Source organism: Aulonocara stuartgranti (genome assembly GCF_965226115.1).
Source record: "Aulonocara stuartgranti genome assembly, chromosome: 23".
Lineage (NCBI taxonomy): Eukaryota > Metazoa > Chordata > Actinopteri > Cichliformes > Cichlidae > Aulonocara > Aulonocara stuartgranti.
Window position 1 is genome coordinate 25785470 of NC_138958.1, and position 142976 is coordinate 25928445.

The window sequence follows — 142976 nt, forward strand, 5'->3', positions numbered from 1 at the left end:
ATAAACCAACATGATAAATATTATCTATTTTTTAATCAGTCTTACACCATTAAAGTGATTCTAAAACAATACTACTTGAAAACTCATGATGTGCAGTGTGTCCTTAATTGGAAGAAACAAATCCAAACACACTGCCAAAGCAATAAAATCATACCTGGATAGAAAAAAACACAGTGGAGCACTATCAGTCATGGATTGGCCTCCCAACAGCCTGGACCTCAACATTATTGAAGCAGTGTGGGATCATGTTGACAAAGAACAGAACAAAAGGCAGAAACATCCAAAGAAGAGCTTTGAATGTCCTTCAAGAAGCCTGGAGAACTATTCCTGAAGACGACTTGAAGAAATGACAAGAAAGCTGCCTATGAGAGTTCAGACTTGCTGAAGAATAAAAGCGGTCACACCAAATGTTGACTTTCAAGCTCGCTAGAATTGTACTTTCGATGCTGTATTTACATGTATTTTGCCACATTTCAGTAAGTAACTTTTCCTATTTTACGTTTTCCTAACATATAAAGGAATTAAGGATGACTCGAGAGTTTTGCGCAGTGCCAGCTAACAAAAAACTCCAGCAAAGCCCCGATGTGAAATAAATATCTTTTATTGGTGTCATCGTCATAATTGTTGTAATTATGAACACCGAGCTGTTGCAATACTCCAGAAATTTTGCCAAAAAACAGCAACCATTCAACGGCACCGCTGCGTCTCTCAGGACCCAACTATGCATACAATCTCCCATTTAGAAGAAAAAAAAAGGAAAAATAAAAAATATATTAAAAAATTATGCGTACCACTGATATACAGATCTGATACAAACAGGCATATTGGTCACAAACCAATTAGAATTATAAACATGGCTTCTTTTACAATACACAGACCAAACATGTGGGATACAAGTTTCTTTTAAAAAAAAAAGAACCAAAAAAAAAAAAAGTAGTACAATTTCATTTTTATACATTTGTACATGATTTTCTTTTTTTCCTTTTTTCTTTTTTTAACGCTCTCACCCCCTACAGTCAGAATGCTCAAGGCATTTCAGGTGCAGTGTCCAATGAGCAACATCTGCAGTAAATGCACATTAACACACACACTCACACGTTTATTCATTCACTCATTCATTCAGGAGTGGCAGCAGTGGCTTTAAACGAGAACTACAGGTGTATCTTGGCGCTCCACAGGTGACAAATACTGGTACCGAAGAGTTAATCCACTGTGGTGAACGAGGCCAAGAATGAGACGTTACATTCATGTCAAGGTTAACTGAACCACCATCATAAATCTCTCGCACTCATACACAAAGTGATTTAAAAAAAATGAAAAGAAAGAAAAACAGTCTTTAAAAATGTGCAAAGAAAAAGTCGCTGAGCCGAGCTGCACGAGCGCAAGGAACCGTTAAGGGGGAGTGGGAGGGCATCAGTGAAGAACCAATAGTGCATAATGGTAGTGCGTATCTATGACGACCAGTGTTGGCGATCTCCATCAGTACCAGACGGCTTGCCGTGAGCCACCTGAAGAGTCAAAGGAACGTACCACTGAGAAGATGCATAATGTGAGTGTAAAACTGAGTTTCCACAGAGCAAGAAAGGCGTAAAAGTGTCTTCAGAGGAAGTCGGGGCAACAGAGGTCAAAGAAACTGTTCCCTGTCTTTTTTTACAAAGGTGCAGTCAGAAAAATCAGACTCTGTAGTAATACCTAAACGAGACATTAGAAGTGCATAATTATTTGTATTTTTTTTTTTTTTTTTTAAACTACTCTGATAAAAATCAATCTTCTGCAGGGGTTCAGGGTCGGGCCTAAGAAGCTGATCTGAGTCTTTGAAGCTTCAGCAAGAATTATTTGTAATTATTTAGAGCTTTTCTTTAGCTACGGTGTTTAAAAGAGCCATCATACTGCATAAATGAGAAGGCCAAGTAAACAATGTGATATTAGTTAACTTCACCAATCAGATTTAAAGAAATGCGAGTGGCCACACACAGGCAGCTGTAAGCTAAACATCTCAACTGCTGTTTGTGCTGTTGGAGCATTTTTAATGTGGTTATTTAATAAATAAAACAATCTGAGCTACAGCTCGTCTGAGAAGTTTACAGTTCATTCTAATTAGCATTCTGCAACAACAAGTCACGAACGCAGCTTGCTAACATGTTGCCACCCGTAATCGTGCTACACGATACCACGTCACAGAGACTATTTAACGTCCCAATTTATGAACAGCTATTAATATTGGGTGTAATCAAAACAAGTGGAAAACCATTTAACAGTTTTTGGATTTGCATATATAACAGAAAATATGAACTTCACAATCAAATATTTGGACAACGAAGCTTCAAAGGCCTCCAAGTGCTACAAACAATGTTTGGATCATTTAATTCATTAACAAGTGCCAGAAACACACAAGTGTGACTCTCTAAGCTAAAATCTAAGTTTATTTACCATCACAGACCCAATAATCTATCCACCACAAAAAGCTTGTCCTGGTAATGGCTCATTCAGCAGCAAAGACGATGAGGAGAGGTGCTGTAGATGTGTGTAGGAGAGCCAAAGGTGGGGATCTGAGCAGGAGTTTAATTTTAGAGAGTCACCATTACTTTCCTCTGCTGGTCAAATGTTGCTGATTGCACCAGAAACACTTCCTCCCTTGCTCTGCAGAAACCGGCTCTGATGATAATATAAGTTTTGCATATCGTCTCTTTGAACCTAGAAACATTTCAATCTTAGCAGCACAACAGTAACTCCCACCAGGACTCTGATTCACGTTATTGTTTAAACATTTAGAAGCTTTCTACATGGGCTGTTTGATAATCCACCTGCTGCAAACAGCCAAAATTTAAGGCATAATTTGAGCCCTAAATAACCATTTGATTGGCTGCTGGCAGAGCTGCTCAGAAACCTCACCATTACTAACCAAAAAGTGAATTAGAAGAAGAAGAAGAAGAAGAAGAAGAAGAAGAAGAAGAAGAAGAAGAAGTGATCAGCACAAGCTGAGGTGTCACCTGCTATCTGGCGTGTGCATAGTAAATGCTTCCAAATCAGATGAGCGTTTGTGTATAAAGTGACGAGTCCGCTTTGATGCATTTGATTCGGTGGTGACAGTGACTGCAGTACCAAGCAATAAACACGAGAATGAAGCTCTGCGAGTCTGTCTGAAAACGGTGATGAACGTACCAACTCCAGCAGCGGAGCTCCAGGAGAGGCTGCGTGTACCCTTCAGTTAAATGATGAGCAGCTAAAAACGTTTAGTTTGAAATGAAACGGACAACAGAGCAAGATCTTCAAGTTTCCCCCCACTGCTTCTCCGATCTGATGGCAGAGACTCACTGTGAACACATGAAAGCACCAAATTAGCAGCTTCTGTCTCATCCAAATACTCAGGCTGGCTTCATCTGAACATTTAAAAGGTGCAAATTTAGATGTTAGATGAGAGTTAAACTGCTCTCCATGGAAGTTCATGCTGAGGAAGAAGAGACCAGAAATGTAAAAACTTCTACGATCCATCCACAACACGAGGTTAGTCCTGAATATACTGCACGGTTTGAAACCCTTGCCATGAGATAGTTGGAAGCTTAAAACAAGCTGGAAAAGCCAGCTGCATTTTTGGGGGGCTTTAAGACAAAGCACTGCAGCACAGCACAAACATGGTTGAGTCATCATTAAACTAGTTCTTTCCCTCTCTCTGACACGGACGTGTTAACCAGAAAAGATGAACTGCTGGTGAAGCTACACGACCGCGGCTCCCTGCGAGGACCTGACCTGTCCATGGGATGGTGTAAGCTCTGTCAGCAAAACAAACCCTGTCCGGCCACCTTTCGCTTACCAACAGCTTCAGTTTCATTTATCGACTTGCTCTCCTTAAACTAGACATCCAAATCACCTTCCAGAATTAGCTATGGTGGTCTGAAGAGGATACGAGTGTGTTTTAGTTGACTTTTTAAATGTTTTAAATCAACAATTCTGCACGCTGCACCTTTCAAGTCTGGTCATGAGAGTGCTCCCTATTGCTTTCTGTGGCTGAACAGACCGAGTTTCTAAAAGCCAATGTTTACCAGCAGTAAATTCATGAATCTGCCATGCTAAGAGACATCCAATCAGATCAGAGAATCAGAGGAGGAAAGAGAGCACAGGTACCGATGTGGCGCTTCACTTCTACACCAGCATGACGACTTTTCTAAACAGAGGGTATTTGGTTTCCAGCCGGCGGTGCTGGTACAGCAGGCGAACGAACAAACCGAAATGATCAGCACAGCGAGTCCCCGTCGCAGAAAGGCAGAAACGGCTGAACTGGGATCAGCTGGTGTGAAGGCAGTTTATCCAGGAGGCAAAAATCAAAAAAAAAAAAAAAAAAAAAAAAAAAAAAAAAACTGAGAACAAAAAGCTGAGACTCATTCTCAAACATAAAAAGGCACAGAGACGGGGACGACGAATCAGAACGTTTCATCTGCACTTTGTTCAGAAAACGGAGCGGACTTCGGCGAGGGATGAGGGCAGGTGGGTGGAAAATTCTCGGGGGAGTGTTCTCTGGATCTGGGATTCAGGTTTGTCTATAGCAGCGCGCCCGTCACTCTGGGTTTTGGCAGGAGACTACATTCTGGGGTCGGGTCAGCGAGACATTGGAGGAGGATGAGAAGGAGGCAGGGCGGGGTTTACTCCAGAGTCAGGCATCAGCTCCTGTTAGGGCAACAACACCGACGCCATCCCGCTTCAAAACGCTCAGAGCGAGAAACCGTACAAACATTTAAAAAAAACAAAACAGTTTTTTAGAGAGGAGGAAGTGCTCAACCTCCTCCGCGTTGGAGACGTTAAGGTGCAACTTGCGGAGAAAAATAAAATAAGAATTTGTGTCCTTTATGGCAGTCTCATACAAACAGAGACAGGAGGAGCGCCCCCACCTTCTCCCAGCCAGTCTTTACTGGTCCAACGTGGTCTCAGCGTAAAGGTGGAGGGGGCGGGATCAGATAAGGCCGTATTTGGCAGTTCGGCAGGCAGGCAGGGGTTCAAGATTCGAGGAGGGGGCGGGAGGGGTTAATGTACAAAGATGTGCCTGAGCAGCTCTTCTGCAGACGGCCGCTGCTTGGTCTCCACGAAGATCCGTTTGAGGAACTCCCGGCAGTGGTCCGACACGTGGGCGGGCAGGACGGGGTTAGTGGGCTGCGTGGCGATCTTAAAGATGGCCGCCATGGCCTCGAACTCTGCCCACGGAGGTCGCTGAGTCAGCATCTCCACAACGGTGCAGCCGACACTCCTGAAGACGACAAAACAAACATTAAGCCCATAAAAGAAAGGAAGGTCAATTTATTAGCTTTATTTGGTTTTCACTAGATCCAACATGGCCTCACAGCACAGGAAATGCTCTCAGCTACAGCTTCCACCTTTCTGTGGCACAATAACATCAAAAGGCAACCCAGTCTTTACTTTCCTACCCGTTTCATTCGACAGTTAAAGTCATGATTTTATAAAAAGCCATCCAACAACATCGTCTTTAATCTTTGAAGCCACGTGTGGCCAAAGCTTCCTGTTAGTGGCTACAACGAAGCGTCTTCAGAGGTTTGCGCTGGTTACATACGTGACCAACATGGTCTTGTTTGCAGATTCTCTAACAAACAGAACATTTCACACAGAATAGAAGGAGCTCTAGATAACCAACACTGAACTCCCTAAATTATTAAATCGTATTAAGAGGGGTAAGCATGTGTGAACTTCATCCTACTCCTTTAGGAGCATCTAAACTAATGGTATAGAGAGATATTCGTGACAACTTTTTCTCTTCACAATGCGTTCTGTTATTTTATTTAAATTTACCCATTGGACTGATTGATGGTTGATTTCAGTCTTAAAAAACAAAATAAAAGACACCACCATTGTTCATGTTTTATCATTTAAACTCAATGGAAAGACCCACTTCAGACTCATTGTGTGTTACCACCATAAAAACTACCAAAAGACCCTCAATGTCTTTTCTTTTTTGCCAGTCATATCTGTTAGACCTGTGGATGTTCAGTGTTATTTTGTAACATGAAGAAAAAAAAAAAAAACTGAGGTGATTTGTTGAGGACATCCCCAACTTTTCTGTTAGGAAGTGCTGCTATTTTTGACAGTGTTAGCTACTATTAGCCTCTGTTAGCTGGTGTTAGTGATACTTTCAGGTCATACTTGAAGTGCATCTAACATTGCTGGACTGAGTCTTTAGCAAACAAACTCTTGTACAAAGTGAGCATGTAATCAGAATGTTTGAGTCCAGCATTACTCAGCATAACTAACAGCTGTTGCTGTTTAGCTGGCTTGTGGCCAGTTATCCCGAGATGGGAGGGTCACATGTCTAATCTGCTGACAATATTAAAGTGTCTCCTGATCTGAGCCCCGACTGCAGATCAGGAGATGAGGCTTAAGATGAAGCGGAGGACATTTTATTAAGATGTCATCTCTCATTATCCCTTTCCTTCACATTTTCCTTTCTTTGGTGACGGCGACCAACGAGTTCTCTTCTCCTCCACCTTTGGTGCACGGTGCATGTGGCCGGTCTCACAAACCAGTATCATTCCCATGAACTTTTAAAGGTTTATTTTTAAGTTCATGAAAACCTTTTAATTTCTCTGAAGACGTAATTAAACACTGATGTACATATATGAGCAGAATATTCCTTTATATTAAATAACCTCACAAGGTTACATTTTTACAACCTTGGGTGTCCACATTGCCCGCCCAACCGGCCGCCCACGTACTTGGCGGGTAACGACAATACCTCAATCAAGAATGCATACCAGAAGCAACTCAATAGAAAGAAGAAGAAGAAAAAAATAAAAAATAAAAATCACAGATTTTCCTTAGTTAAATGAGGCTTTTGAGGTTAAATGCACACATAAGCAGGATTGGTCTAAAGACTTAAAGGAAAAGAGTTAGTGTTACCTGACTTTTCCTGATATTTCTGACCCTTTAACCCTCTGGAGTCCAGGGTATAATTGGCCGTTTTTGACTACTTTTGATTTTACCTCTATATTTCACCTTTTTAAAAAAAAACTGTTTATCTTGCCTTGTTTGGTATCATTATTTTCAGCACAACCTCAAATATCTGAAATTTGAGTTATTTTTTCATTTTGGTATACTATATTAGCACAGTTGATCTAAATCCAGACCAAAAAAAAAAAAAATTCAAAATCCAAGTAGAAAAACGTTCCATTTTTTACTGTAAAACCCACAAACAATGAAATGCAAATAGAAATTGTACATTTCTAAAAATTATGCACAAGTTTTGCAAACAACAAAGTTATATGGTACTGTTTACCTAAAAATGCAGCCAAGGCCTCAGGCATTTTTTATATAACCATTTAAATCTATTTACAGAACAATCAGGTGTGCTGCATCAAATAAGAAGGTACACAAATTATTTGTGCCAGTCCAAAAAAACATAGTTTGTGTCCAGTATAAGACAGAGGAGAACACCACAGGCCTAAACCCTGCAGGTCTGACAGCAGGAGGTGCATCAGTCCTGTTTTCCATGTGGGAACAGCGTTTACACTGGAATCTGAATTTGGTGGCTTTTTTGGAGCAACTGTGAAATTCAGCAGTATAACTGACACACAAAACAAAACAATGACTACAGTACACACTAACTACAGCCTCCAAACACGCTAAACGTCTCTAATGTCTCACATATGAAAACTCGCTCTCTCTTTCTTTCGCTTACCTGCTTTCTCTCGCCAGTGTTGCTCCTAAAACGTCCCCCTCTCCCTAAACAACCAAGTGCCACATCATTTTTTGATTGGCTGACATGGTAAACTTTAACACCAATAGGAAAGGGGTGTTTTTCTTTTTTCTTTTTTCACTCGCAAGCGGAGAGTGTTTGCTAGCGCTGTCCATAGAAAGCGCCGTTTTTACCGTTCTTCCCGCTCTAGACACCGCGGTTTTAGTCAGAAAAATACATCGCGTGTATTTTCTAATCATAACTCTGGTTTTACGTGGCCCATCGACACAATTCAAAAACTGGTATGTAGTTTGAAGTCCTCACTTTCGACCCAAGTTGAAACTGAGACTCTGAGTCGCTGCATCTTGTAGCTGCGTCCGACGACCCCAGAGGGTTAATAAATAAAAGTGCGTTTTATATTTGGCCAAAACATCTTTGGTTGGTGTCCTGGTTTTTGGGACTAAAACCCCTAAACTGGAAGCAACACTAATGGATGTTTGTGTTGATGAAGGAAGCTGTTGGGATGTGGAAGTTCACTGCTGCATCACTTTCTAAAGTCAGTTTGTAAAAATTCATCTACATTGGTACCACTTAAATTACTTTTTACATCACTTTCATGCTGCATCCTCTGAATAATGTAGTAAAGACTTTTGAGGTTGGTCTTACCAGATGTCTGCCTTCCTGCCGTAACCCTCTCCGCTGATCACCTCTGGGCTCATCCAGTACGGGGTACCGGTCACCGACTTCATGCCTGTTCCTGACAGACAGATGGTCTGCAGCCGCCTGCTGGCCCCGAAGTCTCCCAGCTTCACGTTACCCACCGAGTCTCTGAGGATGTTTGCACCTGAAAGACGATTGCACAGTTTCATGCTCTACTTTTCAAAGACGACGTTTGGTCCCAAGTATTTCCCCAGCAGGAGCGAAAACATCAGCTCACCTTTGATGTCCCTGTGGACGATCATGTTGCTATGCAGATAAGAAACCCCCTCCAGGATCTGCCTGGTGTAGCGGCGCGTCACATTTTCCGTGAGCGCCCCGTACGACTTCAGCTGATCTTTAATGGATCCCTGAGGGTCACCAGAAAGGAAGGAATCATCAGAAATATCCCTGCTGTTCCTCACATTAAAATTTAGCGTCTCTTAAGAGAAACAGCTGTCATTTCCACTCGAACAAAAGGAACTTTGTTTGCAAGTGTTGATGGATTTCCACTCGAATAGAGCATGAGATTTTTAGCTTCACACACACATAACTGGAAACAGTGAACAGTTTGTGTGCACTCACTCCAGGCATGTACTCCATAAAGATGGAGAGCGTTCGCTCCATCGTGTCTCGCAGACAGCCATAATATTGGACGATCCGCTCATGGCACAAGTTCTTCAGGAGCTGGATTTCACATTCCAGTGCGCTCACCTCCTGCAGCAGAAACAGAAGGGCACATATTCAAGCAGAACATATTTAAACCGATTTCACCTCTACATACAACAAATTAGAGGCTCTAACAGCAGATACACGAGAGGTCTGGAAAGATCTTTCTCAAGTGGGAGCGAAGTGTCTCTAGTTTGAATTTACTGAGTTGTATCCTTATTTACAGCCCTGTTTTTCAAATTAACATTGTATGATTTTCCTTTTTTTCTCCTCCCTGGCTTTTTTATAAATCAACAAGGCATTTTAAAAATAAAACTAGAAAAATTTGCATTTCCTGCGAAAATGCTGTGTGGATGCCTTAACGCTGAAGATGTATGCTGAAAAAAGCTGAAAAAGGTGAGAGAGAAAAAAACAAAAACAAAAAAACATTGCCCTGAGCAGGATCGAACCTGGCCCTTCTGGTCTCAAGGCAGCTACTCATCTCACTGCGCCAAAGTAATTCTCACAAAATAAAAGAGGTGGAGAGACGGACAATTTTGCTGAAATGAGCAGAAACAGCTGAGAATTGTGCTGATAAGAGGTGAAAAGGCTGAAAACTTTGCAGAAAAGAGGTGAATCAGCAGAATTTCTGCAGAAAAGAGATGAATCAGCAGAATTTCTGCTGAAAAGAGATGAATCAGCAGAATTTCTGCAGAAAAGAGTTCAATCAGCAGAATTTCTGCTGAAAAGAGTTTTTTCTGAAAAAGCTGGTATTTGTGCTGAAAAGGGGTGAAAAAGCTTAAATTTGTGTTGAAAAGAGTTAAAAAAGTTTAACTGTTGACTGAAAGAAATGTTGCCATAAGCGGGATTTGAACCCGGGCCTCCCAGTCCGGCACAAAAGTTAGGCGCACTCAAATTTTTCAACCACAGCACTTTCTTCTTCTTTTTTTCGGGGGGGGGGGGGGGGGGGGGGTAAGTCCATACAGACAATATTCATTTCTAAATTATTAACTAACAAACTTGTGCTTAAAGTGCTTTGTCAATATTGTAGAAAATGTTAAACTTAATCATCATCTCGGCCTCCTCGGACGACCTGTTTGCTGCTGAAAGGCAGCGGGGAGAGGGGTCACTTGGGCAGTGCATTTATTGCAGCATATAATGTGTTTCCTGGATACACTGTGCTTTTTCAGCATTCAAAGATTGATGGCACCATGTCAGAGCACTGGCTATGGATTTCAGACTGATCAGGCCTTAACTTTTCATCTTTTCTTATTACCCACAGCTACATCCACTTCTCACAGGCCTAGGCTGCTCACTAGGGCTGGGTATCATCACTGATTTCCATAATCCATTCGATTCTCAAAGTCCTGATTCGATTCAATTTAGCCTCAGACAGTCAGAAATATTATAATTCTAATCATTTATCAGTACTGATACACATGAGACTTCATCAGAATTGTGAACATCACAGCAGATGCCTTTGTGTGAAAGTAACTGAGAATAAAACACAGAAAAACATGAAGGAGATTTTCCTGGTCTGGCTTTTTATAGCAGATAACCTTAAAAATATTCTACAATGTTCTGCATATAAAGTTTAAATTTCTTCAGTATTGAACAGAAAAAAATAGGCTTTCTTGTCCGAGGTCATTTAAGTGAAAAAAGAAAAAGACAGCGCTGTAAACAACAGTAGACTGGTGGGTAATAAGCGAATGAATAATGCAGAAAACAGAGAACACAGAGCGGACCCGATGCATCAGAATCGCTAAGCTCCGACAAGCGTGTCCGTGTTCGGGCCGTCGGGTGAGAAAGCCGAGAAAGAAGGCTGATTCTGATGCGTCGGGTCCGCTCTGTGTTTACGTCTTTGTGTGGAATCAGTTAATGAATTGATATCGCTTTATTCAAGCTACTCTTTTTTTTTTTTGTTACCCGAACAGTTGGTCGCACCTGTGCGACCAAATTTTTTTTTTTTTTTTTTTTTTTTTAAAGTCGCACCACTGACAAATTTGGTCGCATTTGCGACCAAATTGGTCGCACTCTAGAGCCCTGATAAGCTTCATAAAACAATGACATAGCATCTAGATCTACACTTCCACCCAAAGCAATGATTCAGGGAATTATTTAAGGTCTTTTTTTTTTTCCTTTTTGCCTTGTCTTTCCATTTTCCTACCACTATATTTAATATATTCTATGCTGCTGTGTACGTACCTTGCTCGTCTCGGGACTCTCTGGATCAAACTGAACTTGTTTAACTGCCAGTTCCCGTCCAGTATCGGCATCATAACACAGGAAGACCCGCCCGAAAGCTCCCTGACCTAGAAGCTTCCCCAGCCGCCAGTTGGTTGGCGCTCGCGGGGCTGTGCACAAAGACACATCAGGTTTGCTAAAAACGCAGAAAAACAAACATCTGGAGGACGTGTCGTGTTGCTAGGACTCACAGCGGCTGGGTGGACTGACGTCCATGACGGAGAGCGTCGGAGCCACGGCTGGATTGGGGTTTGGCTCGATGTCACTCCCCCTCCGCGGCCTCCTGGCGGGGCCGGGGACCTCCTCCAGGTCAGGCGTGAAGACGCTGCTGCCACTGCTGGTGCTGGGCGACTGCTCGGTTGAGCTGAAGCTGATTGGAGAGCGGAAACCGTGAACTTGCGTCCGCCGAGCCCGAGGGAAAGTCTTCCTCCCTGTTCAGAGGATGAAGGAGAGCGATCATTTTTAAATCCCTGTTTAAAGTCAATTTGCTTTCAGCATCAGTAGGAATAAATAAATGAATTACCCACCATCACTGTAATCCTGAAGGCCAAAAGGAATGCCGTACCGGCGAGGATACGTCCCTCCTTTCCCTGACTTCTCAAACACCGGAATATCGTACTCTGCAGAGGAAGGAGGATACAAAAGATGAAATTTACAGGCCATGGCCTCAAAACAGCTTTCAAAGATGGCAACCTCGACATGAGAATGTTTTGGGCCTTTTAACTGTAATCTGTAAATCGTGAGTGCTCGCTTTCCTTGAAAAATCCCATTTTTACCATTTCTTCCTGCCCTCAACGTGACAAGCAAAGCATGGTGTAGGTTAGTGATCATAAGTCTAGTTCTACTTGGTCCAGCAATACGATTTAATACCTGATATATAGTTTAAAGTCTTAACTTTCAACACAAGTAGAAACAGAGATTCAGCAAGGCTGCGTCTTGCAGTTACATCATCTTAAAATCAGTCGTGTGATTTGGACATGCTAGTACATCAACTATAGAGGGTTAAAGGTTTGGCTCTTAGTCTGGTTTAAGTTTTAGCCTGTTAAACTCTTCACTGCCTGGTAGATCAGATTGTTGTTGTTTTTATTTTTTAAACCCTTAAACAGTCTAACACCCGTGAACTAGGGCTGGGCTATATCATACCGTTCACGGTAATACCGGTGTAATTTTGGGCAACGATAGGAAAATGAAATATCGTGATAGAATATGGGTAAAACGCACATGCGCAGTGCCTTTGTTTACATACGCACATGGCGGCGACGCAGAATGAGAAGTGCGAAAGTGGATCGTTAAATGAAACTGATGAACCAGAATTGGTTTGTAAAAATGCTGCAACTTCAGTGGTGTGGAACTGGTTTAGCTTTCGTCCGTCAGATACACAACAAAGCACTATTTTAGGTAGCGCATGCTAGCGGGCCATCGTTATTACCGTGTTGATTGGAAAATACGGCACACTTAAAATCAATCCTTTGATTTTTCTGAAAATCGACAGTGCCCCTTATAATCCCGTGTGCCTTATATATATGAACTCTGGTTGTGTTTACTGACCTCGAAACGATTTTATGGCGTACACGGCGCTCGAAAATCTGTCAAATGTTTCAGTACAACTTTGCTAAGCTACAAAACCGCACGATGGATTGTCGGAGCATTACGGTTATCGTAGGCAGGCGCCTCACGGAGTGATACCTACTGTGCTTCAACATAATATTACCGCGTTGTGTGTGTATAAGCTCTTTTTAAGTTTTGTGGATATTATACATGGTTATGCTGAAGATATGTCGGCCAATTTCCACTGGAAATGCCTTTTGGTTAAACTGTCAGCAAGGAATTTGCATTTGTACTGTTACATTTGTTATATAACTTTAATGCACATAAAAAACAGCTGCTTGTTTAAGTGAAAATACATTGATGGGGTTTTATAAAGTTGTGGAGTTGTAAAGTATTTTGTCTAGTGTCAATTATATCGTCAGTTATATCGTTATCGCAAATTTTCAAATGTATATCGTGATAAATATTTTTGGTCATATTGCCCTGCTCTACCGTGAACTAAGATCTGCTCTCACCTGGAAAGTCCTGGTGGTTGTCTGGGTAGCTCTGAGCCCTGGGCATCCTGGACTTTGGGTAATCACTGCACAACACAAAGACAACAGCAACAAATCAGAGGGATTTCTTCCACGGCAGTTTTTTGTGGTTTCCTGTTTTATTCTGTGACGCACACCTGTCCAGTGGGCTGTCTAGGGAGGGACAACTTCCAGAAGCCGAGTTCTCCGGACTGCTCATGGACAATGGATCCAACATCTGAAGTAAAACAAGAGAAATGAGAGAGAGACAAACTCACATCCTCTCAAAACCAATCAAATTGTATCTCATTAGCCAACAGGTGAATTTAATTTGACATAAAATGATGCTAAGAGCAACTTCAGAAAACTCAATAATAAATACATTACATTTAAGCTTTTTACAACCTCCAAAACAGAAAAATAAATCCTTCCCTCATCTCTCCAGACCTGCAGTAGTCACAAGTTATGCCACTTACACTGAATCACGTGACACTTTAACGAAGGCTGTTTGTGACGTAACACAAACTGCCCATGCCTGCGAAGGAGCCTGCTGACCTCCACTATTCACGTCTGTACGACCTCACCTACAAGTGTGCAAAACACGTCTATGTACCCAGACACTCAATGTGCTATGAAAAGAACCCAGATACGCATCCACCATCTTCCCTGCTGTGTGCGCCCAGGTCCGTTTGGGAGTATATCAGGGACTTAACCCGTCCTCCACAGTGGCAGGTACACCACAGAACTCAGTAGTCACAGCAGGGAGAAGAGGAAGAAAAGATCAACTTTAATAAAATACTAAAAGGCCAGAAGGTTTTGCTTTAATGGCTACTGTAAAGTCCAGCATGGCAACTTTAAAAAGAACTCTTTAAATATCGGCTTTATGATAAAGAAGCTGGTGAAAATTAATTTTACATTTAAAATGTCCTAGAGTTTACACTTAAATACTAGATTTGCGCTCCGCTTTGTTACATCAGAGCAGCTCCTTTTCAAGTAGCAAACACTAAAGTGGACTCTCCTGAGCATCAGCACCTGGTCCATGCTCTCAGGGATGAACTCCCCCTCGCTGTTGATGCTGGTGAAGGAGCCGTTCCTCGCCACCTGCTGCAGAGCGTCGGGAATGTATCCTGGAGGAGGAGAGCTGCGGTCCGTTGAGTGGGAACCTGACAGGACGGCGGTTATAGAGAGTGAGAAAATTGTCCTGTGTGCGCCACAGTCACAGCTAAACCATGTGATGCTTATTTTCGCACAAAAGAGTCCGAGTTTCATGCATTCATGTATTTTTCTTAACACTGGAACCACTGAGACAGTCAATTTAAAATTTACACACACACACACACACACACACACACACACACACACACACACACACACACACACACACACACTCCTGACCCTTACCCACTACCAGGCTGTGGTGGGCACTAGTGCCCGTCCCTGCAAGCTTTGAGTCTGCATCACTGTTTAGCAAACATTTACCTATCAACGCCAGCATGCTCTTCTTGTCTGTGACCCGGAACCCCGTGTTGTCCAGTTCCTCGTGGGACGGCAGAAGGTCCATGTTGGATGACGAGTTCTGCAGACACAAAACAAACTAAACATTAAAAAGAAACTCTGGACAAGTTTAACATCTCCTTTGTTTTCCAGCTAGCCCTTCTATGTTAACACTGCTATAACATAAAGATTGCACATGTCTCACTCTGTATATTTTATTTTATATATTTTATTTATTGTTTACTCTATTTAATTTGTAAAATATGTGTACACACACACACACACACACACACACACACACACACACACACACACACAAATATTTAGTATACACATCCAGAAATGCATATACTATTATATATTGTACATATATTTATTAGTTTCAGATGTAGCCATTCTTGTATTTTGCTTGTTTACATTATTGTATTTTGTACAACTCTGTTGCTTGTGAAGCTCGCACACAAGAATTTCACTCACATGTGCTGTACCAATGTACCTGCACATGTGATGTGACAATAAAAGTGATTTGATTTGAAGATTAAAAATACCAACGCTGGTATAAAAAACACCCCAATCAGCCTTTTACAGCTGAGAGGTAAAAACTGTCGAGGGGTTACAGCACAGAAAAAGCAGCAGGTGTGTCGGCCGCCACACAACGTACATACTGTGCACAAGTATCAGAAACTACCATTAAAGTCATTGCAGTATGGCCCACCTCAGAGGAGACCTGCAGCACAAGGAGAATCTTCAGACTCTTCATGTGAACACTGCGATCCAGCAGCTCTACAGCTTTGTCCAGGTCGTCCTGAGTGGTCAATGGAATCACCAACTGCAAGGGGGGGGGGGAAGAAAAAAAAAAGAAGAGAAAAAAATTTGAAATACAGTGACTTGAATAACCTTTTAAAAATTGGGTGATTCTTTTTGATCATTTGTGGAAGTGCACACAACAACAAAAACATAATCCACACACAGGTGCTTCATTGATCCAATCAGCTGTTCACAGCACTTCCTACACTCCAGTGTCTGTCATGCTGTACATTCACGGGGTTTCATGGATTCCACTAGATGCAACAGGAAGTGACATCATTTTCTCAGGAACACAGCTCCACTGGTGATGTTTCACTTTGTGCCTTTCTGTATAAGTTCCTGAGACACGTAAAACTGTGACTGCACCATTTCAAACACTTCATGATTTTCAATTCAATTGTGGTTCATCATTTATCTATTATGTATAGGAAGAAAAAGCTAAAGCATGCAAACCTGTAGAGCTAAGCCCTGGTGGGCCTGTTCTACGGTAGATAAAACAGAGTTACAGGTTGCTGTCATGCACAGCTCTGCAGCTAACACTGCGTACACAGTGTCATGTTAGTTTGCAGAGTGTGTCCAACCTTGTGGAGCAGCTGCAGCAGGTTAACATCCACACGCCTGTGCAGGATGTGGTCACACGCTCACACCTTCACTCCGTTACTTCTGGGTTTTTTTTTCCTAATGCAGCTTTCGTACAATCGTTCATTTTCTACATCAAAGGCTGGCAGGATGGCACTGGTAGCACAACTGTGGTCTGCTTTCTTGAAACAGGCCGCAGACCACGATCCCACTCGCCCCTGCCAACAGTCATCTTAGAGCCAACAGGTAGCTGGTGGTGTACATTACTAAAATATTCATTTAACCTACTAGTACTTCTGTTGCAGACTAGCGAGGCAGCAACTAAACATCTAGCTGATGAATCACAATGATGCAGATCCACCACCAGACCCAGAGGTGGATTTTTGCGTCAAAATGTCCAAAGAAAACAGCAGAAAAAAGTTGTGTCAGTCTGCAAAGAGTGAGACACACTGCCGCTGAAACACACTGGGTGTTCTTAAAAACTGCACAGAGGGAAGAACAACATCAGAGGGGCACCGAGGGCAGTTGAAAGGACAGGTTTAGGATGACAGGAGGGGGATCATAGCACAGCTAGATTCTCCACATGAAAGGGATCTAGTCTGTGTGGTTTGTGAAACTGACCGAATCTGATGTGACGTGCTTTACATCGAAACAGGAGACGCTGCAGAGATTTTGTCTCTTGGCTCAGAACACCTCAGCCCCCCCACCCATGCATCCATGACTGTGTGTGAATGTTAGATAGGAAGCACTTCAGCATAGGGCTGCTCAATTAATCGAATTTTAATCACGATTACGATCTGGGCTTTCAGCGATCATTAAAAATGACTGAGCCCATTATTAGCCCCTCCCTCGTGCTTTACTCTCGCGCTGCTCCGTGTGGCAAATCGAGCGCACCTCGCTGCATTTCGAACGCATGTCACAACAATTGAGAGCAGCGGTCTCCAACCTTTTTTGCGCCACGGACCGGTTTATGCCCGACAATATCTTCAACTCTTGCGGCCCGGTACCAAACGACTCACGGACCGGTACCGGTCCGAGGCCTGGGGGTTGGGGACCGTTGATTAAGAGGACCCGAGGGAAGCTCGGAAAGCTAAGCAGAAGTTATTTGGAGAGGAGAGTGACTGCCGTTGGTTGAAAAGAGAGGTAAAAAAAACTTCAGTGGTGTGGAAACATTATGGGTTCGCGGAGTCAGACGTGGATCAAGTAGACATAGTGCGTAAACTTTGCTACAGTGTCGTAGCTGCACCACAGAGCAACACTGCAACGTTCACTAAACATAGATGTTTACATTTTTCATTTATTTTTTATATTGCAAACATTTGCACTGTTATCAGTATTTGCACACTATTTTATATTATTTTTTGACAATTTTTAAAGTCATTATTCAATACATTGTTATTGTTAAATAAATATCGTCAAATAATCAAGATCTCAATTTCAGTGAAAATAATCGTGATTAGCATTTTTGCCATAATCGAGCAGCCCTACTTCAGCATAGAAAAAAGTCCCTGTATGACTGTGTGTGAATGGATGACTGAGGCATGTTGTAAAGTGCTTTCTACTCAGGTAGAGTAGAAAGGTGCTATATAAGAACCAGTCCATTTACTACAGGAAGCAGAGGAAAATTACATTTCAAGTTTCGTACCTCGTTGTTTGTGTAGTGGAGGCCCATCGTCTGACCAAAAGCCACTTTAGCTTTGGACCTCAGATCCTCCAGCTTGATAGGTCGAGGGAACTGCAGAATCCTGCAAAGAAGAAGACAGGTGAGAGGTCAGAGACGGGCACTGCTGCTGGTCTGCACTGACAGCACCGGAGGGAGAAACACAGCAGTGGAAACCTCACCTCTTCTCCCCTTTGAACTCAAACTTCACTCTCACATCGTTCTGTTGGAGACAGAGCACAGAGTTAAAGACAGCCAGAGCAAAGATGAGCCAGACTGAGCCTTCGTGCTTTCACTTGGGTTACCTGGTTCTTGGGCGACGAGGCTTTGGGTTTGCACAGGTCTGACAGGAACGCGGCAGGACGGCTGGAGCGGTGCAGTTCGGCCAAGTCCTGCATGATGGAGTTCAGCGCCTCCTGCTCATCTGTGAGACAGCATGACTTCTGCTTATTCAACAGGTTTTATCATTGAAAAACTCAACTTGCTAAAGACTCCTCTAACAACCTGTCTTGCGGTATGAACATATGAACACAAAAAATGAAGTTGCCTTGCTGCATTTATCTCTTCAGATAAGCCGCTTCCACTTAGCCGCACAACACAAGGGACTTATTGTCAGGCAAAGATGTCAAAGAGCCATTGTTCGGGGAGGAAAAAAAATTCCTCAAATTATAGGTCTGTCAAAAGATGAAGCTGACTCGCTGCCAAGCAGTAACACCATCTCACAGCATGTACGTACCCATCTTAATGGCACGGCGATTGACCCAGGAGGCCAGGAAAGAGGATTCTCCCATCAAAGGGATTCCTTTCTCCTGAAACACAAAAACATCATCATAAATCCTTACATGCAATTAAAAGGGATCATTAAACATAATGTGCGAATAAAAACAATCTGTTAAACTGAAATTGTCTCATATATACACATTTACATTTAATTTGTGATGTATACTGTACATTTTTCTTCTATTGTTTTTGTGCAGTATTATTGTTATAACATTGTGCTGCATCTATTCATTTTTGTTCTGGCCATTCTGCTGTTGTAATAATGCAAATTTGTAGTAACTCGTCTTTATTTATTTTTTTATGTCAAAACGAGCATCTGGAGGCTTTATACATATTTTAAGAGTGTTATGTCTACATGATAGTTCTATTGTTGTATTTCCCGAAGCACCAATCCAGCATTTGGATCAGATATAAGTCATCTATGCTGTTCTATGTCTACTATGTTACGTATTAGCAGCAGTTGCTCCAACATAGCCTGGAGGACACCAGCAGCAATGAGGGTCAGGGGTTTGGGCCTGAGCACTGCTACACCAGCAGCTTTTCTCTGTACGTTTGCAGACATTTTTGACTTAACTGTAAGCTTCCCCGTCAGCTTCTCACTCTCGGTATGTGTAAGGTGTAAAACTTGTTAGGAAGCATTTATTGCATTTTTATGGTAACATAATGTGGCGTCATCAATATTTCTTCACTTCACACCCCACACGACGTGCATGTGTGAGTCAGGAGCACTCACAGAGAGCTGAAAGGAGAATAGTGCCAATAAACTAGGTGAGGAATTCAGACACATTAGATTCATTTTACTTGTGCTGGACAATAAGTTTATATTCTTGGATGTATTCATCACGTTTCTTAAAATAAGTAAAATAATGTTTGAGTCAAGCATGATGTTTTGATCATCATCCAAAAAAAAAAAAAAAAAAAAAAAAAAAAAAGAAGATTCACAGTATCTTCCTTCCAGTGAGGAGCACATACGATTAAATTAACACTGAAACCCAAACCCGGTACTTGGTATCAATATACAGTGCTGTGCAAAAGTCTTGAGTCACCCCTTGTTTCTTTACATTTTGCTTCCAAGAAGCCACACTGTCATTTTTAAAAGTGGCCTTGAGTAAAGAACCGATTTGTTAATAGGAGCCTGTCACAAATCATTTGTTTTTGTATTTCAGCCGGTGGTGTCGGAGATTAAAATCAATGAATAATGAACTCAGAAAAGTACCATGTAATCCACCATGCAATACCATCTGGAAGACATCTAATTACCAACGCCTTATTTTTTTCAGCATGACAATAATCCCAAACACACTGCCAATGCAATTAAAAACAATTATTCTTTTTGTGCTGATTACTCTGCACACTACAGACTTAAACCATAAGAATATCGAGCTCAACTGTGAGGTTGCTGAAGTAAAACTCCCACAAGTATTCTGAATATCAGCCATAATGTAAACACCTTAAGCAGGCTTACTAAATACTATTTACATATAACCCTGGTTTAACAAAAACCCGTTTTACTTATGACACTGCTTACAAGAACTACTCTACCCACAATCCTGAACCGAAACAGCAATGCCTCCAATCGGTGGAGGTCGCTGTTACTGTTGAAATTGTGTAAATGTAGGAAGGAACATCAGCACAAAACAAGAGAGCAATGATTGCAGCGAGGCAACACTACAACAATGCAAAGGATTACATTGAAGGAGGCTGGAAGTCATTCACTGTGAAATCTAGGATTTGCAGTGCATTATGGGGATGAGCAGTTCCTGTACACAGCCTCGTACCTTTGCCGCCTTCTTCTTTTTTTTTTTTATCCAAATCAAATCTTTTTAATAGCCATGATTCACCTCGTAGCTGGTTGGTTTGGTCTGAGGATTAAAACTCTTTATATAAGGATTTTTTGAAACATCAATGGAGAGAATGAACAAGGAACTCACTTCTGGAATGGGAGCCCTTAAATTGCTGCGTTCCCTAGCAAAGATAAATAGTATATTTGTGATTTGATAACATAAAAAACAGAAAACAGCTGCAACAAAATCTTTAATACAAGTGTAGTGGAGTAAATGCTGACCCTACTTTAAGAGCCCTTTTCTTCACATTTAAACTACCCACACTGATGGATATTTTATTGCCATTTTAATGTGACAATGTTTGTTAATGTGGGTCTATTCAGATGAGTCAGTTTCCAGACCATACCTTTCTACTGATCACTGATTATGTTTAACTGGGCTCCGGATGCCCACACTATAGGAGGTCAAGCATTCAGCTTTTTAATTTGTCACTAAGCTGTATATTATACTATTGCATTGTCATGTATAGTGAAATATGCAATGACTGTAGCTATGAGTGTCCAATAAAGGGGCTTTAAAGGTTGCAGCACAAGCTTTTGTGTGGAATCAAAGTAGTTTATTGCTCAGCTATCAATTAATACTATTGAACATAACCTCCAGAATGTAATCTGTACAAACATAATTAGCCTTCATGTTATTGTTGTTGCAAAAGAGTGGAAATTTAAGTCAAGATGGCCTCTGCTGACGAGGAGTTGATTGGAAATTGTTGATGATAGTCTGTGATCATCACTGATTGATGAGAGAGCTGCAGCATTGGTGCTAGCCTTAGCTTAGCGTTTATTCTTCTCTCTTTTATCCTTACATACATCATCCTCCTCATGAACATCATCTTCTGTACCGACTCTTGCTCAGTGCTCACAACAAAGTTGATATCAACAGCAAAATTATGGCCTCCTTTGGTAGATAATTAGCTCGCTTTAGATTCTCCTGCTAGCGTTAGCCGAGTAGCAACATAGCAACTGTTGCTAGCACATTTTTAGCAATTACAGCCGTTTTTATGAATAATTATAAGACACTATTGACACTTACGCCCAAAATACTATTTGTTATCTAAACAGAGAGCCGATATGTGAAGCTAAGCTAGACGTGTGCAACTAGCTGTCAGGCCAGGGAAGTTGTCAAGCTGAGCTAATGCTAACAGCCAGCCGCACAGCTAAACAGCGTTCACCTGCGCTGCATGACTATAAGAAAAACAAACAGCCCTTAAAGGAATAAATAAACCCTTCAAATGGATCAAATACTTCTTTAGTACCGTACCTGGGCGCTAATTAGATGTGTAGTCACTTCCTCATCCACAGGGCCGGTGACAGGAGCCCCGGGCCCCGCGGAGAGCCGCTGGAGGAAGCAGAAGTTTGGCAGTCCGCTCCCAACTTCACTCGAGTGCTGCCGGACCACGACGACGACGAGGCCTGACGGCTGTCAAAGGGACCAGCTGAAGCTTTTCGACCACAAGACGACAAAACGGCGGCTCATCCAACTAAGTAGCTCCTTGTCTGTGCAGTGGTTAAAAGGCTAACTTCATCAGAGGCGCTCTTTTAGCTGTACTTTACACCCTGGTTAACGGTAGCTCCGCTCGCTGCTGACCCCACGACGCCATCAAGCTATCACGTATTAAAAATAATTTAACCGGAAGTAGACACAGAAAATAAAAGAAGATACATTCAAGTAACTATTATGTGTTTTATTTTGATAACCAGTGCCAGGATATTATATTTCATTTACGGAAACTTGAAAGGTGTTGACCCCAACCTTGTCGGAAGAGTCCAATAAAAACACGACCTGTCACATCAGAGAAACTTATGAGTTTCCTGTCAAAGAACAAATACATTTGATTGGTGTTTAATCACTTTATTGTAGTTTTTTTAATAGTTTTATAGATTTTTATTATAATTTAATATAATTGTTCTACATATTTAGAGATTTAAGAGTGTCTTTTGATTAAATTAATTATTATTAATTATGCAAGCACAAAATTATAGCTACACTCTCTCAGGGGGTGCATAAAATTAAAATATGCATATATGTGTATATACATACACACAGTCATGCCTACAAATGCATAAAAAATATATCAACATATGTAGTTTTGAGGGAAGTAAATAATGAGACTCGACATAAAAATTTTGCACATTAGAATTGAACTTGAATGAATTGAGTTATTTACAGCTGATATATATCTATATACACTTTGTAAGGTAATGGTGGTATTTACTGCTATTATTACAATTAACACCTGAGGCTGACGTGTTGATGAAACTGGACTAAACTGAAAAAGAGTCAATTTAAAGTGATTTCCTTAATATTTTAATTCTGTTTAAGTTAGTTTTGCAAATGCATAATATGATTTGTATTATTTTTTGTTTCTTTCCTATATAGCCCCATGTTGTTTAATTTTTTGAAATACAATTTAACAAAATGTTTAATGTATTATAAAAGTATTTTGTTATATATCCACATCACCAGCATTTAAAAGGCCAATAACTTGATGTCACTATTGGACTGATCAATATGTATTATATTGATCTGTATTTTTAATTAAAAATGTGTATTTTTAATTTTAATTAAAGGCCAAACTCTTTAATCAACTTGTCTGGGCGCTTAAAAATAATGTGACATATATGGGGACAGTTTAGACCAAGCACAAATGGAAATTCTGATATCACTCAGGTGAGACAAAACTGATTTTAAAAACTCAAGCTCCAAATAAGCCAATGTTTATCTAGTTTATATTCTTATTAGCCAGACAAAATTAATTTGTTAATTTAAAAATAAAGTCACTATGTCACAATTTAGAATGAAATGAATCAGTGGTTACTGTTGGGTCGACATTATTATATATTTAACAGCTTTAAAATGATCCTGAAATAACACACAGCGAGTCATTGTGTGTGTGTGTGTGTGTGTGTGTGTGTGTGTGTGTGTGTGTGTGTGTGTGTGTGTGTGTGTGTGTGTGTCACATCCTGACATTACCAAAATGTAAAAAACAAAAACAGCCCTATGTTTTCTGCAATGTGCCTACAACTAGTATGATATGGAAAAGACCCTTTACAATACATTTCTCCATCTAACAGTTTCTAAATTATATTTTAGTGTCAGTTTTGTTCATGTTGTCTAAGTTTATTATTGCATTTAGACCCAGTGTTATCTAGATTGTGGTTTATGGTTTTGGTCTTTGGATTGTTACACCCAAAGTCAAATACAGAGACTGCAAGCATTCATTCAATAAAAATATAAACATTGTTCTTTAAAAAACATAAAACATCTGTACGCTGTGCTGCGTATTCACCATGTTATTAGCCAGTTTAAAAAAAAAAAGGTTTTCTGTGCTATAACAGTACACTGGAAAGGGGTCCATAAAATACACTACCAATAAAGGAATGTTCCATTTAAATGTTTTATAAATATTTTTCCATACTTTTTAAATAAATATTGGGTTTAATTGTTTACTGTGCCCATAAACTTGCATTTACTATCCAGCAAAGATTTATATCACACCCTAATGGTCAAACATTAGATTATGCATATATTATATCGTAAAATGGTCTGCCTTGGTGACCAGTCGGGGCAGATGGCCGACCCTCCCTCATTCTGCGTGTGTTGGAAGTTCATTTCCTATTAAAAGGGAGTTCTTCTTCCTCACTGTCACCGAGTGCTTGCTCATAGGGGGCTGTCTGATATTGGGGGTTTCACTCAGTGTTGTAACAATTTGTAGATTTAGAATAATCAAAAGATTTTTGAAACAACACTTTTGGCTGTGCCCAAGCGTGTGCCACAGCCGATAGATGTGCAAAAGTTGTTGCCATGGCACAGAGTTCACACCAGATGTCTTTACTGACACAACCCTCCCATTTTTCCAGGCTTGGGACCAGCACATATCCTGAGTACACTGACTGGAGACTGAGTTTGTGTTTCCACCCTCTCAAATTTTTTAACCACTACACCACGGAGCCACTTGTTGTAAAAATAACCTGTTATGGGGAAATTCACATTTATGAAGTTACATACATTTATATAGTTCTTCGTGTGATATGTTATAATACAGCTGTCCAATATGTGGACCTTTGCTGTTTTTATCTTGGTCAGCCTTCTTGGACAGACAAACCGTAGCCTGGCCTCATAACAACAGGCCACAGTTTCAGGGTCACAAATCTGCGCTACATGTGGCTTTTTTTTTTTTTTTTACCCATCTCCAATGGCTTCCTCTTCCTTTAAAAACACTATATAAATGTGATCAGTGGATATTTATTTTTGGAACTTTATTCAGCACTAGTGTAAGGAACCCTTCATATTTTATGACTGTAAAAATGTGCAGCCTGTTTGCTGAATTCTCAAGCCTTGGGTCTTCTCAGCTAACAATTCTAACTAAGTATGTGGACAAATTTGGTTTCTTTCACTTCCAACAAGGTTAATCTACATCTGTACTTTAGTCAAAATTACATCAAAACTGGTAATTAAAAAAAAAAAAAAATTCTGTTGTAAAAGTAGCTTATGTCAAAAATTTCTGTATTTGTAAAATCACAAGTAGGGCTCAAAGCGGTCGGCAGAGCATATTACTGGTTATTTTGTACCAAAATTATTCAGTTTATTTGGTAATAAAGAAGATAGGAATACATTTTAATCATTTACACCTATTAGTAACATGGATACAGGGTAATTTATATGTAATAGGCTTTATTATAGGGCTCAAGTGTGTTTTTGTTGTTGTTTTGTTTTTGGGTTTGTTTGTTTTTTACAAACAAAATAGGGTAAAATTTGCTCTTTTGAGAGTAAAGCTTATCGACCCCAACTATATTTTTCAAAATTAAACGATCATGTCTGTGCTTCACTTTGGAGAGACTCTTATTTTTGAAAGAAGCAACCCCATGCGTCAATTCCGGCTGTCGAATAACATCAACCAGGAGCTGCGCCTGTGAGCTAACGCTTCATCTATTGTCAGTGTATTTTCCTGGGCACACACAGAGAAAAAGCATGTCAGATACGGTAAGAAATGCGCTCCGAAGGCTCTGTGTTGTTTTGTCACCAGCAGAAAACGGGGAAAGGCTGCTTGGTCTTTATTTATGCCCGCTGGCTCGTATCGACTTATCTAATATGCTAGCTCTTAGCTCGTGTAGCTTCGGGCCTGAATTCACAGCTTTTTTAGCAGCTAGCAGCTAGCGGCTAGCTCTGGTTTCTTATTTAAAGTTCTGCTGTGGAGCAACGGTTGTTGGCAGTAATACGAAACAGAAACTGTTACAAAACAGAGTGACATGGTTTTCCAAAGCAGTGACACTCGGGTGTCGAGTCGCGCTGGAATTAAATAAATATTTATATATATGAGTGTGTGTGTGTCGTGCTTGGAGGTGTTTTGTTTATTTACGGTTTGTTTGTTTATTTTTAGGAGACAAAACCATCCAGCCAAGACGGAGGGGATAAAAAAGACGGAGAGTACATCAAATTAAAAGTGATTGGTCAGGTGTGTATATGTTAGATGATATTAATGATGCTTTCTTACATATTTTTAGCGTTATTTTGTTACATTTTCTTTTTGTACCAGTGTCATTGTAGAGTTAGCTCCAGGGAAGAGTTAGAGACTGTTAGAGTAAAGGCTGTCACTTTACACTGTCTTATCAGACATAACCAGTTTGTTTTGTTATGAAAAACATTGACCAAACATTTGCATATTTGCATTTGTAGGATTCTTGGGGTGTATATTTATACTTTAATAGTAAATAAAGTGTACATAAACTGAAACTACAGATCCACAACCATAAATCTACTCAGTGGCTCTTTTAACAAAAATATAATATTTGGCTTTATCTTGATTGATGCTGCAATATCTCAAAGGTGGTGGTCCTTTAAGTTGGTTCCTTTACTACGAAGCAAGTTTGACACGCATGACTTTCTGTTTTATTCACTTACACTTAGAGCCTGACTGATTTATCAGCAAATTGAGGTTATCGGCTATTATTGGCTATTTATTATCTTTTGGCATTGGCGTGTTTAACGAGTGACTCACATTAATATTAGTGTTTATTCTGAATAGTAAACCGCTTCCACCTAACGTTAGGTAGTTAATCTGTGGTTTTGACCATATCAGTAATTAATTATGTATATAGTCAAACAGTTTAACATTGAGCACGTATAGAAGAGCTTTTTTATATGAACTAGGGCTGCCACGATTAGTCGACTATCAAAATCGTTGACGACTAATTTAATAGTCGACGCGTCGTTTGAAGCTTTGTAAGATCCCGAAAGACACAAGAATAAGTAGTAGAATTTAAAAGTGTAATAAGGGACTGAAACAGAAGATGACAGCACAGCATGTACAAGGATGCCAGCTGCCGTTAAACCCCGAAGAAGAAGAAGCAGTGTCCGGTATCGTAGCTGTGTCCAAATTCAGGAACCGCATCCTCCTGAGGCTGCATTTGTAGGCCGATTACGTTACAGCGACACAAATTCGAAGACTCCGACATATGCGGCCGATAAATGCGCCCTGCTTTTCCTCAGATTTGAAGGATGGGTCGCTTCGTGGCCCAGCCTATCCCAGAATTCATAGCGCGGCCCTGCTCAGTTTCCAAAAATGGCGGCAGCTAGTTAGTTTTAATCTTACTCTTATTATTCTTTCTGGGTCACAAAATAAACGTTTAACATATTTTCAGGCGAGAATGTAGCTGTGTAAACCTCAAATATCTGCTCAGTTTATCAAGACACCACATATTTTTAAAAGCACTCCAACGTTTTCGGAGATGTCTGTTACCCACTAGCTCGATAGCTAGCCGGGGTTCAAGGCTCACTAGAGCCGTGAGAACACCGGACTCTCGGCAAATCGTTTTCAAACCCACCGCTGTCTTTCGCTACTCGGGTTAAACATATATAAGTGACTTAGATAACTTAAAAATGTTATTGTTTGGCTTTTTTAGTATTTTATTTGTTCCTGAGTGAATCGGTTTGGCTCAGATTAAAGTTATTGTTTTCACACAGCTGAATAAGCGTCAAGCAGAAAACTGATTATCGGAAGTGTGAGATGCTCGAGAATTTACTCCGGTGTCCTGTTATATTTTAGATAGCAAGGAGCAGACGGCTGAGTTTATTAAACTTCACCTAAACAATCTGCAAATTTCATTAAAATGTAATAAACTATCATCTTGTCTTTATTTTTAGTTAGCACAGACCTTAAACACTTAAAGCTGTAAGCTAATGATAGTTATATAAGAGCAGATGCTGCTGGTGCAATAAGCTGTATGTTTTACGTCCAGTGGATGCAGAATCTGAGTAGTTGACTAATCGCAAAAATAATCGGTGACTAGTCAACTATCAAAATAATCTTTTGTGGCAGTCCTAATATGAACAAATATTTCCTGGGTCATTATTTTAATTTGCTGTGGGACAAGACAGCAGGGTGATATTCACAGGTGGGCAGGCTTGAGCAGGTGAAGTACTGGAGCCTAGAACAGGAGGTTTGCCCAAGTTATTAAAATAGCCGTTGACCAACTGACTAATCAAATAAAAATTTGTAGATTAGTCATCTACCAAAATAGTCCTTTAGTTGCAGCCCTACGATATACAATTGTATGTCACAAACGTCAGGGAAATCTGTTTATGTGTTGTGTTTCTGAAGGGGAAAACAGACTTTGAGTTGATAAAACCAGAGCTGTGATAAATAATTGAAGCTATGCTTTTTCTTAGATAGTCAGCGCTTGCACACAGAAAGTGCTTGAGATGAGAACAAAACAAAACGTGACTTTCCTGAAAAAGTTATATGGTAACACATGGCATTTGGTTGCTGAGGAAGTTGTGGGAGTGATGGTGCTGAAAAAGAAAACGGCAAGTTGAGAGATTTGAGACATTTAGCGTGTGTGTAGTGAACCGTTAGTGTGTAGTGTCGTCGTTTTTGTTTGTTTTGCTTTGTGTGGCATTAACAAAACAAAAAAGACCACTGAATGTCACAGATGCTGGCCACAAAGCCACCAAAGATGGTCTGCCATGCACCTTCAGATATGACCCCTCACAGTAACCCCTCCCCTGCTCCATATATGCATGAGGCAAACTTCTGAAATTGACCATATATGTAGGACAGTCCAGTATGTCTGGAATGGTGAGTGTGCGCTGCTTTGTTTGGCTGCTGTATTGCTGTGCAGTATATTTTTAAGATCCTATTCAGTTTGGGTTTTTTTTTTACTGTGAATGTTTATATAGACAGATTTTTCCTCTATTCTTACATGTAAATATCCTTCTTTTTTAAATGCTTTATACCTTACAGTCTCATGGTGAGTAAATGCCCCTAAATTTCATTCTGATGTGTGCAAACTGGTCTATGTTCTGAATGACAAGAAAGTAGCTATTCTGTTCTGTGAAGCCTTCATAAAAGGTTACAGCCGTGCAAACTGTGCGTCGCTTTAATTCTGAAATTTAAAGGAATTCAGTCGGAGACGCAGAGAATCTGTAGATGTCTTTGTTAGGTCGTAATGCTGCTAAATCTGCTCTACACTGGTGGATTTGCAGTTAATGGCATGGATTAGAAAACTGAGCGGTTATATTGGGAGGTTGCTGCTCACCAAGTTCTGTTCAATCAGTACAGATAATTTAACTTTGGCCTGGCAACAAAGCAGAGATTTCCTCCTTTATTATGTTACTGGAGACAGTCAGATGTGAACATACTCAGTAGTCTTGAGTATCAGAGCTCTAATGTGTAGCTAATAAGCTGACTTAAAGCACACTGGGTGGGAAAATGGATATATTTATTCATAAAGTAACTCATGAACTCAGTAATTAAAGAAAAGATCTCAGTGATAAAGTCTCTGATTGGAGTGGACGGTGCTCAGTTGATCCATTTTGTGAGGAGGAAGCGTGAAATGACACAATGAACAGTCCCTTTCATGTTAACATGCGAGGAGGGTGAAGCAGAAAGCCTGAGTTAATGGAGAAAGATGATAAGTGCCTTGACACCCATTATCTCTGGAAGAGCTTTTAGGCTTTGTCAAGCCGGCTAACACAAAGAAAGCTTGGATATGTATCCTCGTAATTTCACTTCATTGGATTCGCATCTCTGCTGTCAACCGTGATGTTTTCTGGGTGGAAAGAGCCGCACGTATAGGTGCGTTTAACTCACCCTGAGGAAGGTCATCCTCTTCTCTTTCACAGTGGATTTTAATAACCACACAGTTTCCTACAGCAGCTAATCATCTGTTTGTTTTAGCTCAGATTTTTTCCAGGCTTGATAAATCCCATGAATCCTCCTCACAAAAATGTTTAGCCACTCAGTGAGCACATCATTTTCCACATTTGTATTTTTTGCTTTGAAATTAGTTTCAATTGGTTTCCATAGTGTGTTTTATTTTTTGCTGCTTAGTTTTGTCTGACAATGTTCAGTTATTTTAGGATTTTTTTAAGTTTCACTACTAGCTCTAACAACTATAAAGTAGGAATGATTGGCACTTAATGGATTACAACATAAACAACCACAGTGAGTCATCTTTCCTTCTCAGTCCTTTGACCCTAATGGCTAAAGACATTTCCTCTATATTTTTACACTCTGTCTCTGTTTGTAAAAGTGTGTTTTTTTTTTAGCTTTCAGCATATTGAAAACTTTGTGTTCAGGCTGCTGAGATCTGATCAGTCTATTTAAGGGCTAGGCTTGATGCTGTACACCATAATGACAGTAACTGTGAAATCGAACATCTTAAATAATGATGGAATTATTCTTTTTCTATAGTTTTAAACTTCCTCCACCTTGCCTTTAATGTATTATGAGTATAATGTATTTGCCAAAATGAGACAAAATGCACAATAAGACAAAGTGGGGTTTTTTTCCCAACAGTGTCTTTATTTATTTTCGAACATAACACCTATACACAACCACTAAAACATAACAAAACAAGTAGCTAAACCAGGGCTCGCAAAATCGCTAGCCCGACGTCCCGGGGCTAGCGATTTTTCCAGTCGGGCTACCAAAATCGAACTCAGCCCTGCTCGTCGGGCTATCATAGGAAGGAAAATAAATGTCTATGCTTTTGCATTCTTTCGCCAATGTAGCTGAGTAATTATGTCATTGGCATCGATGAGCCACTGTCAATATGTGACATATTGAAATTGCGTCTGAATTTGCGCTTGTTTTTTGCTTTCAATTTCATTTTGCAATCGCGCGAACGGTGTGTAGAGAGCAGCAGCACTGATTGGTGAGTGGCGATTAATTGTGCACCAATTCCTCTGACATCGTCTTATCACTCATTAGCTTACTATTCAAACATGACAAGTGAAATCTCCCGCAGCAAGCTTAAACATGTGAGAGGTTGAGTGCGCAAAGAATCGCTGATCGTTATGTAAGTACGTGTGTAAAAGCAGCAGGATTTACGCTTTTATTTTAGTTCTGCTCAGCCAAATAAGACAGGTCAGGGTGAAGAAGGGGCAGCCAAAGAAAAGCCTACCGCAAAATGGAAAAGTTATGACAAATCAGACTGAGGCAAAAAGAAAGCGCAGCTTTTTTGGTTTCATGGACAAAAGAATTTCTGTGGCTGGAATATGACAAGCTAAATAACATGATGTTCTGCCAGGTGTGTTGTGAGTTTCATTTGATTTCTGAGTCGACAAGCGCCTTTGTTACTGGGACCAGTAATTTTAAGAAAGACCTCATCAGAACCCATGAGACATGCAAGAAATGCATTATTTCCCAGTCTGCAGTATCTTTCCCAGAACAAACAGCAATTGTAATAAACATACTAAAAATAAACCAAGCACAACAAGAACTCCTGAAAAAGCTGTTTAGAACAGCGTGCTATGTTGCAAAGAGTGAACTACCACTGGCAAAATTTAGCAGTCTTTGCAAACTTCAAAAAGCAAATGGCCTAGATCTTGGTTCCACTTGTCTCTTACCCGTGACTTCAGTGGAAATTTCAAATTCAGGATCTGACACAGACTGATTCATGTTCTACACAGTTCTTACAAGTTCATAGAAATTTCTGTTCAATTTGAACCAAGTATTTGAGTTGATGGTTGTAATTTTTATACAGTTGTTGTGATTTGTATTTTAACAATTTTTTTGATTAATTTTTGTTTCCGTTTCAATATTATACATTAAAGTATAATATTGTAACGGAAACAAAAACATAAAAAAATTGCTGTCTTTTTTTTTCGAGCTACTTAAATTTATTTTGGGCTACCAAAAACTGAAGAATACCTGCCCGAAGGGCTACCAGAGATTTTGAAATTTTGCGAGCCTTGTAAACTTACATACACAACTTACATATACTGCAATGGTACATATAACACCATGAAAGGGAAAAAAAAGGTGGGGGGGATAACTGTATGGGACTCCCACCATACATTACTCACACTCGCAGGTATACGTTACACGTAAATTACAAAGTAGTCGTTCAATGCCAAGCAGTAAACATAATCCCAAATGGACTGCAGAGGGCCACTTATGAGTCATCCCCAAAGGCTCCCACCAAACGGGAAAGTCTTTATTTGCAAGAAAGTTTTTTTTGAAGATGCTGTCAAAGCTTCGTTGTTTACCCCTGATTGCGTAGGTGATCTTTTCTAAGGGCAGAGTTGATGTTAATTCTGAAATCCATTTACCCATCCTTGGTCTATCCACCTCTTTCCAAGCAATTGCAGGCATTCTCTTGGCCGTCAGCAGCCTTATGTCTAAAAATAGCTGATGCTTCCTTGTTATGTTACAATTAGCTGGGTAAATACCCAGCAGAAAAAGTTTTGGTTCTAAATGTATTTTTATTTCTAATATTTCTTCAGTGCATTGTTTTACTTCTTCACAGAATTTTTCAAATTTCAGGACACTGCCACAAACATGGGAAAATCGTTCACTTTTCCTTGTCACATTTTATGCAAACATCTGGGATGGTACTGTAGAAAGCGTAAAGTATGCTTTAACCAGTTGTACTGCAAGAAATTTAAATGAGTGTTCACTGTTTGTGATTGTGCCTTGGCACAAGTCCTCTCACACTCTTCAATAGAGATGTTCTCCTGTAGGTCCTCTCTCCAGGACTCAAGCTTCTTTACTGACGTTTCTGGCGAGTTCATTATACACTTTAGAAGTCAAGCCCCTTCACCATCATTTCTTCGAGTGTTGATACGCCTGGAATGGACAAGGACTGGTTTGCTGTGTTCTAATAAAATCAGTTGTGAATATCTAAAGAACTGGCTGTGGGCTAAGTCATGCTCGGCAACAATTTCATCAAAGGACACAATAGACAAAGTTAAAGATAAATATTACTGTCACTGTCATGACCCAGGTCCTACGCCATACCAAAAACGGAAAGGACAATAGCGGGTGATTAATATGCGTGTTTAATTAAACCAGTTTCCAGACAAACGAATACAAGCTGATGCTTGTAAGAATAGTATGACTGCAAGGGGCTTAGAAGCTAGAAGCTAACTACACGAGTGGTTCAGGGAAACTCGGATAGTTTTTATTCCTATCTCTCCACAGACTCTGTTTGGCAGCGTTGGCACATCACCTTTCAAGTGAGCGAGTGCTGTACATTTCTATGTGATGTTGTGATATTTTTAGTCATAAAAATGTTTCCTGCCACGAATAGTTCAAATATGCCTCCCCTACTGCTGCCCAATGGATGGAAAAATGTATGTAAGTCTGTGTTTTTAAACTTTGACTTGAGGCGTTGACTTGTGATTTCTGATGTTTCAGTATTCTAAATAGGTTGGGTGTCTTTGCACAAAATTAAAATAAGTCAAATATGTTACGAACCAGATTTTTCTTCAGATTGAATTTGTTCCTTCCTGTTAAAAGGGAGTTTTTCCTTCCCACTGTCGCCAAGTGCTTGTTGATTGTTGAGGTTTTTCTCTGTATTATTGTAGGGTGTTTACCTTACAATATAAAATGCCTTGAGACGACTGTTGTTGTGATTTGGTGCTACATAAATATGAATTGTAACAGAAACATCTGCTTTTAGGATTATTTGGGTAATTTTGGAATATCTGTCTTAGATAAAAGACACGACATCTTTCCAAACTGTTGCAACGTGACTCTCTGAGCTTCTGTACTGATATAATGAGGTTATCAGTGGTAAAAACTAACACGACTGCACAATTGTGGCTTCAACCCGGCTGTGGTGGAAACAGCACAACATCAAGAGGTGTGTGCCTGGCCCAAAGGAGCCCGGGGAGATGTTCCAGTCATGTCCTACCAGGAGGAGGCCCAAACCCAGGAGTCGCTGAAACGATTCTATCTCTCGACTGACCTGGTAACACCTCGGTGTTCCCTCTGATAAACTGGAGAAGGTGGCTGGGGAGAGGGACGGCTGTGGAATATTTTAAACTGTTTCAGACTCTCAAAACATTTTGATTTCTGAAATAACTGAAAAAAGAGATGAAAAATTTAACCCCGTATTAATTAGAAGTGGGAAATATTAATAAAGTCTCTTATCTTTGACACACCAGTGAACCAAGTCCTCTAAAACCTTTGAGACATTGTAGCAGAATTCATGCTAGGAAACGCTTTTACAATGAACAACACAAAGAAGTGTATGACACGGAGTCAAGTTATTAAGTGTTACAGTCCGCCTGCGCTGTGGAATCTGACTTGACACAATATAAAGTGAAGGTTATTGTCAGGCAAGCGGCGGTTCATAAACACAATAAAGTTCCTGGGATTGTGTTTCTTATCACTGCCTTGCTTGCCTCCACAGGACAGCAGTGAAATCCACTTTAAGGTGAAAATGACAACACATCTAAAGAAGCTGAAGGAGTCATACAGCCAGAGACAGGTAAATCAGTCACTCCCAGTTACTCAGTGACACAAGTTTGACTGCAGGCCACACACAGAGAGGGCTGAGAGCTCAGGAGTAAGTCACTTTAAAAAGAGAAACAAACATAAAAACCAACCTCTGTATGTTTGTGTTTTCCCTCCAGGGCGTCCCAGCGAGCACGCTAAGGTTTCTGTTTGAAGGACAGAGAATCGCAGACAACCAGACTCCCAAAGAGGTAACCTTTCATCTTCAGGCTTTACTGTCCTCTTAAGCTCTTCCCCACATTTATCCAGAGTCCCTCCTTTCTTTTTCTTTCTTTCTTTTTTTTACTAGTCAGTCTTGAGTGGCCATAAGAGAAACTGCAGTTTTTATCAATATGTGTTGCACTGATTATCTCGTCCTTATTTCCTTTTTGTTATTTCGTGCTTTTGTTTTGTATTGGGTCAAGAAGGGCATCCAACATAACGTTCTGCCAAATCAAACAAGCGGGGGTACCCAGTGTGATGACACCTTCTGGAAAGGGAGTAGTAACTATTTATAAAGTGCTGTTAATCTCAAACGACCAAGATATTTCAGCAAATAAAATTCAGTTTGTCGCTGTGAGTGCATGGCCCTCATATCATCCTCATGAAGTCTGTTTCTGATTGTTGGTCAGAAACAAGGCTGGACTGGGTCAAAAAATCGGCCCGGGCATTTTGACTAGAGACCGGCCCACCAGGATAAAGATTGAAAATGTGACGTCATTCAGGGGTAAAACCGCAAAGGATTCTGGGAACTTGTGGCAAGAGGTACTAGCGCACGCAGGCTTTCAATTGAACTCAGTTACACAGCGATAAAAAGAAACACAAAAAATGGCAAGAAGCTGTTGTATTATTAACTGCAATAGCCGGTCGCATGACAGCCACGGGAAGCCGACGGGTAAAGAGATCGTTTTTTTTTGTTTTGTTTTTTTTGTTTGTTTTTTTATCGGATTACGTCGTTGAAGAGAAATTTTTTTTTTTAAGCCATGTTTCCGAAGTAAGAGCCGACGGATGGTCTGGATATACCAAATATAACGTCTCAGAACACTCCAGCTCACATGTTAGTCTGCTCCAAGCATTTCCACAAAGGTCAGAGTTTTGTAGTAGTTAATACGTCATTTTTCTTAACATAATTGGTGATATAGGTTACAAGCAAGTCTGGCGCTGAACAGAAATTGTCGCTCCTTTATTTATTGTGCATAAATAGTGAATTGTCCTGACACAATATTGTGTTTCGCTTCTGTTATTATGGTACATTGACAAAAACATATACTTTTATTCACAGGATAAAACAGGTTTTTTGTATCACTAATTGTCCAGTACGATTACAGCATACAGTATTATTGTCACTGCTACATTTCTGTGATGCTACCAGAAATTATTTCCACTAATTAATTACCGTTGAGCTCAAAGGTCCTATTAATAAACGGTTTGCGATTGTGTATTTATGAAGACGATTTGTGAGACTGGTAAACTTACCTTTGTTCGTACGATGGTCTTTCGTTCTACACGGTGCGTTTCAAGGTCCTGTACCCATCCGTCGGTAAACTGTACCTGGGCTTGTTGCAGTGACCTGAAGTTACTAAACTTCATGAGTGTGTGCACTCACTCCAAGAACCGTATGATTATAAATCTGAGCGTGGTGAAAGTTGGGCAGCACGCTAACGTCTTTTGTCCACTCTGTGTGCTCGTAAGGGTCTGACCCTTTCACTCCTTTGATTTTTTCCTCGTATCTTTTCTTTGTCTTTCTTAGTCGAGTCTGTCTTTGTCCTTGTTCTCCTTTTCTTTTGTACATTCCTTTTTTGTGCGGCAAAGAAAAAACAAGAAGGTATTGGAACCGGAGAATGAACGTTTTGCGTTGCTGCAAATGCTTGCATTTGATGCGGTACTTGGATTGTTTTGCCACGAGTTCCCGGCATGCAATGCGCAAAAATCACGTGATTGCTAAACAAGGGGGAGGCCCGATGGCCAGTCCAGCTATGGTCAGAAACATGCTCACTAACAGCTCGCTGGAGGTTGTCTTGCTGCTGGACCTTTGCTTGTGTGACAGCCCATCCCCTGATTATCTCCTCCACTCTTGAAAATGTGCTGTAAGGCATAACAAGCTGTTTTGTCTTGTCCTGGAAGAGCTGGATTACCTGATCATTCTGAATGGTCTGCAGGGCTCCAGCACTGCAGCAGTGACAAGGACACTAACACAAAGCTAAACTAGAGAGAAATCAGTCTGCTAAACAGTTCAATTAAATTAAAGCGGCTGAAATGGATTCTGGGTGGTTTCTGCTTCCTAACTGGACACACTGATATCCCTGAAGTTTAACTGACTTTGTGTTACACTGTGGAAAGTGTTTAAATTTGCAACCCTGTGAACGCTCCAGTTTTTTCCAGGTTCCTCTCATATCTTAAATCCATCTCATTATTTCCTATTTTTGTTTTTATTTGTTTTTTCCCTTGGAAACTTGTATAAAACTTGTTTGCATGGCCCTTAAACTTTATTATGAATACTTTAAGCACCTGTATGAATGATTTTTTTTTTTTATGTTAGTCAAACATTCTGATGTATTAATGCAGCTATGCATTTATCCACTGCACTAACAGATTACATCAAGTAGAATAACATCAGGCATTAGCTCTGATAACCATGTTTGTAGGGTTGATGGACGTGTTGACAGATGAGGTCAGTTTGTTTGCAAATGACACTGTGACCTGTAGTGAGAGTAGGGAGCAGGTGGAAGAGAGCCCAGACAGGTGGAGGTGTGCTCTGGAAAGATGAGGGATTAAAATCAGTACAAGCAAGATAGAATATGTGTGTGTGAATTAGAGAAAGGGCCAAGTGGAAAAGTGAAGGTAGATGAGTTTAAATACCTGGGGTCTATCATCTAAATCAAAGGAGTGGGTGGGGCGAGTCTCAGGGAGAGGGTTCATGGACGTAGTGACGAAGGGGTTGGGGTTGGATGTGAGGCAGGATTTGGTGAGCTGCAAATAACAGGAAGTGAATTACTGTTGTACTAAAACGTGTCTCTGTGCTGTGTGTTAATGCCAGCTGGGAATGGAGGACGAGGACGTCATCGAGGTGTATCAAGAACAGACTGGCGGACTTTGGAACAATTAAACCTCCCACATTTCTAAAGCCTTTTATTTCTTCCTCCTCTTTTACTTATTTTGTATTTTATTTTGTATGTATGTACGTATTTTTGTTCAGTTTCAAACCATCTGGATCAAAACGGACTCAATTAGGGCTTCCATGTGTGTGTGGGCAGGCAGGCGAACAGGCCGAGGACATGGACCACCGGTTCTCTGAAGTGCAGGGATGAATTCAGCCCACATTTACCAAGAAAAACGTTCTTTTTCCTGCCTGTTTTTAATCATCCATGTAGTTATTTCAGAAGAAATAAATGATCCTATAATAAGCAGCTGCAGTAAAAGGATTAGTTCACCCAGAATAAAAAGGTTTGCTCTGTTTCAGTTCAACCCTCGAGTTTCAGGTTTCCTTGTTAATCTCTATTTTCAGTACCCGCTGTTTTTTGTTCTGGGCCGATGACTGTATGGGATTTGATAGTTTGAAAGTTTGAGTTGATCTTCTTCTTTTGAATGTGCCCCACCTCTTTACCAAGATAGATTAAATATAACTCCTCCTGACAATAAAAGGTTGGAGCAAGCTGTCAAGTTTAGCAGGTCGGTTTGTTTCTGATCGTGCTAAAAATGCCCAATTTGAGGTCTTCTGCTATTTGCCTTCTATAACCCTGTAAACATGGATCTTTGGAGTAAAAAATTTGCCTATATCCTTTATATTTGTACACTACACAGTACATACACAAGCAGTTTATTTGGGTTATATTGGAAAGGAAACTAAATATTAGGGTTGTAGCCACCATGGGATCACCTGTTTTTTGGAGTTTCAACATTTCATCTGCTGTTATGTTTTTCTTTTTGGCCGTATTTGGTCGATGGGGTGGAGTACCATATCCTCAGTTTGGTTAGGAAGCTGAAACAGATATGCTGTATTAACACCTGGCATTAACATGCGACCCACATCTGGTTGCTGTCACTCACAACAGCTCAAGTTATGATTGAACTATAATCATGATCATTTAATACAGTATCTCATCTATTTGTTTAACTTTTAAGACAAATCTTACCGGTATCTATTTTTTTGTTAAAACAGTCAAATTCAAAAAATGCAGAATTGGGTTTTCATCAGCAGGGGGCAGCGTTTTATTTCTTTTTAGTCCTATCACCATTTCCTCAGGGGCTTTCTCTGTTAAGAAAAATGTTTTCTTAATAATTTGTCTGACTAAACAAAGGCCACACTGACTCACTGCACCCATATTGTGGTAGAAACTGGTATAACGTCAAAGTACAGCTCAGCCCTAGTTCAGCCTGAGTTGACATCTCATAAACACAACACGTAGGACTTGTTTCTTTACATTCTGAGGGAGCTTGTGGGTAATTTTAAACACAATAATTTCACTTAACCACCTTTAAAGGGAAATTATGAGGCTTATGAAGCAGGCCACATGTTTTGGGGATCTTTCACTGTATGGAAAACAGACATGATGTTCAGCATCTGTTGGATGATTCTGTACGTGTGAAGCACCTGAGAAACCCACAAAAACCCTATTTTGGAGAAACAGGTGGTTGCTTAAAAAGAATTTCTTTTACATTCTTTTGATCCTGGTCGTCATGTTTATTAGAAGCCATAATTCTGGATTAATTTGACAGCTGTACAGACCTCCCATTTGTGGCGCTATACTTTCGTAGCACCCCTTGTATTAAAATGATTTATATTTTATGTCCAGTACATACAAATTAATGAGGCTGGGACAGCCATCTTTTCGTCAGCTTGCTTGAGCTGCGGTAGAGCCATTAAATATTTGTCCTTTTCGATTGTAGTTGAGATTAAAAGTGAGCTCACCTGTCGATGCCCGGTGTAAGCGTGGTGATAGTCAGGGATTTCTGGATGAACTCTTCCTTTTAAGCTTTCATTTTCATGTTTGGGGAGAAAAGAAACAGGTTAGACGTTTCATTCCACCTGTTTTGTGTGACATTCAGGGCTCATAAACAGCTGGATTAGTGGACAGTCCATCATAAGAAGTGGACAACATAAGAGTTTATGTTGATCATCCTCCGTGTGCCATGTTTCGTAAACTGCACCATATTGTAAGATGATAATAACCAACCTGAAATGAAACTACTTCAGATTTGAACCCATTTTTAAAGGACTTGCTCTTTACGTGTATATGTTGTATTCAGTATTAGTGTGTGTGAATGATATGCCATGTATATCTCCAGTGTCTTTATTTTAATATGTTTGAGGGTTTCATTCTGTAATTATGTATGAAAATATAAACCTGTTATAGACACGTTTCAATCGCTGACAGTCACAGAGATTTTTGAAGTCCTCTGGCAGTTTTGTGCAAAGAAAGGTCTTCTGCTGTGGTGTTGGCGCGTGTTTTTAAAGCTTTGCTTTCCTGGTTTTGGAGTGAAACTCTTAATCTGTGTACTGTATGAAGTTCCTCCAGAAGGTAAACGCAGCCCCCAGAGCTCTGGCTCACATTTAAATCAGGTTAAAGCAGCACCTCAGAGTTCATAGCAGGAAAAACAACGTTAAATAAAGTAATGATCAGTGGCTGTCATTTCCCAGAGGTGTGTGCATTAAAAAAAAAAAAAAAAAATAGGTAGATAAGATTTTCTCAACCTGGCCGGCTGTTTGAAATTTGTCCTTTTTGTGCATTGGTGATATATCTGCTCCACCCAAACTCCACCCAGACGTACAGGGCTGTTATTTGAGCCATAACGCCGATCTCGGTGAGGTGAAGGGACTGTCCGCCACTCGAGGAACATTGATACAGATGGTTTGAAATTCTGGAGATGAGCTTTTGGCTTTTTTTGAATAAAATATTTAAAAACAAAACTTAGGTGTGTTGCATGTTTTTGTGTGTGTGTGTGTGTGTGTGTGTGTGTGTGCGTGCGTGCCTGCTTTATGCACTTGTTGTAGTCCAATAATTTAAAGTGGTCCTGTTATGCTTTTCGTATAATATTTGTCCTGTTCCAGATGTTCATACTGAGCAGTGGATCACTGAACTCACTACATCCTTTAAGAGCCAGACACAAATTGAGCGAGCCCATTAGGAAACCCATTATGTCACAAATAGGCTGTGTGACTGGGTGCTTGATTTTATGGCAACAGTTCTTAATAACAAATAGGTGAATCTCAATACTTTTGTCCAGAAAACACATTTGTTTTCATCAGTTTGTGCAGCTACACTATCAAATTAAATGTAAAACTTACCACAATTAATAAGTCATTTTGCATTTTTCTTAATTTTATATTTCATTGTAATAATGAGGTTAAAATTTAATATTTTTATTTATACGCTTGAATTTTATTTTTATACTTTTACATTTTATAATTAAAAGATATAGTTTTTAGTTTAGAATTTTTGGTTGTATGAATATCTTTTTTAAAATAATTGAGTTTTGTAAACTTGGATTTTTTTTTTTTTTAATTTTCTTTTATATTTATAATTTACACTTTTAAAATAGTTTGCATTTTGCATCATGCTTACATGATATTTGTATTTATTGTAATTTAGCATTTTGTTTTTAGACTTTTTAATTTTGGGAATTTTTAAATTTTATTTTCTGCTTTAAATTTTTATAATTGCCATTTTCTTTATATCTTTAGTAAAAATATCTAAAATAGTATGCCATATTTTTTTTATATTCTTGCATTTCATTTTTTTTATAGTTTTCTATTTTAGTTTTTTACTTATTTATTATTTATAAAAAAAATATTGCATTTTATCATGTACTTTATCATTTCCCAATTTTTTAAAAACATTTTATATTGTTTATTGTTGTAATTTACCATGTACTGTACCAATGTTCTTTGTTTTAAGAATAAAATTAGGAACAAAAGCTTACATGACGAAAGCATGAAGGGAAGTAGAAAAGGTCAGATACTGACTGAGCAGAAGGAAACCAGTAAAAATCATTTGTATTTACAGTCAAGAATAAAATATTAAGAGGGTTAAATAGCAAACAGTTTTAGACCTTTGAAGAGCAGTGGTGGGAATTTTCCCGTTTGAGACAAAACAACCACATTCATCCACAGCACAGCTTACAGATGGGACACTTAGTGCCTTTCTTGTGACTCATGTTTGTGTTTAATTTATTGAGCTGTTTTCAGAAATCTGCAGATTAAAGGTATCGCTGTACACACAGACCCCCGTCACAGTATTCTCACTTTCACATTTACTTCAGTCGAGGTGCAATAAAACATTGAAAATGTGACGTAATCTGAAAAGGAAGTGTAATAAAATAATTTCAGCACACAATAATTTATTCAGTACACTGTGTAACATTTACATTCAGCTATTTAGCAGATGAGCGTTATTAACGCATCAATGCAGTTTTTAAAGTAGCTTAACAGCTTTTGTCTATAAGGGGGATTTTTTGGCTCCAATTTTAAACCATAAGTTAAAGAGTTGTCTGTTTTGTAAGAAACATGTTATCTTCATTTTCCTGCTTCTCAGGCATATGAAGGTGAGGGTGTTATGGGTGTTTGCTGTCAGCAGATGAGTCATCCTCCTTGAGATTATAAAACTAGATGAGTCACTGTAAACATTTGAGGAGTTAAAAGGAAGAAGTCTGTGCAAAAACCTTTTTTTTTTTGTCCATTTTATCACACACAAACTCCTCACAAGTGTTCCTGAAACTCAAATGTGGGGTTATCTTCCCCCCGGGTGTCATTTTCCTGGTGCACCTGCTCTCTCAAAGGCCTCTTTGGTAATCGGTATGTGCAGAAAATAATCCCAGAGACAATCATCAGGACCGATCCTGCCATCCCGACACCAATGCCGCCTCCCACGTGCTGAGATTCAGGTGCTGGGGGGAGTTTAAACTCGGGCGGGAACTCGATGGTCTGATTGGTCACCACAGCGCTCAGATTCCAGAGGAGAGGCACGAGCGATATCGCAGCAGCGAGGAGGCACAGCACTCCCGTGAGGATGAAGCCGCGGCGGACCGTATAGTTCTTACCTATCCCAAAGTAGACGATCCTCATGGAGTAAACACCACTAGCGTTCCCACAAACCCCCACCAGCAGAGACAGGAGCATGAGGACCTGACCTGCAGCAATCTCAGGTGGCGTGAAGGAATCGGTGAGCATGATGTACCTGCAGTACATAACCTTGAAGCCCTCGCTCACCACGGTGTGGCTGGCGAAGCAGACCCTCCAGAGTCCGACCCATGCCACACCGGAGGTGATCACCGCCCTGTCCGATACCTGCCACACCCTCCACTGGATCAGTCCAAGAGCCACGCCGGTGAGCATCCATCCCAAACAGGCCAGCCCGAGAGCACCAAACTGGGCGTGGCCTGTGTGAGCCAGGTAGGTCATAGCAGTGGATTTCCTGATCCTACTGAAGGTGTCAACAGGAGACCGAACACAGGTGGAAGGTGGGCGATGTCACCTCTGTCATGTTTTACTCTTCGGTGCTCCAGCACAGTCTTGCTGTTGTTCTGTTCTCGTCTCACAAGTTGTCAGTTTTTTCCCTCCTTCGTCTCCTGGGTTACCTCCTAAACAAGCACCTGCAGCTCCCTCTGAGAGGAAAGAAACACAGACACAGCTGTTAGTGAGCAGCAACAAAGCACCATCAACAAAGACTACAGGGCAGCATTTCAATTGGACTGTCTTCCTCTTCACCATCTCAGTGCAGACATACTTCCTATAAATACCATATGTACTTCCTTTTTAAGTAGCCTGTAGGTATTTTTATTTAGTATCTCTGTGAAAATTCTTCAAAGTTCTTAATATATTAGACTGTTAGTTTTGTATCCTTCACTTTTATTTTAAGAAAGATTTCCTGAAGTGTTAAATTGCCTGGACATATGTTGTTAGAAAAATGGGAAATGGACACAGAGATTTACCGAAACGTGCCCATGAATGCTTGTAAATACAGTATATAAGTTAAAAACAGAGTTTGTACAATTCTAACAAGCTTAAAAGTCATTATTTGGTGTGACCACCTTTATTCTTCAGCACAGTCTGTCTCTCTTAGGCAGCTTTCTTGCTATTTCTTTAAGTCGTCTTCAGGAATAGTTCTCCAGGCTTCTTGAAGGACATTCAAAGCTCTTCTTTGGATGTTTCTGCCTTTTGTTCTGTTCTCTGTCAACATGATGCCACACTGCTTCAATAATGTTGAGGTCCGGACTCTGGGGAGGCCGATCCATGACTGATGGTGCGCCACTCTGTTTTTTGTCTATCCAGGTATGATTTTACTGCATTAGCAGTGTGTTTGCGATCATTGTCGCGTCATGAACAAGATCTCCAACACCACTGAAATGCAGCTCAAACCATGAAAGAGCCTCCACCATTTTTTGTAGATGCCATTGTAATTTTAATTTGGCATAGCTCAGCCTTTTCTGTTTCTCTTCTCTTTCTAAGAATGGCTTCTTGACAGCCATTGATCCACTAGGACTGTTTCCTGTTTCTAAAGACGTCACTTTCAGATACTGTCCATCTGCTGTAGATACATAAAATCATAGCTGTTCTTTTGGTAACTTTAGTTAATTTATAAACTACAGACACCGATAAGTACCTTTGAATTTCACTGGGCCCCATTTAAGCCCACTGTTAACGTATGCAAATATGCAGTCTTATGAGCATACATGGTGAAAAACAGCTTTACAGTGTCCAGGTGCTGTTTTATGATTATTCACAGAGTTGTTTGACTTCCATAAATGAATTTGACAATGAAGCTAAACACAGTTAAATGTACATAATGACCTATGTCATCTCTGTCTGGTTTCTGACACCAACTAAACTGCTATAATTTCTTTGTTTAGCTTCCACTTTTTAAAGGAATTAACTGTGTTTCTGTTTCTCCTCTAACAACTAAACGAGTTTTAGATAATGCTTAAAGGCTTTAAATACAACACCACAGACATTATGTGTATCTCGCTTTTTGTAATATTAAACTAAAACTAAAGGAACTTTCTACATGCTGGAAAAGAAAGAAAACACACACCATTTTCTCTCAGTATTGATGAAATGAACATTCAGCCCTGCAGATTACCCTCACTCATGTTACCGACACTTGTTCCTCATATCTATTATACACAGCATGTGATGAAAGCAAGTTTTGAAGACATCAGGTCATTGAAATCCATTAAAAAACTGCAGCGTTTAAAGAGAAACTCTTGGTTTTGTTACGTACCTGAGTGGTGCTTTCGTGGAACACCTCCCAAGTCGCCTTCAGAGAAAGAAAACCAGACTAAAACTGCCAAACAGGAAGGCTTTTTTCATTCACAGGTACCCTGCAGCACTTCCTCATCGTGCACCGGTAACCTGGATACAGCTTCTGGTCATGATTGCGAAGCTGTAAATGATTGACAGAATAAAAGTTTAGATGTAGCCGCTGTTACTGGTCAAGTCGTTTTAGTCTTTATGTCCTTTCAGATCACTTCACAGCTCTTTGTTGGGGCTTTTTTGTTATTTTTGAAATGTCCTGTCTTATTTAGGATGACTTGCAGATTTATACATACAGGGAAATTCATAAAGGTTTGTGCTGAAGTGTTTCAGTTCAGCTGTTTAAATGAGAACAATTCAGAGTAAAAATGTTTGCTAAATGAGTCTTTTAGAAGTTTAAATATGCAGCAAAGGTCTTGAGTCACAACAGTGAGTGTCTACAGCCATCTGTCAAACAAGGTGGAGGCTCTGTCATGGTTTGAGCTGCATTTCAGTCAGTGGTGTTGGAGATCTTTTCCAAAACGGATGAATTATGACTCAGAAAAGTCCCATTAGAATTTGACCCACCATGAAAAACCATCTGGACAGAATCTGATTGGTCACAGCTTCATTTTCCAGCATGACAATGTGTCACAGTTCTTGTCATTTGCCTAGTGTTTTTAAATTATAGACTTTAATATTTTCTGTTGATTCCAAGTTTATGTTGTTATTTGCTTTATGTTTTGGGGTTATTTTTTTGTTTTTGTTTTGTTTTTTGCTTCCTGCTTATAGTTGTGATTATATTTTCATGTAGTTTCCATTCTCTTGTGTCACTTTCTTTGTATTAAGTTCATTTGTATCTGCATTTCCCCGTTTTACTCTCTCTTCTCACTTCCTGCTTTGTAAGATAAGATAAGATAAGATAAGATAAGATACCTTTATTAGTCCCACGAGTGGGAAATTTCTTTATTTTGATAGTTACTTCATGTTAGCTTCAGTTTGAACTTATTCTTTGTCAGCACGTTTGGTTTTCCTCCCCATGATATTCTTAGCTATTTTTGTATCTGGTTCCCACTCTTGTGGTTTTTCTTGACTCCTTGGATTTTGCCACTTTTTCATACATGTTTTTCTTTTGGACTGTTTCCTCGGTTGTTTATCAAAGGTATGCTTAAAGTTTTTCATTTGACCTACCAGTAATTTCAGTCTGCATTTAGGTGTCCTCTACTCACACACATCAAGAGACTTGGATTGGCCTCCCCAGAGCCCGGACCTCAACATCATTGAAGCAGTGTGGGATCATGTTGACAGAGAACAGAACAAAAAGCAGAAACATCCAAAGAAGAGCTTTGAAGCTCAGACTTTGCTGAAAAATAAAGGTCAGCATACCAAATATTGACTTTCAAGCTCAGTAGAATTGTACAAACTTTTTTTTTTTACCCATATACTGTATTTACATGTATGTTTGCACATTTCAATAAATCCTGCACTTATTTCCCATTTTCCTTGCAACATATAAAGAAATGAGGGATGGTTCAAGAATTTTGCGCATTACTGTATCTCCTAAGCATAACACTTGAACATTATTATTCTCTTCTCTTCCCTTTAAATATATTTTAATGACACGGAAACGTGATGAAGACGATGATTTTTTCTGTTTACTGGAGGGGAGGTTTAATCCAGAGCCTTTCTCTTTCTTATCTCTTTCCCAATAAGAAGAGAGAGATCAGAGCAACAGCAGGGAGGACTTACAGTAAAGTCGAATCTCTGGGCTTGGCTATAGCAGTGACTCATTCACAGCAACATTACTGACCTTGAACCATCCCCTGGCTGTGCTGTCTTACACTCAGGCTGACTTCCCATGATGCACTGAGATATTTTCCTCCACTCCTTTACTGCAGGTCGTTAACTCTAGCCGACTCTCTCCTGAGTGCTTTGTTTTTTGTTGGTGATCTCTCAGATGGCCGTCCCTCCCTGTGACTGCTTCTGTTCTGTTAAAAAGGAGTTCTTACTCCCTGCTGTCACCAGGTGCTGCTGATTATTGAGGTTTCTTTCTCATATGTACCTTACAATATGAAGCTTGTGCAATGTGCTATAAATAAAAGTGAACTAAGGTGAAGAGTTTTGGGAAGGAGAAAAAAGCTCTGATCCCTTAGAGACAATAAAAGACAGGAGTGGCTGTGAAACGTCACGGTGCAAAGTTATAAAAATGGATAATATATAATATTTGAAACACTGAGTAAACAACAGATAAAGACACCTTCTTTTTTTGCCTGGTTATGGTTTCTGAATGACAAACTTCTCTTCACCTCTGCTTTACCTCAGCCCAACCAAAACAAACAGAAATAACATGTGACTGTTTCAAAGGTCAAAACCAAATATCTTTGTTATTTAAATATTATCGGTGCCTTACTAATCTTTTTATTCACAGGTAATCTGACACAGCTATCAGATGCTGCTTTAAAACCTGTAACAGGAGCCCAAAATGCTGCTTTAAGTGAGTCACTTGTTTTTTTCCTGTACGCAGGAGTGTGCAGACATCATTACTCATGCACACAGCCGATGATAAAACATGCCTTTCCTCTAGTGCCACCAAACAAGTTCAGTTTAAGGTATGTTTAAGTACAAGGTGTAATTGTCAATTGATTGCTACAGTAATAGTTAAATCCAGTTATTTTAATTTACATTTTTCCCTATTTTCATGCCCATCGATCTTCTAAGTGCTTACATTTAATGATTATGTTCATATTTGTGCACATATGTGATGAGTGTTCAGATCTTTACATAGGAAAGGCTGAACAACCATTCTTAACATGCTGTGCTGTGAAAAAGTTTCCCATTCCTCATTTCTGATTTCCTCCTGTTTTTTGTGCATATTTGTCACAATTACATGTTTCAGATCATCAGACAAATGTAATATTAAACAAAGGTACCCCGAGTAAACACAAAATGCAGCTGTCAAATGATGTTTTCATTTCTTAAGGGAAAAAAATGTATTTAAATCTGGCCCTGTGGGAAAATCTTGAATTTAATGGTGATTAACCAAAACTGAGTTCAGTCTCACTAAACACACTCAGGCCTGATTACTGTCAAACCTGCTTAAGTTAGAAATCACTTAAACAGAACCTGTCTGACCCACCGACCACAATTTAAAGAAACAAAGTCAGTGGCATCTATCACTCTGGAACAGGTTACAAAACCATTTCTAAGGTTTTGGGTCTCCAGTGAAACACAGTGAGAAACATTATCCACACATGGAGAAGACTTGGAACAGTGGTGAATCTTCCCAGCAGTGACCGACCTTCCAAAATTACTCAAGGAGGTCACATAAGAACCAGAACAACATTGAAAGAACTGCAGGCCTCACTTGTGTCACACATTCAACAATAAGACAGAGACTGGACAAAAATGGGGGAGAGTTCAAGGAGAAAACCACTGCTGACTAAAAAGATCACAAAGGCTCGTCTCACATTTACCAAAAACATCTTGATGATTCTGGAACAATTGAGTTCTGTTACATCTGACATAAAACCAACAGCGTTTCAAACAAAGATCATCACAGCAACAGTCAAACATGGTGGTGGTAGTGTGATGGGGCTGCTTTGCTGCTTCAGGACGACTTGCTGTAACTGATGGAATAATGAATTCTGCTCTGAAGGAGGATGTCCGACCATCAGTTCAAGACATGAAGGTTTTTGGAGTGACCGAGTCAAACTCTGGACTTAAATCAGATTAAGATGCTTTGGTATGGTGTTAAAAAGGCCGTTCAGATGGAAAACCCTCCGATGTGAGTGAAGAGGACAGGGCCAAAATTCCTCTGCAGTGATGTCAAAGGTTTATTGACAGGGATCACAAACACTGGATTGCAGTTCTTGCTGCCAATGTGGCACAACCAGTTATTAGGTTTATGACACACTTACTTTTCCCACACAAGTAGGTTAGGCTTTTTTCCCCTTATTAATAAATGAAATGATCATTTAAAAACTGCATTTTTCATTTATTCTGGTTATCTTTGTCTGATATTAAAATTTGAGAGAGGCATTAAGGAGGCCATCTGCAAATAGCAAACATGAAGTGTGGGCTGTACATGAGGCTACCGCAGGCACATCTTCACATGCTTACTTCTTACATCGGCCTCCACAGAAACACCAGCAGTGTCTCAGTCCTTTTACTCGGGAGAGCAGAAAATCAGTCACTATTTACGCACTGCTGTATCGAAAACAAGCAGGAGGAACATTAGCACTGTGTCATGAGAAGATAGTCCAGTTTTTATCAAATTCACCCTTTATTCTGGCATAAATAAAATAGCTTCACTCTAAAATGAGACGTGCATCACATGTAAAAATAACATCTGGACAGCAACAGTTTGTAATAGAAGAATATTTTCCTCAACAGATCGTAACTCTTTTTACCATTTTGGATTCAAACATGTTCTTTCTAGTCTTATTAGACAACAAAAAACTATGTCATGAAAAATTTTTTTAATTAAACAACTTGCCTTCTTTCTTTTTTTTAAGAAATGATTTTCACTGGGTAATCCAAGTTGAAATGTTTGCTGAGCAGTTATGTGTTTCTTTACATACATTTCCAGACAAAGCTTTACAATAAATTACTACGAAATATTACCTTAAAAACATAAAACATACGTGACCCAGTCACTTTCAGCAAGTTAAATAAAAAGAACATTAGAGGGGACTGGAAACACTGCAGGGTGAGCAAAGTAACAGCGTAATTCGGTTTTATGAGCTTTGGTTTTACGAGGTGCAAAAGAAACGCAGCTTTCATACGGGGAATGAGGAAAATATCATAATTCACGTGTGGTAGCGGTTCTATGTATTAAACTTCACAAGGGTCTAGATAAAGGCTCAGTTTCATAGCTTAGAAAGGCTTCACACAGCGAGCAGCACTATCAGCATTTAACACTCAGTGTAGAAATATGTATGTATTAAAACTCACCCTTACTGTGATATTACTTGATAAATATATTGACCTTGGCTAATAGGTGTTTAAATAGTGTGATAAAATCATAGAGTTGGTTCACTTTGTGCTGGTTTGCTTTACTCCACAAAACAGACAGGGGGCGCAGCTCTTCCACAAAAAGCTGTACTTTGAGTTCCTTGCATAGACTGTATATAAAAGTTGGAACAGGAAGCCGTCACTGCAGTACCTTAAACTTGCATTTTTTTTTTTAAATAAAGGCCACCAGGGGGCGATACCTTTAGTTTAAAAAGACTTCCAGTTGTATAGGGGGCTAATAGTAAAGAGATCTTTGTGACCAAAGTAAACACTTACTTAATTATTCAGTTACTGTTTTCAAGTCTTTTTGAATGAAACGTGACACACATGGCAACCAATCAGATCAATCACCAAAGACCTATTCACATGAAGCCGCAAAGTTTTCTGTGCAGCTTGATAAAAATATTCCACGATATCAGTATTTCACTCTGGGTCACAAAGCCTGTCTATTAAGAGGACAGTCTACTGACACCAATGACAATCAGAAGAAGACATGCTTGCGGTCACCATTTTGTGGGCCACTGGGGCTCCTATTTTAATATAAAGAAGTGTGGGCTTAATATAAAGACAGAAAAAAAGGGAGGGCTGGGGAAAAACTGAAATCATACAAATTCATGTTAAATTCTGCAACCATGTCTCTGTAACTTGGGCCCAGTTATTGATTGCACTCCTCTTCCTCTCTGTAGTCACATGAGTTTAGTGTGAGCATACCATTGGCTAACAACTTGTCAATCATGAGTCATTAGCCAATGGGTGTACAGTGTCTTTGATTTCTCTGTCAAGTCCAACCCTCTGTCAACACGTCTGCTTTTGAAGCACAAAGACTATGGGCTCAAAATGTGGTCATAAATATTTTGTACTTGTAAATCAGGATTTGTATGTGTAAAAAGAATTTGCGTGTGTAAAAAAGATTTGTGTGTGTAAAAAAGATTTGTATGTGGACTTAGCCAAAAAAACCCTGCAAGTTACAACTACGAATTTTGACCCTATTTTTCTTCCTTTCATCTGATTGGTCAATGTCATGTCAATCACAAATGTAACAATCCAATCAGAGAACAGATGGGTTTGGCTGTCGGAGGGGCGCTTTTTTGAACTGCAGGTCTTTGAAGGGAATAAATGCCCTTTAACATGCCAACCCAGCGTTTTCCTTCATCACCACGAAGGAAAACAGTCTGTGGTCGTCCGAGTTTGGTGATTTTTGTGTCACAGGACTACGTGTTTAATACAGGGACTTCCACAGCCTTTTCAACAGCGCTGCGGACGCAGGGGGGGCAGTGTTTTGGAAATGACAGTCTTCATTACAAAGCTTTCTTCGTTATGAATTAGCATACATGTTTTTATTGAACATTTGAAGAACTAGCAAAAAACCCCCACAAACTCTTGTAGTTCACATAAAGTCAGAGATAAAAACAACAAGGAGCAGGTGCATCTAGTACAGGTAGAACTGCTGCAAAAACCCACAGAGCCCAGCAGCCAGCAACAAATTCTGGATCCTTTGCTTTTAGTTAGCAATTAGCATTAGCAGCACATCCTGTGTCTGATGTGAAAGGACTTTTATGCTGCGCACTGTGACTCACAGCAATGGTCCCGGGTCAGCCCTGACGTTGTGTTAAACTAATCCTAAAGTAATAATGGTATTTCTAACCACTGATATACCACAACTTTATCCTTTCAACAGCTGCTGAAAGTAAGGGGACCTAGCTGCTATCAGATATTTATATAGAGATTACCCTTCAAGGACCTGCAGTTCAAAAAAGCGCCCCTCCGACAGCCAAACCCATCTGTTCTCTGATTGGATTGTTTAATTTGTGATTGACATGACATTGACCAATCAGCTTAAAGGAAGAAAACTAGGGTCAAAATTCGTAGTTGTAACTTGCAGGGGTTTTTTGGGCTAAGTCCACGCACAAATCTTTTTTACGCATACAAATCTTTTTTACACATACAAATCTTTTTTACGCATACAAATCTTTTTTACACATACAAATCTTTTTTACACATACAAATCTTTTTTACAAGTACAAAACCGATTTACAAGTACAAAATATTTATGACCACATTTTGAGCCCATAAAAGACACCAAAAAATCTCAAGCTAAGGCTTCATAAGCGAAATTCGCTAACCAAATGGTGACGTTGTGGTCCCCCATCTTTTATATACAGTCTATGGTTTCTGGTTTCATCTGTATTTGTCAGCCTCTGCTTGGGTAACGAGTAATGTTCTGACACTCTGAGCCCATTTTGCCAAAAGGGGAGTTCTGATACAGCACCTGCACGCAATAATGGTTTTATCTATTACTGACTTTAATTAAGTCTGTTAAGCAGCAAAATAATGTGAGAAATAGACCAAAGCAGAGAGGTATCTTGCCGCCCTGTATGTCCAAGACAAACATGCCTGGCATGATTCCACTAATCAAATGACAACACATTTGTGTTCTTGTCGAATCCTTCTGAGTAAAAACTGACCATCAAAAACACCCCACAGTTTTAAAGTGGACCTGTTATATGTGCTCTATGTTTATGTTCATACTACGTATGGCCATCCCTGTGGCCCAAAAGATCCAAACACTCGGTTTTGGACAGTTTTTTTCTAGTCTTTGCTTTAAATTATGTCGTGGAGAAGTCCCACCCACTGTTTACGAGGGGCAACCAGTCAGACATATAGAAGGTAAAACAGCTGTTGTCGTGCTGCACCAGGGCCCAGAAAAAAGGAACAATTTTAACCTGTGAGTCATGTGAAGCTACTCTATTAGAGTCCAAGAATCACAATTTGAGCTGGAAATGAGCAGTGGTGGTCCACTCTAAGCTGTTTAAGGTGTAACTGACTAATCCTGGTGTCTGATTTGGTTTCTGAGGCTCCTCAGTTTGGTTTTAACAAACAACAGCAACTCCACCAGCATCAAATCTAGGCTGAGGTCATAAACTCACACGCAATTCAAAGATGTTCATATAAAACTGCTACATGGTTCATCCTCTTGTCTGATTCAGAGCAGTGGCCTCTGCTCTAGTGGCAGACTGTCCATCAGGCACTTCAGCTGCTCCTCGCCCAGCTTGATCTTATCTTCCAGCTTGCGTTGCTCGATGATGAGCGCAGACTTCATCTTCACGAAGTGCCTGTAGTCGTCCAGGCTCTCCATGTCCAGGTGGGCCTCCATGATGCTGGACACCAGTCGTTCCCGACGGTCCAGGTTCTCCTTCAGCTCCTTGGCGTCTTCGTGCTGCCGCATCAGCAGCTTTCGCTTCTCAGTCAGGGTTTGCTGATGGAGGACAGATATGAGTTATTAATCTAGAACATCATCTATGGATCATGTAACCACATTAAACCTGCTTAGTGCAGCAAAAACAGTAAAACAGAAAACTTCTTAGGAAGCAGTTACGTATTCACACAATCCAGCATTCATTAAGCTAGATTATTCTTCATTTAGAGTCCTAGAGGTAAATTGGTGGAGACAAACACAGTTAAAGCCAGCTCCTGAGGGAACTATGTGCCATATCTGCTGCACTGTAGATTCATTACCTGAATTTAATTCCAGTTATGATTTAAGCTGCCAACAACAATAATGTCATATGATTATTCTTTTGCATTTGTTTTTTACTGCAGAGAGCTCATTTCATAACAGCAGAGAGGTACAGTACTGTGCAATTTCTTTACATTTGTTAGAAAAATAGGAAATATATGCAGTGATTTATTGAAACATGCAAACATACATGTAAATACAGCAGATAAGGCAAAAACAGAGTCTTTGTGCAACACTAAGAGCTTGAAAGTCAATATTTGGTGTGACCACCTTTATTCTTCAGCACAGTCTACTTTCTTGTCATTTCTTTAAGTAGTCTTAAGTAATCTTCAGGAATAGTTCTCCAGGCTTCTTGAAGGATTCAAAGCTTAGGATGTTTCTGCCTTTTGTTCTGTTTTTTTTTTTGTTTTTGTTTTAGTTTTTTTTTATTTTTACGTCAGGTCAGGTACAAGGACTAAAGTAAAGGACTAAGTAAAAATGAATGAAGCCAATATCCAGAATGACCTTCAGAAAGCCTGCTAAACCCTTCAGAGAAAGTCTGGATCCATGGAAACAAAATGTAAAGAAATGTGGGTTGGCTCAAGACTTTTGCACAGTACTGTGAACTAAAATGTTCATACATTATTAAGGTACACATAGATACATTATTAAACTACACGTTTGGCATCCATGGACAAATACAGTGTTTTGTATGTTAAGTGAATTCAATTAGCATTTTTTATGAACATAAACAGAAGGTAAAGATTGTTTTACTGTACTGTTGTTATTGCAGCTGCTGTTCTGTCACTGGGCTTCAGGAGGGATGATTAAATAGATTAGCTCAAAGCTTTTCATCTTTTTCAGACGTGTTCATATTTGTAAACTACAAACAATAAATGTGCTGTGAAATACACATAAACAAAACTATAAAATTAAGAGCTAAACAAAGTCCTAAAACTTAGTGTAAACTTCCATAAAGCTGAGGGAAGCAGTCGATTTGGTGGACAGTGTCTGGGGTTACCTTCTCTTCTGGTGGTGCTTCATCCTCCAGGCTGTTGAGGGCGTTCTCCACCCGGGCAAGCCGGCCCGACAGTGACAGCAGCAGGCTCACCACCTTGTCCAGGTCTCCCACGAACATGCGGAACTTGTCGAGCTGGTTGGGCTGACAGACGCGCTGCACGATGGCCTCCACCTCACGGCCCAGAGCCTCATTGTCCTCCACATCCTCCTGCAGGCTCTGCCTTGCCTCCCGGAGCACCTCCAGCTTTTTCGCAAGGCTGGAGATCAGCTCTTGCTGAAGTTGATGAAGTAGACACATAAAAACAATCCATTTACTACTTTAGGATGGCAGAATGGCATGCATAATAAAACATAAAGTGGGCATATTTTACCTTTTTATTGACCAGATCAACATCCAGCTCATCCTCTGAGTCTTGCTCCTCCAGCTGCTCCTGCATGTCCTTCATCTTGATGAGGAGCTCAGCTTTAGGAGCGGACGTGTTATAGTAGGAGGAGCTGGGGACTAGTGAGGCGGCTGCTGACACAGACACTTCCTCCTCCTCCCTTCTGAAATGCACAAGGACAAACACAAACACTCTGACACAACTTTTACTGACACTGCACATCTGCACCCAAAATCTTCGAAGTCCTCAACTGGAACTCTTCTGGTCATGACACCAAAATATAAAAACATTCGGTATGTTCAAGCGATCATCAGTTCAAACAATTGAACTTAAGAAAAGTTATTTAGATATGTCACAACTTTGTAAAAGTGTGGATAAAGACACAAGCTGTCATCCTCAGATGAGAGGAAATCGGTTAGGATATTCAGGAACAACCCAGAAACCACCAAGGCTCAATCCTACCATGAACTGGAAACTGATGAAACACCAGCATTACTGTCCACAATACAGCCAGTTTTACATCGTCATGGATTGAGATTCAAGATTCAAGAGGGTGCTGACCAGGAAATCTGACAAATTAACACCTTTAAGCTCGAATGAAATCTTCCCAACCCAAATGTCTTCTAGAGAAATGTTTTGTAGTCAAACAAGACAAAGTTTGAGCTGTTTGTCCACAAATACAAAAGGTATGTTTGGAGGAATAAAGCTGAGGCTTTCAAACCTAAGAGCACTGTACCAGCTGTCAAGCATGGTGGTGGTAGCATCATGCTCTGGTGCTGTGTTGGTGCTGTGTTGGTGCCAGTGGTGCGTTGCACAGAGTGGATGGAATAATGAAGGAGGAGGAGGACTACCTCCACATTCTTCGACTTTATCTCAGATCAACAGCTAGATGGTTGAAACTTGGACACAGTTGTTTCAACAGGACAATGATCCCAAACACATCAAAACTGGTTTTGGATGGATAAAGTAGGCTAACATTAAGCTACTGGAACAGCCTTCACAAAGCCCCGACCCCAAACCAATTTCTGGACTACATTTAAAAGCTTGATCTGTGCTGGAAATAAACCAATTTAAATTAACTCTACAAATTCTGACAAGAAGAGTGATCGAATATCAGCCAGAATTATACTAGAACCTTACTGATGGCTACCTAAAGCATTTGATCCAGGGACAACTTGTTAAGGGATATTTTACCAAAAATGATTGGAAGTGTAGGTTTATGTTTGAGCTTTAATGTATTTTTTGTTGAGTTGTTGTTTTTAAAGTCATTAAAGATATATGCTGTACAATGATTCCATCCCTGAAAGGAACAGTTCAAAGAAATCCTTTAAAGCACCAAATTACCATGACATTCACACCCATGATGAGTGGATAGAAACTCCTGACCATAACTGCATTTTATTAGTATAGGAAAGGCCTTTTGCCACAAATAGCTTTAAAAAGTAGCCAGCAACAGTCTAGACAAATATGTTTTTGTTTACTAAATGTGATTTTGTACAACATCCTTCAATAATGTTGGCTGACTCTGTTATTTGTTTTAAGTGAATGCTAAAAACTCATTTTTATAGGTTAGTGTTTTCTTAATCTGTTCTCCTTCATTTGTTGTTATAGTTTGAAACATGCATGTACTGTATAGGGCTGTTCGATATAACGATATATATCGGATGACGATATAAAAACGTCTATCGTTTCATTTTATGCTATCGTTTGTTTCGTGGTGTCGCAAAATAAGCTGTTTACGGCAATATTTTTTCGTTTTGATGGTTTGATTCGTTTGATTAGTGGCTATGTTAATTTCTTAAACTTCTCTCTTTTTCTTATATTTAATATAACCACACTACTGACGGACAAGCGCCTGTCTTTATGCTTTGTGGTTACAGCATCGCGTGTCCGCTTGTTTATGTTCCACATAAACCTTTCACAATAAAGCCCAAGATCCTGTTTAGACTTTTCAAAATAAACTGAATCACTTGAAAGAGTATGCAGAGTATTTACGGATGAGAAGCAAAAAAGAGCCGCCAGGTGTTAAAAAATAAACCTTAGACTCAAACGTTAGAACAGACTTTTCCCCGCAGCACGCCGTGTAATAAATACTCACAAAGAAAACAGCGGCCGTTACAACTTGTGTCTAAAAATGTATAGTTTCATGCATCGGTTAAAACACTCGACTGCAGGTACACGACGCGCAGCTGGAAACACTTCACGAAAGTCGAGCTGCCCGAGATTCACAGAATTTACAGAAAATGTTACATTTTTGTGATTTATATCGTTATCGGGATGATAGAATTCTTATATCGGGGTATGAGATTTTGGCCATATCGCACAGCCCTATGCATGTATGTATGCATGTGTCTGTATGTTTTAACATGTACACTTATCTACAATGTCCAGCTTTTATTTTAACTGTGAAGCTCTTTGTAACTCTGTTTTGAAGAGTGCTGTAATAATAAAGTTATTATTATTATGATTTCGAGGAAAGTGGAGAAATCGAAATTGCAACACTTGTCCAACAGAGGGCAGGCTAGTCTGGCAAATGGAAAATCAGCCTTGCAGTGGCCGCTTCATTCTCCAGCAGTTCACTTTTATACCTGGACTCTACTAGGGTAGCTTTGCATGATTACAGTTAGGAATAATTGTAATTTATCTCAAAGTTGGACTCAGATTATCCTCTGTCTGAAACACACTGTTTAATCTCCTCAATAAGCTTGTTGAAACAGCTGTTATCTTGTGTGTAAAATCAGCCTTTCTAGATCCACTTACTGTTACTCCAATCACAAAATGCACATTTTGAATAGAAAGGTTTCATTTTAAATGTTTCCTGCTGCAGTGTCCCACCTGTCTGTGCTCCTGGGGGACGATGTGAGCAGTCTGGATCCAGTTGAGGCCTTCCTGCGCTGCTGGGCCCCCTCCAGGATCTCCTCCTCTGGTGGGAAGAGCCCCTCCATCAGGTCCATGGTGGTCTTCCTGCCACTCTGGTCCAGTATGTCCACCAGAGACTTGTCTTTACCCATAATGTCCCTCACCAGCTCCTCTCTCTTGGCGTCCTCCTCTGAATGTTGGGGCCCAGGTGAACTGGTCTCGGGGGCTGACTCCTGTGCCGCCTGGCGGTTGTAGGTGCTGAACCGAGATGAGGACAAGCGCTCCGCGGCGCCCAGGGAAGGGATGCGTGGTGGCAGCTCGGACAGGCTGCAGGACCCGCTGTTCTGAGGCAGGTAGGCTCGACCCTCGCGTCCTGTGCTGGTCTCAGCGTGAATGATCCTCACGGGGACTTTCCTCACCTGACCGCTAATGTTCATCACTGCGGGGCGCTTTGATTCGCTATCTGACCTGAAAAAGAATCACAATAGGATCAACGCTGGAAAATGTACGTCTCCTCATCCTTTTTTAAATTTTTAGTTTGATAATGTTTTAAGCACTAAATCACCCACATCATTCACCCACCAGTCTTAATATTAACATTAGAATACCTGTAATTATTAAAATTGACTGTCACGACCTTTATTTAGAGATTCTTGTGTGACAGTGTGGTATGTAGTTTTCTTTATCGTTCCTGTCACTTATACTTCATCCCTTTGCTCTGTTCCTCCTCTTGAACCTGTGCCCAAGTGGCCAGTAACCAAATTTACATGCACAGATCAGGTCAGTCTGGAGGGGCCTTAAAACTGCATGTTTTCTAACAGCCAGCAGGTGGCGACTTTATTTTGTAAACCATTATTACTGTTGTGATAAAATAGAGCATGCTCAGTCGTTAGCTGGTGACAGTCAAACGGTCAAGCGCTGAGCTCAAGGCCTGTACAGACAAAAGGGTTTGGGTGGCTACTTCCATCTTTCACATACAGTCCTTCTATCTATTTCCCCTGTGTGCCCCCCACCCCCAATTACTGGATCCTTTATTACGCTTCTTTATATTTAGCTTTCCAGGCATTTTACTACCAAATTCGAAATTGTTTACTGACTCTACCTTTTTGTTTGGTTTCCTCTCTGGCACCTTTAAATTAGTTTGACTTTCATTCTCAAAGACTAAAAAGAAATCTGATGTTACAAATCTTCCATGTGAGAAGACATGGCTCCAGGGTAGACTGAAACAATATTTCAGGCCAGAAATTTGATTCCATCCCAGGCCTCAGAGACTGATTTCCTGGTGGCCTGGTGGTGGTTTTGGTCTGCAGTGAATGCTCGACTATAGCAAACACGAGCGAGCTGACAGACCTCTGAGAAACCATACATCGAGTATGATTGTCAAACAGTGGTGAAGGAGACCAAACGAAATCTCCTGTGGAAAGAAGCACAGCAGCCATCTACGAGCAGGACTGGGATGAGGAAGAAAAAGGTGGTGCCTGGTGTTTCTTCTTTTTCCACCTCCTTTGATCAGCTTAAATGTGTCTGATCTGCGAGATTACTTTTAAGTATTTCAAAATAAAGTTCACAGAGGCGGAGATACAAACTTAAAACACCAGGTGAGGCGAACAAACCAAAAGACAGAGCCCGTAAACAAAACAGAAAGTCATACACGAGGTGGTCAACCATCAAGAAACTAACACAACAACAACACACACAGAAGTTCAAGTCTGAAGGTACAGCACTGTGCAAACCTCAATATTTGGTGTGACCACCTTTATTCTTCAGCACAGTCTGAACTCATTTCTTTAAGTTGTCTTCAGGAATAGTTCTCCAGGCTTCCTGAAGGTTCCAGGCCTTTGCTTGATTTTTTCCTGTTTCTTACAGACACGACTTTCAGATACTGTTCATCTGCTGTAGATAGTTTTTAGGCCTGACGCTTCTTAATTTTGTCCTCCATTTGTCCAGTTTCCTCATTTTGTTCAAGGACTCACTGCACATCATGCTGAGACATGCCAATTTTGTGCTAATATTTCTTTGGGAATCAAATAAAATACTATTTTAAATCTGTCAAACTGTCTTATGTTTAAAATTTTTCATAAATTGAATAAAGAAATTATTTTTAGGTCCGCTTTAAATAGCTTGACCAATATAACTCTGAAAATGGTCAGGTACAAGAACCAGACTGAAAATGAGTGAAAAAAACAGCCAATTATTTTCAGAAAGCCTTGAGAACTATTACTCAAAACCACTTTAAAAAAATAACAGGAAAGTCTGGCTGTTTGGAAGCAAAATATAAAGAAATGAGGGGGCGCAGTGCTTTATAACAAGAAAGTGTGAGTCTGTTTATGAGTCTGTTGTGGTCAGTGCCGTCCTCTATGCTGCTGCATGTTGTGGCAGCAGGTTGAGGGTCGCAGATGCAAGGCCAGTAATGTTGTGGGGATGGAGCTCGGTTCCCTTAAGATGGTGTTGGAGAGGCGGATGTTGTCCAAGATAAGGACAATACCTCTCAACCCCTCCATGACATGCTGGCCAGTCACATGCTCACGCTCAGTACAAGACTGAGATTACCCATAATTCACCACTCAACGACACAGGATCTCTTTAATATTCTGGATATTTATAACTGAGCTATTTGTATATATATTAGAGCTATTTCTTATATTTTGTAAACTTTGTAATATATTTATTTATTTAATTTAGTTCAGTCTGTTAATGTTGTTGTCTTGGAGCAACTGTAGCCACATAATTTTCTTTAAGGATTAATAAAGTATTCTGATTCAGATTGATCGCCTGCAAAGCTAAAAACAAATTACAAAGACAATCTGGAAATATCTATTCAGACGAAGACCAGCTGTAAAAGCAAAATGGCAAAAGGTTTGATCTGCTGAATAATACGCATAATAATTGTTTTTTCCCACTATTTTCAGGTTCCTGTTTCAAAAGTGCATCCTCAGTCCTACAATTATTATGGGACATGTAGTTCAATAATTACAGCTCTCAGAGCAGTTTCTGGTATTAATCCTAAGACTGGTCTTTAACAGCATCATTTAAAGAGAACAAATGATGTGGGGGATACAGCCCTTAAACCATTATGAGGGTAATAAACAAAGGTACAGGTAACTACATCATGACACAATTTGCAACAACATGATGACATTTGTCATTACAAGGTAAATTTTCTAGATAAGATGGATGACAACAAATAATATTAAACTTCAACTGATTAAAAGAAGCTGAAACATGAGGGAGAGATTTATATAAAGCGAGTTTCTAACTGGAGGAAGAATCGCTCAGCTGAACTTGAGTGGAAATCAAAGGTCAGAGCTTTCATGTGGCATTGAGAAAATTACAGCCTCCGGTCTGATTCTGTGAGCACTTTTTTGCATCCACAGCTGCTGGCAGAGCGGCTACGTCACCGCTTCGGTCGTTATTTATCTTTTGTTTGTGCGCTGTTGTCGTGTTTTCAATCTCACGTTCCCTCCTGGACTTGTTTACCTAAAGCTGCTCCTCAAAGCCTCTTCCTCTGGGAACAGGGAAGGAGGAACTTTACGTAACAAGGAGGCAGAGAGGTTAAGCTGCTTACCTGAGCAGTGAGTCATTCTGCACAGACGCGGCGGGCGGTCTGTCGGTCAGCCTCAGTGGCGCAAAATGTGGCGAGGGGGACCGTGCTCCATCGGGCACGGGAAGAGGCAGAGGGGCCGTGCAGGAGGTGGAGGAGGAGAGAGGGGATGAGGAAGGAGAAGGTGAAGCCGGCTGTTCCTTCACTTCATGTCCTTGAGCTGCTTTGCTCTCGTCTGCACAGGACATCTCTCTGAGGCGAGGGGAGCTGGCCGAGGCGGGGCCAGCAGAGGAGACCTGATCAGCAGCGGCAGTGGAGGTGGCAGCATGGTGCTGGGTATCAGAGGCAGCGCTGGACAGAGGCTGGACTCCAGCCGGGTCTGCCTGGGCGCCAGCGAGGAATTCCTGGGAGGAGGATGTGGTTTCTAGGCCTAAATGGGGCCTGGGTGGCGGCAGGAGGCTCTGGGTTTGTGGCGGCTGGGCTGGGTGCTTGGAACCAGGGCTGGGGCTGAGGCTGCGAGGGCCGGAGGACAGTGTGGTGTGGGCGGGAATGGCAGCGGGATTTGTCCTTTGGTCAGGGAACCCTGGGGAGGGGCCCTCGACCAGCTGTGGGCTGTTGTCAGGCTCATAACTCCGACTCTCCGACTTCACTCTAGGGGTCAAAATAAAGACAAACCTCATCATAAGCACCTGAGGAATATCAAACATCACATGGCTTAAAAATACATCAATTCATTTCATCTCCAACACGATGATTCAGACATTTTCAGTTCACATCTCTCAGGAATGTTAAAATATGTGCTGCCTCCTTTTGGTCAGTTCTGGGAAGAAACTGGGCATCAATATGAGGTTTATCAGGATGATTGAACCACATGTCTGAGCAAAAAAACAACTCTGCAACAATATTAAAAAAAAATAGAGTTAATACAGTTTATTCTCCTATTTTTAGTTGGACAGATAGATAAATGCCTAAAACAGCTCATTTTCTAAATTAATAATCATGAAGGTCTCCCCCCTGTCTTGTTATGAGCAGACACCTCTCCCACATGGTGATATGAGCCTTGAAAGTTTAACCAAAACACACCTTCTGAAGTTTTCTCCACTGAATTATGAGAAAACAAGTAAAAAAGGGGAACAAACGCTTCACAGACATTAAACTGCTGCAGTTGTGCTGATGAAACTATATATGGAGCTATGGAAAAAACAGATTTTATCTTTAGATTGTGACACTTGGAGTGGGTGTAAAATTGCCTTCACAATTTCATATGGATTTCTCCTGTACTTATGAAAGTATGCAGGAAAACATCATGTCAATTTTGTATGTAAAGGGCTGATCACTGGGAAAGTATTCACAATATTTCTTAATTAAATATTCTAAAGTTCTCAGCTGGTTAAACAATTCATCAGATCTTATATGGAGCAACTTGTGCAAAATTCATCCCTCTTGGGTGAGGTGTTTCTGGCATATCTGACTGGGACGAGACCCTGGGGCAGGTTTACATCAGGTTACATGGATACAAAGTTCAGAAGAACCTGTTCACCTGGTGCATTTGAGTAATATTACTGATGACTTTGAGGTTCACAGGTGTGGTTTGAGTGAGTCTATGACAGTTCACGACACCCGAACCACGAGTGTGAAAACCAAACACAGAGCTTGGATTACAAGGGAGCTAGTCCACAGTTAGGGGCAGGGAATAATTACAATAACCACTGAAATGTTTCCAGGGCTCCAGCACCAAATCTTAAAGCTTTTATAGGACTCGGACCCTCCAAAACCTGTTCTTCCCATCTTTCACGTATCAAAAACCAGCATCCTGCAGCTCATCACTGAGCTTAAAAAGAGCTCTGATGCATATGCTGTTAGATTGCAGTGCATGCTTTTTATATTTGCAGATATATTTTCAGGGATTGACAGTTTTAAGGAACATTATTCACATAACAGGCTAAAATATCTAAACATGTTTAGAAGAATATGGTATTATTAGATATCTAACACGTTAATTTTAAAAATGTAGGATGTTTTGTTGCTTTTTCCATTTAATATACACAGTTCGATGGGATAAATAAAAGAGTAAATGTGGAAAAATCCAATACAACAAAAGAAAAAAGTGCATATTGTAACACTAGAAAGAAAGAATTTGAGCATCACTTTGGCTTACACCTCTGAGTCAATATTACGCTGAAAGATGAGTTTGAATTTCCCTTTTTTCTTAAAGGTGTTTATATCCCACCTTGCATACCAGGCAGCACATCAACAAAAGGAGTGAATGCGGAGGATTACTGATCATGTATGCAGCAGATAAGTGTTCTTTGTCAGCAGCAGCTTACGGATAAACTGATACCCTCTCCACCCACTGTAAATCCACAGTAGCTTCAGACACGTTTTGTAAATAAGGGTGTAGTTGACGACTGGAGTCTGAGGAGAATCTATTCACCCAAACCTGAGCTTCAATAGCAAAAGATAAAGTTAGAAAAAAGGTTCTAGTTTGACTGAAAGTGATCACTTCAGCTCAGGAAGCCTGAGAGGAGAAACTGAGAGCAGTTCTTTCTGCACTGAAATGTCACAGACTGGATAAATTCCACATTTATATGAAACTAAACAGATATTTCTTCCTGTCAAATGTCCCACTGCAAAGTAATGAGTATTCCTCTAAACACATTATAGGAGTTGGTGAACATAGAAGAAATGTTTAGAAAAGTCTGCAGCCACCCCTTATTCATTTGCATTTGGATTTAAATAAGCCAGGCTTTTTGTAATTTTTAAAAGTGGTCTTCTTGTGGTCTGAAGGTCAGTCAAAGTTTTTCTTTGGACATTGGCTTTCAAGAAGCCATTCTCAAAGAAACGAAACAGGGAGAAAAAGCTGAGGTATGCACAATTGCTCAAGAACTGCACTGAAAATTAGTCGGAACAGGTCTAATGGAGTGATGAATCCAAATTGGACATGTTTTGGTCCAAATGTCGTCAGTGTGACACAACAGTGTCTACTCACTATTGTTGGAGAACTTGGCAAAATTGATGAATTATGAACACAGAAAAGTATCATCAGATTTTGATCCACCATGCAATACCATCTGGAAAACATCTGATTAACAACAGCTTTATTTTCAAGCATGTGAATGATCCCAAACACACTGCTAATGCAGTAAAAGCATACGTGGATAGAAAAACACACAGTGGAACACCATCAGTCATGGATCGGCCTCCCCAGAGCCCGGACCTCAGCATTACTGAAGCAGTGTGAGATCATGTTGACAGAGAACAGAACAAAAGGCAGAAACATCCAAAGAAGAGCTTTGAATGTCCTTCAAGAAGCCTGGAGAACTATTCCTGAAGACGACTTAAACACATGAAAATAATATTTTGTTTTGGCTTAATATACTGCAGTTCACACATGCTTCACTAAATTGCTGTACATAGCTTCCATTTTTCTAGCAAAATATAAAGAAATGAGAGGTGTCTCAAGACCTGCACAGTACTCTAACTGTAGACGCAGTGAATGATTCGTGAATCAAAACCCAGTGCTGTTTTTTGTATATTAGTGGTACATTAGTATATTAATCTGTAAATTAGTAGTCCAATCAAAAGTTAATCTTACCTGGTAGCTAAACTGCCCTTTTGGGCCTGAGTGTCTCTCCAAGAAGAAGGAATTTTCTGCAATAAGAAGGTGAAGTTTAGTGTGCCATTCATTGAAAACATCAGCATCAGTTTGCTCATTTAAATACTTAGTACACTTTAGGGTATTTGTTGTGCATATTTTTACTTCTCAAGAGTAGTGTCATAAAGGCTTCTTATAACTGTGACTCCATTTTTCCCTTATCTTAAATAGGACTTTTTAGTTGCCCAAACCTAACCAACAACCAAATATGCTTTACAACTTAAGGTTATCTTCCAACCTACTTTTATACTTTTTTGTTGTTTGGTGGTCTAGAATATAAAAAACCATCCTAATCTTGTTCACCTGTGTATAGAAGTCTGCAGAAGGCGAAGATCTGGATCTCTCATGGATGCAGATGGCCTTCTCTTCTGCACCTGCATCTAAGATATTCTCCGCTGAGTGATACCGCCCTTGCGTCTTGCCTTCCGATGACTTCTTCTGCTTGTTCCATGTGGCCTGATACTCAGCAAATGTTCCGAGCCTCTGCTGCTCTAGTAAGACTTCGTTATGTCCAGGGTTGAGGTGGTTGGGGTCTGTGGATGGAGGAGGCTCAACAGACCCTATAGAAGGTGCTCTCTCTTGGGGTTTGCCCGACTCATCCAGGTCTGTGTTCGAGTTTGCACTCTGACTTGACTTCAGTACAGGCCTGGAAAAGGCTGGTTTCGCCTCAAAGAACTTCCTCCGCTCACCAAATGAGCCTGCTTGGGATTCTCCTTCCACTCCCACTTTGTCTATTTTGTCAGGCTCTGAAAACGAGTGCGTCCTCTTTGCCAGTTGACATCGCTTACGTCCTCTAGTGCGCCCATTTGAGGTTTTAAGCACAGAGGCCTCTGGTCCCTGGGGTTCTAGGTCTCGTCTCTGGAAGGAAGTGGCCTGGAGGACCCTGGCCTGCGCCTCTTTCAGGTGGTCCTTGTAAGTATTTGAATAGGAAGCAGCAGAAGATGCAGAAGCTTCCATAGATCTCCATTCCTCTGCATCCTCATCCTCTGCATCACAAGTCAGAGTTGCAGCACTGCGGCTCTTTTGCAGCTGGGCTCGCTTCTGCTGGATCTCTTTCCGAAGGGTGGTGGCATAACGGTCACTGCGGCGATTTGCTTTTCCACTGCTAGCAGCCATGGTGTCACTGGTGTCCTGGGTGGACAAGACAGTTGTGGTTGTTGCTGCCAGAGTCTTGTTTTCCAGAGTCAGGGAGTGGAGGAGTGGAGTTTTCAGGGCGGTTATTCGTTGGTCTTCTTGAGGGACCCATGGGTCTTGATGTCTTGGAAGATTAGCCTTGTGATCTTTGACTTGATGTACTGGAAACTGTATTTTCATGTCATTAGTGTGACCTTCACCTCTCTTTGCAGTATCCTCTGGACTACGTCTTTGAACAGAAATTTCAGAGGTCTGGTGGTTGTAGTGAAGTCCATTCCCAAAGTGGGAATGGGTATGGCATTCCTTATTTTCAATATAAGGTATTTGGGACTGAGGCAGTGAGTACTTTGCCTTAGTGTTAGTCTTCAGAGAACTTGGGTACCCTGTTTCATTGCTGTTCACCCAGTGGTGTTTCTCTGTTTCTGTCATCCGGCTTTCAGTTTTGCCCTGCCTAGCCTTGTACTGCGCAGTCTTACTTGCAAGACCGTAGTATCTCTTATGCCCTCCACTCTCCAGGTTTGGGTTTGTAGCAGTGCTTACCATGGATGCTGCAGAGTGCGGCATCTGCCTGCGGCTGAAAGCATTTGTGGGCAGATCCTGGAGGCTGCGGTAGTAGCTTCCTACACTTTGAGTCTTGGTGGGAGGAGCCTTTCCAGTCTGCAGGAAGTAGAAGGGACTTTCATCACTGAACTGCCTCTGGTGGGCAGGTGGTTGGGTGTAATGAAACTGTCTGACATCACTGCTGGACAAAGAGAAGTGTTTGTTGGGGTTGAGCTGGTTGTGGTTGTAATCAGCCGGCATGTTTGGATGGAGGAAGTCTTTGGCAGGTATTGGGTTGAAGCTACGTCTGGTTTCTGAGGATTTCTCCTGATGGGATCTGATGCCATTGTGGTGGTTACTTTCTGGCAGTTTTTCAAATGATGTGCCGTGGCTTTTTGCTGGACCTTCAGAGTATGGAAACACCTTTGTAGCTGCAAAACTGTCACTACGCAGGGGAGGAGGTGGCGGAGGAGGAGACTGAGACTTTTTCCTGTCTGGTACCTGCCACACTGGGCCTACGTTGGGTCTCCCTGCAATGGAAACACGAGATGCTGGCTGCTCCTTCCAGCCTCCGTTCCCCAGTGTTGGCTGCAGATATCTGGGCCGCTCATTCTGCTGAGGTCCTTCATTGTGAACACCCTTGAAGAAAATGCTTTCAGTGCTTGTTCCCTTTCTACCAGATGCATTAAGGTCATGAACAGGGGGGCTGGAGCCACTTGAGAAGCAGCTAAACCCAGAGTCCCTCTTGCCTGGTCCCAGTCCACAGATTGGCTCAGCACTGCTGGTGTATTTATTTGGGGAAAGACGACCTGCTGGGTAGGGATGTGAGGGACGCTCAAGTTTCTCCATGTTTTTCACTGAACTGATCTGACTGGTTTGCTGATGCTGAATGTTCTGATCTCCTTGAGTGGACGACTCTTTGGGCCTGGAGGGGATGATAAGAAAAAAATATTGTGATCTGTCTACTAAAGACAAGGTAAACCACCAAAAAAGCTCACCTTGCTTCATGCTTTGGCTGCCAGACTGGGGCTTGGGTAGCCTCTCTCTCAGGAGGCTCCTCCTCTGTCAGCTTCGAGGCATACCAGGAATGAGGACGTGAGCCTGGGTCATTCTTCCTGCAAAGCAGAAGCACAGCAAACAATTTCTCAATACTCTTTCTCAAATTCTTTCATAGAAGACAAGAGTTCACTGAGTTCTACAGGTTAACATTTCTTCATGGGCTTTGCAGGCCACCATCATCCAAATCCTTCCCCCTGATACCACTGTGTATTCAATCGTTTCAGGACAATAGAGTATTTTAAACAGTGTAAATAGTCTTATTACTCCAATCCACAGAAATGCAAGGAAAAACAAACAAAACAACCCATGATCATTAGATAAAATTTATGGCACCATTACACAAATATTTACAAAGAACTGGTAAGAATTATATAGCTACACTGTCCAAAAACACTAAAATTAATAACTGTAGTTGTAGCAGACTTGTGACCTGGCAGCGTTTGCTCTGCACCCACGTTTTAATCATTTTTTTGAATGAGTTCCTCTTTCAGTGACACTTTTTGACAGCTAAAATCGTCAGCAGAATCTAATCTCACAGCACCATATATGATTTAGCGGTCGGATGCCTGATAGCGAGTAGTGGGATGTTATTCAATGATGGCTGGCAACCAGTTTTGTTGGTTGTAGTTGCACTCTCTGGAAGTACTAGCATTTTACATCTTAACAGGCGATAGCAAAACCAGGGGAAAATATATATTTCTAGAGAAAATATACTTACATATTGTTTAATATTTGCTATAACTTAACACTGAAGTGACCAAGCTATTGTGTTGACTATAATGACTGAGTGGGGTCTTAATATTTTAATAGCTCTGTTGTCTTTCTCATATCTCTATGAGAGATATTCAAAAATGTAATGTTATTAACTATACTTTTAAATGAAAACTGGCAGCTTGCACATCTGGAAAGCCACCAGCAGTGCTAAAAGGTATCTACAAGTTTTAGAGCAACATATGCCTGACGTCTTTTTCAGGGAAGGCCTTGCATATCAAGGACAAAAGTCCAGAAGTAGGTCTCCTCAATTCCCAGATGTTTGTAGACTTGTTAAAAAAAGAGAGGATGCTACACAGTGGTAAACATGACCCCGTCCTATGTTTGTTGAAACGTGTCGCTGCCATCAGATTCAGTACGAGCTAATATTTTTCTTAAAATACATTTTCTACAATAAAATAAAAAAAACCTGCTATGTTTCATTTCTATTGTCCATACTAATTAATAGGAAAAGCTATGAAAAGTAGAAGCAGATTGACAAACACATGATAGGAAACATTTTCATAGTTAACAATATCACAACAACACCTAGAATGACAGGGCACTCAGTGACTTGAAGTTTAATTTGAATAATTAAAAATCATGATCATTCCTAATATTCAGATATGCTGTTTGTTTAAACTGCAAAGAGCAACTTTTGCAGATGAAATTTTTTTTTTATTTTTTAGTAACACATTTGTGATCTCGAATAACAACTAATTATTTGTTGGGGGGGGGGGGGGGGGGTGCTCACTGTGTGCCTCAGGCCTGCAAACCCTATTTTAAACATCATCAGTACCTTGATAGGTAAGACTCCACAAAGGTAAATCGACAGCTTCACAGTGTAATTTTGCTCACATCAAACATGCACGTACCCCTTGAAGCGGTTCTTCCTGGAGAGCATGTTGAAAAAGGATCATAGACATTAATTTTTCCACAACATATCAAACCACAAGAAAACCATGCAAGCAAGTCATGTTAATGCGCTGTACGTGTAAAATCTGGTAATTCCCACATCACAGAACTGATGACAGACACAAATGTGCAAGTAAACTAAAGATACTTGGACAGCTAGCACCATACACATTAAACTACTACAAAAGAACACAAAGCACAATGATCTGACGCCATGTAGGTCCACCAAGAAACTACCAGTAAACACAGCCAGACACAAGCTAACTGGATGGTACCTCATAGAGCTTCGCAAAATCTTGGTGAGAAAGCTCCTCGCCACATGCACCTCAGTTTCTGATGGCATTGTACTTGGTGACACAACATCTACCATTTTAACCCTGATGGGCAGTGGGCGAAGAAGAGAAGCAGGAAGAAGAAAAGGTGGAGGAAAAGTCAAGCGTTAGAATAAAAGATGTCAATCAAATGTAGTTTTTTACTTATTAATTTCCAGATGCTCTGGTTTTTCCCCACAGGGACACGTACACCTCCTTTCCTTTTTCAGTCTACACGTGACCTTGATTTACAAAATAAGCCTCACTTTCCCCCCCAGAATGATCTGATATTAGCAGTTGAGCTCATGAAGTCATCTGGAAAGTGTTTACTGAGGTGACAGAGTGAGGCTGCTGAGGACGGTTTTCCCATAAACCTCTAAATGGTTCTGGATAGTTATGCTTAAATCTATTTCCTGTTTTATTTGGTAATCATTGGTTCTCATGGATTCCTTTTATTTCTTCACTGTGACTACCCTGCTCTCATCAGTTTCTAGCCGGCTAATAACTAAGCTCAGCATATAAGGATAATATTAGTTATACAGCAGCTTTTAACCAGAATGTCAGTGACTCTGATCCGGCACACGATTCTTCATAATTCACAGGTTATGTGCAACTTCCACCAACATCTGAACAATACTCTAGGACAGCGGTCCCCAACCCCCGGCCACAGACCAGTACCGGTCCGTGAGTCGTTTGGTACCGGGCTGCGAGAGTTGAGGCTCGGGTGTGAAATTTATGTTTTTCAGGGATTTTATTGTTAACTCTGTTTCCCTGGGTGTTTTCCTGTGTTGTAGTTGTGTGTCTTATTTTGAAAGAAATATTTACGCGTTACCATAGCGACCAGAGAGAGCATTAAGGGGCAGAGAGGAGGATGTTACTCTCAATGTTGTTGGCAGATTTCAGGAGGACGCTGCTAATAAAGTTACACAATTACACAGTGAATTCATGTTTATTATTATTATATTTACAAAATACCATAGTTTTTGTCTTGGTCGTATCATTTTATTTTGTTGTATTTATCCACGACACCTTAAAGGCCAGTCCGTGAAAATATTGTCTGACATTAAACCGGTCCGTGGCGCAGTAGAGGTTGGGGACCGCTGCTCTAGGACACAGGTGTCAAATATGATGCCTGGCAGAGACTCCAATCTTCTACAACTTTGGAAAATGTGAAGGACAGCATAAACGGTATTTTCATAACTTTTACAGAGTGAAACCTGACTCGCAGTCATTCATGCTACACCTGGTGAAAAAAGTTTTTTCTGCTATCTGCTTTAGATATTTGTTTTGTTTTTTTAAATTGGTTCATACCAATTTACACAAAATACACAAAAGGATTAAGAAAATTTGGGGGTTTTTGGGCACTTTTATATTTTACTTGTCTAGCTCGCAGTTGGCCCCTGCTGGTCCTTAAAAATAATGCAAGTTTAAAGCTACAGTTGTCGTTTAATTGCAGTCTTTGTGAGAAACAAGTTGGACCGTGATGTGTGACATTTAACTGAGCCGTCTTGTCATTGTTTTCAAGTGTAAGCTGTTAACTTGTGAGGAACATTTAATCCAGAATGATGTCTAAAGGTCAAGCGAGCAGGTTTACTGGCTCCTGGACTTGATCCGTCTCTTACTGTGAAGGACTTTCAAATTAAAAGACGGATCTGTCAGAGACATATGGTCCCGATGGAGCTTAGCAGCTTAGAAAAATTAGATCTGAGTTGGACACCCCCAAACCTCTCTTTGATACCACTCCTTGATATCAAACTAGCTTTCTTTTTCATCTTAGCTGGTGCTTTAAAACACACACTGCTGTTTATTAGTCCAGGAACGAAATATCTGGACCAGATGAGACTTTTACCTGCCCTGAGCCAAACATTAATCCTGCCAGGCCGCGATGGCGACGCCACATTCTTTCAGCAAAGGAATGCAGGGAGGTATTTTCCCTCGCTTCAAGCGGGACAGCGATACTGGCCGCCTTCCATGATTCGCTGTGATGGAACAAATTTTCAAGCATTATCTAAATATTTATACTTATTATTTTCTCAGAAGTTTAGTAAGTCAAACTTTTTCAGATAATAATGAGATTTTTTTTTCAAATTGTATTTTTTTTTTTTTAAATTGTATGTATTTATAAGCATCCAAAGGTTTGATTGATTCAATAAATGTTTTGGTTTTTGGTCTTTGGTGCCCTTTGCTGTGTTGTTTTGTGATCTGGAGGTTCAAAACTCTTTCCTACTACAAATCTGGTAAACTTTATTTATTGTACAGTTTGGTAAAAATGGAGCGTTTGGAGTTTATAAGAAGCTTTCTTAATTTGGGATCTGAGGAGTGCACTATGAAGCCAAATTAATGGGATAGCGAGGTATTTTGTTGCCTGGCTATATTAACATTATAACTTGTTTTAAGTCTTGCTCTCTGTCTTAACTTCACTGGTATCTAATCAACATTCGACACTTTCCCTGTTTGCTTCACATCATTTCCTGAAGATCAGCATCAAACATTTTGGGTCTGGCAACACTAAGTGCGATATTCTCTGCACAAGGTTTCATACTTTCAACCTGAGCTGAGCCTGTAGTGCAGTAAAGTAGAGCCATGGAGCACCGTGATGGGAATGCAGAAAGTCTGCTTTTACACTGTAACAGAACATACATTAGAAAACAGAGGATCAAAACAAATACAGCTGAGATATGAGTGACTAGTGTTGGGCCTGGGTGAATTTATTTTAACATTAGCCTCCCATATTTCTTTACGTTTTTCCACATCTGCACAATCATTTGCTGTTTCTACAGAGTCGATAGCTGTATTTAATCACCAACACTGCCTCCCCTCCATGCGACACAAAAAGTGAGAGCTCCAAACAAGCTGCTGCACAAAGAAAATGCAAATGTCCCCTCTTTCTAAAGCGCTGAGGGTCTATTGTCAGGGGGGCGCAGCTGTGCTGTCACAGATATTGCTTCCAGGAAATACGAGCCGCACCGCGTTCATTCAGGAAGAACTGAACCTGAAACTGAAACGTGGCTGACCCACATGGCTGTGAGAGTGATACAGTCAGCTTCCAGTTGGGCCTATTGCTGAAGCAGAACAGAAGCAGCAGGCTCCCAGTCACTTGCAGTGGATGGCTGATATTAAGCATTTTTGTAAAAGGGTGTAGCTCAGGAGGAACAGCAGGTGTTCTACTGCTCGGGAGGTTGGTGGGACGATCCCTGGCTGCTCCAGTCTGCATGCTAAAGTGTTCTTGGGCAAGATACTGGACTTGAAGTTGCTTCCCATGCATTCATGTTCATCAGAGGGCAAATGCTAAAAAAATATGCTTGCCTTAAATGAGGCATGTTGTGTAAAGTAAAGCTGTAAAGCTCCAAGAGGACAATTAGAATGGAAAAGTAAATACAGTAAGAACCAGCCCGATTACCAAACGATTAATAATAAAATGATTTGGCTCTCCGACCCAGCTACAGTCCAGATGTACCCTGGGATGCAAGCAAGCATTATCGCTTGAACCACGTGAAAAGTAACAAATGATCTTTAGAAGCTACTCGTCTTGATTTCTTAGTGAATATTTGACTACTGTAAATAAAATCTGGATCTGAAAAAAACAGCGAGAGCTTTGTTGGACCGTGTGAAACAGATGGAGGTTACAGTCAAAGGAAGAACTGATAATATTCCCACCTGATTGGTTACTGAGTTAAAGCCAATCCGTGCCAATCATGGAGCAGAATCTTCTAATGTAAATCTTTGGTAAAAAAATAAATAAATAAGAAAATGCAGAGTTTGCGTAGTGTTTGAGTATTGAGGCTACACTATCTGCAAAAGTTAGCAGAAACAGAACAGCTGATGCTTTAAGATAAGATTTTTACAGGGTGCAATAAAGGTGCTACAACAGTTACACAAACAAAGAGTTCAGTCCCTTAGTAACCAGCTGTGACGCTCTGATACTGTCACTTCTATTGCAAATAATAGAGTCCCGACGATAACCACGAGTCCACATTATGACCACATGTTAATCATTAGAGACCGTGCCGTGCATATGTCTCGAACCAGCCTTCATTTCTTTATATTTGCTAGGAAAAGCAAGATCCATGAATGCTAGTGTTCCACTGTGTGTTTTTCTATCCGAGCATTGACGCGTGTCTGTGATCATTGTCGTGTTGATTCATAGGTCAGAGTTAAGTGGCTTTACAAACAAAAAATATTCCTATGAAAATGGTCAGGTGTGAGGACTGGACTGAAAATGAGTGAAAAAGCAGCCAATGTCCCAAGAAACACTCCTCAAGGGAACTTTAAAAAAAAGAAGAAAGTCTGGCTCCTTGGAAGCAAAATATAAAGAAAAGATGAGTGGCTCAAGACTTTTGCACAGCACTGTGTAATAGATCGTTAGGAATGAAGTGGGATAGTTCTGAATGAAAGCTTTCCTGTAATAACATGTTGTTAATTAATTAAAAATGACTGAAACAGATTCAGCAATTTATTTCTGATCTCTTCAATTATTAATAACGTGTATCTGCTGTTAACTCTGAACTTTACCATTACCTTTATCCTAGTATGGAGCACGCTTCAGCTGATCTCAGTGCCAGTACTTGTCATCTTCTTTATATTCAGTTGGTATATCTCATAGTTTTAAGTTGCTTCAGTGTGAAAACCATTTCTGCTGCCCCTGCCAGCTGCTTTGCAACCCACTATGGTCATAATTTATACCCTTTCTCTGATTGCTCAAAATTGTCCCCACCACTAATTCAGTGCTAATTCTACTACTCTGCTTACACTTGTAACCCGTATTTGAATCCTCTCTCCAGCACCTTTCAGAGCCGAGCGGCATTTCATCGAGTTTCAGTAATAATCTCTGCATCATCACATGATGTTCAGAGGAAGCAGAGGGTTGGTTGCTTAGTTGGAGCCAGGGGAGGACACCGTGTGACGACATCAGGAAGCAAGCGCAGGTATCTCTGTCACTGTTTCCAAAAGTCTGTGTACCCTGGAGGGATTTTATTTGCGTTTTTTTTTTTTTGCAGGCGGTCAGCTTTCAATGACCTAAAAGAGAGCTTGCATCTGAAAGAAATGCTCAAACTTACAATAAAATCCCCAAGTATCTGTCGAAAAAGGCTTAGAAGGTCAAAAACGTATAAATATCTAAAACACACCTGCTCTAGACAGCAGCAAGTCTTCAGATCTATCTGACACCGTGCAGAAATCAGGACTATTATTTTAACTAAACAATGATATTAATGAAGGACTAAACATTAACTTACCAGCTACATGAAACAAGTTGTTTCATGTGTACGTGTAAGCTGATAGTTTTGGTTCACAGTGCACACTTTCCCTCCATTTCTCCACACCCGCTTCTTTTTAAAAAACACTTGAGGACAAAAAAAGACGCACTTAAACATGAGTACTCCCACCAGCCTGATGGAGACGAGCACCCAGAGGAATCTGACAACCCCATGACTCAAGAGCTACTGCCTCCTCCTCCTCCTCCTCCTTCTCCTGCTGCTCCCAGTCTGAACACACACACACAAACACACTCCTCCTCAGGGGAGGAGATTTCCTTGAGGAAGTGGGGGATTTGAGAAAATGGAGGGGAGGAGGAGTTATTGTCCTGTCCAGCGTCCTTGCTGTAATCTAGTGTTTGGTCTGGGAGTTGCTGCCTCTGCAGAGAGCCACTGAGGCTGCTGGGAAAGTAAATGAAGACAGAGCAAGCACGATCATGGGAATGTGGGATTAAGCCATTCATGTCATAAAATGTGACACTACCTGGATGATGTGCTTTGAAAACATGCCACTAAATTTTAGCTGAGAGTAAAAACTTCAGAGGGCCAAAATCCGCAGTTCCTCTAGTGGCCACTTGAGGCCGTCTTTAAAAAGGACTCAATCCCTGTAGTATCTGAAGCTAAAATGCCCAACTGGACAGGAGCCAGTGATCATTCAAAAATGTACACTTCTGGCTCAGAAAAATCAAACACGGTGGTCAAAAAGTCTAGAAATCAGTGGCTCATGTCAACCTCTCAAAAACATTCTTGGTTTTAACCTCTAAAACTAACACATTTTTCTATGAAAGGTTTTTCTCACACAACCCTTGTTTTTTCCCACTGCTGACATCTCCTTCTGTGTCCTTCCCAGGAACTGCTGCACAGACAGGAATGTTTGGCCCAGGTCCACGTCTGTTTTCAGAGATACCAGCAAATGTCAGACTGAGGGGGCAGAGGCTGAGTGACTGCCTCACCCTGAGATAACTCCTCCAAAGAGGGGGAGGAGACGGTGACAGCTCTGCAGCAGTTTAAAAACTGTGTGTGAAGGCATGTTACTGTTCAAATCCCCCACCTTATCACGTTCACTTAAATATGCGGCTGCTCTAAAAATGAGACAAATAAGCTTCTTTACTGTGTTGTAAACATTCACACAAGTCAACAGTTTTGATACGCCAACTTTAAAACACCACAGGAACCACACAAAGGTCTGAGGCTGCTTCGCTATAGCCATACAGTGAGTACATGCTTTTATTCCAAGAGCCAATCTTTCCTCCAATTCTTGCTGTTTTAGGCCAACAAGGCAAAACAGTAAAGATGGGTTTCAGGTTTTTATGGGAGCTTTTGATGAATGCACCATTAATTTAATTTGCTAGGTTGACCAATACTGATGTATGTGTCCAGTTAGTTTAACTTTAAACAATTTCACAGCTAATTCAGACCCAGACGATCTACTATTGTCCAACTTGTGATTTAAAAAGTCAGAAAAGCAGAGCCACGTCTGATCTTTATATTTGATTCACAACATGTGTTATACTGCATTGCATGTAAAACTGGCAAAAGCACATGTGAGCCTTCAATTATAGCAGTGTTTGAACCCACAAATACCAGACATGCATGGATGTTGTTTGGAGGTAAATCCGAGGTGCACATTAGGAAGATCAGCCAGGCTGTTTTGGCAAATCCTAAAACCACAGTTGGAGATAACAGGTATCATGAAGGTGGTTATCAACTTTTTCTGTTAAGCCACACTTTCTACGTCAGGCTCTGTGCACGCTCACATAACTCTTCTTCTGCATAAATGATCCCTATGAGCACCACCTACTCCAATCAGAGACATTATTATGTAAAATGGTGATAAAACTCTATAAAGAACGTAAAAATACAACACTGTTGCAAAGGTAAGATTAATGCTCCAGAAAATCATGAGTCTTGGGATTTAGTGCACAGAGTGGTAAAATAAACATTTAAATTCCACTTAATTATTTTATGGGCGAGTGTGCTCTCAGTACTGTTGTTAATTAATTAGTTATAATAAAATTCACCTTGCTCAGAGATTTTATGAAAGGGGAAACTTAGAGATTAAAATCTTTTTTGTAGTAGGATGGAAACACGTTTACTTTTGCTGTAAAGATGGACGTCTCAACTATGGGGACTCTAGCGGCCACTTGAGTCTTGAATCAAGCCCCAAGTGGCCACTAGAGGAACTGCAGTTTCTTCTATTTTCGAAACGTCAGTTTCTGCTTTTTAGCACTGTTTCATAATAATCTTGTCCTCAGGGAATAAAAAGACAGAAGATTTTTTTCACATGTTTTTCCCTGATGCATCATACCCAGAAGTGTCAGTATTTGCACAGGGAACCTTCTGCATAGCTTCTTTAAAAAGCTCAACTTTGTAACTGAGACAGCTCAGTACCCAATTTATTTTTGTTTTCCCAACAAGACGAGCAAACTTTTCTATTTGTAATTAATTAGCTGACCCACAGCAGGATACTGACATATGCAAGAAATGTTTGATTATTTATCACTCATATGACATCACCACTCCCTGTGTCACTCCATTCCTCCCTCACCCTTTCACATGCTGCTGATTCACCATCTTGCTGACACTGGAACCCAAACAAGCGGCCGTCTGCGGGGCTGATCTCGCCCCCGTTGAGCTGTGAACGCTGCCTACACAAAAGAAAGTGCCAGCGTCATCACAGCTGGGCTTATCGATGTGTCACTGCCCGCCATGGGAAACAAAGAAATAGCTTTTTAAAAAAAAGAACAACAAAGAGGAGAGAAGAGGAATCGAATGCAGTGCCGAGAAACGTGCAAAAACTTTGTTCAAATACGTGATCACCAAACATCTGGAACATCTTCAATTTTGACTAATTCAGAGTCACAGTCTCAAGTATCTTTACAAAAACCCCAGCAACCTAATTTTAGTCTTAACCTGATCAAATTTAGGCATTAGTAAGTATGAAATCACCTCCTGCTGATCTATCAAATCTCCAGAAAACAGCAGATCAGATAAACTCTTTACTCTTTACAATGAGCTTTAACAATAAATATACAATTTAATTCTACTACTATATGTCCATGCTACAGCTTTTTTTAAATTTGTTTTCAGGCTGTTGGCAAACTGATATACTTAAAGCAGTGACAAAATGTGATTCAGTATAATAATTAGCCAGTTTTTTGATGGGTCCTGTGCAATGTTGAGGTTCTGCTGTTACTTCTGTTAGGTGATTGCCAGGCTGTGGCACATTATCTAAGTTTTGTGGGTCTAAATGAGATCTTTTTGTTATGCCGTAAAGTCAAAATGTGGCTACAAATGTAGCAGTTTTGTGGGTGGTTGCTAAGCAACATCATAGAAACTACATAGATGAGAACCTTCAGGGGTTTTAAGATGTACATGTCTGATTGGTCAACCCTTTTTTTGGTGTAGAAGAATGGAGCTTTGTGGATGGAGCTGAACGTCTTAATGGAACTACTGCCAGACTCTACTGCGCCTTCATGACAGAGGTGTGATACTGAGAAGCATCACACACTTTTCTAACACCGTGGTTCTACCTTCCTTTGTAAAATCAGCCTCTCTGCTCCTAGCAGACCTGAACTTAACACTTTCATGTGAACACAATCATTGAGCTGATAATAATCTTCATGTGACCGCTGAGCCTGATTATCAATGTTAGGATAAGGGAAACCAGATAAAGGCAAGATAGTCTGAATATGTTGAACAGGATCCAGTTATCAGTTATCCTAAGGGACACAGAATGCTGCTATCAGGCTTTTAAACACGTAGCACAACCACACCACACCAGTCCTTGCAGCCTTCGCTTCCTATCTGTTAGTTTGAGCTTGAGCCCGGCTGCTGCTTGAGACCTTCTGGCTTGACTTTGGACCAATCCCAAAGGCTCTTCCATCCATCCATCCATCCATCCATCCATCCATCCATCCATTCGCTTCCGCTTATCCTTTTCAGGGTCGCGGGGGGCGCTAGAGCCTATCCCAGCTGTCATAGGGCGAAAGGCGGGGTACACCCTGGACAGGTCGCCAGTCTGTCGCAGGGCTAACACACAGGGACAGACAACCATTCGCACTCACATTCACTCGCACATTCACACCTAGTGGCAATTTGGATTATCCAATCAACCTATCCCCACAAGCTGCATGTCTTTGGACGGTGGGAGGAAGCCGGAGTACCCGGAGAGAACCCACGCAAACACGGGGAGAACATGCAAACTCCACACAGAAAGACCCCGGCCTGATGGTGGAATTTAACTCAGGACCTTCTTGCTGTGAGGCACCAGTGCTAACCACCGTGCCACCGTGCTGCCCAAAGGCTCTTCTAGTCACTAAAGGTGATTGAGCCTTTGTTGTCTGGGCCCTACAACTGTTGGGAAATCTCTTCATTCACAGGCTAAGAATTTGCTAGTGTTCCTCGTACACAATTAAAGACTGGAGAAGACAGTGCCTTTCAGTGTGTGGAACCTGGGCTAGCACTACCATTAGCTACTACTATTTAGCTGACTTTCTGCACTCCTGTTTTGTTTAAACAGGGTTTCTATTGGGCATTTAAAACTAATAATCATAATAATAATAATAATGCCAGGTCTCTCTTGGAAATGAGATTTTTAATCTCAATGAGATTTTTTACCTGGATAAATAATAATAATAATAATTATTCTTATTATTATTATTCTTATTCTTATTATTATTATTATTATTATTATTAGTAGTAGTAGTAGTAGTAGTAGTAGTAGTAGTAGAAGTAGTAGTAGTAGTAGTATCATTATCATCATAATTTATTTATTTATTTATTTACTTTTAACGATCTGTTTATTTTATTGTGTCTTACTGTCTCTGTACATTAGCTACTATGGCACTCTCATTTGTTTTACTCTTTTTTTGTGTGTACTGCGCTTTGTGGCTGTCTGTGAAACACACTTAATAAATAATCTTTACTTAACATAGTAATAATTATTATTTTGGTTGATTTTATATACTTGCTACTATACTTGTGTCTGAATCTGAAATTGCTCTTAATTCCATTTTACTATTTTAAGTTTTCATGTTTGTTGCCTTTATTATTGCTCAGCACTTTGTTGCTCAGCACTTTGTTGCTTTGTTTTAAAGTCTGATGTGAATACAGATGAAAAAGCGAAGCAAAAGAGTCCAGGAGGCTGAAATGACAACAGCAAACTGCAGACAACAAAGTCCACAAAGATGTTTGTATTATGTTTGTATCCAGGACACTGCTGTGATCCTGTGCTCACTAACACTACTTCAGTCTCAAGAAACACAAAGCAATAATTCTGATTAATATAACTTTATACAACTTAATATATAACATTAAAAGGATATTTATTAAAAAATGAATCATTAAGGAACATGTGCTTGTTATAAACTGACCAATCAAGTAAATTTCATCTGACCAGTTTCCATTAAATGTAACATTTCACACTATATGTAATGAAATTACTAAAAGTCAGCACTTTACACTAAAACAATATTTATGCCTAAAGTGAGGAAAATGTTCTGAAACCTGAAGCTTTCCCCAGGAAATTAACATATAGATTCAGAGGGAATTGAAGTTGTTTTCAGAAGCTTTCATTCAACTCCAGCTGTTAAGCAGCAAACCAGTCTCCTAAAAATTATGTTTATGTACTATTTATTTCCAACAGCATCTAAGAAACAATCCCTGAAGACGCGCTTGATTTCATTCTCTTTTTATGGGTGTCTTTTTTTTAGCACTTTGTATCATTGCAGCTTTTAAAATCTAAGAACTGTGTAACAGGCTCTCAAATCTGTGAACATTTTAAGCTAACGATAAGCCTTTAAAACACCACATCAGTCTCACTTTGAATTATATAAATGTCAGGAGATGGGGTTTTTGGAAAGTCCCTGTAAAATCAAAAATGTCCTTTTCCCTCTAAACTCCTGCCAACAAACGTGAACGCAGGCTCGAAAAAAACAGCTTACTTATCTTTGTGGTAACACAGAGCAACAGGTTTAAGACTCCACACACATTACTTGCCTCTTAAATCCACACCGAGCATATCCGCTAAATCGGAGAATCAGTTACCCACACAGATATGGTTTACCTGCATTAATGCCATCCACCTTCTTTCCACCTCAGTGTGAATCCGCAGGAAATGAAGGAAAACAGAAAAAATTCCCCTCAAGCTATTTGTTAGGCTTTGGTAAAATGTGCCTCAGCTTCTCAACCTTTATATATCATCTAGGCAGAGAAAAGCTGCCGTTATCTCAAAGTTATTCACCGCTTTCTGATTTAATCCCACTTGAGAGGAAACCAACTGATTGAATCAGAGGAGATGATGAAGTAAAAAAGACAGAATAAAAAAGACAGAAACAGAGAGAGAGGAAAAGAGGAAGTACCTGGGAGTGGAAATCTTCTCTTTATTCTAAAAACCACACATGTCCAGAGAGTGGAAACATGCACACACATAGGAGTCTGAGTAGCCAAAGCCCCTGAAAACAATGGGCTCTGCTGATACGGCCTATCCCACTAAGCAGTGTCAACTCACCTAGGCAACATGGACTATACCACTCCTCCTGCAAACAGGGGAGGACGCCTGCACTGAAGGAGCTCCCACGGCAATTCAGCGGTGTCTCAGAGAGCTTTAAAGGTCGTCTTGTTGTTCTGAGCCCGTCGTTTGCTCTCTAAACCCACTCAGATTAAAGGTCTTCCCAGCAGCAGCTTGTTGAAACACCACCAGTCCACCTTTCCCTCCTGTTGACTCAACCCACTCTGCAAAGCTGGGTCCACGCTGTGGCTTTGCAGGGAGTAATTGGATTCAAGCTCTAAGACTCTGTTGCCATTTGCAAGCAAGAAGACGAGCATGTTCTTCTGACAGGACAGGACATGGTGACACATGTAATCAAGAAGGTTATCTGTACGGGTGCATAGCGCTGTGAGAATGAATTTGTATTCCTGATTTCTTATAGTTTTTTTTTTCATATTTATACACCTACATGTTTTAAGTCATGAAACAAATGTTAATATTTGGCAAATTAGTTCATTTATTAGGAAAAAAAATCCTAAAAAATGTACCTGGGCCTGTGTAAAAAAGAAATTGCCCCCTATAGCTAATAACATGCAAATGTGACAAATATGGAAAAACTAAGAAATCAAGAAGGTGCAAATACTTTTACTCAAAACTGTACAAAGCTCTTCTTATGAGTCCTCATTTTTATATCTACAGGCATATCACATCTTTATTACAGTTTAGATGCTCATCAAAAAATTAAGCAGCAACCACCAGGGTGAAAACCTGCAGTTCCTCTGATGTCCACTAGAGGCTGTCCCCAAAGTGAACCAGTCCCTATAGACTCCCATGTTAAAAAGTCCAACTTTACAGCAGAAATAAACATGTTTACAACCTGGTACAACAAGCATTCCTCGTCTTTATGGATATTTTCCACCTTCATACAAACTGTACATCATGTAGATCATTTTTAAAAAAACAAATTTGGGGGGATTTTGTTGAGGCTTTAAGTTGGCATGACTGGTTTGATTGACAGCTGTGACAAGCAGTCGTCACTAATAAGACTTGCTGAGCTGGACCTCTGGACTTTGTCTGTGCTGATATATTTATGCTGATATGATCATTTATTATATTATTATTCTGCTTTGCTTCACTCTTCCTCTTGTGGCAGAGCCTCTCACAACACTTTTCAACCTCACACTGGATATGAATGAAATTCCCTCAGTATGGAAATCAGCTTTTGTTGCTCCTCTATTAAAAGGGGTCGACTCAGCAGTGTTAACTAATTACAGACCAATATCTAATCTATCTGTGCTGGACAACGTTCTTGAAGCTCTTGTGTGTGAGTTTTTACACACCAATGCCATTTTATCTGAATATCAATCAGGCTTTAGGAAAAATCACATTACTATCACAGCTGCAATGAGAGTGGTAAATGATATTACTATTGTACTTGATAAGAAACAACACTGTGCATCAGTTTTTATTGATTTGTCAAAAGCATTTGACACTGTTGATCGTTGTATTTAGAGTCTTCCAGTCGGGACTCTCTGACAGAGCAGTGGCATGGTTCTCAAACTACCTCAATAATAGGTATCAGTGCATAAAATCTGATGGTCTATGTTCTGACTTTGTTACAGTGCACAACGGAGTGCCACAGGACTCTGTATTAGGTCCTCTTCTATTTATCTTCGTCTGCATGGTTACTTGTTGCTTTCTGTTCCGTTTGCCCGAACTGAATTTGGTAAAAGAGCTTTTGTTCATTTAGCACCCTCGGCTTGGAACAAATTGCAGAACGAATGGAAAATGACTGAATTCATTTCATTATGTGCTTTTAAATCTAAACTACGAATCCTTGAGGACAAGTCCATAACATGCAACTGTTTCAATTAGATGTTGCCTGTGTTTAATTGGGTAATTTCTGTAACTGTGAGACACTTGCTGCTGCCTATCTTGGCCAGGTGTCCCTTGAAGAGGTTTTTAATCTCAATGGGATCTTCCTGGTTAAATAAAGGTTAATAATAATAATTAACATTTTTCTTTATTGTTAGGTCGAGTTTTTGATTTATAATTTCAGCATCTTGAGCATTAGTTCTTGTTATGTTTGAGTTTGTGTTATTGTTTGGAAGCCTGTTACGCTGATTCACTCTTTTAGTGTTGCTTTTGGATCATTGGATTTTTCATTCAGACAATTTTCATTTCTGACATGTCTGCATTTTACTGTTAGCAACATTTACAGACTTTTCAAAAGTTAGAAATCTGATGAGCTGCTGACCTGCAGGTTAAACTGGTCTCTTACCATCTCCCAGTTGAGCTGGCTTGACAGAAGTTTGGAGGGAGGGGTGTTTGGTGGTCCTCTCGGTGTAATTTACAAGTGGTTATCTGTGCTCTGGAATAACAGCACTGGCCGGAGCCCTGCTGCCTCCACAATACCAGCTTTTGTTTAAGCCTCGGGAGCAAACAAACAGCGAGAGGCACACGTAAGAGACTGTCAGGCTGCAGCCGACCTTCCTCTCCATCCCACAAGCTCGTGTTTGTAGAAGAAACACTGCAGGGCTTTAGCATTTTCAGGGGACAACTTGTGCTTCTGAACCACATATTACTTGTGTCTGCATTTTCTTTCTGATATATACCGTCAGACTCCGGCACTGTGGTTTTGACCTCTGACCTCCTGCTGAACTCCTGCTGACCGGCTGGCTGATGCTCAGCCCCAACAAGCTACACATGAGCCAAGAAAGCAGTCAAACATAGCAAAAACTGGTATAAAACCCCCCAAACCCTAAGAAAGTTCCTCTTTTGTTCCATAAAAAAATATAAAATATATATATATATATAAAAATATGAAGAAGTAGCTGCCATTTTTGCTGTAACGGTACCTTCGGACCACCAAGGTCAGGGTCTTGTGGGAGCTCTTCACCAGGCATATGGCCTCCTGCCGAGAGCCACTAAGGGGAACTGAGTTCACACTCACAATCTCATCGCCGGCCTGAAGACGGACCGCCGCAGCCACGCTGCCATCCTCCACCTGGGCAACACGAGGGTAACACACATGGAAGTTACTGCATAACAGGCCACTCTGTGACTCAAACTTGTGTGTGTTTTTAGGGCTCCACAGAATCACAATATCACTAAATGCATCACTTGGTAAGCAAGAAAATCTCTTTTAGTTTTCACCATTATTACATTTGGCAAAGGTTGCAGTCACTTGGGTGAAACTAGTCACAACTAAATATACCTCTTTGGTTGCTGGTAGGTCGCTTCAGTCAGCTGTAGCTTCCATGGAAGACGCTGACTCAGTGGTAGTAAAATTGTGAAATGTATAAACCAGACTGGAAACTGTTTGCCTTCAAAATAAAAGTTGCACCTTTTGTCATGTATTGGTTGCAACAGACTACCTTTACTCTGAAAGTGAACAATCTCTGTTTTTGGTCTGTGTTAAACTTATTCAATTTTCAAACTATGTAAACTCTGGGTGGCAGTGGCAACCTGCTAGCAACCAAACCAAACAACTCTCTATGTTACCAATTTCACTTGGCAACAGTCAGCAACCACTCAACAATCACTCAGCCAATACATGTTGGCTCAGTGGCCAATACACTGACCAGTCTCTACACCTCAGCGCTGAAATTTTCAACATGTTATCTTCAGTATGTTAAGGTTAAAAGAAAATCCTGCAGGAATACACCAATCAGAGCATCAACACAAAACCTGACACACAAAGCTGTCTAAACAGAGAGTGTGACAAACTGAACTCAAACTTTGTCTAAAAAGAACATCTGTGTATCTGACGACTGCTCCACCTTCACTTTCTCCATTACAACGAACAACGTCCATCTTTTACACACATCTATGGTTTGGTTGAACATTGCTGCACCTTTGGCACCATCCCCTGGATAAAGTTTACCATTGTAGTACAGACTTATTATTATACATTCATACATTCTTATATAGTTCTATATTGTGTATTTTGTTGTACAGTTATTTTATTTTCAACTTTAATTTATATATTTTATCTTATTCTTTCCCAGTTAAATTTACCCTTCATTCTAATTTGTGTTGTACAGTTATTTCATTTTTAACCTTAATTTATATTTTATTCCTTCCTAGTTAAATTTACCCTTTTTAATTTTTCATATTTATTTCCTATCTTATTCATAGCCTTTCCTTTTTTTGTTTTCTTTAGGTCACGAGCAGTTGTCCAAGCATTTCACTACATATCGTACTGTGAATTTGATTTTATTTCATAGGCAACAATAGAAAGACATGCATGATTAAACCACCTGATAGAACCAGCAAAAAAAATCCCAGAAACACGAGGCATCACACCAACTTATATTTTCCTATTTTCTTTTATCTTTCAGGTGGATGGTTCACTCAGTAAACTGTTTCATTATCCAGGAGAACCTGTGTTGGCTGCAACCCGAGTCCTCTGATTAATATTAAAACCCTGAGCCACCTGTAATCTGAGGTACCCTGAGATGTACCTCTTCATGCAGCAGCAGATGGAAAAGGCTGCTGCTGCCCCACTGATCAGCAGGCAGACAAAAGCTTCAATGCTCTCAGGAATATGACCCTAAATTTCCAATTAATTTGAAGTTAAGTTACTCTGCAACCGCTGAGGGCACATTTCAACCTCAGGTGTAACATCTCACACTGCTTTCAGCGGCTCTAATTAAAGTCCAATGATTCAGGCACAGACAGGGTTTAAATTCTGCACCAGACATCTAACTGAAATGAAACCGATCGAGGGGATCCCTGTTCATCAGTCCATCCTTCCCATTCCAAATCTCAAATATTACCCGTTACAGTGCAAGGAAACTGCAAATGTGCTCTGACACAAGAGTTTGACATATTCTCCAATGCGTTGAATATCTACAGCCAACATACAAAAGTATTTCTTAAAAATTAAGGGCCAGAGTTACTAAGTGTGGCAGACAAGAGGTTTAAAAAACTAATTTTGACTCCAAATATACCAGAAATCATTTAGAAGATGTACTGAAGAATGTAAGCATTATTGACCATCAGAAAACACTCTTACTGCGTCACATGCATGTGTTTTCTGCATGCCCTGTGAGGCTTGCAGGTGTTTATTACTGTAAATACTGCAAACTATGAAATACTGAAGAGAAAATGGATGTTTCTGCTGAATAGGTTACTAATTATTTAAACAGAATAACAAAAAAAAATCTTTAAAACCAACAAGTTAGCATTTAGTCAAGTTTAACAGATGTACAAATTATGCATTCGAAACTGTTATTTCGATTCTTTTCTTAATCAAATCATATTTTAAATGCAGCTACAATGGGTGACGCTAAATGTCCACACACTCCTTGATAACACATCACTCCACTCAAGAGGGTAAATGCAACATACAGCTTAGCCATTCATTTCCTATTTAGGCACTGCACATTCATAAAATAAGAATAATTAGTTTTACTAGCTAGTATATTGGGAATGTATTGTTCAAACCACACATTTGAACATCTGGTTAAACATTTCAGACATTAATTAAAAAAACTTCAGATGTGTCTGACTCCCATCAACAGCTGTATTTTAAAAACTATAGTAATATGATATGTAACCGATCTACTACCAGTTGTGATGTTGCAGAGCTCTGTGTGTATGCACTGCTGAGAAAGGATATGGAGATGTGCTTGGAGGCAGAAACATAGTTAAAAACCTGAAACACTTAAACCCAGTGTAACAATTATCTGTAGTGCCAGTCCTCCCAAATCTTTCTGGTAACACCATCGACGTTTGTTGTTCCATTTGAATAAACACTCCTAGCAATAACTATTGTAATCACGCACAAAAAAAGACATTTTACTGCATTTATTACAGTGCAATTTGCAATAAATTAACTTTATGTTGTGTTTTTATTATTCATTTAAATACTCTCCTCCCTAAAAATGTATCTGACAAACACATACACGATCAGTCCATGCCTTTCTGGCTCAAAATGGACACTACTTAGTTTAAATAAATCCTGATGGCAGTTCTTTAACACCAAGAGACGGGCAACTGAATCTGCCCTTCACAGGTAAATAAGGTTAATGAGTAAAAAAAATGATTACATGTTCTTTTAAATCACTGTACAAAAAGCACAAAGTTCTGCGTGTTACCTTTGTGATGATCAGGGGTTCTCTGTGTTCAGTGCCTCCCCTCAGTGTGAAGCCCCACGGAGCTCTGCCTTGGAGCAGCACCTCCACCAGCTCTGTGTCCTCCTCTTCCTCTACGTTCTTCTCCTTTACTGTCCCTCTCCATTTGTCCACCTCTCTCCACCACTTCATCTCCCCTGCTGAGAGCTTCAGGTCATCTCTGTAGTCCACAGCATGCATGACACCTCTGGTTCAGTGAGCTCCATCAATACCAGCTCACTCTAAGGAAAGACGGAGCATTTAATGACAGGGGCACCACCAAGGGGGGCCGAGGGGGCACGGGCCACCCCCACAAAGTTTGTTGGCCCCCTCTGGGCAAGAATGTCCTATGTTGGTAATAATTTTGATAAAGGTGAGGATAAGTGAGAGGAAGACACCGTACAATGAGTTGAAACCTTAACTTGTTATTTATTTTTGCATAAACAATTTTTGTCATTCGTATTGTGTCACTTTATATGTCCCTCACAATTTCCCGTCACCGCTCCCCTGTATTTTATTGGCCCCCATATGGCCACCCCAATGAAAATGTTCTGGAGGTGCTCCTGTTTACAGAGCCAAACGGCAATAATTAAATAGCTGTTAGCTGTCTGCTAGGCTACATCTAGCCACTGAATAGGATCGCTGGACTCTGTTTGTGTCTTTGTTGCATTTTAATGAAGTTATTTGACAAATAATATGGATTTTATTTGTGAAGTTTGAGAATGTCTGAAACTGATTAGCAGGTAAATGGGTCTATGTGTTATAGCTGTACAGTTTATCGGCGCAATTTGCTAACCAAGCTAGCATTAGCTGATAACTTAGCACATCACCCACTTGTTGACATTTGGTGACTTTTGGCTCCAACATGGCAGTAAGTAAACATTAACATTATAATTACCATCTTTTACATACAGTCTATAGTTTTATGATAAAGTCATAAAATTGTCATTGCTAATGATTTACACTGAAAACCTTTTAAAGAGAGTGAATGTGATGTATTACTGGGGGGGGGGGGGGGTTAATACCATTAAAGCATCTAGTTGTTTTCTTTTTTAAAAAGGCTGTTTTCATCCAGCAGTTTCCAAACAGTTTGAAAACCCCGCTCAGTGATGGTTTTTAAACCTTTAACACTAAAGTGTCTTAGAAATGTTTACCCAGAGCCTAAATCAGTGATAAAACAAAAACAACACATAACCAAAGCTTGTTGTGGCCAGGTTGCCACACCCCAACCTTAAATTGACAGGCAGCATCTTCAGTGTTACAAATGCTAACATACATGTCAGATAAACTGCCCCAATCAGCCTTATGTTTTTTATGTTTTTAAATATGTTTTAGATATACAAAATATTGCATATTTTACCACTGTATAGATGTGAAAACACCACTAACCATATTACGGCAGATAAAAATCAATTATGACTGTATGAGAAATTAAAATGAGCTAAAGTTGAAGAGAGTTGAAAATTTAACCCTTATTTTATGATTTATATAATTTCGACACCTTTGACTTACTGTAAACGAACCTTCTCTCCACAGCCTCCAGCAGGTGATGGTGTCGCTCTTTCTCCAGTCTTTTCTTTTAACCTGAAGAAACTCGAACCGCTGTTCAGAAAACTTCAACCCTCCTCAGAGACTCGCAATCATCTCTCCCTCGGTCTTCTTACACCTGTCTTATGATGTCACTACGCCCCCTAGCGGCGGCGTCTCACCGTTTGATGCCTTCACTTGCTGCTGTAAACTTAATTCTCCAATGAACCTTTCATTTACTGACATTTGCTGGCGTTTACTGACCCGTCTGACTGAACATAAATGCACCACAAATATTTGATTTTCTTTATTTTTTTTCTTTTTACTTTAAATCTGCAAGTTTCCTTTTCTGTTCTTAAACCTTAGTCATGAAGTAAATATTTAAGTGATTACTCTCTTATTAGCTCCATCCTTCCTTTCGATCAGCCAGGTGCAACAGCTCATTGAGAGTTTTAACTGCAGACTATTTTGCATATTTAGGTTTGTGACAACTTGTTTTAAAAAGATGATTCCATAATTTTATACTTATGATTTTGGGAAAAAAAATATCTGTGATTAATAACAATACTCTACATTATTCAAGATACTCTATTTTATTATACTCTTTCAAGGTTGTATTCCATTTTGGATATAATTTACAATAAAGGTGACAAATGAACCCATATTTACAGACCAAGTGTGGCAGAAAGAAAAGCTCAGCGTGTCTCTCTTCATCAGCAAGACTACGCAAAAACTAGCAGGTAGAGTTTCACACATTTCTGGTCCTCAAATGCAGCAACACAGCCTGATGTTTAGACCTCAAAGTAGGAAACTCAGAGCTGTACGTTAGCACGCTTTTTGCAGGGGGAAAAAAAACATCTTTGTTTGTTAAGTGCACCTGCCACCTGCCTATGCAATTTTAACAAGAGACTAAATAAGTAAATGGCCTGTATTTATATAGCGCCTTACTAGTCCCTAAGGACCCCAAAGCGCTTTACATATCCAGTCATCCACCCATTCACACACACATTCACACACTAAATAAGTGTGATGAGTTTACTTCAGTTCACTGCACAGTCACCCACGTGGATATGTGTCACCCGTGGATGCTCTGCTCCAACAGCGGGACAAAGACGTTTGGGTCAGAAACCCCCGTGAAGCACAACAACAGTCAGGACATCTGCACGCGGCTTCAAATTGAGCTGAAACCTCCCTGCTAAGTCACGCTTTCTGTTCTCATGCTTGAATTATGGCTGACGGCGCCAAACTTTCCTGATTATTTACACACTATTGGACCAGTCAGTGACTTTCTCCAGATTTGTCCTCCATGGAAGGAGGCTGAAAGTTATTCTGCTTATATAAACTGTTTAAATGCATGTTAAGACTAAACATGGGCAAAGTAAAAAACAAAACAAAACACGAGGTCAGGGGATGTACAAGTCTCGCTCTGAGCCAAAATCCAGGATTCAGACTGCTTGAAAGGCTCCTGAGTTTTTTCTACACTGGCTCTGTGTGATGTCATAGTGGGGGGGGGGGGGGGGGGGGGGGGGAGATATCCCTAATATGGTCAGCTCAGGCACAATAAACTCAGGGGTAGGAGTCAAAACTGCTTGTTTCAGACAGAGGATGAGCCGAGGAGGGTTCGAGCTACTCTAAAAGAGCCCAATAATGAAAGGACATAGAGCTGGCAATAAGCACAACTGATTTTCCACCACTGTCATTCATCATAAATTCCACCTCTTACTGTTCATCTGCAAAACTGAAAAAAGTATTACAACCAAACTTTCATCAAGCAGTTTTCAGATCAAAGCTCTAAAAAAACAACAATGCTCACCGTCTGATTGGCAGCTAAAAACAGAGAAATCTCCCCGAGGAGGTGGCGGAGACTAAAAATAGGTGCCATAACAACCCAGTTTTGCTTTAGATGTTTACAGTATTTTTTTTAAACTTACAGTATATATCAGACACAAGAACAGGAGAACAGAGTCTTCAGAAAGTTGCTGAACAGCATAAATGCATGTAAATGTTTCTTGTGTGCCAATTCTGAAAGTGATGGAGTCACAAAGACAAGGTGCTTCACAGCAGAGGAAACCACTCAGTCAGATCTTCCATTTGGCGAGAGGTCGTTCAGAAAATTGTATTTGATTTTATCAAATGCTCCATATGACCAGTCATATTCAGAAGCATGACTGCGATCTTTATGGTAATGTATAGGCAGCTTGTTAATTTTTGAATCAAAATGTTTGTAAGAGCATGCTATACAACAACCTGTGGTATTTTCTTGTTGAATAAAAGCATCCCAGTAAAGCATTTCACATGTCAGGTCCTTGATGAGATTGAGTTTGACAAACTGCAGGTGTTCTGTTATAGGTTTAGTTTTCAGATTTTACATAATAAGGTGTTTTGAGACCGCAATCGTTACAAACTGTCACACAATAAAGCTGATTCATTTTTTATGGATCCTTTTGTGGATCTTCCTGAACTTAACACGCCTTTAAATTTCTTATTTTTCCTGACCAACAGTGTTGGTTCACATCACTGCAACGATGTAGTGGTATACAGCACTGTGCAAAAGTGCAAAAATACTCATTTCTTTCTGTTTTACGTCCAATTAGACAGATTTTGTTGTAATTCCTTTAAGTGGTCTTGAGCAACAGTTCTCCAGACTTTCTGAAGGTCTTTCTAAATGTTTCTTTTGATACTGGCTCCTTTTTCACTCATTTTCAGTTCAATCCTTCTACCTGGACATTTTGAGAGGATATTTTATTTGTTTTTTGTCTTTTTTTTGGGGGGGGGGGGGACTTTGTCCTGTCAATCATTCAAGCATAAAAAGGCACCTAACTTAAGGATGAACAGACAGCAAAGAATTGATTTAAACTGTATCTTTTGCTAGTTTAGGAATCACCTTGTTGGTATGAAAATGTCATTTATTTCTGTCAACCTGTGTTATTGTTAGCATTTTTCATAGATTCAAATAAAGAAATTGGTTAAAAAAAACCCCAAAAACAATTATGTGTTTTTCTGACAGGCTGCTTATAATAAACTACTGTTAGCAGAAAACTTAACATATCTCAGGATGGTGTGCAGCGTATCTCTAAAAAGTTGAGGAAACTGGACAAGGGGAGGACAAAAGCAGAAGTATCAAGCCTAGCAATGTATATTCATGTCCCTAAGTAAAAGGAACATAATCCAGCAAAGACCTGACACAGATCCCAAACAGATCCTAGATTTCCTAGATCCTAGTATAACAATGAAAGGCAGAAAGAAGAGCTTTGAATGTTGTTCAGGAAGCATGAAGAACTATTCCTGCAGACTACTTTCCTATTCCTGAAGAAATTATATATTTCCCTTTTTCCTAATACCATATAAGGAAATTAGGAGTATCACAAGACTTTTGCACAGTACTGCACTTTAATATGTGTCAGTACGCTGGGACTTCTCAAAGCTAATTCTGTTGATAACAAATAAATACTGAAGTCACAAAGCTCAACGAAGAGAACACGGCAAACAAATTATGTACCAAAATGTGACAGTACTTTATGAGGCAGTGGTTACATTCAACTTTTAGACTCAGAATAAAGAGACTAAATTCATTTATGACAAATCTTCACTTCAAATTACCCCACAATAGCTTTTTCTCCTGCCTCCAGTTAACACGTGACAAAGTCTCTGCACACAATCCACCACGACAAAAATACAACAGCAAAATAAAATTCCAACACTGAATAACACCTGCAACAACGTCCTCAAAAAAAAAGAAAAAGAAAAGGGAAAAAAAGAGCAACTCTTTTCCTCTAAAATGAGTGCTGGAACAGGGAGAGGGACAAAGTGCCAGATCAGAGTCATTCAGTTCATGTTTTTCAAAATAAAGGCGCACATGGAAGATGCCCTGCAGGGTTTGCTTTGGTCAAGGCTCATATCAGGACACGATTTCATAAAATAGGACAGGAAGCAGCAGGGGTCCATCTACTCAGTCTGAAAGTCATTTTTTGTGTGAAAGTTGAGTTAGGATGGCAGAAAATTCCAGACATTTGCACATATGATTATCTGATATTACTGTATTTAGACCCCCATAGTGAGTCCACCAAAGTACAAAGTGCTGATTAAGTTAAAAATGCATTTTTATATGCATACAGAACATTTAACAAACACTGGAGATACAAAAGTAACATTAACAATAATACAGATTTCTGATCGTGCACAATACTGTAACTGAAAAGCAACAGCTGGATAAGCCATGTTTTTCTTCAAAGGTGGCCTATTCTGCTTTTTCTTATTTCCTGCTATATTTATCCCATTTCAATGGTGAATGTTCATATAAAACATGGCCAAGTTTGAATTAATGCAGTTAGTATGTAAGTAATCGAAGAGCCAAACTCTGTGGCTTCAGACAGTTAAACTACTTACAAATCCAAGCTCTGCAAAGCACTCTGTAAATAGCAATTAAACATGATGAAATTAGTTTTAACCTACAAAACTAATTTCAGCAAAGATGCCTTCATCAGGGAGTTACACAGGGGTCCTTCATCTGCTCAACCATCTTTTAAATAAAACTTTTATGGTCCAAAGTTTGACTTTGAGTTTGTGATTGCTGTTAAATTTCAGCTTCACATTTACCATGAAAATGAATCAGGATCTTTAATTTGGGACAGATTCATTAAAAAATGACTAATTTTGATCATCTTCAAATTGCATAATAAACTAATGGCCCAACGTTTGGACATATGAAGTGACTGCTGTGAAATTTCATCTTTATATGGCAATTACTTACTTTTAGATATTTACTTTTTTTTTTCATTCAAATTCCCTGTTGAATCCAGCAAATATGACACGTTGTACCCTAAAAACAAAAAAATATCAGCAGCTAGTCCAGATCAAAGTTTGAATACATCAAAAATTCTGGAGCTTCCAGATGGTATTCAAATTTTTAAAAACAAGATTTTTTTTTTCCATTTTTGTGACTAACATTTTAATGTTAAAGAATATTTTACATTTTACTTTTCATTATTGTAAAATATAACTATATATCATTCAAAAAGTGTCACTAGTTTTCTTTTGCAATGTAAAGTTTTTTAATAGCGTGCATTCAAATATGGGACATTTTTTTCATTTTAGCCAGCCGATACTCAGACGTTTTTTAATAACTCTGTCCCAATTTACCTGAATTGTTCTGATGGTAAGAAATACCAGCGAATATTTTAGGCTTTTATTGTTAATATTTTGAGATATTCATGTTCAAACATTGCCTCACACTTGAATGTGCGAAAAGGCCTGAAAGTGGGTAAACACACCAATAAAAAAAGATATATTAAAAAAAGATATATGTGTGTAAGATTGCATCTTCTGTTATTTTCTGAAAAAGTGAATATATTAACAGTGATTATCTCAAAAGCCTTAAAGATTATACTAAAAGCAAAAGCTTATATTCAATAAGTCTTGTATAACAATATAGTCAATGACTATTTGTAAAGGTTGTGTAAAAACTGTTATGGTTTAAAATTCACTATTTGATTAGCACTCCTCATGGAGCAGTTTAAAAAAAGCTCTACAAAGCTAACAGCAGACACACACACACACACACAGTTAGAGAACATAGTGCAGCATTTAGCAGCTAAAAATACAGACATTTTCCCAGAGGAGACCAAAAACTGTGCTAAAAGAGTTACTTGTAATACTATACTTTTACTAACTTTTACCTTTTGAATCCTGCCTAAATGCGTTTTATATATATATGAGATATTAGATATATTTAGCATTTAATATATTTAGATTTTTCTCTAAATGCTCTTTTTGCACATTTGAAATTGTCTTTCTGTTGAAATACATTTTTTTTTTAAATTTGGTTGCATTGCTTCATTTTACATTCGGACATAAAATGAATGAGCTTCTTACTCTGTATCTACTGAGTGTGTTAAATGCTTAAAATGCTTAAATGCTGTGTTAAATTGTTTTTACAGGTTTATAGCACAGCAGTTACATATATAAAAAGTAAGCAATCATTATATGAATAAATTTGTGCGACTTTTGAGTATTTCTGGGCTCGCTGTTGGTTTGTTTTTGATGTGTGTTTGCATCCTGTTTGGTCAATTTTTGTTTGGATTAGAACACAAAGACCAAAACTGAATAACTGAAATGACTTATTTCATTGTTTTGGATGTTTTTTAGCATCTTTGGAACCTGTTTATTGGCTGCTTTTCTTAAACTACTAAATCAAACTGAAAAAAAAAGTGCAATATTTGAAATCTTTGCATCATTTCTGTTAGACGTTTCACCCTCACGGATGCGTGATATCCTCAAGAGCAGCCACAGTGGTCAACCACCATGGAGTGGATCTTTCCATAGATGATCTGCTCCTTGCGGTTGAAATAGAGCATGTTAATGGGTGACATCTTGGTGGGTGTGCAGCAGGGCCCAGCTGTACCCCGTGGGTTAGCCTTGTTCACCAGGTGTGCATGTGGGTACTGCTGCAGGTGCAGGAACTCACACTCCCCTGAGCAGTAGTTTGCTCGGTAGCGTTTGGGCGCGATAATCCAGTCCCACCCAAACTCCTCAAAGTCAACGGTGAGTGGGTATCTACAGCAGCGTGTCTCCACAGACTCTTCATCACAGTTGAGGCCCGAGTCACGACGGGATCTCTTGAGGTTGTCGAGGATCTTGACCTCGATGAAGGGTTGCTAGGAAGGAGTTGTAAATGGAAAATTAAACAGTAATGCATAAGACAGCCTGGAAGGTTTATAGTTTATAGTGCCTAAACCTGACCACATAGTTTTTGGTGCCTCACTTTATTAAGTAATAATTTTGTTTCATTATAAAAATTATCATAGGTACTGAGCTTACTTGAAATTTAGCCAATAATTAACCATTGCTTAAGTGTAATGCATAAAAATAACGGCTACTGCAAACCAATACTTATAGAGTCATAGAGGAAATAGACTCACCAGTCCTTCCTCTCCAGGCTCTGCTGAAGTAACGGCCAGATCTTCTCCTTTGGAGTCGTAGGCGTTGATTTCTATGCCATAGTTGGTTTCTGGTTGACGCAGCCAAGCCTGCAGCAGAGACTTGATGTCGATGCTCTGCCAGGAGCCAGCACCAGCGTCAGTGTCAATTTTCAGGGAGCGAACCCGGACGCGGGTGCTGTTTCCCTCCTTGCCAGGTTTGAGGCGGGAGACCTGCAGGAAGACGGTGGTAACCACGTCAGCAGGCCGCAGGTGAACCCACAGCTGAGCGCTCAGGATGTTTTTGGGCTGAATCTTTGGACTGAGGCTGAACAGACAACAGGACAATTCGTCCTGGGCGATTGGATTGTCTGGAAGAAGTGAGTCATATAAAAACAAACAAACAAAAAAAAAATGTTATGCTGTTGCATTAGAAACATTTTCACATAAACTTTTGGTTGTCATGCATGCAGACATTCATGAAAGGATATTATTATAATTATTAAAAAATATTTATTAAAACTGGAAATTCTGTTTTTGCTGTGCCACTACAGTATTTTTAGTGGCCCCCCATGTGGCCACCCCTATGAAAAAATTCTGGAGGTGCCCCTGATCATTTGAACGATGTTATTCCAGTTAATGCTGTCAGTCAATTGTCTGTTTTGTCTCCTTTTTGGAAAACTAAATGAACAGATTTGGAGAAATTCTGTAGCTAGAATTTAATGGTGATTTAAGATATGAGTGGTATTAGTATGATAACTCCTTAAATGTTTCATTTGTCCTTCAATAATGGTATTTTGCGTCACCATAACTTCTAAATTCATCAACTAGTTAATCTAAGATTAAAATTCTCCAGATTAAAACGACAGAAATCTGGTGCTAACCACCCCAATTGAGCATGTGAAGGCTGGGAGGCTCCCTCAAACGCTCAACACCAGTAATACCAAATACAAATCCTCGTTAAAGATAATTGTTGGTCACCTGCCATTAAGATTTTATGGCTAATATAAATATAAACATCATATCATATAAACATTTACGGCCTTAAAGTCGTAGCTCAGGTCTGTTTGGTCGTTTGCGCCTCAGCAGTATCCTATTTTACTGCGCCTCTTTACGCACAGGATTTACGCACAAAAAAGTGCAAAACTATTTATTTATTTATTCATGTATTTATTTATTTATTTTAGGTATAAACCCCTCAGTGGTTTGTTTAGTTACGCGTTGTTGCCATTGTGATGATGGTCTCCGTGGTTGCGTGGTCTTCGTCCTCCACCCGCGGATCATACTGGTCCAGCAGCTGTGTCAGAGGAGGCGCTTTGGGGATCAGCTGGCGGATCATATCGCGGCTGATGTTGGGCGCCTGCTCCAGCCGCAGGATGCTGAGGATTTGCGACTTGATGCTGTGGAGCCTCATCTGCTTGCTGTGCTCCCGGAAGTCGCAGGCTGAACACTGCTCTCCGCTCTCCCCCAGCAACTTGGAGGTCTGGTTCATCTCCATGGCAAAACCCGAAGAGGAAAAGAAGATAACAGAAACGCTCAGGCAGAGCGAGAGGAGCATGCTGGAGAGAAGAAGTGAGCGCAGTGACGCCGTCTGATGTGAGCCTGTCCCCCCAGGACTTTATGATTGGCTGCTTTTTTTTTTTTTTTTTTTAGAAGTGACATTTAAAGAGGTAGGACAACTTTTCAGATGTGAAATAATCAAATACGTTTGATTGAAGTGTGTTTATAACAAGGTTTAAAAATGCAAAGCGGAACAAATGAAGCAATGCCACACTACAGTGTGACATAGCCTAAACACAGAGATATAAACATCTCTAAACGTTTCAGTCATGCACACAGCTAAGTCAGCTAGCTGGATCTCTTAGAATAAGCTTTTTCTTTCTTTTCTTTTGGTAACATCAACACAGAGGGAGTTTTAAAAAGTGAATTGACAGGTGCGCATTGCATTTTCCTCTCCAAGACCTATTGTTTGTATTTTATTTTGTTTTGCCACCAGATGGCGCCGCTGACTCTGTGTCTACATTCTGAGCTGCACAAACTCCCACTCTGCAGGACTCTGAAGGCACCATCACCTGCTCATGATCCATATTTACATTTTACTCGAAGTTGTTGCTTCCTGTTTGCTGAGGCTTAAAAATCACTCTCAGCTGTAAGTGTTAACTGGAAAGCTAAATCTACAGTTTAGTTTGCGCTTGTTGTTTATTAGATGACACATACGGAATGATATAACACTATGTTGTTGTTTTTATTTTAAAGAGAATCTATCCTGCTCATTTCTAGCTACACGTTTCTATTCTTGGACTCTCCTAAAGTAGCTTTGCATGAATCACAGTTCAAAATAATCCTTCTTTTTCTTGCATTGGGCCCCAGTGTTGCCCCTCAGTTCATCCTCTGTGTGAAACCAGCTTTGTAGCTCCTCTCCCTTTAAGCCTGCAGGGTCTGCCCCATTAGTTTCTCTTTGTGTTTTTGGCCTGCAGCTGACTTTCTTCTGATTGGCTGCCCCTCACAAACAGAAGGTTTCACACAGAGCCAGAGCCGGTGCACGCACATCCTAATCCTGTTTTGTCAGGTAACTCCTGCATCTGCATCGAAGCCAAGTGTCCTGTAATGTCATTGCCATTGATGCACTGGCAGTGGCAGCATCAGCCACCCAGAAAATAACAGTCCCTTTTTAAAAGGTGTTAAAAAGTCATGATTTAGGATGAAACACACCAATTCACCAAAGTAATGAGCTGGCAGTGACAGATCCAAATCTAAATGCTCAGTTTCATGCTGTTTTTTCTACTCTCTGGCCTGTATGATGTCATAGTTATTCCTAATATGGTCATCTCAGGCACAGAAGCTCCATCTGCTGCTCACACACTCTGCTAAGAAAGTTGGTTTAAAGGGCGAGGAGCTGAAACAGCTTGTTTCAGACAGAGGATGGCCTGAGGAGCTGAACCAAGGCCCAGTGTAAGATAAAGAAGGATTATTCTGAATTCATTCACCAGCTGACTCATGCAAAGCTACTATGAGTCCAACAATAAAAGCATGGCACTGGTAACGAGCAGAATAGGTGCACTTTAAGGGCTTTCAGGGGGTAAACAGTTTGTTTTGGGTGGTGTCCAGCGATTCGCTCCTCCCACAAACCAGCAGCAGGTGGAAACTGGTTCAGCAGCCTGGTTATCAGCAGCTCTGGAGGTTGGAGAGGAACTGCAGCACAGGACAGAGGGTAACTTGAAAAAAATAATTAAATTTTCACATTTTGTAATATCACTGTGTGTTGTAGAAGGCTCTCATTTTGATTTGCCACCCATGTGTGTATTTATAATGCCTTAAAATGCCTTATTTAGTCCAAAGTCTGACAGAAACTTTATATGTGACTGTGTATGAAATTTCTCACCTTTTAAAAAGGCTTGTTTTCTCCAGTGTTTCGTAGAGCCCGGTGTCTCTGGTGTTGCTGTTGTCGGATAAAGAGAGGTCGGAAGGTGATGATATCTTTCTCCAGAAAGGATAAACAGCTCTTGTTGGGTCAAACATCTCCTGGAAGTGTTTAAAACCAACATGTCTTTGTTCTGCTGACTGTTTCTGCAGACATGAAGGTCACCAGTAGAAACTCGTGCTGCTGAAGATTCAACAGCTCCATCAGCGTCTCTGTGAAATGGGATGTAACAGGTCAAGATGCTGGTTTGGAGCCCGTTCTGACAAACCGGATGAGGCCGTCACCGATGAGGCTGAGGGGTTTCTGAAGCATGCAAGCGACTCTGAAGGTATTGCAGGCTCAGCTGACGGCAGCTTCCAGGATCCCCCTCCAGCCAGTAGAGCTCTGCTGGACTTTGCTCAGAGGATGTCGGAGGACATTGTCGCTCAGGCTCTGCATCTCTGCTGGGAGGCAGCGATCCGATACGACGAGCTCCCTTTCATTGACAGTGACGCCGATTATGTTAATGAACCAAAACATTTCTTTACTTGAAATCTGCCTGGACATCCACCCAGGCTGCATGAAACAGGTGAAGTTCAGATATTAGTTTCTGTCCACAGCAAAAATCTGAGGTGTGGATTATTTTAAGACATTACAACATGTGTCCACAAAACTTTGTACTGCAAAACAAAAACACCACTTCTGAAACCTTTAAAGTTATAGTTTAAAGAGTATAAAGGACAATTAGATTATGACCACTAAAATCTAGTTCCAGGTACATTTTACTTCATGCATTCTCATTAGAGCCATCCCGGGTTTAAAAGAAAAAATATGCACGAACAAGGCAGAGCGTCATTCAGGCTTTCATCATAAAAGGCAAAAGAAAAGAAATACATGCATTTATCAACACATTACCTGTGTCTGAATGTAAATGCACTTTGGTGGTGATAAAAGGTAAACAGACTTAAAAATATATATATAAAGTGAATGTGACATAATTAATGTTGTTTCTCAGTACAATAAAGACATATTATTCATTGCTCAACTCATCTTGAGTAACGGATCTGGAAATTTTTTTATGCTGTTTATTTGGTCATAAATTTTCTGTTTTCCTTTTTTTTCTTTTAAATTTTGTAGAATTCAATTTGTGGGATAACAGCAGAACTATTTTTTCTTTCTTTCATTTTTAATTACACCTTATTTTACCTTATTTCAACATCAGGTGAACTAAATGTTTGTACTTTGACACTAAACTCACCTCGAGACATCTTTATCCTGGCTCCTGTCATATCTCTTACATGTGTTTTGACAACAAACAGCAGCTTCGATGTCAAGACTCAGAAACACGGTGGCACAGGGGAAACCAGGAACCAAAAGCAGGTCATGTGAAATCAAAGGATTCAACAGGAAATAAATACAGGATTTTAAAATTGAACTAACAATAGGCATGATTTCAGGCTCTGCGGTGCACGAATACACTGAAAACTTAAATTTACTAACACCACTTAAGTAATTTATAAAACCGCCTGTTATAAAAACAGGAAACACAATTGTTTTTTTAAAAATCTCTCAAATTATATTGTTTAAAACTTAAAACTTGTTAAACCAAATTCACATTTTAATACTATTATATTTTTCTGTTCGGGAATGCATTTAAATAACTGTAATTTGACATCTTAATAATTAATAATTAAAAAGAAAAACATTTTGTAAAACACTTTAAATATTCACAGATAACAACAACAATAATAGTGTTAAAAATATCATTTCCATTAAAGAGCCTCCAAGAACATTAAAATATTATTTATTTTTAATTTAGTAAACCTACATTGAGAGGCAAATATCATAATATTGCAGAAACAGCACATAACCATCAGAATATAATAAGAGTGAAGTAGAACAGCACATTTTATTCATTCATTATAAATGACTTTATAATTTACTGCTCTAATGTATAATAAAACACTTTAATGTTTGGTTTTCTAAAATGTCAAATGAAAATCTTCAAATATTTGTTAAAAGCTTTAAAGTAGGTGCAGCACAGTGCTGTAATGTGTGCTAATGTTTGCCTTCAGTATATAATTGAATAGCACCAGAAGGAACATGACACAGAAACTAAAACTAAAAAAAGTACATCAAAATCCTACCTCGGTACAAGAAATCTACTAAGATTTGTAAACAAAACCGTAAATCACTGAATACACATTTTTATTCTTGAATAATTTCATGCTAGCAAGAAAAAAAAAAAAACACTGAAAAAGTTGTGACAGGAGCGTATTTACCACCGTGTTATCAACCAGCTTGCTACTGTCAAATATGCCTGTATTTAGAGAAACCCTTTTATCGATTCTCCTGAATCTCATATCCAGTGCTGTGCACAAGTCCTGAGCAACCCTCCAGTTCTTTATATTTTGCTTTAAAACTTTAGAAATGAGCAGTAGTTGAGCAGACTGGATTTGAATTATCTGGACCCTGTAAATAAAGGCTGAGGTCACAGTGTGCTGGGACAGCTCCAGAGGCTGGGCTGGTATTAATGATGACTTCGAGGCCAGGATCAGGAGTGTGTTGTTAGCTGTAATGTATAAAAGAGCTATCAGAGCTACATGTGCAGTCTGTATCTGCATGTTAGCGAGCACACCGTCAGTAAAGCATCAAAGTTTTAAAAGTTGAGAAATCCGCCTCTTTCTTGTTTTCTTTCATAAGAACTGAAATTGTTGACCTTTGACCTACAAATATGAGCGTTCACCAGCTCGACCTTCTTAGAGTTTCTGTGGACATGAAAGCCCAGTGAGAGCTGAGCACACGTTGACTTCATGTTTCATATCAGCAGCCTGGGCTGTGAACATACACAGAGAGAAACACGTCTGCACTTAGAGCGTGGATTTAAAGGAGGATGTTTTAAATATTTCAGTATTTAATATGTTTAGTTTAATGTTTGAGTTGTACAAATAAGAGTACAAATAGTTACACTCTCATTTCCACACGTGATTATCTCTGTTTACTTTGTCACGCTCTGCCACCTCACCTGCGTCAGTTTGGTGGGCGGAGCCAAACCAAATCCACACGGCAACCTTAACTGACCCTGCAGCTCCACCCAGAGGTGGAGTGACAGACCTGATCGTTTGTGCCTGAGAGACCTCATCCAGGGAAATATGAACTCTGGAGCACATTCATGAAAAGATGCTTTTTTAAAAATTTTGAGTTTGCTTCACAGGTTTTTCTTTGTTGTTCTTTACTTACCCCAGAGTATCAACTGGGTCTTGTCATTTTCTTCCATGTGGCTTTTAAAGCTTTTTAGTTTTTTATTTTATTTAAATTTTATTTTGTTTTGGATTAAGGTCACTAGAGCTCATTGATTGACTATTGTACATTTTATTCAATAAAAAAAAAAAAATCCAGCAACTTTTTAAAAAATTGTAGTAGTTATTCGTTATTCTATTTATGACTTGTTTTATATTTTATTGTAGTCTATACAGCATAATTTTTATTCTATTTTTTTACTTAATGTAAATGTATTAATTTATTATACTAAATTATTTTATTTCTAACTTTATTTTAATATATTATTATTATTATTATTATTATTATTATCATCATCATCATCATCATCATCATTATTATTATTGTATTGATTTTTTTTTTAATTTTCTCTCAGTGTAAATTAATATTTTGCTTGTTTGTTTAATTTCATTTTTATATTTTTTTTCTTTTAGTTTTTTTTTAGTTTTTGTTTTATAATATTGCATTTTATTAAGCTATTAAGGTAATGTTTTTAAACTTTTTTTTTTTTTGACTGATTTACTGTTTTGACTTGAATTTGCAAACTTTTGCAGACCTTTGGCATATATGAAGTAATCCAGGTTAATTTTATCGTAGATATAAGTATATTCCAAAGAAGCATGAACTGCTGTCTGGCTGCACAGTTAGAGAAGCAACATACATGTCTGTAAACCTGAAAAGATCCACCATGGATTCATGAAAATACTGAGCACGGCTCTCTCTTGTTTTTCCCTTTTTGTACAAAGTTGTTCAGTAAACTTTACTATTATAAGAAAGTTGCAAAGATCCTGGCTAGAATGTTGCACTTTAAAAAAAACGTTGAGAAGCCATTAAAAAAGCAAACATGAGAGCCATTTCAGTTTGATCATTTTTATTTCACCCAAATGTGAAGATCGCCTAAACTATTGCCTAAACTATGGAGCCGTCCACTCAGCTTGTTTGGCTGGATTTCAAAGGCTGCAGGATTAAGAAAAAACAAAACGTCTTCAGTGAAAAAATAAAATGCTGAAACTACTGTAGCAGTGAGCTCAGTGTCAGGACAGAGCAACGTGCTTTCACTTAACGCTCTTCAAAAGGAGGGGCCTCTGCTGGTGGCTGGCTCTGCTGCCTGAGAGACACAAAAAAAGACAGCAGAGATTAAGTGATTTGAGCAAGACGACAAGTTTTAACAGGATTCACCAGAAGCTTCTCAAACATCTCTATTTCCCATTAAAATGAATTAACTAGCTGGTGAGCATGTGAGCGAGCTTTCTTTGTCAGACTTTTTCAATGGAAGGAGACATCATTTTTAAAAAGTGCCAACATCTCTCGTTAAGGTTTTTTTCACACTAAAGCTTCAGATCATCCTTTTCATCCTGTGTCATGAAGCTTAAGATCAAAGTTTTAAGAGCATGTTTTGCAGTTATTTGTTGAAGGTTTAGCTCCCAAAAAACGTGTTAGCCCAGGTTTTATTGACAGTTAAACAACCCACCAGTTGGCCTCAGGGCCAAATGGTGCTAAATGCTGATTGGCTCACAGAAATATGACATTATCTTCATACTGAGCAGCGCCAGACAATCATAAAAGGGACGTGGCATCGAAAGGAATCCTGAATGGAAATATGTTGGGGGAAGATTGTGGTAGAAGTGTAACTTTTGGGGAGAAAAAAGGTTTTAAGACTTGGTTAAATTAACGTTAGTTTAGATAATCCTTTAAAATAAATTTCAGAATTGCTTCTAGAAGGTATTTTGCCCTGTGCACCCTAAACTGAATGAAATAAACAAGCAGGAAACACTTGGACTTAAAAATTTAATCCAATGCTAAAGCACCAAAGCTTCAGTTCCTCTAATGGCTACTTGAGGCTGGCTTCAAACATGAGTCAATCCCCATACACTCCCATGTTAAAATGTCCAACTTTACAGCAGAAATAAACATGTTTACAGTGTCTACGGATAGTTTCACGCTTCATAATAATTTAGCTCATACATTTGGATTTTGCTGAGGTTTAAAATTAGGAGCAAAGCTGCTTTAAAAGACAGATGTTGAGGCGATTGTAGGTGGACCAGGTTTTGACTGTTGGTGGCTTTTTATGTAATTATCTGTCAAATAAAACGACTTTACAAAGATCATTTTCAGCAAGAGGAATTATGATAATTTACTGTATGTCATTCAGCAGTAGTACGACTAATTCATCCACAAATCACTGGTTCAGGTTCCTGTTGTACTTGTGTCTCACCTGGATTCACTGCATTATTTTGGAGGCCCATGGCCATGCCCACGCCCGCGACCACGACCACGACCACGACCGTGACCACGGCCAGGGCTTCCGCTCCCATGACGATGCCTTTGTTTGTGCCCATGTTTTCCATGATCACCCTCGCCATCACTGCTACTGCCACTGCCGCTCCCGCGACGATGCCGACGAGAGCTGTGGTCGCTGTCATGTTCACGGTCCCTCTGGCGATCGGGGCTGCGTCTCCTCTGACTGCCATCATGATCATTGCCGTGGCGATCACCTCCACGGTTGTCATCTTTACGGTAGTCACCTCCACGGGGCTCATCTCTATGGTGATCATCTCCATGGCGATCATCCCCTCCATGGCGACCATCTCCACCGTGGCGCCCCTCTTTTCCATGGTCTCCTTTAGGCTTCTGGCCCCCGTGAGACCCCTGGTCGCCCGCCTGTGGGCCCAGGTTGTATCCTGAGGGGTGGTTGTCTGTGCGAACATCAGAAAATAAGTTTTAAAAATTAAAAATTCAACTATGTCAACATAGTTTGTTTTTTTGCACAAAACAAGCCAGCAGATTTGATCTTTTTAAACGTTTACTGCATTCACCTGGAAAGGTGAGGCTTTTAATTTGTGCCCAACTGCACAGGATCAGGAAATGGGAGATAAGCTGCGTGTCTTACCTGTATTGCTGCTGAACATGCTTGTCAGTGTCAGGGTTTGTGACGGATGACCCACTTATTATGGTGCTGAATGAAAGAAAGCAGGGCGGGGGCCCGTTCACTTCTCAGTTAAACCAGTTTGGCTGAATAGCTGTGTAATTATGGGTTTTGCAGCATGTTATTTCTGAACAGTGTCGATCTTTGTAGTAACCAAAGAGAGATTTTGTTGTTTCAATCATATGATCGTTCATGTTGTATTTATTTTAAGTTTAGCAGTCAAAGAAAAAGTATAAACCTGAGGATGAATTATGACAAACGGCTGCATTTAGCTCACTGCTGTGTTCAAAACTACTTCCAGCAGGTGCTGAATGTTAGTCTAATTAAAACTAAGTCTCTTGCTCCTTCTGCAAGACAAGTTTAGCTTGGATCTCTAGCTCTGCAAAACTTCCAGTACTTTCCCTTAAATATCAAACTCATAACTAAAGAAGATAAATGAGTGTACTTACTTGATGTGAAGGGCAGAAACCAACTGTACTTTCTGTGAGTGTCCAACAGATGCTCTGAGGTTTACGGGCACGGGCTGGTTTGGCTGCATTTCTTTTTTTTCTTGCGTCAGTAAGGCAACAGGTAAAGAGAGAGGCGTTGTCTTTCATTTCACAAATTTCAGTTATCCTGCTTAACAAAGTTTATATCTTAGTTCAATCATAATGCTTTCCCTAGCTACTTACCCTAACCATCAAAAATGAAGGCCTAACCCTAACCCTCGACACCAAAACATTTTGATCCTCAAAATGCCTTCAAATTCATGGGGGCATTTTGTCCCCGTTAGTCAGTGTTTCTCAACCTTTTGGAGCCACGGCACATATTTCACATTAGAAAAGTCACACGGCACACCACCAAACAAAAGTGTCACATAAAGCATATTGATAATTTTCCCTGCACTCGAGGCATAGTGGAATTGGCTCAGTTTGACCCCAGTACACTGCATTCCAAATTATTATGCAAATGATATTTTCCTCTGATTGTCCTAAACAGTTGATGCAAGTGACAGTCAGCATAATTTTCAAGTCATCAACCATTATAGTTGATGATATTCGAATGTTACTGAACAACCCTGCCAATGAAAACAGTATTTTATTTTCAAAAAAAATTTATTTTTCAAAAATAAAAAACTTAAAATGCACTGTTCCAAATTATTACACACAGAGTTCCAAAATATATTATAGGTTGTAATGAACTGAAAATGGTCATTTGTTGAATTTGCAGCATTAGGTGATCATATTTACTGAAATCAAAAGCTATTTCAATGAAAAACATATTAACATAGGAGCCCTTATTTGATAGCAGTTTCACAATTCTTGCATCCATGGAACTTGTGAGTTTTTGGAGAGTTTCTGCTTGAATATCTGCAGGATGTCACAATAGCCTCACAGAGCTGCTTTTTGGATGTGGATACCTCCCACTCTCATAGATCTTTTGCTCGAGGATGCTCCAAAGATTCTTAATAGGATTTAGGTCAGGGGAGGATGGTGGCCACACCATGAGTTTCTATAATTTTATGCTGATAGCAGCCAATGATGCAGAGGTATTTCTTCAGCCTGAGATGGTGCATTGTCATGCACGAAGATGATTTTGTTGTGGAAAGCACAGTTCTTATTTTTGTACCATGGAAGAAAGTGGCCACATAGTTTGCAGAGGTCATTTTCACACCTTCAGGGACCTTAAAGGGGCCGACCAGCTCTCTCCCCGTGATTCCGGCCGAAAACATCACCACCTTCTTGCTGACCTCACAGCCTTGTTGGGACATGGTGGTCATCCACCAACCATCTACCACTCCATCCATATGGACCATCCAGGGTTGCACGCCACTCATCAGTTAACAAGACTGTAGTTCTGGGCCTACTGTCAGCTTGTCTGCTTGTGAGCATTGGTTAAGGGTGGCTGAACAGAAGGTTTATGCATGACTGCAAGTCTCTGGAGGATTCTATACCTTGACGTTTGCGGGCCACAGAGGCATCAGCAGCTTCAAATATCTGTTTGCCGCTTTGTAATGACCCTTTTAGCAGTTGCTCTCTTAATCCGATATATTTATCTGACAGCTACCACCAGATTTTCTACCTGCTCATCTCCACTCGTCTAACTTCTGCGACTCTCTAATGCTATTCTTCACTGAAAAAATTCATAAGATACACCAAGACCTGGTTCCCGATGGTTCATTGTAGCCCCTCCTCTGTAATCCCACCTCCATTACATTGCCTCTCTGCCTTCCAACTTCCCTCTGTCACTGATATCGCTGATCTCATCTGCCTGTCTACCCTCTCTTCTTCCTCTCATATCTGAAATTATCCACTCTTCATTCACCACTTAAACTGTTCCTACTTCCTTCAAAGTTGCTGCAATTACCCCAATTCTGAAAAACAAAGAGGTCTAGATCTCAATAACCTTAATAACTTTCATCCTATCTCCAATATACCATTTCTCTCAAAAATTCTTGAAAAAAATAGTTGCTTCAGAAGTTCACTTACACCTAACCAATAATAACCTCTATCGGCCTCTCTCATACTCCACTAGCTTGGTTCAAATCATACCTGTCTGACCACACTCAGTTCATTCAACTAACATCCTTCACTTCTCAGCCTTTGTCTTCTGGGGTGCCCCAGGGATCTGTTCTTGGGTCCCTCCTTTTCATCATTTACCTCTTTCCACTAGGACACATTTTCCGTAAATATAATATTCAGTGCACTGCTATGCCGACGACACCCAGCTTTACCTGTCCACCAAACCCGACTCCTCCCTCTCTTACCCTCTGTTTAGCCAAACTTAATTCATGGTGTTACGCCCCAGTCTAGGGGTACAGGAACATAACATAAGGGTTAGAAAGGAAGTGACCCTGTCCTGGCCCCCAAACTATACCCAGAAGCCAATCTTTGAAACAAAAACCAAACAAAAGACATGCTACACCTAACTCCCTAACTGAAATAAACAGGAGAAAACAGTACAAGAAAATAATAAGGCAGCTCAGCCCTTCTGTTTCAGTGTCTATTTACAATGTACTATTTACAAGTGAAGACTAATTTACACATTATATACAAAGCTCAGTAAATCTCAGGAATGACACACGAATAACACAAGGTTTGGAAGCCAGGTTCAGGTCTGCTACTGCTGTCAGTCGCTGCCGCCAACAACTGCTGGTGAGGGATCTTTTAAAAACAGCCACATGATGAGGGGACCAATCAGCTGCCGCCAGCTCTGCAATCAGGAAGGACCTGTAGATTCTTAAAGACAAGACAGAAACAAACTCTAGACGGCCAGGGCCGTAACAATGGTTTTCCTCCAACTTTCTTAAACTCAACAGCAACAAATCAGAACTTCTTCTGGTTGGCTCTAAATCATCACTATCCAGAACTACCTGGTTTTCTGTTACTATCAATAAACTGCCGGTTTCTATCTCTCCCTCTGTGAAATGTTTGGGTGTCATTCTTGACTGTACACTATCCTTCAAATTCACACATTAATAATGTCACTCACTCAGCGTATTTCCATCTCCGTAACATCAATTGCCTCCACCCCTTCCTCACTCCTCATGCCATTCTCGTTCATAGCCTCGACTACTGTAATTAACTCTTATTTGGCCTTACACAAAAATCCGTCAATAAGCTTCATCATGTCCAGAACTCAGCCACCGGTATTAACACTAAGACTCCCTCTGCCCACCACATCACCCCTATTCTGAAGCAGCTTCATTGGCTCCCGGTCAAATCTCACATTCATTTTAAAATACTCCTCCATACATTTAAGGCTATTCATTCTCTCTCCCCACCATACTTTTCTGACTTGGTTCAGATCACCATCCCCTCCCGGTACCTCAGATCATCCTCTTCCCTTTCTCTTGTTCCTTCCTCTCCTCTTGTTTCTATGGGGGGCAGGGCTTTTAGTTGCTCTGCCCCTCGACTTTGGAACTCCTTAGCCCCTGACCTCAGAAACATCACTTCATTCCCTCTTTTTAAGTCCAAACTCAAAACCCACCTGTTTAAAATTGCCTACTCCGTATAACTTATCCATGATCTTAAACTTTCTATCTGCTACTCTTATTATTGTGGATAATTTTAATGTTTTTATGCCTGTTTTATTTGCTATACAGTGTCCTTGGGTGTTCTGAAAGTTGCTTTTAAATAAAATGTAAAATGTATTATTATAATGTGGACTGGCAAACTAATTATTACAGGTGTCCGAGATTGATTTCAGTGATCCAAAGAGCCCTGAGACACAATGCCATCCATGAGTTTAATTGAAAAACAACATATTTAATCTTTATGACACTTAAATATTATTTACATACTAATTTGGAATGTGCTGTATACCATTTTGGCTTTCTTGTGACCGCTACTCATGCTAGGGCATTCATCTGGGTCGGAATTTTCTCCAGGATCTGGAGACTGACTACTTTTTCTTTTCAAATATTTATCTATTGCTATTACGCAGTTGTTGCATGGCTATATGTAATTTCTTCTTCGTCTTCTGTTTTACTGGCATTTGGCAACCCATTTAATTGGAGCAAGATGTTGTACTGCCCTCCAGTGGAAGAGAATTTAATTGTTCTTCCCGTTACTCACGTTTGCTTGGAGTACTAATCGGGTGAAACCAGATAATCTTCCACAGCACACCTATGCATCACAGTGGTTAGGAAACACTGCCATAAGTGTCTGTTGGTCCCCAGAAGTATAGTAGCATGCCAATTTTCTGTCCTCACAAAGTTGTCTAAACACGTACACACACGCACAAATGCACTTGCCCAAGACATGTGCAACACTACAGAGCAATTTTGCACATCTAAATAAGCCTTGTATATTTGTACAGTTGTATAGTTGGTATTTTTACATTTATAGTTAGCTATTTATTAGTTTTCATTTTTATTTATTCTAAATGCTGCTACCGGGGAGGTGGTTTTCATTGAACCTCTGATTTATCTGCTGTGACATGGTTTGTGATGGTTTCACATTCCCATAGCCCATCATCCACCAGTTGGTGGTGTGCGATACTGCAAACTTTTGGTATCAATCGGATACCAAGTGAATACAGGTTTTAAGATACCAATACCGATAGTTTTAACCTATAAAGGGAAAGCAGTGTGGAGACGTGGTTTGTAAATGTGCCTGTCTCTAAGCCACTCTGGGTCAGTTATTGTTGTTTGTCTTATAGGCTAGAAATCTGCATGTTTGAGGATTATTATTATTTTGTGTATATCAAGTAATAATTACTGTATGTGTTTAAAACAGTTTAGTGGGCTACATACTGAACTCATAGCATATTAACAAAGTATTGGTCCTATACCGCTAGTATCAATCTGATTACAATAACAGCGTTGGTATCGATAGTGTTCCCATGAGGTGATGTTCTGTTAAATGCAGCCAGGTAAAGGAACAGTTTTTCTTCAGGTGATGGTGCTCTACATGTTGATCACTTATCTGGAACAATTGCCTTTTTTCCACTAGCTCTTTTCCACTCAAGTCGACTCAACTCAGTTGTGTTTTCCATTTATTCAATTCAATTGAATTTTATTTATATAGCACTAAATCCGAACAGCAGTTGTCTCAAGGTGCTTTTAAATTATATTGTAAAGATTATATTGTATAGAGAATAATCACCAACAATTAGATTTAGCTCTATGAGCAAGCACTTGATGAGAGTGAGAATGAAGACAGGACAAAAGAGAAAAATTACAATAGTTTACCACCTCAGTGTGGCTGGGTTATAGCAACATGACCCGAAAGTCCCGTGATGTCAGTTGTGTGCGACGTAAACGCAACACAACAAAAGAGGACACTGAGGTGATGGCATACCTTCTCCTAAATCAATGGTTAATGGCCAAAATATTGGTTTGTGTGTTGGCTCATTGGCTGGTTTCAAAAATGGGAGTTGCTCTCATGACTCTTCCAGTGATGTCACTTCCTGGCCAATCAGTGTATTGCAGTCTGTTGACATCATGTTTTTGGCTTGACTAGGCTCGCTTGGAACTCCTAAAAAAGTATTTAAGTACTAAAGAAGTACCCAGTACGAGGCGCTAACACCTAATGGAAAACCCTAAAAACTGAGTTGAGCTGAACTAAGCCAACCCGGCTACAACCTACCATAGAGATGAAGAAGTGGACCATCACCTCCAGAGAGCAGCAGTTTGATGTTCAGTGTTCACTGCATCTGCTGATTTTCAGACCTTGAAGCTGTTTGTGAGTTCCCCTTTGACAGATCAGATCAGAAACAGAACACAAGTAGCAGTTTGAGAAATTATGAAATCAGGATTTTTTTTTCTTAAGCAGAAGGTTACTGAAGAAGAGGAAGTAAGATGTGGAAATTAACAGACATGTCACTATTAGACCAGCAATGTTAAACTCATTTTACATTGTTGGCCACATACAGCCTACTTTAATCTTAAGTGTGCCAGATCTCTGAAACACCCTTTTCTATCAATATAAAGAAATTTAATTACACATTTATTTCCCGAGATATCTTATTATAAGAAAACAAAGGGCTATTTCAACATTAAGTTTCATTTTTTCCCAAAGAAATGCTTCTGTAGTAAATGCATGAAAACTTCCAACTCTTAAAAAAACAGGAACTCCCAGCTTTACCCACATCCTCAAAAGATCCCTGGAGCTGTGTGAAGTTCCCTCCTGCTTCAAACACTCCACCATCATCCCCAAGAAACCCACCATTCCAGGATTGAATGATTATAGACCTGACGCCATACTTGCCAACCTTGAGACCTCAGAATTAGGGAGACATTTAATAAAGGGGGGGTATACACATATACAAAACAAAAAAACTTGAATTTTACAGTGTTTATTTATTTAAAATTATGTATTTAAAGTAAGTTAAATGTCACCATTATTACTGTCCCCGAGCCAGGGCTGTCCAAATTCAGAGGCTGCATCCACCTGAGGACCCGGCCTTCGTGCTATAAGTGGGCCGGGTCCTCCGAAAGCCGGGTAGGCCGGAAGTGAGCGACTGTGACGGTCTAGCCTTCAGAATTACATCACGAGCTCTCTCAGTGGAGTGAAACTCTGCCATCTGCTCCTTGCTATCTAAATATAACCAGACACTGGTGTAAATTCTCGACCATCTCACACTTCTGTTTAATCAGTTTTCTGTTTGATGTTTATTCAGCTGTGTGAAAACCCCCGGAGGAACCCTCCCAAGGGATTAATAAAGTTTTATTTAATCTAATCGTATCTAATAACTTTAATCTCAGCCAAACCAATTTACTCAGGAACAAATAAAACACTAAAAAAAAAAAGAAGTAAAAAAACAATAACATTTTTAGGTTATCTAAGTGACTCATATATCATGTTTAACCTGAGTGGCGAAAGACCGCGGGGGTTTGAAAATGATGTACCGGGAGTTCGCTGTTCTTGGCGGCTCAGATATTTGAAGTTTACACACCTACATTCTCACCTGAAAATATGCTAAAAGTTTAGTTTGCAACCCAGAAAGAGTAATAAGAGTAATATTAAACCTAAGTAGCTGCCACCATTGTTGGAAACTGGAAATGGCTGGAATGAATTCTGGGATATGGTTTTTCATTTTTGTTGTCCAGGTGGAAAATCAGGAGAAATTTGGGAGAATGGAGATTTTCGGGAGGGGTACTGAAATTCGGGATTCAAATCAGGAGGGTTGGCATGTATGCCTGTCGCCTTGACGTCTGTGGTCATGAAATCCCTTGAACACCTAGTGTTAGCCCATGTGAAGGACATTACAGGCCACCAGTTGGACCCTTTGCAGTTTGTCTACTGGTCAAACTGGTTGGTGGATGATGCACTGCTTTCAGCAACTTCATGATAGCCTCTAGAACAGGGTGGGGAGCTCCAGGCCTCAAGGTCCGGTGGGCCAGCCTGCAGGTTTTAGATATCACCCTGGGTCAACACACCTGAATCAAATGATTAGTTCATTACCGGGCCTCCAGAGAACTTCAAGACATATTGAGGAGGTAATTTAGCCATTTAAATCAGCTGTGTTGGATCAAGGACATGTCTAAGGACCTGGCCCTTGAGGTCTGGAGTTCCACACCCCTATTTTAGAAGGTTCCTAGCAGGATAATGAGAAACAGGTGATTGATTTATCGAAATCTGTCATTTCTTCAGGAATAGTTCTTCAGGCTTCTTGAAGGACATTCAAAGCTCTTCTTTGAATGTTTCTGCCTTCTGTTCTGTTCTCTGTCAACATGATAAGATACAATAAGATAAGATAAGACTTTATTGATCCCACAACGGGGAAATTTTAGCGTCACCTCAGCTCAGGTACAGATATCAGAAGGAAATACAAAAATACAAATAAGTACAATCAATGAAAAAAAGTAAGATAATACACTATATACAATGGTAGCATACACAGTATGTGATTATGGATATAGTTGGAAATATGGAAGACATAAACTATATAGCTTAACATAACTATTGTACCACTACTATTCCTATCCGGTTGTTCAGTGATGACGCGACGAATCCTACTTCCGGGTCTAAAGTAGTCTGCGTTTAATATGGCTTTTGTGTTGTTAACATGTTTAATGTTATGTATTTTCTTCTATTTGATCTCAAAAAGCTCCTAAAACAGTCAGTGATCCCTGTTGACCTCCCTCGGCTTTTATTACCACTAATCATTTATTTAAGCTCAGTTTTTAAAACCTTAGGATGTAACTACAGCCCAGCCATGCAGCAGTATATGAATGACTAACCTCGTATTATGGATGGATTATCTCAGTTGTTCTCCTGGCTGAAGTTTGGTCCTTTTACAGCATCCTGCCATGCGATTACATTTGTTCCTGACCACCGAGAACACTCACGTTAACTTTTATCGAGTGGAAAAAAAGTTAGCTTGTTTATATTATGCTAACATAGCTGTGTCGCTAGCGGTCACGTAGCACATCATTATATACCAGCTAGCCCAACTTCAGTAACCCTACAAACGTCACTGCTGTTTAGTTTTCTGTCTTCATTTATGTTGGAAGTGATAAAAGGAGCTGTACGTTTTAATTTGTTTCCAAAACCCCGCAGTCAGGACATGCTATATTGTATTTAGATAGAAGCTAGCGAGCTAACTCCCTGCTAACTTCTAACTCCGTTAAATGTCATAAATTCCGTTTTCATGGATGCCTGGATGTTAAACTCAATTGTTACACCTGGTAGAGCAGAACGCTGATCATTTTATTAAAGATGAAAGACTTTAGACAGTTTTTCAACTCTCAGTAATGCCACAGTGATCGTTTGATATATGGACCTGCAGCGGAGTTTAGGCCCAGACACGGCTAGTGACGTCAGACTGAACAATCGGATTTATAGACATGTACACACACACATGTACACACTAAATATACATATGTATACATATACAGACATATATACCTGCACATGTCCATACACATGGAAGGTCTATTATGCATGAAGTGGTGACCGTGGATGTTCACAGTGTCCAGTGACTTATGACATCGTGATTGAGGAGTTATAGAGTCCAACTGCTGTTGGGATGAATGATCTGCGAAAGCGCTCCTTCCTGCAGCGAGGGTGTTTCAGTCTCTGACTAAAGGAGCTGCTCAGCCCACTCACATACTCATGCAGAGGGTGATGTGGGTTGTTCATGATGGATGTCAGCTTTACTAACATCCTCCTCTCGCCAACCACCTCCACAGACTCCAGGGGACATCCCAGCATGGAGCTAGACCAGTTTGTCAATCCTGCTCCTGTTCCTGTCCGTGCATCCACTCCCCCAGCAGGCCACTGCATAGAAAAAGGCAGATGCTACCACAGTGTCATAGAATGTCCTTAACAGAGTCCTGCAGACTCTGAAGGACCTCAGTCTCCTCAGCAGGTGGAGTCAACTCTGGCCCTTCTTATACAGGACGTCTGTATTTGTAGTCCAGTCCAGTTTATTGTTGAGGTGAACACCCAGGTACTTATAAGAGTCCACTATCTCAATATCTTTCCCTTGGATGTTCACCGGTGTTGTAGGGGTTGACTTCCTCCTGAAGTCTATGATCATCTCCTTTGTCTTGCCAGCGTTGATTTGGAGTACGTTGGTCTCACACCAGCCAACAAAGTCACTGATGACCCCCCTGTATTCCTGATCATTCCCGTCTGATATGCATCCAATGATGGTTGTATCATCTGAGAACTTCTGTAGATGGCAATCGTCCGAATTATAACAGAAGTCTGAAGTGTAAAGGCTGAACAGGAAAGGTGAGAGAACCGTGCCCTGTGGTGCCCCCGTGCTGCAGATTACCACCTCGGACACACAGTCGTGGAGCCTCACATACTGTGGTCTGTTGGTAAGGTAGTCGATGGTCCATGCAGTCAGCTGTCTGCCTACTCTGGCTCCCTCCAGCTTCCCTCTCAGTAGTGCGGGTTGGATGGTGTTGAAAGCACTGATCCCACACTGCTTCAATAATGTTGAGGTCCGGGCTCCGGGGAGGCCAATCCATGACCGATAGTGTTCCACTCTGTGTTTTTTGTCTATCCAGGTATGTTTCTACTGCATTGGCAGTGTGTTTTGGATCATTGTCATGAAGAAAAATTAAACTGTTTCCAATCAGATGATTTCCAGATGGTATTGCATGCTGGATCAAAATGTGATGGTACTTTTCTATGTTGATAATTCATCAGTTTTGACAAAGATCTTCAATATCGTTGACTGAAATGCAGCCCAAACAATGTCGGAGCCTCCACCATGTTTTACAGATGACTGTAAACACTCACTGTACCTCTTTTCTGCCTACCGGTCTGCATATTAATGATGATTAGAACCATAAACATTCAGATCTGGATTCATCACTCCATCAGACTGGTTTCCACTTCCTTTCAGTTCAGGCCTTTTCTTCCTGTTCCCCTTCCTGTTTAAGAATGGCTTCCTGACAGCCACCTTCCACTGAGACCATTTCTGATGAGGCTTCAGTGAACATTAGATGGATCAGCTGAAGGTCCAGATGCATCTACCACTTCCTTTTTTCCTCTGAAAGACTTAAGTGAAGTGGAAATGTAGCTAATGCCCAAAGAAAAACTTTGAGAGGTCCTTGGAAAGCCTGGGGAAATACTGCTCAAAACCACTTAGAAAATTACAGGAAATTCTGACTTCTTGGAAGAAATGTGGGCTGGGGCAAGACTTTTGTTCTCCATTGAAGTTTTCAACTTTGTAAAATATAAGAACTACAAAGAATAAATATTAGTGAAATATTTACGTTTTAAAACTGGTGATTAGCACCTTTTTGTTGTCGGTACAAGAGTATAACTTTTGATATTTAGACTACAATAAGATTTTTTTTTAAAGTTTAGTTTTTTTGTTATGTTTTTTAAATACGTCTTTTATTTTCAGTTATTACTTTCTTATTCCAGAATTTTTTTCACATGTCAACGATCAAACATAATTTTTAAGTTAAGTTTCAGTTTCAGAGTTGTAGGCGTCCTTGCAGCTTTCGCTTTCTCTGAAAACACGTGGTCACTCTTGGCTCTTCTCTGTACTGACTTTCTCCCTCCGAAAAGCCTGCGTCATGTTGCTTTAAACTCAATTAAAAATACATTTTATGTACAGTGTCGTTCTCTTTGACTTTGTACAATGACAAAATACATCTTGACTCTTGATGTTATGCTTACAGGGGCAGCTTTAAACAAAAAAACTCCTGTGTATTTTTTTTTCAGGCATGCTTGGTAGCTGTCAACAACAGCCGTTTTTCCCTCTTTGTGATTGGCTGTCTCGTGGAAAAAGGCGGGGGCTTGTCGTAAATGGTGTGCGGTGATTGGCTGATAGTGTTCCGTAAAGTAAGCTGCGCCACTGGAGTAGAAAAAAGGTAGGAGAGCTGTTAGGGACTCAAGCGTTTTCGGAAACACAACTTACTTCCCGTGGAAGCTTGTTCACGTTACCTTTACATTAAAGGTAAGTTACATGACTTACATGTTCAAAAGGTGACGTTGTTTTATATTAATCGCATCTGTGACCCTTTTACACAGCAAGCCGTGCTAGGAGAGCACTTAAACTTGCTAATCGGTAATGCTTAAAAAAACGACTCCTGCAAACACTTGATGGCAGTTTACGGGATATAAGCGTTCCTCTGTGTATGTGTTAATATTTGTGTATCTGTCCGTAGCCGTTATTTAAATCAAATCTTAACTTTTTACACGCTTACGTCCATACCTCCAACCATTAGGGGTCCGAAACGTAAATAATTACCTGTCAACCCCGTGTAAAAGTCGGGATCTTAGTCGATGTGTAACACCAGATAAATTATTGTATATGCCGATCTCTCAGGTGAGGCACCAACATATAGATAATCTATTGAGTCTTGTATTGTTAGACGTTAAAATAAGGGGCTCTGCTTGAATCTTAAAAAAGACACATTACCGATTAGAGTTTGGCTGAGGAGAGCTGGAAAGGACCACAGGGCTGCCTTAAGTGACTTGGGGAGCCAGAAAGATTAAAAATTAAAGCTGTGAAATGGATTTACTGGCTATGATCGTCTCATGAATGTGGAATTAGGTCATATATATATATAGATACACATACGTTTAAATACTCTTAATGATATATTTTTTAACTGATGCTGGAGGCAGAGTCGCATTTGTGGGGAAATTGAAACCTAAGCTGACCTTAGACGCCTCCTACATTCAGGTTTAGCCACTTGGAACAAGATAAATACAGATAAGATTGCGTTTGATTTAAAAAAAACAAAACAACAAAATGTTAATTTGTCTCTTCTTTAGCTGTCAAACAATCCTGTTTTACAATATGGGAATTAATCTGTGCAGCTAATTACAGTTTGAGCTTCAGTGTCTATGAAATCCAGCTACTTTTAACAGAAATCAGTGTTGGATGTTCCTTTACATCATCACACACATCTTTCTTTGTTTTTACTTTCTGATCTTAAGTCAGAGCACAACTGAGCCAGGAAGGAGGCGGGTGGCAGCCCGCGACAATCCTCGAGTCAGCACTTATCATTTCACAATTTCTCACACTGTAAACAAGCAGCTGGTTTTCTGTAGTGAGAAAAATGTTTTGGAGCTTCCTGACCTTTGTCTTCTGTCCACAGTGATGCAAGGAGAGTCAGAAATAAAAAAATATTTTCAATTAGATCTTCAAATTATTGAATTATCCTCATATATTTATGGATTTAAGATGAGTTCTTAGAAAACCAAGCTCAGAACAAATGACTAAAAAATGTTTCCTTTATTTATTCAGGATTATTATACACTTCTACACTGTATATAAACTTTAACTAAGTATCCACGTCTAGCGAATTCTCAAAAAGCGTAAATTCCCTTTAAAGGGTTTTTTAAAAAGTCTCAGATTTCTTCCACTTTTATCTCACAGCCTCATGATAATAGATTCTGTATGTTTTTATTAACTGTTGTGTGTCTACAGCGGAAGACTGCAGACAGAAATGTGACATACATGTCGATAAATTTACACACATGATCTGCTTTTGTGGGCGTTTAATAACCCAGCTAGGGTTTTCTTCAGTCTTTGATGACACACCAGTGAAAAAGTATATAAAATCAGACTTTTTCTGCTTATTTCCAGCTCCATATTTTCACTCCTGGACTCTGCTAGAGTAGCTTTGCATGATTCCCAGATTAGAATAATAATAATAATAATATTATATGGCGGCGATCGTGGCTCAAGAGTTGGGAGTTCGCCTTGTAATCGGAAGGTTGCCGGTTCGAGCCCCAGCTTGGACAGTCTCGGTCGTTGTGTCCTTGGGCAAGACACTTCACCCGTTACCTACTGGTGGTGGTCAGAGGGCCCGGTGGCGCCAGTGTCCGGCAGCCTCACCTCTGTCAGTGCGCCCCAGGGTGGCTACAATGTAGCTTGCCATCACCAGTGTGTGAATGTGTGTGTGAATGGGTGGATGACAGGTTGTGTAAAGTGCTTTGGGGTTCTTAGGGACTAGAAAAGCGCTATACAAATACAGGCCATTTACCATTTTTATTTATCTCATACTTGGTCTCCAGTTCATTCTCTGTCTAAGCTGTTTTAGCTCCTTCACTTTTAAGCTGACTTTAAGCAGCTCTGATTGGCTGCCCCTCACTATCAAGACTTTTGTTGCACATGTTAGAAATATGTGCCCTCCATGACATCATAAAGATCAAAGAGTAGGAAAAGGAATTTTTGAAACTGAGTATTTAGAGCAGTCTGAGGCTAGAGCGATTACTCGCACATACACTGTCCTCATTATTTGAGGCTCTGGTGCATGAACATCCACCACGAAACAGGATATGTATGACAGAAAAAATGCTTTAACATTTCTTATCTGTGAAACTAAAATGGTGAATAATCTTGCCTGATGCTCGGTAGAAAAGCCTGTATATATGTAGCCACCTTTTGTGCTTTTTAGGAAAATGATGAAGCTGAGCAATTTGGCCATCACCTACCTGTTGTTTTGAAACTGAGTGGCACTGATTACCTCTTATTTCTGACACTAACACAGATAAAAAGCAATAAAATTAAGTTCATGTTTAATTAGCAAGATGTGAAAATACAGATTTTAGTGAAAAAACGCACCAAGAGAGTTTATTTTATTGGCATCGCTGAGCAGGGGAAGTATGGGCTCAAAATGTGGTCATAAATATTTTGTACTTGTAAAAAAAAATTTGTATGTGTAAAAAAAAAAAATTTGTGCATGCGTAAAAAAGATTTGTGTGTGTAAAAAAGATTTGTGTGTGGACTTAGCCCAAAAAAACCCCTGCAAGTTACAAGTATGAATTTTGACCCTATTTTTCTTCCTTTAAGCTGATTGGTCAACGTCATGTCAATCACAAATTCTGATTGGATTGTTACATTTGTGATTGACATGACATTCAAAATAGGGTCAAAATTCGTAGTTGTAACTTGCAGGTTTTTTTTGGCTAAGTCCACACACAAATCTTTTTTACACACACAAATCTTTTTTAAGTACAAAATATTTATGACCACATTTTGAGCCCATAGGGAAGAGGCTATCTCACTGCTGGTCATTAGTAAGAATGCAGCTTTTAGACTCTCACGTCTTTTGCGTAGACTGTGCCACATCGTGCAAAAAATGTCCTGACAGAGCTGCTTTCATTCACCAGAAGATGGCGCAGTGGGGCCAGCTTCAGATGCTGGACAGCAAGTACCTGGAGCAGGTGGATCAGCTGTACGATGACTCGTTCCCCATGGACATCCGTCAGTACCTGAGCAAGTGGATCGAAAGCATCGACTGGTAAGAAGTCCGAATAAAGGGCAGCGTCTTTTTTTTTTTTTTTTTTTGGCAAACGTTTCTCATCGACTCGTTTGAACCATTAAAAAGTTGTTTTTATTGTAATACCTGTACTGATTTACCTGAATTTTTTTTATCTGGCATATCCCCTCCATACAATAAAAAGAGGAATAACTAACACTAAAACAAGAAAATCAAAGGTTGCAAAGTAAATCAAAGCAAAGGTTAAACTGGATGTCCTGATGGAAAAGAAAACTGTAGGTGCATTTGTATCGACATCGTAGACCAAACAGAAGCGAGCTCACACTTGTGGACGTGGATCTGGATCTATGGTCCTGCACTGGAAAACAACAGGGTCACCAAGGATATGGAAAGCTTCATGACATTGTATCCACAATGCAGGGATATCTTTGCGCATATTGAGAGTTTTGGTTCAGCTGCAAAAATTTAATTACATGTGGGGGAAAAAGTCCTCACAGCCCATAAAATCCTGGTTGTAAAAGTGCAGAAATACCTGTCCTTCATCATCATTTCAGCATCTGTTCATTAACTGTTCCATTGCTAGATTTTTATCAGACCAAAGCAAAAGTGTTTGAGCTAATGAGACTGATAATCATGGACTTCTCAATATTTGGATAAAGGTTTTGTTGAAGCACAGCATTTGCTGAAAACCAATTTGTAACCCTTTCAAGGTTAACCCCAAACTGAGCGTCTTCTGTTCATGCTACTCAAAGACTTACTGTGGTCTCCTCAGGGACACGGTGGCCATGCAGGACTCTCTGGCCACGGTTCGTTTCCACGACCTTCTCGCTCAGCTGGACGACCAACACAGCCGCTTCGCTCTGGAGAACAACTTCCTGCTGCAGCACAACATTCGCAAGATCAAGAGGAACTTGCAGGTCCGACCCTGGATTCGAAATACTTCTGTGTGAGGCAGGTTAAATTCCTTTATGTAACTAAAAGTACGAGCGGTTCTCTCTCCAGGATCGCTTCCAGGAAGATCCCGTCCACATGGCCATGATCATCTCCAGAAACCTGAAGGAGGAGCTGAAGATACTGGAGATTGCAAAGAGCACAGAGGTAAAAGCTGCAGCTCGGTTTCGTTGTTAGAACATAACTATGACAGCAGAATAACACCCGACAGATCTAAATCCTTCCGTTAATCAGACTCTGGCTTTAAATACACATTTACTTTTAGGCTCACACATCTGGGGTTTAAATTATAGACGAGTGTTCAGGATTCAAACAGCTTATAGGTGGATTACAGCCAGCTTCTGGTGCAGGTAGACCATCGTAAATCCTACCAGATGCAACTTAAAGCAAGAGAAAAGATGCTTTCAAGACAAAAATAGCTGAACAAATGATAAGAATTGTATTACTTTTCCAACTTAATGGCTGCTTGAATGCTCCAAAATCATGCTGATGCATGGTGCGTACACGTCTGCATGCTCTATGAATCAAAGCCCAATATGCACACAGGGACTGAGTTCTCATTCTTCAAAATGAAAAACCAACAGAAACAACCTCAGAATCAGCTTTTTTCTTATGTACTATAACTTTAGTGCATTAAATAAAGCTGTAAAAACCATTTCACCTTCATGCTGTTTATATTCTCTTACTCTCACAGAGTAAAAAAATAAATCATCCTTTTTTTGTTTTTTTTCCCAGTAATTTTTCATCTGCATGTTATCTTTCCACTCAAACACAGAAATTTCTATTTCACAGCCACAAGCCGTAATCAGAAGATTAAAGCAACCTTCTACTAGATCTAAAAGATAGAAAGAATTGGAAAGGATCTACTTCATTACACCCCTTATACCTATTTTTTTTTTCATGTATAAAACTGCAACGCTTGTGGGATAAATTACTTTTAATTTAAAAGGAAATACCATCTGTCCATCCATCTATCTTCTTCCGCTTATCCGGAGCCAGGTCACGGGGGCAGCAGCCCAAACAGAGATGCCCAGGCCTCCCTCTCCCAAGCCATCCCCACCAACCTCCTCCACTTATCTGGAGGAACACCAAGGCATGCCAGCTGTGTCCTGGGTCTGCCCTGGGGCCTCTCCCGGTGGGACATGCCTGGAAAAGGAAATACTTGCCTGTGATATCCTCATTGATCCCAGAGTGATGTTTTTGGCCCTGATGAGAAACTGGCTAAAATTTGCTCCTCTGCAGACAGATCAGTGGACAAAACTATGACCCAAGTGAAACGTCTACAAGTCAGAACACTTGTCAAATACCTGAAAAGTCTGAACACCTTAAAACTACAGCAAGTGTTCCTTCTTTATTTAGCATGTTTTGCGATTCTGTTTTCTTCCCTCTTCTTTGTTTTTACTTTTAAATGCCTTATCTAGAAATCTGATTAAACATGAGGGTAGCAGCACGGGTTTCTGTTCATCTACACCACATACATTAAGATTGATGCAGTTTTGCTATCAAAACTACGATATACTCTGTGATAATGATGCTTAATGTTAGCTAAGGAGAGCGGATTTTGTCTTAAGATTGAGACACTTGGAGTGGGTGTAATCTTGATCTGATTTCGTTGTTTAGCAGAACTTTAACCTCTATGTCTAAATTAATACCTGAATTCAGTTTCACTTTTCAAGGTACCGAAGAGTCTAAACCTGTTTCTGTTTCAGAGACGTTAAAATGTGTGACCTCTGTTTCGGTAGGATGAGACTGATGGGGCAGTGTCGGCCATGGTGGTGGAGAAACAGAAGCTGGACAACAAAGTGAAAGAGATGAAGCACATAGTCCAGGTAAAACTATTACGCAGCGTGTAGGTCCCAGCTCGAGGTTGGCCCGGCTCTGCTGGAAAATCTCTAACGGGCTCTTTGACTATCAGGTGGTGGATCAGAACATTAAGAACGTAGAAGACCTGCAGGACGAGTATGACTTCAAAGTCAACACACTGAAGAACAGAGGTGAGGAAATCGTCCAGGCTCAGCTGTAGAGCCAAACCCCAAAATGTGATTGCAGTGATTTGGATGGCTGAGGAAGTACTTTTGGTAATACAGTGAAGATCAACATGTCAAGGGGCAATTTGAGTTATGGAGGCAGAGAAATAATTTCAGAGAGCTGACGGAGTTTTGAGGTTTTGAGCTAAAGCGCACTTGTTGCCAAATGCGGTGATCTGATCTTAAAAAATTGGAACAAAGTAGCTCGTGTTGGTAAAATTACAGAGTGAAAGGCCTTTTCCAAACTGACATATATTAAATGCTCTTAAAAGTTCATTTAAAATTCAATCTATGTTGCTTCCAAGTTTTAATTGTGTGCATTTTTTTTCCTTCTTCCTCCACAGAGAATGAAATGAACGGCATGACGGTGAAGGACCTGGAGAAGGAGAAGATGACAGTCGGGAGGATGTGCTTTGAGCTGAAAGCCAAGCGTCAGGTGACGAGAAACACGACTAACATATAATCCCTTTGAGGTCACTGGGCTGTAACAATAAAGTCATTTTGATCTTATAAACTTTTTCTGTCTGAGGAGTTTTAAACGCCATAACAGGACATTTGATGTGACTGATGCGATGGACTCTTGGGTGTGGGTTTTTTTGTTTTGATTTTTTTAGGACGCTGTGCTCGGGCTGAACGAGCTGCTGAACGTCACTCAGGCCCTGCTGGCAGAGTTGATCTCCGAGGAGCTGCCCGACTGGAAGCAGCGTCAGAAGATCGCCTGCATCGGTGGCCCGCCCAACGCCTGCGTGGACCAGCTGCAGAACTGGTGAGCCGCCCTCTCCATCCCATCTCTTCCTCTTTAATCGCCTCTTTCTTCACTTCCTCTTCTGCTTAGCCATCAATCTTAGTGTCTTTTTCATTCTTCCACCTATATTTAATATTTCCCTCACCTTCCTCATCGTAATTTTTCCATCAGTTTTTTTTTCATCAGTTCATTTTGATTAAACACCTGCGAGGATGTGAACCTGTTTGAGAAGAAAGGTTAAAGGGGTTTAATAAGATGTTAAAATAGTTTGATAAAAGACGTAACATGGTAGATAAACAGATGAAAGTGGTCACTAAACGATATGGAAAAATCCTAAATGGAGGAGATAAATGACTGAAAGTAAATGGAGAACCAAAAGTAATCCAGGGTCCAGTTCATGAACAGTTCTTCGGTCGACTGGGTGCTTCATCTGGTGTGTTATCTGATCTTCTGTCCTCGCCCTCCTGCAGGTTCACGGCAGTAGCGGAGAGTCTGCAGCAGGTCCGTCAGCACCTGAAGAAGCTGCAGGAGCTGGAGCAGAAGTTCACTTATGAGAACGACCCCATCACATTGAAGAAGGCTTACTTGGAAGGCCGAGCTCTGGAGCTCCTCAAAAACCTGCTGTCCAAGTATGAAACCCTTCACTCTTTATTGTTATCATTATTATTATTATCATTATTATTGCTGAGTGTTGTTATTATTGGCTGATAACCTGGATTCTGATCTGTGTGAAGCTCTCTAGTTGTAGAGAGGCAGCCTTGCATGCCCACCCACCCACAGAGACCACTGGTGTTGAAAACAGGCGTCCAGTTTACGGTGAAACTTCGGTAAGAAGTTAAATGTGAAGTGTTTACGTGTCTTTCTGCCCTGACCACTAAATCATTTTTACATTTATATAAGTTATATAATAATTCATATAATTTCTCATTTATATAATTTCTAAAAAAATAAATAAAACAGAACCAGTTTATTACCACTCTTGGTCCTGTCATGCTTGGTATTGATCCAATACTGATACCAACATTGGTATCCATACTATCTATACATCCCTGAGCCTGGCTCTGCTGGAGGGTTCTTCCTGTTAAGAGAGAGTTCTTCATCCCACAAAATAAATAAAATAAGAATTTTTCCTTCTTTGTTTTGTACCCAAATGAAATGAAAACGCAGAAATTGCGTCAGGTGATGTTTATCTGTTGGTGAGCGTCAGCTTCCTGTTTCAGTCTCGTTTCCTTTCGGTTCAGGTTTCTGGTGAAACTGCAAGAGTTTAACTACCAGCTCAAAGTCAAGGCCCTGTTTGATAAGTAAGCAAATTCTCACCTTTGCTTTTGCCGCTTTGAATCATCATGCTGCATGTTTCCAAATATGTAACACTTTTTTTTTTTTTCTCCTCAGGGATGTTACAGAGAAGAAAGGGTACGTCTGAAATGTATTCATACACATTGAAATATATAACGTGTTATTCAGTAACGCAGCTGATTAATAGCTTTCCATTGATCATCTTTGAATCAGGTTCAGGAGGTTTAACATTTTGGGGACAAACACCAAAGTCATGAACATGGAGGAGTCCAACGGCAGTCTGGCAGCAGAGTTCAGACATTTGGTAAAATCAGTGTCTTAGTATTAAACCCACAGTATTCCCTTCCACTGGTTATATATTGTTTTTATTATTTAGGGAGATTTCTTAGACACCCTAATAGTGATGCCTTTCCAACTTAATCTCCATACAGCAACTCAAAGAACAGAAAGGACCTGGAAACAGAACAAATGACGTAAGAGCCTTTAAAACTTTATTCCATATAATACACAAACCTGCTCTGTGTGTTTGAGACTGCAGGTCACATACTGGCTGTTTTACAGTCATCATAGAGGCCTTCAATATGCAACAGACTCGTCTACCTGGATGTTTTTTCTTCCTCTTCTTTAGCTGTAGGAGCGCGCCCTCCTTCTCTGCGCTTATTCTCTTGTGTGGTGGAATATAACCATTAAATTAGTAATTCTGTCCAGGCCGAATGTCACATGAAAATCACCGTTTCAGCTTCCCACGGCATGTTAGTGCGAAAGCTTCAAAATAAAAGTTCTTTAGAAAAAACTGAAGGGATTTTATAGAACTAACAGTGGCCTAAAAAATCATTTTATATGTAATGCACACTAGAAAAAGAAAAGAATTCATTGTCCCGCATTACAGCTTACATAGCTATATGAGGAACCTTGTTCTACTTTATATGTAACCTCTGTAAATGTGACGTAAGGACAGATATGGACACATAGTTTGTTTTGTTGGAGAAAGATTGTAAACTACATTTGATGTGGTTTTACGTGTAGATTGGTGATGTGGAGTGAAGTTTAGTTACAGGAACGTTGCATGCTTCCTGCAGAGGCTTGGGGAAGGGTGTTGTGTGTTTTGGGTAAGCTGAGTGTGTCTCTGGGTGTTCAGGGTCCTCTGATCGTCACCGAGGAGCTCCACTCGCTCAGCTTTGAGTCGGAGCTGCAGCTCAACCAGTCCGGACTCGACATCAAACTTGAGGTGAGACCCGCCCTTTGTTCATGCTCAGAATTAAACTGGAGTTGATAGAGGAGATTAAACCCTGCTGCTTCCTCCTGTCGTTTTATTTATTTCTAGGCCATTTCTCTGCCCGTGGTCGTCATCTCCAACGTCTGCCAGCTACCCAGCGGCTGGGCCTCCATCCTCTGGTACAACATGCTGACCACGGAGCCCAAAGTGAGAACACGCTTTGATTTCAGTCCGCTCCTAGCACCTCCACGTACCCTCGCTTTTGTCTCTTACCAATCTCCAACTGTCATATTTTCCAGAACCTGAAGTTCTTCCTCTCCCCTCCTGCGGCGAAGTGGTCTCAGCTCTCCGAGGTGCTCAGCTGGCAGTTCTCCTCCGTCACCAAGCGAGGCCTGAACCAGGAGCAGCTCAACATGCTCGCTGATAAACTGCTCGGTGAGACGCACAAAAATAACATGTGGTAATGTTTTAAGAAAATTCAAGGCCACTAAATATCTTTTAAAGTCTCTGTTTTATTCATAACAGGCTTAAACCTTAACTATAACTAAAGATCTTAACCCTCAATCTGTCGTTTCTTTACTACTGATGAAATATAAGACGATCTGAGGCTCAGAAAGCTGCAGACCAAAACGAATGGCTCAAAGTCAACAAATGGCCGACTGTCACTGCTGTGCTAATAAACTTCTACCTGCAGCACACATGAATAACCTGCAGATGTTTGTACCTGGTTGTTTTTCTGTGAAGGAACCAAAGCTCAGAGGAACCCGGAGGGACTCATCCCCTGGACCAAGTTCTGCAAGGTGAGCCATAGTCTGATAAGCCTCATTTATCCAGCTGATAATGATTTCATTTATATTCAAAACCAGGAGACTCAGAGGGCAACGTAACAATCACAAAGGTTAAAACTTAAAAAAAAAATGCAATTATGGAGGTGTTGATGTAAATAGTTACAAATAAAAACAAAGTCCGTAAAGACTGTTTGATACACTGTACTGCCAAAAGTCATCACTCGCCTGCCTTCACACACACACATCAACTTGAGTGACGTCCCATTCTTAATCCATAAGGTTTGATATGATGTTGGCCCTTTGCAGCTATAACAGCTTCAGCTCTTCTGGGAAGGCTTTCCATAGGTTTAGGAGTGTTTTGAGGAATTTTTTACCATTCTTCCAGAAGCACATTTGTGAGGTCAAACTGTTGATTTGAGGACAGGACTCTGTGCAGGCCAGTCAAGTTCTTCCACACCAAGCTCACTCATCGATGTCTTCATTGACTTTACTCTGTGCACTGGTGAACAGTCATGTTGTACCAGGAAGGGACCATCCGCAAACTGTTCAAAGCTGAGAACATGATATTGTCCAACATGTCTTGATATGCTGAACCCTCTATGTTCCTTTCACTGGAACTAAGGGTCTGAGCCCAACTCCTGAAAAACAACCCACATCATAATAACCGCTCCAACAAACTTTACACTTTGCACAATGCAGTCAGACAAGTACCGTCTAGACCAGGGGTCAGCAACCTTTAACACCCAAAGAGCCATTTGGACCCGGTTTCCACGCAAAGGAAAACACTGCGAGCCACAAATACTTTTTGACATCTAAAATGAAGATAACACTGTATGTATTGTTTTTTACCTTTATGCTTTGTGTGAACAACTAAGGTGTGTTGCTTATGAAATCCATGAAGTGCTACAGAGAAAATTACATTTTATTTATGTAATGAACACATTTTGAACTCTTAAAGAAATATAACCAAAGGAAAACGATCCATGTAGCAAAGAAAAACTGTTGTGTGCCACCCTTATATCGCCTTTGGGCTTTTGGAGCGTAGCAGAGCCTTGACCTGAATTTTAAAAAATAATTGGAAAAAAGCACTACGCTACTATGCAACGGGGCGATTGTGGCTCAAGAGTTGCCGGTTCGAGCCCCGGCTCCGACAATCTCGGTCGTGGTGTCCTTGGGCAAGACACTTCACCCGTTGCCTACTGGTGGTGGTCAGAGGGCGCCAGTGTCCGGCAGCCTCGCCTCTGTCAGTGCGCTGTGGCTACAATGTAGCTGCCATCACCAGTGTGTGAATGTGTGGATGACTGAATGTAGTGTAAAGCACTTTGGGGTCCTTAGGGACTAGTAAAGCGCTATATAAATGCAGGCTATTTACTAAAAAATGAAAAATAAATATTTGCATAAATATTTATTTATTTACTTATATTTATTTTACCTGGTAAATGTGTGTGGCGGGGCGTGGTCTGCAGTGCCGCTGCATGTGAGGAGGCGGACGCACCTGAGCGGCACCCGCAATCACGCCTCGCCGCCTTAACGTCTGTGCTCTCTATGCTGTTGTGTTGGTGTGTGTCGGGCTGTGAGCTGAAAAGCTACAGCCGGCTGTATACGTACAGCAGCTGTGTGTGAAAAGTGGTCAATAAAGAGATGCTGAAAAGCATGTTCATGGAAATATCGTCAGGTCTGCCGTGGTATGTTTACAATGGAACTTCTGCTGCTGAACCTCTGCGCACAGTGAAGTGACTTTCATCTTTGCGCGGGACTGTAAGCGGTCATCTGTGAGGCGTGAGCGGTGTTTGTTTTTAACATAGTTCACGGTGGAGCTGCTGACATAATGTGGATCTGAAGATCCATAATTGGCCTACCAGGGGTTGAAAGTCTCGGGAAATGCACGGCGTTTCGGCGGGTATACCGGCTTCCGCGAGTGTGACGCTATTTTGAGCGACGAAAAATAATAAAATATAATTTTATTTTTATATTTCAATATCACAATAATCTTCCAATTTAGAACTACAAGTTTAAAAAGAACTAACACAAAAAATACACTTCAGCTAAATACTTGTCATTTATTTTCCCAAACCACGCGGAGCCGCAGTATAAGGACTGCGTCTACACCAGGTTGCCGACCCCTGGTCTAGACTGAAAACTGTGATTCTTCGCTCCAGAGAACACGTTTCCACTGCTCTAGAGTCCAGTGGTGGAGTGCTTTACACCACTGCATCTGACGCTTTACATTGGCAGTCTTTGGTGATTGACTTTGGAGAAAGTCTGCATCCCACAGCTGACTGGAATATTTAGTAGTAAGGAAATTTCATGCCTGGACTTGTTGCACAGGTGGCATCCTGTCACGATACCATGCTGGATTCATTCAGTCATTCATTCACTGAGCTCCTCAGAGCGACCCAAATGTTTGTAGAAACAGTCTGCATGCACAGGTGGTGGATTTTATCCAGTCGTGGCCATGGAAATGACTGGAACACCCGAATTTTAAGATTTGGATGGCTGAGTGAATACTTTTGGCAACATAGTGTATTTATATCAGTGTCTTCATCTATATCCATCTAACAAGTGGGTATCTTTGTCATCAGCTTCTTTTCTATTGGCCCTAAGTTTACTCCCAAATAAAGCTTTTAAAGATTGTTTTAATGTTGAGTATAACTGACGCTTGAGCCACGTTCCCATGGCTGCAGCCTCCTCAGGCAGCTTGCTCCAAAGCCTTGACTCTGGAGCAGCTGCCTCGTGATCTGAGCCAACAAATATTCGCCTGTAATCACTTTTATTCATCGTGCACTGAACCAGACTTTGTGATTCGTCCAGCAGCAGAGCGCAAACGAGAAGGCGTTCCCTTTCTGGTTGTGGATTGAAGGTATCCTGGACCTGATCAAAAGACACCTGCTGTCCCTCTGGAACGATGGGTGAGTGGCGCTCTAGTGAAGCTGCGAGAGTCCGTGGGGGGAGAATTTAAGCGGTAAACATGAGTTTGTTTGTTTTCTTCCCCTGCAGCTGCATCATGGGATTCATCAGTAAGGAGAGGGAGAAGGCTCTGCTGACTGACAAGTGTCCGGGCACCTTCCTGCTCAGGTTCAGCGAGAGCAGCCGAGAGGGAGCCATCACCTTCACCTGGATCGAACACGACGTCCACGGTAATAAAGTCACTTCATTTGACCTTCATTTACACTTTCAACAACACAAAACTTGAAATTTTGAAGGTTTTCATGATTAAACGTCTCTAAAGATGTGGCTGACGAGACATTTTTATTTTGGGAGATTTCTCTACGACTTCAAATCAAACCACATGAACCAATAGCCTTGATGTCCTGTGCAAGAAGTAAGTTTGAAGGAGGTTTAGTCCTCAGATTTAATCTCTTTGGTCTCTTTTTCCACGCAGACAAGCCGGTCTTCCACTCCGTGGAGCCGTACACGAAGAAGGAGCTTTCCGCCGTCTCGCTCCCCGACATCATCCGCACCTACAAGGTAATGGCAGCGGAAAACATCCCAGAGAACCCGCTTCGCTTCCTCTACCCCAACATACCCAAAGACAAGGCCTTTGGGAAGTACTACCCCAAACCATCAGAGGGTAAGAGCTGCTGTTACGTTTGGTTTTCGCCCATAAATACTCTGATACTCTGCAGACCTTCATCCAAGCTTCATTTACCTTCCAGCTGCTGAACCGATGGAGTTTGAGGACACGGACAAGACTGGCTACATGAAGACGGAGCTCATTTCGGTTTCAGAAGTGTAAGCAGAGAGAAACAAACGCATCACGACTAAAGAGAAAGACTTAACGTGTAATCATGGTTTGTGTCCGTGTGGTTCAGACATCCGTCCAGGCTACAGGACAACATGATGCCGATGTCTCCGGACGACTACAAGGCTCTGGAGCAGTACGTGAGCCCCAGAGACATTGACGCTGTGGTGAGTCAGCACTGTTTAAACTATAAATTTGGTATTAGCCGAGCAGTAGTAAAACTTCAAAAAAGTACAACGCAAACCAGAAATGAAGGCTGTTCACCTTCAAAGTAAAAGTTGCAATCTTTGTAACCTAGGGTGCTTGGGAAATAAAAGCGTCTGGACTTCTTTAAGTTTCCTTTAACCTCCTAGGACCCGAACTCTTCCAAAGCATGCATTTTTAATTTCTTTTTGATATTTGGGCATATTGGGGCCCGATGAATGTAAAAACAAAGAATTACCAGATTTTTTTTTTTTACCTTTTGTTTTTAAGAAAAATAAGAGCCACATATGAGGATATTCGTTTAAAATTTTGACAGAACAGTAGCAGTATAATGTCCTCGTAGGTGTATATCAGGCCCCTGTAGAGCAAAATTGAGTATTTTGGTCTAAATAATAAAATGTGATGTCCACATATGTGGACACCAGGTCCTAGGAGGTTAAGATGTTTCACCTCCTATCCAAGAAGCTTCTTCAGTTCTAATTGATCCTCTATCGAATCACAAAGTCCAAGGTGTGAAAACGGTGTGGGTCACAATCAGCCAAGGTGTCGGGTGTACGCCTTGTGAAGCCCAGCCCCACCCTATCATGTGATTTACTGAGGTCAGATGGCCCAGGGTGTGAGTGGGCGTTAAGGTGTCTGGGAAGGGATCTCAAAACTGGCGTATAGATGGCAGACAGTTGGCGTCGTAAACCATCGCCTCTGTTCAAAGACAGTCGTTCACAGTGGACATAGATGGCGTCTTTCACTCTCTTTTTCAAACCATCTGTCCTCTCTGTCCAAAATGTGAACATTGGCATCCTTAAAAGAGCGACCTTTGTCCTTTAGATGCAGATGAACAGCTGAGTCTTGTCCCGTGGAGGAAGTTCTTCTATGTTGTGCCATGCGTTTATGAAGTGGCTTTAAGTCCAGATGCTTTTCTTTCCAAGCTCTTTAGACTATGATGACCTGGATGACTAAGAACCTTCACAGACACTCTTTGTCACCCTTTGCCAGAGCTTTTATTTTGAAGGCAAACGATCTTGAGCAGTTGGGCTATGTCTGTAGACAAGTCCAACTGCTCACAAGGAGGTCTTTGCCAATCGGATGGGCAATACGCATTTTTCCCTAGCAACAGGTGGTTGTCAGGGACCAAATTGTCAGTACGTTTAACTGAGGCTTTAGCAATTATTTTCCCACCAACTATCACAATTCATTTCTCTCTCACAACTGGTCTGTAAGCGTGTGTGAGTGGAACTTTATTTGCTCGATCCTACATCATCACAATGACAAAATGGCGGACAAGTTAATATCACATGCTTATTGGTCATGTGTCCTCAAATCCTCAGTTTTACCCATCATCACTTGAAGTTGCTGGTTGTCATTGACTCTCTTGTCACCACCTTGCTGCTCTCTGTGTGGATGGCCCTTTCAGCACCACCTTGTGGCAGTATGCAGATTGCAGCGGGCAAGCAGGAGCCCGAGGATTTGGACTGATTCTGGTTCATCTTCACTTTCATTGTTTCCATTCGTGTGTGTGTGTGTGTGTGTGTGTGTACTTACTTTTTGGTGAACGAGGTCGCCACAAAACCGAGAGGTCCTGTCAGCAAGACCATCAAGTTTGGTGCAACCAGGAGGGTGAACCTGAAGATCAAACCTCCTAAAACATGTTACTGTTGTCTTCTGTCTATGCAAAGATGCAAATTAATGGAAATTTGCTCTGCATGCTCTGAATGGGGACAATTGTCCAAAACCCATCAGCAGTGATTCCCCTCACTTGGCCATCAGTTAGAAATGATGAAGGAGCTTATTGATGGCGTCTGAAAGCAGCTGGCGCTGAATCCTTACACTCTGATGTCATTTAGAGATGAAAAGAGAGAAATTTTGAGTAATCTTTGTCTCTTTTTTTAAAAACATGGCAGTATAAATGACCTTCTGCCCCTGGAGAAACAGTTTTTGTTTTGTTTTTCCTCTTGGCACTGCATGATGTCATTGAAAAGGGACTTCCTTTTATGGACACCAGTTTCTAGTGTTGGGACAGGCTCCAGCCCCCCTTTACTGCATCAGCTGTTCCTGTTGTCTATCCCTCTACAATGTTTCTGTCTGTCTTCTAGGTCTGCTTTCAGGCCAACAATCTGCTGGATCTCGAAGACTTTGACCATCAGGTAGATGCAGCTTCAGCGTTGCGCTGCTGTGTGTTAAAGTTTAGTCGGTGTAGCTTTGACACACCTGCTGCATGTTGCCATACTAATGTTTAAACTCCCTCAAGTGTTTAGTACATCATCCTCACTTGTGTGGGCCGCCCAGGTAGATTAAGTTTATTTCCTTTTTTTTTTTTTTCTTCTTTAAAAGAAAATCCATCTGACAGGACAACACGGTCCATGATTTGGACAGCCCTCCTCGTTCTTATTTTCAAAGTTTAGGGTCCAGCATGATTTTGGAAGGGTTTCTAAAGATTTTAACATTTATTTGGCAGTTTAGCAGTCAAGACTTGATCGGAAGGCGAGAGGGTGCAAGGAAAGATGAAGCAAAGGATTGCTGGTCGACCAAACCCAAGCTTTCAGCTATAAGGCATGCGTGCCTGCTAACCAGTAAACTAAACTGCACCACTGGTTTTTAGACTGGCTTCTGACCCTTTTTTGACATGAGTTTTGACTGTTTTCATTTTTATTTGAGTCGGTAGCTGCGCTTGGTCTCAGTATTGTATTTTTTCACGTAATCCAGTCTGCCTCTGTGATGTTGAGCTCTGTACTGTGTGATTTAGACCACTGGCTACAGGACACATTGTTCTTCATGTAGCTGAGAATATTTCCCAGATGTATTTTGGCCTAAATTGTCTCAATTTTGTTGAAATGAGAACATTGATAATAAAAGCATGAAGCTCTTCTTCCTTGCTAACCCTGTTACCCTGTAACTGCCAGCACGTTTTGTGTTTTTCTGTTTTCTCTGTAATATTGTAGGTTCTTTACCTTACAATATAAAGCGCCTTGAGGGAACTGTTGTTGTGATTTGGAATTATATTAAAAATAAAAAAATTAAATCAAATTTTACTTATTTCTTTTCAGATGAGTGCAGCAGACTTTCGAGATGGAAACTGAAGGGAAGTCATATTCCTTTGACCTTCATTCTTCTCCTTGTACTGTACTTTTCACCAGAGGTCATCAGGTTATGTACTCGACTCTTAGATTCCTGTATGATTTTGACAGCACGGTCACCTTTCAGAAACAGGAGAAAATTTTCTCCTTTTTATTTGTATATAGTGTTTCTTTTTGATTAACTGTGAACTTTAAAGCCCTCAGTATCCTCTGCTGTAAAACTGTAGCATTTAAAACGTTTCTGCTTGCTTCATGAGAAATGATCATCATAAATGACTGTTTGGATTCATTTTATCAGTATAATAAATGCTTGTATTAAAATGAGTCAGTCATGCTTTGTTTTTAAGGTATAAAAACCTACTCTTTCACTCACCCCCTCCCTGATCCTGTTGTGAGGTTTCTTCCTGTTTAAAGGGAGTTCTTCTTCCCCACCATCGCATCATTTGATGGTTAGGGTTCTTTCAGTAATACTGTCTGATCTTTACCTTTATAATAAAAAGCATTAAAACAACAGTTGCTATAAAATTATATAAAAAGTATAAAATTAAGTTAACCTCCTAGCACCTAGCGTCCACATGTGGACATCACATTCTGGGTTTTTGCTCTACAGGGGCCTGATATCCACTTACGAGGACGTTATGCTGCCACTGTTCTATCAAAATTTAAAACAAATGTCCTCTTATGTGGATCTCATTTTTGTCAGAAACAAAAATCAGGTTAAAAAAATAAATAAAAAATTCTGCTAATTGTTTGTTTTTTACATTCTTCAGGTCCCAATCAGCCCAAAGAGCAAAGAGAAATCAAAAAGTCATGCCATGAAAGAGTTCGGGTCTTCGGAGGTTAAACTGAACTAACACACTGTTAAGGTTACAGGTTTCACACTGATATTTTTCTGCTGCTTCTAAACTGGGCCAAGTAACATCAGTATAACGATTGATACATGTACTGTCAACAGAGCAACTGATTTTACAAAGATGAGAGTTTAAACAATGCAGACCAAAAACACAGATGCTGCAGTGTGAGAGGAAAAGCATTGTGAGGTAACATACTATTCAAAGGATGTTCTTCAAAAGTTTTGGCCAGTAAGGCTGGAAAAGATCTAATACATTAATAAAGTTTAGACTTTGTGAAGGCAGGAAGTGAGTTGAGACTCACAGCTCTATCACTGAGATGCAGGAGAATCTGAATTATTTCAATAAATTCATTAAAAAAAAAAAAAGGATGGTTTTCAATTTTTAGTCTTTCAGCTGCTTCGGCGCTATGTACAGTAGCGCTCAGAGTAAAGAAAATAAAAACAGAATTCAAATACGCTTAGTCTACCTGCAAAGTACAAACAGATATCCTCTTTTAGGGTCATACAGTCCCAGTCAAAAGTTTAAGACTCGAAAAATGGCAGAAAAAATCATATTTTGCATGGTTGGATCTTAACAAGGTTCCAGGTAGAGCTTCAATATGCAACAAGAAGAAATGGAGTGAGACTAAACATTTTTTAATTGGTCTTAAACTTTTGTTTAGTAATGTTTAAAGAACAATAACTGTTGAACTGTTTACAGCCAACAGGTGGAAAAAAGTCAGAGCAAAATTGTGTTTTAGAAAACAAATTTCACAACACAAAGACTTTAGACCTTCCTGGCGTTGACACACAGAGGTCAGAGGGATCTTCCAGGAGTGGCGATGCTGGTCATTTAATTTCAAACCTGTTGCTCTGGAGTGAGTTACTGTATCTAGATAAGATGAAATCCTGACTACTGGCCTCAGGTGTCTGCCACCATGTTTCAAACTGGTTTTAAAATCTATTTCTTCCATTATTCTGAACTGGTTCTAGACTGGGACAGTTGCTGTGAATTTAAAGATCAAAGTTTAGTCTAGTTGTACACAAAAATGTTTCCTACAAGCTAAATATTCTCCAGCCCAAAGTCAAGAGTGCTGCGGCTGACTTAAAAACCAAAGAAATCTCATGGGGCCCATCCAATCTTAACCTTCACTCTAACCAAAATACATCACTTTTACTTTCTCTTGTATTTCACTGAAAATTGTATTTAAAAACAAACCACACATAAAATACTAAAACTACTCAGTCATAAGTGTTACCAGGTGAGACATGAGTAATATCACCAACAACTACCATACTGCCTGTAAATACATTTATATAAATATGTTACTGTACATACTCGAGTAATGCCAAAAGTTGAAGTCTTTGAATATCAGGAAAATAAATCTGTTTGATCAAATACAAACAGGTGAAGTTTTATATTTTAAGACCTACTGCTCTCTTATTTAATTTCAGCCAGTTAAACGTCAGTTTTATATCATCACATTAAAGGTACTTTTTTCTTTTCTTTACACATTTACAGAGTTTTAGCACTTTTTGTTGTCTTCGGTCATTCGCAGTGTTTGCCGGTTATTCCGAGCTTTCACTGGCTGTGGGTTCAACCTCAGGCCTGTCAGTGACTTTTAGAGGCTTGAAAAGTGAAGCACAAAAGGGTTGATCTGCTTTTCATCTGACCAAGCCTTCACCTGCTGTGAAAGGAAGTAAAAAGCCTACTCACTGAGTTATCAAGGAAAAGAAATACTGAAATCCTCTTGACGTTTTCCCTTTTTTTTTTTTAGGTGGAATAAAGAAAAAAGCGTGTGGTAGCTCTTGTATCGCCTGAGCCATCTTTTCAGACGAGAGAAGAGATATTAAAACGTGACGATGGAGATGGTCGTGGGTTTAACCAGCATCATGGCGGTGAAGGAACCTCCTAAATCATTCATATAAAACTCAAACAGCCAGCTGGTTTTTCTATGTTTTTATTCTGTGAATAAATATCTGGGCCGCCTGCATTTGCTCAGTGAGCTGCAGCAGCTTTACATACACATGAAGAAGAAACAGAACGACACCAAACACGTTACATTCAGAATACTTTGGACTTGGATTTGGATCAGTTCACCTCATCCTACAATCACGTCATCTTATTGCTACTAGTGTCAAAAATATTGGTGTTTTGTGCTTCCTTTAAGTTCCTTTTTTAATTTGAAATGTAAACTGGATGAACTGATCCAAACCCGAGGATAAAACAAAAACTGTTTGTGGATTTTCTAAGTTGTGGATTACATTACAGACTGTCTGGTTCAGTTTGTTTGCTCAAAAAGAAGTAAAAACAGTCAAGCGTGCTTCAGACACACAAAAACACATCTGCTTTTCAAGTATGACTGCTCCTCCAAAATAAAAGCCTTTAAATTTGAACAGCAGAAAATGAGAGGATCAACAAAGGAAGCAGTTCACTGGTTGTTAAACGAATGCTGGATGTTTTTAATTCCAACTTTAACTAGCTTAAAATGCAGGATTAATTAAGATGTAGATCCGAGGACTTACATGTGGAATTTTCACGTCTACAGCAGGAAAGAAAAAAATAAAGTACTCAAGCAGTTTCTTTTAATTCTCCATTTAAATAACACTGCATTTAAATGTTGTTTGGGGGGATTTTACAATTTGTGCCTAGAAACTACAGAGGCTGTCGTCAGACACTGGTAGAATTACCAATAAAGTTTTAAAAAGAAGTTCAATGAGGAGAAAGATTAAGAACCATCTATAAGATATATAGATGATTTATGAAGTCAAAAGAAAAGTAAGGTGAAACTGTCGAGTTGCTCTGTGTTATCTTAATCCTAGAGAACGTACAGGTTGCTAGGGAAACATGCGTATTCATTTTAAGGTCGATTACAAAGACTAGTGTAGCAAAAACCTCGCTTTAGTGGCTAACAGGCTGCTGCATTTGTGCAGTTTGTATGGAAGACTCCAACTTGTCTGACACTTGCCAACTGCTCACTGAGTGGTAGAGAAATTATGAAGACTGAGAACGGACCTCTGCAGACCGGTCGGCATCTTCGATGCCAACAACAGGCGATCACAGCAACCTGCTGACTATCAGAGCAACACAGTCTTTGCAACCAATTTCAACTCAGCGACAAGTCTCTAGGTCTCTATTAGCGAGACCTTAAAATGTTTAAACTGATTAAAATGTGACGCTTTCTGTTTTCAAACAAGGCCACTAAAGGATTTGTGATAATAACTAGAATAGTAAGAGTAGTAGTAGCAACTTTCACAGTACTCCTTAGTTACTTTAAAGCAACTCACAGGGACCAATCAACTCACTGTTTATGCCACATACTGAAATACACTAGACAGACTTTCAAAATAAAAGTATTGAAATATCTCCATTGCTGAGTGCATCCATTTTCTGCTGTGACTTCTTTAAACTAAGACAAAGTGTAAGAAAAACATTTTCTTGCATGTTTACAGTCATTCACTCTCCCTGCAGGAGCCCTGGCAGTGTCGCGTCTGATATGCAGAAACGCTTTCAATGGTCAGGAGACGAAGTAGGAACTGAACTTTGGCTGGCTTGCTAAAGTAAATAAAAGAAAAGAAGGGTGAAAATTCCAGTTTTAGTGGAAAAACAACAACAATAAAAACAAAAAACCCTTTAACTCATCTGTCGCCACATTAAAAAACTGCTTACGAAAAAAAAATAAGAAGAATAATTTTATGGTTCAAATACTATCCAAAAGTTTGACTGAAACACACACTGTCATCAAATCTCAACCCATCACCACACGAGACCGATCGACTACACATTTTTACACCTATTTACAGAGACTCGCCGTCCTCGGTTAATATACACAAACACTACAGTAATGTACAGTTTATCTTACATCGATTATCACAAACGCACATCAAAAAGTGTTTGGGGGGGAGGAGTTACATTCCATAACAAAGGTTTTATACTGCTGCTGCTTCCTGTTGCTGATGTTCAGAATAAAAAGAACCGTCAACGTAAAAGCTGAAACACGGAAAATAAGAGTACTTCCACACTCAGAGTACACACACGCGATACAAAAACCCAACGACACCTAAAGAGAACATGATGACGAGCATTTACACTCGGAGGGAGGCGGCTGCTGCGCTAACAGATACTGTAACGGTTTGTTTTCAGTTATTTCAGCGATGAGTCTACTTGCGATCTTTCCAGTTTTTTGTCTAAAGCACCGCCTGATCTCTTCCCCTCGCCGGCGGAGGCAAGCGCCCGGCCTCACACGCCTGAGCAGCGCATTCTCCATCACAGCAGCCCGTCCAGGTTCTCTTCGTTCTTCTTGGCCGTGCTGCCTTCCTGATGGGTGTACTGATTGTGGTAATCGCGGAGGATGGTGACGACGTCATGGTGGCCGAAGTGCACGGCCTCATCCATCGGCGTGTTCCCCCACCTGCACCAGACACGAAGAACTTTAAACACAAATCCACCTCGTTTCATTTAACACATCTGGCTCAAAGAAATTCCCTCCATCTCCATCTATCTAGATAAGGTTTTTTTTTTTTTTTTACATGTATTTATTAAAAAGATAACTAAAGTAAAGTGTGGTCTTGGTTACCTGTCTTTGGGAACTGGGTTGACCTTGCAGGCCTCCAGCAGGAAGCGGACCACCTCAGCATGTCCTGAAACACACAAACATCGGGTCAGCTGACCGAACAGAGTAATTGCCATGACGACAACCTGACTGTACGCATTTCACCTTCAGCAGCGGCCACGTGCAACGCTGTCCTCGAGTCGTAGTCCCTCTGCTCCATGTCCATGGAGGACAGCGCAAACCTGCACAAAGACAGAACAGCCAAGCAGGAAGGAAGGAGTGAGAGCCATGTGGAAACAACCAGACTAATTTGGACTTGGTTCAATCATGTGGGTTTCTTTAAGTTTCAAGCTCTTTGCGATGGTGCTGAAGGTAAATTACCTAAAGACTAGAAGTGATGTTTGCAGACTAAACTGGGGGGGAAAGCCATCTAGTGGCTGACATCTTCATATCAGACCTCTACCTCCTTTTCCTTGGTGGACATGCTGCACCTCAGCTGTTCAGAAGAGACTCAAAACAGGCAAAGATGTCTTTCCCTTTTTGCAAACTCCCTGATTTTGGCTTCCCACAACTGCATGACTATTACTGACTGATATTTAAAATGCAGGCTCTGCCAATGAAAATGCAAAGAGCTAATTTAAGCGGTCCCTAAATCAGTACTGATGGTGTGTCCCCATGTGCTAATCACAGCCTTCCCCTGCACTGAGCAGCTTGAAGTTTACAGGACTAGTCTGAAGACAGACAGGCACACAACAAAAAATAAATGTGGATACAATAGATGGTGTGGGCTACTCCCACTAAGCAGTTCCGATTTAATGCGAGTGATGTTAAATAATAAAAACATTGCAATGATTTCTAACGCGATCTGTTCAACATCAGTTCAGATGTCCCATAAAAGCGAGGCTGTATCCATCCAGCTCTCAACTGAAATGGACAGAAATCAACCAATCACTTTCCACTTGGCCATAGACAACTATCCAGTAAACATGATTCGCTAGTTTCAGGAAAATGATCAGTTTACTAAAGATACATTATCCCCCTCCAAAGTGTCAAAATCCTGCAGTGTTTGCAGAACATCACAGCAGAAAAAGAGGAACCGTCAAGTAGTTTTATTCACATCCATCGTGGGAACCCAATGAATGGAATGAAAGACTTTATATTATTAGCCTGCAAAGATTAATTTAGAAATATTAACTTACAGGAACGTAGCAGAATGTAAAGATGAGAGCAGGACCCTGCTGATTTAAATTGGTGCCAAGTTTTAGTGCAGTTTTTTTCCCCCAAACCAACAAGTCAAATAATCCAATTGGTGTGCCTGGGCCCAAGTGATGTAGATGCTGTCATCAGATGGTGAGCGCTCAAGTCTACACGGAGGTTTGTGTACCTGCCTGTTATCTGTGTGTGGTGGCCAAAAATCATATATGAAATTAAAATCAAATGAATGTCTCCGTGCTGTCCAACGGTCCTGAGTGTTACTGACACTAAACCTGAGAGCTGGCGTACCTCCTGAGAGCTGACACGTCTCCTGTGTAAGCAGCAAACAGCAGGTTGATGACAGACTTCACCTGAAACACGAGAAAACAAAGCAGAGACCGTGATGCTATAATAATGCATCATAGCTTAGTGTTACTGTGTTTTTGAAATATGGTAGAACTGAAAAATCTAATATTTGTTGTTTTTCATGTGGTTTAATGTACAGTGAAAGACACCAATGATCAGGTTGTGTAAAGCTGGAAAATAACACAGCTGATGCAGTAATCTTCCAGCAGATGGCGCTGTGGATTAAGCTTCCACAAACAAGGAGGGTAATCTGCCTTTTATGGTGACACTTAGAGTCAAAATCAACACAAACTGCTCTAAACCGCAGAAAATAATCAAAATAATTACATCAATGATCTCTGTTGGTGCGTTAAAAGGAACTTCCGCTTATGTTAGTTATGTTGCAGTGCAGTCTGGGTAGTGATGTCTGGTGATTTCTGATCAGTCTTTTTCAATCTGAACCCCACAGTAATGTAACTCAGACATTACTCACTGTGAAGAAGATCACAGCACACAAGCTAACAGCAGCTTTAATGGCTCAAAATATGCATCAAACATTCAGGATTTTAACACCGCACTCCAGCAGAAGGACATTTACAGCGTGTAAAGGTCAAAATAGTCGAGGTTGTGAAAATGGAGAAGGATGAAGGCTGATGGTGCTGGCGCTCACCCTCTGGTCTCCTCCCTCCCTGCGAGGATCCAGCTTCTTTGCAAAGTGCCTCAGGTTGTCATAGTTGTGGAAGTTACACAGGGAAACCAAATCCTAAAAGGAGAAAACATGACCCAAATATTAAAAAAGAATAATAAAAGTATCTTAGGGTGAGATAAAGGAGATAAAGGATTATTTTGAACTTTGAACTACTGGTGGTGGTCAGAGGGCCCGGTGGCGTCTGTGTCCGGCAGCCTCGCCTCTGTCAGTGCGCCCCAGGGCAGCTGTGGCTACAATGTAGCTTGCTATCGCCAGTGTGTGAATGTGTGTGTGAATGTGTGTGTGAATGGGTGAATGACTGAATGTAGTGTAAAGCGCTTTGGGGTCCTTAAGGACTAGAAAAGCGCTTCACAAATGCAGGCCATTTACCATTTTGAATCATGCAAAGCTACTCAAGCATAGTCCAGGAAATGACTTTAAAGATGATGTTACCGTGCAGAACTGGATGCCTCTGACGCTGTTGCCCAGCTTGTCGAGCGGAGGAGACCAACACATGATGCCCATCACGTTGGGAACGACCAGCAGGATCCCGCCAGCCACACCCGATTTAGCCGGCAGACCAACCTGAGGCAGAAAGAGAGAATGTGTGATGTGAGATTACCTGTTAAAAGTGTGGCTCACATCTTTCTTAAAGTAACCAACAGATCCCAACCCCCCCCAAAAAAAACCATTACAGTAGAGCACTGTATTTTCAATTGTCTAAGTTATAGGAAACCCTGCAATTGTAGATTGCAGATTTTTAAAGTTCTGGTGCAAAACGGGAAAACAGGGAGATGGTAGCAGGTTGAACATGAGATCAGGACGAGGAGATACTGACGTGAAAAGCAAACTGTCCCGAGAAGTCATACATGCCGCAGGAGTGCATCAGACTCAGGGTGTTTCGCACAGACTCAGGGCTCAGCACACGCTCGCCCGTGATTGGACAGAAACCGCCGTTGGCCAGAGTTGCCGCCATAACGCTGGCACTCTCACAGGTCACCTCGATGGAGCACAACTGATTGAGAAACAAAGATTCGTGAATGATTGGATCACAATGACAAACAAAAATCCTGTCCCATTAGTGATTCCACTGCATCAGGATGAGCTCTACTCACCTGGAAGTAGAAGTCCAGGATGGACGTCATGTCCGTCCCCTCTGGAAAACACTGTTAA

At 40.3% G+C, this 142976-nt stretch overlaps 8 protein-coding genes and 2 long non-coding RNA genes across 25 annotated transcripts in view; 3 read left to right on the forward strand and 7 right to left on the reverse strand.

Moving 5' to 3' along the window:
• Positions 1-585: 585 nt before the first annotated feature.
• map3k2 (mitogen-activated protein kinase kinase kinase 2) lies at positions 586-22101 on the reverse strand. The gene is made up of 17 exons (XM_082525441.1): positions 21742-22101; positions 18597-18669; positions 18166-18284; positions 18043-18083; positions 17846-17945; positions 15530-15643; positions 14800-14896; positions 14353-14483; positions 13479-13558; positions 13324-13388; positions 11788-11880; positions 11452-11691; positions 11222-11370; positions 8954-9085; positions 8610-8739; positions 8339-8516; positions 586-5236 (listed from the first exon to the last, which is right to left on the reverse strand). The coding sequence occupies exons 2-17, from the start codon at positions 18649-18651 to the stop codon at positions 5017-5019; spliced, it is 1944 nt and encodes a 647-aa protein (XP_082381567.1). The 5' UTR covers positions 18652-18669; positions 21742-22101; the 3' UTR covers positions 586-5016.
• A 3243-nt stretch (positions 22102-25344) lies between these two features.
• Positions 25345-40115, forward strand: sumo1 (small ubiquitin like modifier 1). The gene is made up of 5 exons (XM_082523251.1): positions 25345-25464; positions 25862-25936; positions 34125-34202; positions 34348-34419; positions 37245-40115. The coding sequence occupies exons 1-5, from the start codon at positions 25453-25455 to the stop codon at positions 37311-37313; spliced, it is 306 nt and encodes a 101-aa protein (XP_082379377.1). The 5' UTR covers positions 25345-25452; the 3' UTR covers positions 37314-40115.
• A 1253-nt stretch (positions 40116-41368) lies between these two features.
• On the reverse strand, positions 41369-45735 carry LOC309700142 (claudin-34-like). Its single transcript, XM_082523568.1, has 2 exons — positions 44425-45735; positions 41369-42808 (listed from the first exon to the last, which is right to left on the reverse strand). The coding sequence occupies exon 2, from the start codon at positions 42603-42605 to the stop codon at positions 41904-41906; it is 702 nt and encodes a 233-aa protein (XP_082379694.1). The 5' UTR covers positions 42606-42808; positions 44425-45735; the 3' UTR covers positions 41369-41903.
• A 2779-nt stretch (positions 45736-48514) lies between these two features.
• On the reverse strand, positions 48515-88625 carry LOC309700136 (protein Shroom2-like). 10 transcript variants are annotated; one of them, XM_082523552.1, is made up of 11 exons: positions 88496-88625; positions 86958-87214; positions 83712-83860; positions 67075-67191; positions 64706-67001; positions 64343-64398; positions 60772-61398; positions 57183-57674; positions 54336-54510; positions 53966-54238; positions 48515-52704 (listed from the first exon to the last, which is right to left on the reverse strand). In XM_082523552.1, the coding sequence occupies exons 2-11, from the start codon at positions 87171-87173 to the stop codon at positions 52432-52434; spliced, it is 4674 nt and encodes a 1557-aa protein (XP_082379678.1). In that variant the 5' UTR covers positions 87174-87214; positions 88496-88625; the 3' UTR covers positions 48515-52431. The 10 variants fall into 10 exon arrangements, with proteins under 10 accessions (XP_082379678.1, XP_082379675.1, XP_082379677.1 ...); XM_082523549.1 differs by having other exon boundaries at positions 88485-88625; XM_082523551.1 differs by having other exon boundaries at positions 88474-88625.
• Positions 88626-92029: 3404 nt separating this feature from the next.
• LOC309700989 (growth/differentiation factor 8-like) lies at positions 92030-97019 on the reverse strand. Its single transcript, XM_082524931.1, has 3 exons — positions 96632-97019; positions 95417-95784; positions 92030-95152 (listed from the first exon to the last, which is right to left on the reverse strand). The coding sequence occupies exons 1-3, from the start codon at positions 96969-96971 to the stop codon at positions 94772-94774; spliced, it is 1089 nt and encodes a 362-aa protein (XP_082381057.1). The 5' UTR covers positions 96972-97019; the 3' UTR covers positions 92030-94771.
• Positions 97020-97480: 461 nt separating this feature from the next.
• Positions 97481-99098, forward strand: LOC309699852. The gene is made up of 4 exons (XR_014274510.1): positions 97481-97562; positions 98522-98624; positions 98822-98880; positions 98987-99098. It is a non-coding gene; the product is annotated as an uncharacterized lncRNA (long non-coding RNA).
• A 3848-nt stretch (positions 99099-102946) lies between these two features.
• Positions 102947-105567, reverse strand: LOC309701332 (uncharacterized protein). Its single transcript, XM_082525456.1, has 4 exons — positions 105468-105567; positions 104983-105048; positions 104308-104788; positions 102947-103200 (listed from the first exon to the last, which is right to left on the reverse strand). The coding sequence occupies exons 3-4, from the start codon at positions 104705-104707 to the stop codon at positions 103148-103150; spliced, it is 453 nt and encodes a 150-aa protein (XP_082381582.1). The 5' UTR covers positions 104708-104788; positions 104983-105048; positions 105468-105567; the 3' UTR covers positions 102947-103147.
• A 2444-nt stretch (positions 105568-108011) lies between these two features.
• On the reverse strand, positions 108012-113932 carry LOC309701334. Its single transcript, XR_014274939.1, has 3 exons — positions 113687-113932; positions 111090-111195; positions 108012-108236 (listed from the first exon to the last, which is right to left on the reverse strand). It is a non-coding gene; the product is annotated as an uncharacterized lncRNA (long non-coding RNA).
• Positions 113933-116740: 2808 nt separating this feature from the next.
• On the forward strand, positions 116741-134512 carry stat1a (signal transducer and activator of transcription 1a). 4 transcript variants are annotated; one of them, XM_082525447.1, is made up of 25 exons: positions 116741-116871; positions 120042-120172; positions 120924-121068; positions 121154-121249; positions 122845-122931; positions 123018-123096; positions 123474-123565; positions 123744-123895; positions 124345-124503; positions 124609-124701; positions 125116-125175; positions 125267-125287; positions 125384-125474; positions 125602-125643; positions 126309-126398; positions 126495-126593; positions 126686-126821; positions 127131-127186; positions 129986-130083; positions 130172-130311; positions 130557-130745; positions 130831-130906; positions 130987-131083; positions 133211-133261; positions 134162-134512. In XM_082525447.1, exons 2-25 carry the CDS (start codon positions 120045-120047, stop codon positions 134192-134194), a joined length of 2310 nt encoding a protein of 769 aa, XP_082381573.1. In that variant the 5' UTR covers positions 116741-116871; positions 120042-120044; the 3' UTR covers positions 134195-134512. The 4 variants fall into 4 exon arrangements, with proteins under 4 accessions (XP_082381573.1, XP_082381575.1, XP_082381576.1 ...); XM_082525449.1 differs by having other exon boundaries at positions 129989-130083; XM_082525448.1 differs by having other exon boundaries at positions 116745-116871; positions 120045-120172.
• A 2456-nt stretch (positions 134513-136968) lies between these two features.
• Positions 136969-142976, reverse strand: part of LOC309701330 (glutaminase kidney isoform, mitochondrial) — a 226636-nt gene continuing 220628 nt past the window's right edge. For all 4 annotated transcript variants that reach the window (XM_082525454.1, XM_082525452.1, XM_082525451.1 and 1 more), the window contains exons 11-18: positions 142919-142969; positions 142642-142818; positions 142257-142388; positions 141786-141878; positions 141080-141141; positions 139742-139818; positions 139601-139664; positions 136969-139435 (exon numbers count right to left, since the gene is read on the reverse strand). In XM_082525454.1, the coding sequence (XP_082381580.1) occupies positions 139291-139435; positions 139601-139664; positions 139742-139818; positions 141080-141141; positions 141786-141878; positions 142257-142388; positions 142642-142818; positions 142919-142969 (801 nt within the window). In that variant the 3' untranslated portion in view covers positions 136969-139290. The remainder of the gene's footprint in view (positions 139436-139600; positions 139665-139741; positions 139819-141079; positions 141142-141785; positions 141879-142256; positions 142389-142641; positions 142819-142918; positions 142970-142976) is intronic.

Bases quoted from the DNA above. Each gene is read 5' to 3' on its own strand.
- map3k2 (XM_082525441.1), bottom strand. From the start codon at position 18,651: ATGGGAGAATCCTCTTTCCTGGCCTCCTGGGTCAATCGCCGTGCCATT. The intron at 18,084-18,165 runs GTAACCCAAGTG...TGTCTCCAACAG, and splicing joins CCTCGTCGCCCAAGAACCAG to AACGATGTGAGAGTGAAGTT. The intron at 8,740-8,953 runs GTGAGTGCACAC...GGTGACCCTCAG, and splicing joins TTATGGAGTACATGCCTGGA to GGATCCATTAAAGATCAGCT.
- sumo1 (XM_082523251.1), top strand. The intron at 25,937-34,124 runs GTGTGTATATGT...TTGCCTCCACAG, and splicing joins AATTAAAAGTGATTGGTCAG to GACAGCAGTGAAATCCACTT. The intron at 34,203-34,347 runs GTAAATCAGTCA...TTTTCCCTCCAG, and splicing joins AGTCATACAGCCAGAGACAG to GGCGTCCCAGCGAGCACGCT.
- LOC309700142 (XM_082523568.1), bottom strand. From the start codon at position 42,605: ATGACCTACCTGGCTCACACAGGCCACGCCCAGTTTGGTGCTCTCGGG.
- LOC309700136 (XM_082523552.1), bottom strand. From the start codon at position 87,173: ATGCATGCTGTGGACTACAGAGATGACCTGAAGCTCTCAGCAGGGGAG. The intron at 67,192-83,711 runs GTACCGTTACAG...TCTGCTTTGCAG, and splicing joins CTGACCTTGGTGGTCCGAAG to GAAGAATGACCCAGGCTCAC. The intron at 61,399-64,342 runs GTAAGATTAACT...TTTGACCCCTAG, and splicing joins AAGGGCAGTTTAGCTACCAG to AGTGAAGTCGGAGAGTCGGA.
- LOC309700989 (XM_082524931.1), bottom strand. From the start codon at position 96,971: ATGCTCCTCTCGCTCTGCCTGAGCGTTTCTGTTATCTTCTTTTCCTCT. The intron at 95,785-96,631 runs GTAACTAAACAA...CACTTCTTCCAG, and splicing joins CATCACAATGGCAACAACGC to ACAATCCAATCGCCCAGGAC. The intron at 95,153-95,416 runs GTGAGTCTATTT...ACTCCTTCCTAG, and splicing joins AGCCTGGAGAGGAAGGACTG to CAACCCTTCATCGAGGTCAA.
- LOC309701332 (XM_082525456.1), bottom strand. From the start codon at position 104,707: ATGGAAAAGAGGGGCGCCACGGTGGAGATGGTCGCCATGGAGGGGATG. The intron at 103,201-104,307 runs GTGAGACACAAG...TGTGTCTCTCAG, and splicing joins AAATAATGCAGTGAATCCAG to GCAGCAGAGCCAGCCACCAG.
- stat1a (XM_082525447.1), top strand. From the start codon at position 120,045: ATGGCGCAGTGGGGCCAGCTTCAGATGCTGGACAGCAAGTACCTGGAG. The intron at 120,173-120,923 runs GTAAGAAGTCCG...TGGTCTCCTCAG, and splicing joins TGGATCGAAAGCATCGACTG to GGACACGGTGGCCATGCAGG. The intron at 124,702-125,115 runs GTAAGAAGTTAA...CTTTCGGTTCAG, and splicing joins CAGTTTACGGTGAAACTTCG to GTTTCTGGTGAAACTGCAAG.